The sequence below is a fragment of the Engystomops pustulosus genome, chromosome 4, assembly GCF_040894005.1.
Source record: "Engystomops pustulosus chromosome 4, aEngPut4.maternal, whole genome shotgun sequence".
Taxonomy (NCBI): Eukaryota; Metazoa; Chordata; class Amphibia; order Anura; family Leptodactylidae; genus Engystomops; species Engystomops pustulosus.
This window is the reverse complement of record NC_092414.1, coordinates 74,662,633-74,796,006: the sequence shown is the minus strand read 5'-3', so window position 1 is coordinate 74,796,006 and position 133,374 is coordinate 74,662,633. Positions and strand designations below refer to the sequence as shown.

Sequence of the window (133,374 nt, the reverse complement as noted above, 5' to 3'; positions counted from 1 at the left end):
GATGCAAGTCTAGAGCAGTAATCTGCACCTTTCCCCTAGGGGAATAAGAAATAGGTACATTTATGTTCTTCTCCCCAACTCCCTGCAACTCCGTCTTCTCCTATTCTGGCCCGTGTGCATACACAATGAGGTACAATGAGTCGTGGCCATGTGACATCACAGTATTGCGCACTGGCCGGAAGAGGTGAAAATTAAGCCAGACAGAGGTGAGTATAGCGTAGGGGCTTTGCTGTGAACATTTAATTAAAGGGGGCTCTGCAGTGGCAATTTCTTTAAAGGGGTTTTCAAATGTGGACATTTTTAAGGGAAGCTCTGCTGTGGACATTTCTTTATAGGGGGGCTCTGCAGTGGACATTTCATTAAAGGGGGGCTCTGCTGTGGCCATTTCATTAAAGGGGCCTCTGTTGTGGACATTTATGTAAAGGGGGCTCTGCTGTGAACATTTCATTAAAGGGGCCTGTGTTGTGGCCATTTCACTAAAGGGCCTCTGTTGTGGACATTTCATTAAAGGGGGTCTTTGCAGTGGACATTTCATTAAAGGGGGGCCCTGCAGTGGACATTTCATTAACCCCTTAACGCACACTGATGGATATATCCGTCAGCAAGCTATCAAGGATGCATGAAGAGAGCTCACAGGGTAACTCCTCTTGATACAGACATGAAGCAGCAAACACCCATCACTAACACCCGCGGTGAGTGCTGGCACCGATTGCAGGTGTTAACCCCCTTGATTTAAAAGACAGTGGTGCATGTGTGCCGCCATCTTGGTTGAGATCGCTGCTCTCCATTATGCCATTGGGGATCAGTGATTGGTTGCCATGACAGCTTTGGGTTTTTGTCAGACCCAAAGCTGCATGGCTTCTGAAGATTCGTTACATTGAGCCAGTGGTTCCTGGTGATATGTTCGCATTAAATCTGGCATTTGTATCTGTGTTTTTGTTTTTTTTTGCTAGTTTTTCAAAAAGTCTCAAAAAAGTTTAAACTTTTTGTGAAACTCATTCTGATCCCTTTTCTACCCCAGCATTGGAAAGGATACTTTTGGCTGGTGCCACACGCTCCGCTTTGTCTGCGCTTGAAAACACAAACGCAGACAAAGCCGCGGGCCACGGCCTGATCGCATCGGCGTTTCTATGGAAACACCTGCAATCGGGAACAAGGCACCAGTGTTTTGTATTAAATTACCGCAAAACACCGGCGTCTCATTCTCGAACGCAGACGTTTCCATAGAAACGCCGATGCGATCGGGCCGCGGCCCGGTGGGCGCGGCTTTGTCTGCGTTTACGTTTTCAAACGCAGACAAAGCGGTGTGTGTAGCACCAGCCTTTGATGGAAGCATTTGTGCCGTTTTAGAACATCAACATCTATATTCCTCAGATAAATCAAAATAAGAAAACCCAGTCACATCAGAGTGGGTATGTTAGCACGTGCAAAATTCACCAATGTGCTCAAAAAAGTCACTAAAAGAACGGCAAAACAAATAAATAAAACTCCAATTCACCTGTATTGAAAAAGGCATAGGGCCTGGTGAATGGCAGAAGCAGCTGTGCATTCCCATCTCAGACACATTAGGTCGAGCTGGGAGTATGTCTTTAGCTTACGACTGAGTAAATAGTGTATATTCTGGGAAATAGCCTCCTCCATTTTCCCATTCATACAGTGAATACCCTGATTATACTTGGTGCAGCAGGGTGGCATAGTGATTGGCAGGGGTGTATTTTTTATTGGACATTCTAGAGACCTTAAGAACAAAGGGATGAAACACATTACAAAGACTTAATTTCAATAGAAAGAGCTTTGCTTTCAGATGTCAATTTTCTCTGCATTGGAAAAATAGTCACAATAATGGCAACTTGTATTTTGTCCATAGATCTGCACATGATTAGAGGACTGGTGTTTATGCTCATTGACTGATAACTCCCTGCTTACCAGGGTGGATTAAGAATCAAGGATCTTGAGAAATGGAGCACGCGGCCCTCCTGCCTGCTTTCAGTCTGTGCTGCGCTAGATGCAGCTGTAGTGTACAGCAGACAATATGCCGAGCGATACACTAGTACAGCCACTGCTCTAGCTAGCTCAGCCACCGTCCAGCTAGTTTAGAATCCAGCCGAACCTTATACTAATTTAGTGTCTAAGTACCAGAGACCCCCTGATGAACCTGCAAAACTCTGAGGAAACAAGTCGGGAGGATATTTTGAAATGAATGCATTTTATTTTGCCATTCACCAGAGGGTCAGTTTGGTTGTAGGGGATGCTATGGACTTTCCTTGTCAGGACAGGAGTCTGGGGTAATTCAGGTTAAGGCCGGCACCACACAGGGCGCTTTGTCTGCGCTTGCAAACGCAAACGCAGACAAAGTCACGCCCACCGGGGCGGGCCTCGGCCCGATCGCATCGGCGTTTCTATGGAAACGCCTGCGATCGGGAACGAGCCGCCGGTGTTTTGCGTTAATTTAACGCGAAACACCGGCGGCTCGTTCCCGATCGCAGGCGTTTCCATAGAAACGCCGATGCGATCGGGCCGAGGCCCGCCCCGGTGGGCGTGACTTTGTCTGCGTTTGCGTTTGCAAGAGCAGACAAAGCGCCCTGTGTGGCGCCGGCCTAAGGCTAGCTGGGTCAGGGTGCAACCACACGTTCAGTTTTTCAGATGCAGTTTTTGATGCCCAAACCAGGAATGGAGTAAAAGCAGCAGGAGGAGCAGAGCCTTTCCATTATTTATCACCCACACCAGCTTTTGGCTTCAAAAACTACATCTGAAAAACTCACCCCTCAGGGCACGTTCATACGTTGCGTTTTCATTGCGTTGGAAACACATTTCAACAGCTGATGAGAGGTAATTTGCCTAATTACATTACCGTTTACGATTTTAACAGTGATGTAATTAGGCAAATCACCTCTCCTCAGCTGTTGTATATGCATTTTGATCGCCATGAAAACGCAGGTGAAAACACAACGTGTGAACGCGCCCTCAGGGTGATGTCACAGATGGCGTTTTTAGGCCGTTTTTGGGCTGTTTTTAGTTTTCAGATTGTAAAAAACGCATCCGTTTAAACAAAAAATGCATCCGTTTTTTAAAAACGCATGCATTTTTATCTATTTTCAATTGCGCAAATTCACAAAACCGGACAAAAACCAGACAAAAACGCATGCATTTTCAAAAACCGCATGTGTTTTTTACAATCTGAAAACACATTAACTAAAAACGGCCCAAAAACTGCGTTAATTTAATGCAAAACACCAGCAGCTTGTTCCCGATCGCAGGCGTTTCCACAGAAACGCCGATGCGTTCGGGCCGTGGCCCGCCCCGGTAGGCGCGGTTTTGTCTGTGTTTTCAAACGCAGACAAAGCGGTGCGTGTGGCACCGGCCTAAGCTTAGGTTCACGGAGTAAGATTTCTGAGACTGATGTTACAGATGATAAAGTTTCTCTCAACCCTCTTTTTACATATTTGATTAGTTTACAATCATCTGTTATGACTAGAGATGAGCGAACATACTCGTCCGAGCTTGATGCTCGATCGAGCATTAGCGTACTCGTAACTGCTCGTTGCTCGGACGAGTATTTCGCCCGCTCGAGAAAATGGCAGCTCCCGCCGTTTTGCTTTTTGGCGGCCAGAAACAGAGCCAATCACAAGCCAGGAGACTCTGCACTCCACCCAGCATGACGTGGTACCCTTACACGTCGATAGCAGTGGTTGGCTGGCCAGATCAGGTGACCCTGGGATAGACTAGCCGCTGCCCGCGCTGCTCGGATCATTCTCTGTCTGGATGCCGCTAGGGAGAGAGTTGCTGCTGGTCAGGGAAAGCGTTAGGGTGTTCTATTAGCTTACTGTTAGGCAGGAGTGATTCTACAACAACCCAACAGCCCTTCTTAGGGCTACAATAACGTTATCCTTTTTTTTTTTGTTTGCTTGTGGCTGGGCTTGCTGGCACTAGTAGTGCAGCTAGTACCATATTGTGAGGAATTAGCAGGGGGACTTGCTACCGTTGTGTTTAGCTCTTAGTGACACACATATCCACCTCAAACACCAAAGTGGGAAAATTTATTAGGGGTTTGATTTCAATTAGGCACAGTCTGCCAGTTTCTTTTTATTTTACGTTTATTTTTTTAATAACTCAGTGTCATCTCATCTTGCATAGTAGTGTGCTTTAATACTTGGCTAGAAAATAGCCATAGGAGAATCCAAACGGCTTACTTACGCCTACAGTAGCGTTATATATATTTGATTTCTGGTTGATCTGCTGGTGGCTGTAGTTGCTGCAGTGCATCTACTAGCAAATTGTGAGCAATTTGGAGTGAGACTTGCGACCACTGTATTTTGCGCTTAGTGACGCACATATCCATCGCAAAGACCGAAGTGGGAAAATTTATTAGGGCCCGGGGTTGGATTTCAATTAGGCACAGTCTGCCATTTCCTTTTTTATTTTACGTTTATTTTTTTCATAACTCAGCGTCATCTCATCTGGCATAGTAGTGTGCTTTAATACTTGGCTAGAAAATAGCCATAGGAGAATCCAAACGGCTTACTTACGCCTACAGTAGCGTTATATATATTTGATTTCTGGTTGATCTGCTGGTGGCTGTAGTTGCTGCAGTGCATCTACTAGCAAATTGTGAGCAATTTGGAGTGAGACTTGCGACCACTGTGTTTTGCGCTTAGTGACGCACATATCCATCGCAAAGACCGAAGTGGGAAAATTTATTAGGGCCCGGGGTTGGATTTCAATTAGGCACAGTCTGCCATTTCCTTTTTTATTTTACGTTTATTTTTTTCATAACTCAGCGTCATCTCATCTGGCATAGTAGTGTGCTTTAATACTTGGCTAGAAAATAGCCATAGGAGAATCCAAACGGCTTACTTACGCCTACAGTAGCGTTATATATATTTGATTTCTGGTTGATCTGCTGGTGGCTGTAGTTGCTGCAGTGCATCTACTAGAAAATTGTGAGCAATTTGGAGTGAGACTTGCGACCACTGTGTTTTGCGCTTAGTGACGCACATATCCATCGCAAAGACCGAAGTGGGAAAATTTATTAGGGCCCGGGGTTGGATTTCAATTAGGCACAGTCTGCCATTTCCTTTTTTATTTTACGTTTATTTTTTTCATAACTCAGCGTCATCTCATCTGGCATAGTAGTGTGCTTTAATACTTGGCTAGAAAATAGCCATAGGAGAATCCAAACGGCTTACTTACGCCTACAGTAGCGTTATATATATTTGATTTCTGGTTGATCTGCTGGTGGCTGTAGTTGCTGCAGTGCATCTACTAGCAAATTGTGAGCAATTTGGAGTGAGACTTGCGACCACTGTGTTTTGCGCTTAGTGACGCACATATCCATCGCAAAGACCGAAGTGGGAAAATTTATTAGGGCCCGGGGTTGGATTTCAATTAGGCACAGTCTGCCATTTCCTTTTTTATTTTACGTTTATTTTTTTCATAACTCAGTGTCATCTCATCTGGCATAGCAATAGGATAGCATTGTTTGGTTTTAAAAACTAAAAAACACACACAAAAAAAAAAACACAAAAAAAAGTTAAAAAAAAAATTAAAGTTATACCTCTCATTTTCAAAATGTTTAACCCGAGGGCTAGGGGTAGAGGACGAGGGCGGGGACGTGGGCGTCCAACTACTGCAGGGGTCAGAGGCCGTGGTCCTGGGCGGGGTGAGACACCACCTGCTTATGAGGGAGCAGGGGAACGCCGCAGAGCTACACTCCCTAGGTTCATGTCTGAAGTTACTGGGACTCGTGGTAGAGCACTGTTGAGGCCAGAACAGTGCGAACAGGTGATGTCGTGGATTGCCGACAATGCTTCGAGCAATTTGTCCACCAGTCAGTCTTCCACGCAGTCCACCCATGTCACCGAAATCGGCACTCCTCCAGCTCCTGCACCTCAGCCTCCTCCCCCCCCCAGTCTGCCCCCTCCCAGCAAAATTTGCCATTTGAACCGGCATACTCTGAGGAACTGTTTTCTGGACCCTTCCCACAGTCACAAACCACTTGTCCGGTTGCTGATGAGCAATCTTCCGATGCCCAGGTTTTCCACCAGTCGCAGTCTGTGGGTGATGATGACCTTGTTGACGTACTGGAAGAAGTGTGTAAAGAGGTGTCCGACGATGAGGAGACACGGTTGTCAGACAGTGGGGAAGTTGTTGTCAGGGCAGGAAGTCCGAGGGGGGAGCAGACTGAGGGATCGGAGGATGATGAGGTGACAGACCCAAGCTGGGTTGAGAGGCCGGGTGAACACAGTGCTTCTGAGACGGAGGAGAGTCCTCGACCAGAACAGGTTGGAAGAGGCAGTGGTGGGGCCAGACGGAGAGGCAGGGCCAGAGCTGGTGCATCAGCGCCAAATGTGTCAACTAGTGAAGCTCCCGTGTCGAGGGCTCCTGCGGCGAGGGCTAGATTTTCAGAAGTCTGGAGGTTCTTTAAGGAAACACCGGATGACCGACGGACTGTGGTGTGCCACATTTGCCAAACCAGGATCAGCAGGGGTTCCACCACTAATAGCTTAACTACCACCAGTATGCGCAGGCATATGTATGCTAAACACCCCACTCAGTGGCAACAAGCGCGTTCACCTCCGGCCGTGCACACCACTGCTCCTTCCCCTGTGTCAGCTGATAGTCAGCCCCCTGCCCAGGACCCTGCCACAAAAACCCCATCGTCGCCTCCACGATCCTCCACAGCATCCACCAGCGTTCAGCTCTCCATACCCCAGACGCTGGAGCGGAAACGCAAATATAGTGCAACCCACCCGCACGCCCAAGCCCTTAATGTGCACATCTCCAGATTGCTAAGCCTGGAGATGCTGCCCTATAGGCTAGTAGAGACCGAGGCCTTTCGCAGCCTCATGGCGGCGGCCGCCCCTTGGTATTCGGTCCCCAGCCGCCACTACTTTTCCCGATGTGCCGTCCCAGCCCTGCACCAGCACGTGTCAGACAACATAATCCGTGCCCTGACCAACGCCGTTTCTGACAAGGTCCACCTGACCACGGACACGTGGACGAGTGCTGCCGGGCAGGGCCACTATATATCGCTGACGGCACATTGGGTTAACTTGGTGGAGGCTGGGACCGAGTCTGACCCTGCGGCTAATCATATACTGCCGACGCCGAGGATTGCGGGGCCTACCTCGGTCCAGGTGTTTCAGGCCTACTATGCCTCCTCCTCCTCCCACCCCTCCTCCACCTCCTCCTCCTCCGAATTACCATCCGTGGGCATGGCGCCATCAGTCGGTAGCTCTAGGCACAGCAGCAGTGCCGTCGCTAAGCGACAGCAGGCGGTGCTCAAACTGCTGAGCCTAGGCGATAAAAGGCACACCGCCCAAGAACTATTACAGGGCATCACGGCGCAGACTGATCTGTGGCTGGCACCGCTGAACCTGAAGCCAGGCATGGTTGTGTGTGACAACGGCCGTAACCTGGTGGCGGCTCTGCAACTCGGCAGACTGACACATGTGCCATGCCTGGCCCATGTGTTAAATCTGATAGTTCAGCGTTTCCTCAAGACATACCCCAATCTGTCTGATTTGCTCACGAAGGTGCGCCGCATCTGTGCGCATTTCAGGAAGTCCAGCACAGATGCTGCCACTCTCAGGGCAGCGCAGCGCCGCCTCCAACTGCCCGCTCACCGACTGTTGTGCGACGTGCCCACGAGGTGGAATTCAACACTGACCATGTTATCCAGAGTTTACCAGCAGCGCCGAGCGATTGTAGACTGCCAGATGTCAACTTCCACCAGAACTGGTAGTCAGGTCAGTCAGCTTCCTCAAGTCTACAATGAGGAGTGGACGTGGATGTCTGATATCTGTCAGGTGCTGAGTAACTTTGAGGAGTCAACACAGATGGTCAGTGGCGATGCCGCCATCATCAGCCTCACCATCCCACTGCTTGGCCTGTTGAAAAACTCTCTGATCAGCATGAAGTCGGAAGCTTTGCGCTCGTCACAAGAGACGGGGGAAGAAGATTCCCTTGTTGATAGCCAAAGCACCCTTAGGTCTGTTTCTCAGCGCATATCGGAGGAGGTGGAGGTGGAGGAGGATGAGGAGGAAGAGGAGGAGAATGTTGGCGAGACACAAGAGGGGACCATTGTTGAGTCCTTCACTGTTCAGCGTGTATGGGCAGAAGAAGAGGAGTTGGAGGAGTTGGAGGAGGAGGAAATGGACAGTCAGGCCAGTGAGGGGAGTGAATTCTTACGCGTTGGTACTCTGGCGCATATGGCAGATTTCATGCTAGGCTGCCTATCCCGTGACCCTCGCGTTCAAAGAATTTATTCCAGCACCGATTACTGGGTGTTCACTCTCCTGGACCCACGGTACAAGCAAAATCTTTCCACTCTCATCCCTGGAGAGGAAAGGAGTGTGAGAATGCATGAATACCAGCAGGCCCTGGTGCACAAGCTGAAACAGTATTTCCCTTCTGACAGCGCTAGCGGCAGAGTGCGTAGTTCTGCGGGACAAGTAGCGAGGGAGAGTAGGCGAGCAGGCAGCTTGTCCAGCACTGGCAAGGGTACGCTTTACAAGGCTTTTGCCAGCTTTATGTCACCCCAGCAAGACACTGTCACCTGTCCCCAGTCTCGGCAGAGTAGGGCTGATCTTTACAGAAAGATGGTGAGGGAGTACGTAGCTGACCATACCATCGTCCTAAATGATCACACAGCTCCCTACAACTACTGGGTTTCAAAGCTGGACATGTGGCACGAACTGGCGCTGTACGCCTTGGAGGTTCTTGCCTGCCCTGCCGCTAGCGTCTTGTCCGAGCGGGTTTTCAGTGCAGCTGGTGGCATCATCACCGATAAGCGTACACGCCTGTCGACTGACAGCGCTGACAGGCTGACGCTTATTAAGATGAATAAAGCCTGGATTTCTCATAATTTCCAATCTCCACCAGGTGAAGGAAGCTCAACCTGAATAATTTATCCACTCCTCCTCCTCCTCATTTTCCTCCTTCTCCTCCTCTTTGTACAGTAAAGCAGAGGAAACTGGCTATTTTTTGACAGGGCCCACTGGCTCTAGCTATAGTACTTTATGCATTTAATTTTTCTGGAGGGCCACCGACCCGGTCCTCTGTTTTAAACAATTTTTGGGAGTGCCACATACAGGCACTCAATCTATTTCATTTTTCTGGAGGGCCACCTACCTGCTCCTCTGGTTTGAAAACTTTTTTGGACTGCCACATACAGGCACTCAATCTATTCCATTTTTCTGGAGGGCCACCTACCTGCTCCTCTGGTTTGAAAACTTTTTTGGACTGCCACATACAGGCACTCAATCTATTTCATTTTTCTGGAGGGCCACCTACCTGCTCCTCTGGTTTGAAAACTTTTTTGGACTGCCACATACAGGCACTCAATCTATTTCATTTTTCTGGAGGGCCACCTACCTGCTCCTCGGGTTTGAAATCTTTTTTGGACTGCCACATACAGGCACTCAATCTATTCCATTTTTCTGGAGGGCCACCTACCTGCTCCTCTGGTTTGAAAACTTTTTTGGACTGCCACTTACAGGCACTCAATCTATTTCATTTTTCTGGAGGGCCACCTACCTGCTCCTCTGGTTTGAAAACTTTTTTGGACTGCCACATACAGGCACTCAATCTATTTCATTTTTCTGGAGGGCCACCTACCTGCTCCTCTGGTTTGAAAACTTTTTTGGACTGCCACATACAGGCACTCAATCTATTTCATTTTTCTGGAGGGCCACCTACCTGCTCCTCTGGTTTGAAAACTTTTTTGGACTGCCACATACAGGCACTCAATCTATTTCATTTTTCTGGAGGGCCACCTACCTGCTCCTCTGGTTTGAAAACTTTTTTGGACTGCCACATACAGGCACTCAATCTATTCCATTTTTCTGGAGGGCCACCTACCTGCTCCTCTGGTTTGAAAACTTTTTTGGACTGCCACATACAGGCACTCAATCTATTTCATTTTTCTGGAGGGCCACCTACCTGCTCCTCTGGTTTGAAAACTTTTTTGGACTGCCACATACAGGCACTCAATCTATTCCATTTTTCTGGAGGGCCACCTACCTGCTCCTCTGGTTTGAAAACTTTTTTGGACTGCCACATACAGGCACTCAATCTATTTCATTTTTCTGGAGGGCCACCTACCTGCTCCTCTGGTTTGAAAACTTTTTTGGACTGCCACATACAGGCACTATCCAAATTAAATTGTCTCCATAGCAGCCTCCACACGTTGTCTCCATTGCTACCTTCAAAAGTCGTCCATATAGCTGCCTCCATACATTGTCCCTTTATCAAACGAGGTGTGTCAGGCAGAAATTTGGGTTGTTTTCATGGATTCCACATCAAAGTTGTTAACTTTGTCGCCACCCAGCTGTGTTATCCACAAAATATACTGGCAAACTTTTATCATTTACCAATATTATTTCAGCGCTTCTTGCGCTTCTGTTTACATTCCCCTCACCCGCCATATCCTAAACTTATAAGAACGCTACTACACTTGATCTTATACAAAAGGTTCTTAGAAGTGCTGTTTGGGGAGTAGCCTAGAGACACGGGCTTGGATTGGCGAAAGCTCGCCTGGCAGCGGAGCGCCAGCTCCATGCCAAGATCCAACTAACATAGTTTTAACTGCAGCACCTTTAATCTACTACTAGTTCACTGCCTCCATACATGGTCCCCTTATCAAACGAGCTGTGTCAGGCAGAATTTTGGGTTGTTTTCATGGCTTCCATGTTAACTTTGTCGCCACCCTGCTGTGTAATCCACAAAATATACTGGCAAACTTTTATCATGTACCGATATTATTTGAGCGCTTCTTGCTCACCTCCTTTGGTTCCTCTCTGCCACCCATTGGTTTGAAGCCTGAGTCCATTTAGGGTATGTCGCCATGCCACTCTCTAGCCTGCCGCTGCTGCCGCTGCCTCTGCATGCCGTCCCCTATAGTGTCAGGGTCAATTATTGGATGTTTTAGATGCTATCTAGCTTCATTCTGTCACTCTGTCATGGCCATGCTGTTGCCCATAGTTTTGGCATAATGGTGCGATTAAGCAGCCTCAGAGGCATCCATGCATGCTGCCCCTGCTGTTTCCTGTCCATTTCTGTGGTGTTTCCATCCTTTTCTGAGGTTCCCAGGTGTTTGCCCAAGCTTCCCTGTGCAGAGCCTTGGTCCCCTTGAAAAATGCTCGAGTCTCCCATTGACTTCAATGGGGCTCGTTACTCGAAACGAGCACTCGAGCATCGGGAAAAGTTCGTCTCGAATAACGAGTACCCGAGCATTTTAGTGCTCGCTCATCTCTAGTTATAACATATCACAAAGAAGAGAATTTGGTTCTAATCATTCAAAAATAAAACCTGCTTATTCCCTAGAACAGTGATGGCGAACCTTTTAGAGGCCGAGTGCCCAAACTACAACAAAGATCCGCTTATTTATCGCAAAGTGCCAACACAGAAATTTAATTTGTGATTTATACTCCCTTCTCTGTCACAGCTTTCATTGATACCAGCCCCTGAGGACACCAATAAAGCAGAAAATAGTCCCAGTTCCAGCTGTCACTTTAAAATACCTCTGCACAGCAAGTCCTGGGCTGTCTGGGACTGCAGGAAGATACCTGGAGTCATCTCTGGTGATGGCCTGAGTGCCCACAGAAAGGGCTCCGAGTGCCACCTCTGGCACCAGTGCCATAGGTTAGCCATCACTGCCCTAGAATGAAGATGTCTTTCAGATATTTTGGCTTTTACACATCAGTTTTCTAAGATGGATGTTGATTGAATTAATTGACCTTTTACCCATCTGATTGGACAGATATTGGTCAGACATCAATATATGTGAGGAGGCAGTTTGTGCAGATAACACTGCTCCATTAATAGATTGCTAGAGCTGAGTGGCTGCTCCTGCAGGATTTTCCGCTGGATCAGTCCTGTAGGATTTCAAGTTGGACTTGAGTCTTTTGTTTTTCGGAAAAAAAAAAAACATTAAAATAACATTTACTACAACAGATTTTTTTTTTTTTTTTAGAATTTCACATCAGGTGAAATATGTAATACAATCACTGTATTAGATAAGGTTGTTCGATATATGTGCTAAACCATATTACCCTCATCACGTAAGTGTCACAGCCAAAACATCTGGAAAACAATGAAGCTTTTTCCCTGCACAGAAAAACGAATCTTCTATGAGACAGAAAGTCCTGGTGTGTGACCAGTGAGGAACCAGCCCTGCACGGTGGAGCTGACCAGTTCAGTACTGGGAGGGGGCGGGGCAGAGCAGGGAGGAGAGCGCGCGGCAGCACACAGTTCAATCACTGTTCACACTCTGCTGAGGGAGAAGGCGCTGCAGTCCGTGCACTACTACATCTCAGGAGTTACACTGGAGATGGAGCTGCTGGGGGCATAGACCCGGGATCTTAGCTGCTGCTGGAGGGACCTGTGTGTGACACAAGACCTGCCTGGAGGGTTCATAATGAGGTGTTTGGTGGTCCTTCTGCTCTTTGTGAAGGCTGGTAAGTGTCTATGTATCACTAGGGGCAATGAGGGGGTCTCCAACCTGATGCCAAGGACTGAGATGTATGTATTACCTAACATCAGGTGCTCTATAGGTGATATGTATAGTTTATATCTGTACATATAACATTGTACATGTGTGCGTAATATATATATATATATATCACATAGGACTGTACAGGTGTGTGTATAGTCTGTATCTGTATATATCACATAGGACTGTACAGGTGTGTGTATAGTCTGTATCTGTATATATCACATAGGACTGTACAGGTGTGTGTATAGTCTGTATCTGTATATATCACATAGGACTGTACAGGTGTGTGTAGTCTGTATCTGTATATATCACATAGGACTGTACAGGTGTGTGTATAGTCTGTATCTGTATATATCACATAGGACTGTACAGGTGTGTGTATAGTCTGTATCTGTATATATCACATAGGACTGTACAGGTGTGTGTATAGTCTGCATCTGTATATATCACATAGGACTGTACAGGTGTGTGTAGTCTGTATCTGTATATATCACGCAGGACTGTACAGGTGTGAGTAGTCTGTATCTGTATATATCACGCAGGACTGCACAGGTGTGTATAGTCTGTATCTGTATATATCACGCAGGACTGCACAGGTGTGTGTATAGTCTGTATCTGTATATATCACATAGGACTGTACAGGTGTGTGTATAGTCTGTATCTGTATATATCACATAGGACTGTACAGGTGTGTGTATAGTCTGTATCTGTATATATCACATAGGACTGTACAGGTGTGTGTATAGTCTGTATCTGTATATATCACATAGGACTGTACAGGTGTGTGTATAGTCTGCATCTGTATATATCACGCAGGACTGTACAGGTGTGTGTAGTCTGTATCTGTATATATCACGCAGGACTGTACAGGTGTGTGTAGTCTGTATCTGTATATATCACGCAGGACTGCACAGGTGTGTATAGTCTGTATCTGTATATATCACGCAGGACTGCACAGGTGTGTATAGTCTGTATCTGTATATATCACGCAGGACTGCACAGGTGTGTATAGTCTGTATCTGTATATATCACATAGGACTGCACAGGTGTGTGTAGTCTGTATCTGTATATATCACATAGGACTGCACAGGTGTGTGTAGTCTGTATCTGTATATATCACGCAGGACTGTACAGGTGTGTATAGTCTGTATCTGTATATATCATCCAAGACCGCACAGGTGTGTACAGTTAAAGGGGTGTTCCCATTTTGGCAAATTAATGTTATTGTTTGTATTATAAAACATGATAGCATTTTCCAATTTGCTGTCATTTTATAAAGTTTCTATTTTTACTTCCAGTGGACAGAAATCTGACCCTGGTCACACAGGAGCACTGCTCGTTATATCACAGAGCATAATCAGAGCTGTGTGTTTATAATGAGCCGTGCACCTTTGTGGCCGTGGTCGGATTTCTGTCCACTGCAAGTAAACATACACGCTTCCTACAGAATGACAGCAAGCAGAGATCTAGAAGACCGTGAGGAATTGATACAGAAAGTTCATAGGAAAATTGTATAACTTTTGATAATGCAAACAATAACATACATTTGCTGTAATTGGAATACCCCTTTTATGTCTGTATATTTCACACAGGACACAGAGGTGTGTGTAGTGTATATCATACAGCACTGTACATGTGATGATTATAGCTGTGTATATATCACCCAGGACTGTACAGGTGTGTATAGTGTACATCTGTATATATCACCCAGGACTGTACAGGTGTGTATAGTGTACATCTGTATATATCACCCAGGACTGTACAGGTGTGTATAGTGTACATCTGTATATATCACCCAGGAATGTACAGGTGTGTATAGTGTACATCTGTATATATCACCCAGGACTGTACAGGTGTGTATAGTGTACATCTGTATATATCACCCAGGACTGTACAGGTGTGTATAGTGTACATCTGTATATATCACCCAGGACAGTACAGGTGCGTATAGTGTATATCTGTGTATATCATACAGCACTGTACATGTGATGAGTACATCTGTATATATCACCCAGGACTGTACAGGTGTATAAAGTGTATATCTGTATATTTTTATATAATAATAATTCCTTTATATAGCGCACACAGATTGTATATTATATAGGACTGTACAGGTGTTGTATATTTGTGTATATTATTCAGGACTGTACAGGTGTTGTATATTTGTGTATATTATATAGGACTGTACAGGTGTATATTTGTGTATATTATTCAGGACTGTACACGCTATATAGGACTGTACAGGTGTTGTATATCATGTTTATCTGGGTATATTATATAGGACTGATGTTTTGTATTGGTCAACAATATGAAGTCACATTGTAGTTATTATCAGCATTGCTCCTGTCAATCATGACCTGCAGAGTGATTATTATTGTCTCCCACACTTACCAGCACTTAGCTCCCTGTCAGTCACGATGTTTGCCCAGAAGGTGGTCACTGATGGACAGCTCCAGCCTTGTTATAACAGCAGCTGCATTAGAAAGTGTTTGCTATTGGGAAGATACAGCGATGTCTGCCACACACTCTGCGCTAGTTGTACTGCTGTGGCAGACTCCTACCTATAGTCTCCTACCATCATCAGAAGTGAAAGCAAAGGTGACATTGCATGGAAGTCCTCTTCTCTTATTATTGGACCACTAGGTAGTGGTGGGACCAGGCCTTTTCCTAACAAAAAGAGTCCGATCGAACTACAGTTTTCTTTGGACAGTTTCGCAAAATAAACCAACAAGGACACTGTCTTAGGTCTCCTTCAGTTCTGTTCAGCGCTGGCACTGTATTAACTGTTATAGTGCCGGCACCAAAGTAAAGCGGGCAGACAGGAAGTTCTTGGACTGGCATGTGTGCCCATTTCCACAGGCAGCACACGATCATGTGCAGGAGGCCTTATTCTGCGTCAGATCTATCATGGTGGATATCTAAAGTAGTAAAAGACTGGGGAGTATCAGAATTCTGGGAAATATGCATATAAGTTTTTTTTAGATGGGACAAGGATAACCACACTTCTTTTGCTATCTTGTAAGACTTTCAGGAAGCCTAATGACATTGTGTGGGAATAAAGCCAAACCAGTATATCTATTCTAGAAGGAACAGATTTCCAACTGTAGACAGCGCTGTTTCAACATGGTTGCATCTCTTCAGTTTATGGTTGCGTCTCTGGTTTAGCTGAGTGAGAGGCCTTTGATTGGTTATTTTTTAGGTTTCACAGACATCATTCCCTTTTGCATTATCCTATTACATATGTTCCTGACTTTGCTTTTCTCACTTAAAAGTATTTCTTACTGTGCTTAACCCTTTCATGAGCGGTCAACATAAAATTATCAAAATTGGTTGCTGTGATATCTGGGAGTCTGTAAGAGGACTGTAATAAAGAAGCAGTATACTTGATAGTATAGAGCAGTGCTGGCGAACCTATGGCACGGTGGCAGAGGTGGCACTCAGAGCCCTTTCTGTGGGTACCCAGGCCTTCACCCAACACAAAGTATGCTAGACTGGACTCAAGGCTTCCTGCTGCGGTCCAATACAGCCCAGGAGGTGCCATGCTCAGTGCTATTTTAAAGCAACATCCTTGGCTGCCAGAGCTACAGGAGGAACAGGAAGGTGTGGATAGTGATAGATTAGTGTTGAAGCTCCTGCTCTGGGAATCCTGATTTCTCCATTCAGGGGACCCTGGAAGGAAGCTACAATCCAAATTTATCCATCGTCTTTCTATTGTATTGGTGAAGTCAGGACGCCATTATGATTGAAACCTGTAAAACAGCAGGTATCAATAAGTTACTTCTTAAAATGTCATGTTGGCATTCTGCAATATATAAGTGGGTTTTGGTTGAAGTTTGGGCACTCTGTTTCCAAAAGGTATAGCTGGTATAGAGTTATAAGGAGGATTTTTATCATGTGCCAGCATATGATAAAGGCCACCCCCTCCCTTCTGGCAGCAAATACATCAAGAGGTATAGGTCCAACCTGGCTTAGTTTTGTGCATACTTTTGCAGATTTTTGAATATTATGTAGGAACGGGGCAGGAACATGTGAAGGTGACGTTAAAAATCATTTCCATTTCTTGTGTGGAAGCTCTGATAAATATCCCCCATATAGTATAGACTGTAATAGAAAAGCAGTATATTTAGCATTATAGAATTGTCAATTTTTCACCTTTTTACCTCCAGAAAAATATGAATAAAAAGATTGTACAGTTCTCAGAATGGTTTTCAATTAAAACATCTCATCATGCAAAAAATGATACCATAACCAGCTCCATACACTAAAGTATGAAAAACTTCTGGTTGTCAGAATATGGCAGTGGAAGACCTTTATTTTGATTTAAAGTTTTTTTAATGTTTTTAAAGGAGATAAAGGCAAATATTTAACCAAGGCATATAAAATCTCTGCAATCGTATTGACCTAAAGAATAAGGGGATGTGTCATCTGAATCACACAAAAAAGCCATAAAAACAAAGCCCATCAGAAAATGTCACAAGGGTGTTTTTTTGCCAATTACCACATATGGAATTTTTTCTGATTCCCTGGATATAGGATATTAAAGGGTGCCAGTAGAAAGTACAATTTGTCTTCAAAATATATGTCCATTGTTCACTAAGCAATCAAGTATGTTGTTAGGTTGCAACACAAATTACTGTATGTAACCTTATTTTTTTGTTAAAATAAATAAAAAAAATACTTTGTTTTGTTAAAATAAATAAAAAAAAATACTTTAAAAAAAAAAAAAAGAAAGTACAATTTGTCTAACCGATAACAGGCACTCTTACAGCTCTGTACACAGAAAGTATTAGGATTATCTGTTTGGGGGCCGAATGCAGGGGTGAACCTAAATCTCTGCTGTCTGAGGCGAGCTATGGAATGGCGCCCCCTCTGCCCCATCCAATAATATTGTATCAGGTTAGTTTTTTGTTAGTGGCTACTCCATGTTGTGTCTCTGACCAATTGTGACAACAGTTATGAAAAGACACTATTTTTAATTGGCAGGCCATGCTTTTTAGCAGATAACAGTGCCTCTGGTGCTGTTCCAATCAAGGTGCTACCTGAGGCAAAACACTCAACTTGGCTGGTGCACCCCTGGCCACTAGTGATCAAATGTATGCAGTTGAATACACAACTCTTTAGTGTTTTATGAGAGAAGAAGAACATTTTAATATTACATTTTAGAGGGTATATACTACAATTGCTCCATAATCCCCAATATAGGTTGGGGAGAGGGGGGATTAAGGGGATGCTACATAAAGTACCATGTCCCTTGTAGGGTTTTGAGAGTCTAGGCATACAAATTTAAACATTCCTGTATCAGCTGTACGGTCTAACGTCCATGGTTGTGGAAATTCGAGTAGTGATGGGAAATACATGCCCCCCACTCCCTGACATTGTATTGCTACATTATGAAGAAATAATTCATTTCACATAGTAAATGACATCACCAGCAATTAAATAAGAAGGGCAAAGTGAATTCTACTTGGAAAAACCACTTTACTTGCTCATAATGCTGTTTCATGTATTATTGATGGATTTTGACAGTGTATGAAGAAGCAGTGAACATACAAAGTAAGGGCAACCTTCACCTGTACTCATAGCATGATATCAAAGATCTAGCAGAAGAATTTTATATTCCTGTCCTGGAACAGCATAATAAATGGGCTGTCTGGCTTTTCTCAGAAAGGGCATAAGGACTGCTCAGCTGTGACGCGTGCAATAGGGATGTGACCGATTTCCAGACGGTTATGTGTAATTTGTATGCACAATAGTAAAGATGTCCATAAGTGACTTCCATCATGGAAGTGGTGGGGACTGGTGCTGTAGTATGGGACATGTGGAGAGGTTTTTTATTTATTAACGTCCTTATGTTCAAGTATACTTGTATTAATCTCACTTAATGGACAGTATACAATACATCACAATACACATAACTTAGAGAACTGCATGCCATTCCCAAGCTTAAATGCCTTTGGGTGCTGAATGGGGCTGTCCAGTAATTTATGTTGATGACCTATCCTCAGCGCCCTTGAAATGAAACCGAGCCAAACCTGCAATTACTATACGTGTCTTGGTACAAAGGGCCACATTTACTAAGTGCTTTGCGCCAGTTTTCTGTTGGACTTTGCACATTCTTTTAGGTGCTAACTGCTTGCATATGTATTGAGGAATTGCCTTCACCACATATGTGGCACAGCTGCATAGACATCATGCGACACAAATTAGGGGGCATCAGTCGGACTGTGCACCAGATTTATCAAGCAAAGTCTGACAGAAATTGTGTTGCAAGCCCTAGGTTAAAGGGGCACCAAAAAAAAGTTGTTGTACTCTGTTGGGGCAGTGCAGGGAGCACTACTGATGAAGAACGTGCGCCAGAAATCTTGCAGGCAAACTGCATCAAATGTGCCCCATAGTCTTTTGCTTTCAGATCCATGTTCTGTTATTTCAAGCCCTAACAAATGATCAGTACAAGAAATGGATGTTGTATCACTGTCATTGAAATTGCTTATTCTGAGGATCATCACTATAAAATACTGGATAACCTCTTTATTTAGATCTACCGTATATCAGTTACTGAGGCTTGGCAGAATAAGGGATAATTGGGAATCCTTGACTTAAAGACGTTCTCCGGTTATTGTTTGTATAATGAAAAGTTATAATTTACTAATGTACTTTTTGCTGGGAAATGAGGAGGGGCAATTCATAAAGGAACCCTGTCACCAGCTTTTACCCCACTACACTACCAGTACCTCCAAAGTTGTATGCAGATGACATGAGAAGAGTCACGTTTTGCCTGAGATGAATCTTGGGCTCTATAGTACCTAGAACCATTCAGTTAAATTAACAGGTAGGAACTGGTTCTTAATCAGTGGATAACATTCCCAACTATGTCTTTAGCTGCTGGTATCTCCTGCTCTGTGGCTCACAGTACCCCAATCATTCGGATAGCTAATAGTTTATTGAGGACTAGAATGGTAATATGTAGGGGTCATGTTCATTATGCAACTTGGAATAACTACCACTGCTACTTACAGAATATATTAGTTAGATTAGACATTATATGATATCAGCAGACAACCTACTTATTCTAGTGGCATAATGTAGTCTTATTTTTCTCTATTCTTTTACACATCATTTTTAAATATCATCAAATATATGTTGGAAGATGGAGGGGATGCTCAATAAACCAAGGCATAAACCAAGAAATATCATATAAATGGCATATATAGGCGCATATTGAAGTGTTTTAAAGTTTGACACTGCAAATGCAACAGACAATCTGAAACAGCACCAGATTTATCAATGATGATAAATATGGCATATCAAAGCACTATCTAGTCATACTTTGCTTCTTTTATTTGTTGGTTTAGTTTAGGGTGCGTTCACACGTTGCAGTTAAAACTGCATCGCAATCAGCTTTGAGGTGGTTTTAGGTGCAGTTTTGTCAATTGAACAGGTGAAAGACATGAACTGAACAAGTGAATGACATTTGTGGAGCAGGTTTCCCCATCAAAATCAAATTCACTTGTTCAGTTCATGTCTTTCACCTGTTCAATTGACAAAACTGCACCTAAAACCACCTCAAAGCTGATTGCGATGCAGTTTTAACTGCAACGTGTGACCGCACCCTCAAGCCAGAAAATTATATCAGATTTTGGAGCATCGTTATCATAACCAGGGGCAGGCCTGTCAATCTGCAGGATCTGTAACAGTCTCCTGGCGGCAGATTTATACAGATCAGCAGTAAAATTACATATATTGAAATACAGTTGTATTGTAGTTTATGGTGTGACTGATCAGACCCCAAATATCCAAACTACCATCTTGTAACACCTCAAAATTTTCATAAAGACTAATGGTCGTAAAGTACCCATAGAAGCAAAGAAACATTAGCTCATCCTGCAAAAAATAACACCTTACACAGTTCCATACACTGAAATATGAAAGTTATTCACCCAGAATATGGTGAAACAACGGCATTTTTTGTAGAAAAGATGATTTTTTTTCTAAATGTATTAAAACTCAATACAGCATACGGTATATAAACCTAGTATGTCCATGATCATACTGACCTAAAAAATAAAGGGGAGCTGTCATTTGGAGCAAACGGTGAAATCCGTAAAAACGGAGCCCATAAGAAGCTTATGCAATTTTATTTTTTCATAATTTTCATCGCGTTTGGATGTATCTTACAGATACAGGGAATTAGAAAAGTCTTCATAGCAAGTAATTGTACAATTCATAGTTCACATTTAGTTTTCAGAACACTCCCTAGTCCAGTTAGGAAAAATCTTTCTCTGAGGAACTATTATTCTCATATAATGAACAAACGTCAGTGATCTTCAAAGAAGAAAAATTTGGGCAGCTGCCAGACCATCTGACATGGGCTAAACACCAGTATCTGAGCAAAAATCATAGAGACGGAGGCAAAAAATTCTCACTCAACAAAACAGTCTTGTATTATTTCCCAACATTACATATATTTCTGCATGAACACTTGTGGCAAATGTATTTTGAGGGAAGGATCACATTCATAAAGCAATGTGATGTTAATACATATTTGTAGGTTACTTCTAGTTTTACCCTTGTGGTGTTTTGTAGATAGCGGTCAGGAAGTAAGAGTTCTCCTTATGGAGAGTCTGCCAACCAGGTCCCACCTCATGAAGAATTGCTCAATAAAAACTTTAGTCAAATTTGTCAAGAGAGAGAGATACAGATTTCTGATATATGCTGTAGGCCAGAGAAATGTTATATGCAAATTAAAACAATGGTAAAACAATGGGAAGATCAGGTGGATAAAATTAATTTATAATTAAATATTAAAATTTGGTTATGGAAGAATAATGGAAAAAGTGATGGCCTATTCACATGGGTTTTTATAGCCCATGGTGAGAGGGAAGGGTTGGGAGTAAGACTTTGTATTATCTGTATGTTGCCAGAGCTCCTTCATGCTGTAGATTCACAGGCTGTAACAGTGTGCAAGGAGCACTTCCTCCTCCCACTGTGTTCTGAAACTTCTGCTGCAGTGAGATTACATAAGGCAATCTTACTGGGTTAAGTGCTGATGAAGAAAGGGGGAGAATGAGACAGTGTAACAGCCTGTAAAGCTGCAGCCTGGAGGGGCTCAGGTAATGCCCCCCCCCCCCAGGAGCCCCTAATAATCATTAGTATAATTATTAAGTTGATTTTAGAAGGAAGGAGGCCATAGATGTATAAGACGATTACCACTGTCAGATTGCCTGGATCTATGAGTAAGTGCCTCTGGTTTATTATGCTTGATTTTGATGGTAGATTTCCTTTAAATGTTTGACACATGGTAACCATTCTGCAGACATCTCCATCTACATCCCATCTGTTGGTAACTGGATATTACCCATAACATTTTATGAACAGCTGTAGTCAAATACATGCAAACTAGATAAATACTGCAAGATACACAATATCTCCTGTCTAGTCAATAAGTTACATAAAAAGATACATAAAAGTTAAACAATCTCTGCCCCTTGCCGCACTAACATTTGGATCCAAAAATACTGACTCTCACCTGGTGCTCAAAGTATCATATCAGTAAAGGTCACTTTTCACAGAGCACAGGACAAATATGCACAACACACTGATCACAGGTTATAAATTAACCCTATTGTTTTCCTGATAAGAGCAGTTTAACCAATATATTGTAACATAACAGCTGATTCGTGGTTAAGTACACAAAAGGTTTTCCATCTGGAGGGATGTGGTGAACGATCCTTCCATCTGGTCCTGTGCGCAAGAGGTGGGTGGGAGATGGAAAAGTACAGTATGAATGACTGTAAAACAGACTAAGACAAGGGTCATGGACCAGTTGGATAGGCGATAAAAGTAAATCTAAAAATAATAATAATTCCTTTATTTGTATAGTGCACACAGATTATGCAGCGCTGCACAGAGCTTGCCAAATCGGTCCCTGTCCCCAATGGGGCTCACAATCTTATCAACCTACCAGTATGTTTTGGGGTGTGGGAGGAAACTGGAGGACCCAGAGGAAACCCATCCAAACACTGAGAGAACATACAAACTCTTTGCAGATGTTGACCTTTGGACTTATTACAGCATTTCAGTGGGTCAGCATTTCAGTAACATCTGAGAAAATTGAAGGTTGCAATATCAGTTACCAGTGGATACCTCAACATAAACTAGGAATCTCCATCCCCATTGACGCTTTATAAAGAGGACTCTATCTGAACTTTAACTTTAGTTACACTGGGGGTCATTTACTAAGGGCCCGATTCACGTTTTCCAGACGTGTTACCTGAATATTTCTGATTTGCGCTGATTTCCCCTGAATTGCCTCCGGATTTTGGCGCACGTGATCGGATTGTGGCACATCGGCGCTGGCATGCACGCAACGGAAATCGGGGGGCGTGGCTGAACGAAAACCCGCGAATTCAGAAAAACCGCTGCATTTAAAAAAAAAATCTGTCGCGGAGCTTGCACTTACCTTCACTCAACGCGGCTTGGTGAACTCCAGTGCGTTCCGATGCTTTTCAGCGCAGCAGCGCCACCTGGTGGACGGCGGAGAAACTGCCTTAATAAATCCCGTCCGGACCCGAATCCAGCGCAGAGAAGGCGCCGATGGATCGCCAATGGACCGGGTAAGTAAATCTGCCCCATTGTGTATCATGGTGTCATTATTAAGTCCAAGTTCATATCTGCATCTGGGCTTTTCGTTACACTTTTCTATTATAGAAGAAACTAAATACAGAAATTCTTTCATTCACCACAGTGTACCATGTATGAAAGGGTAGCAGAAAAATAATGTGGACTGCTTCACTATTTTCTCTGCTATAAATAATGGAAGGGAATGACAAAAGCTTCTTAGTGCAGATGTATAGGTAGCCTAAGATACTACTTAGTACCGTATTCATTTTTTTATTATTTATGGTATCAAATTTCTAATAACTCAAATTTCTGATTTTCACTTCTATTCTGTCTAACCAGGGTGGAATGATCGCAAATTCATTTTGCTGGAAATTCTAGGGAAATATTTGCTTTGTGGCTACTACTCGACCAAGCAGCAGGCAGGATTTCACTGCAGGAATATTATTGCCATTTTATGAAGACTCTAGGTGCCTAAAAACTGTCAATATCCCAAGGTCAAACTACTGCCCCATGTTATAAAGAGTGATCAGCTTAACAGCAATTAATTGCAAATTCAATATTTGCCTAGAAAGTGAACTTTTTCCCCCACAACACATTTCAACTTCATTGCAGGCCTGCCTTAAAAGGAGCAGCTAACATGGTTTCAGTGATTGCTCCAGTAACACAGGTGTGGGTGTTGATGAGGACAGGGCTGGAGATCAATCTGTCATGATTAAGTAAGAATCAGTAAGTAAGAAAAAGGCTCCAGGCGCCCAAGAAGGACCAGCAGGCGCCAGGACCATCTCTTAAAAGTGTTTCAGCTTCGGGATGGGGCCACCAGCGGTGCAGAGCTTGCTCAGGAATAGCAGCAGGCAGGTGTGAGTGCATCTGCACGCACTGTGAGACTGCGGAGACTCTTGGAGCAAGGCCTGGTGTGAAGGAGGGCAACAAAGAAGCAAATTCTCTCCAGAAAAAACATCCGGGACAGACTGATATTCTGCATAAGGTACAGGGAGTGGACTGCTGAGCACTGGGGTAAAGTCATTTTCACTGATGAATCCCCTTTCCGATTGTTTGGAACATCTGGAAAACAGCTTGTTCGGAGAAGACAAGGTGAGCGATACCACCAGTCTTGTCTCATGCCAACTGTAGAGCATCCTGCAACCATTCATGTGTGGGGCGGCTTCTCAGCCAAGGGAATCTGCTCTCTCACAGTCTTGCCTAAAAACACATCCATGAATAAAGAATGGTACCAGAATGTCCTCCAAGAGCAACTTCTCCCAACCGTCCAAGAGCAGTTTGGCGATCAACAATGCCTTTTCCAGCATGACGGAGCACCTTGCCATAAAGGTGATAACGAAATGGCTCGGGGAACAAAACATGGAGATTTTGGCTCCATGGCCTGGAAACTCTCCAGATCTTAATCCCATTGAGAACTTGTGATCACTGTTTGATCTTATCCATGATCTGGTCTTTACTTCCAGTATCTTAAAGGACATCTACCATCAGAATGAAAGACTGCATGCAAATGAGCCTGAGGGACTCCAGTCTCCATTAACCTCTGGAGCCCCTCAGGGTCATTTACATACAGTCCTTCATCTTGATGGTAGATGCCCTTTAAAGGAAATTTACAATTACAATCAAAATCAAGCATGATAAACCAGAGCACTTACTCATAGACACAGGCACCTATATTTATATCTACAGCCTCCCTCCTTCTAAAATAAACTTTTAAAATGATCCTAATGAGCCTGAAGGGCTCATGGGGGGCATTACCAGAGCCCCTACATGCTCTAGCTTCACAGGCTGTTAAACTGTTCCCACTCCACTGTGTGAGATTACAGCTGCAAGAGGAAGGGGGAAATGCCAATAGAGAAAGGGGGAGAGTGAGACCGTGTAACATCCCGTGAAGCTGTGGCACGTAGGGGCTCTGTTAACGCCCCTCAGAGCACACCTGGCTTATAAGCATACTTTTAAAAGTTGAATTTAGGAGGAAGGAGGCCATGAATAACAAATATAAGAAGATGTCTAAATGTGCCTTTCAGCCATCCAAAATGTCATGTTTGTGGCACACGCCAATTAAATCAAGAGATGGACAGTAACAGATACATTGAATGAAATAAAATTGAAGAAAAGTGACATAAAGGGATGACATTTCTTCAAAGGGACGTTTCATGGGAATCCTATATTTGTATTAGATGTGTGTTTCAGACCGCATGATTAAAGTTGTGTTGATCTAAATGACATTAACCATTTTATTTATTTTGGAAGTTCAAATACATTTTACTAGGTCATTGGGTCAAAGGTTTATGGGTACATCAATTTCCTCTGCACAAATACTATGTCAACAGCTCAGTTGTTGTGGTCTTCTCCAGGGAGTTGTAAAAACAACCTTGTTTTCCCCTATCTTAGCCATTTGTGACAAATCCATGAAAATTTGAGATTATTGGCTTGGTTATATTGAATAGTTATAAACTAGGAAATATATGCTCAAAATCTGTCGCTTCCCTGCACTGGCCCTTTAACATAGGGCGTGCAACAGACCTTGCATATTAAATCTGGCGCACGGTCCGACTGAGCACTGGAACGCCCCCTTATCTGTGCCGCATGGTGCCTAGTGCAGCTGTGCCACAAAAGGATTGTGTGTAACACATTTGTGGTGCAGACAGTTCTTAAATACCTGCGCAGGCAGTTTCTACTAGAAAGAAGTCCGACAGAAAACTGACACAAAGCCCTTTGTAAATGTGCCTCCATGTTTTGAAAAAGGGTTAGGTTTCTTTTACGGGGTTTTATGTTGTATAATATCAATAATAGCTAATCGCTATATAATTTTGTTCTTCTTTTCTTCAGCTTTCAGCTTGTCCATTGACTCTCCAGAATCGTATGACTGTGTATCAGCCGAGCTGCTGTGTAAGAATGACACTGTATGCAATAGCACTTACTCTGTGTTAAAGAACTGCACTAGAGGAGATGCAGGGTACCCTACAACTGCACCGGAATGTCAAGAGGCGGGACAACGGATATCTCAGACTCCCATCTACCACTGCAAATGTCATCATCAAATGAGGAAAGAAGAACTTTGTTTGAACATTTATTGGACTGTGCATGTTCTCTATATACCTGGTGAGCACAGTAAACACTCCTTCCATCTCATGCGGACAGAGTCTAACACTGCACTAAATTAATCACAGGGCATGGGTGACATTTCTGGCGCAGAAGTTTGGTACATGATGTATCTTGAGCCTTGCCCCTTTCCATGCAAGCCACACCTTTTCTTACAGGCAATTCATAGAAGGTGCAGTTATGTGGGAACAAATTTAATTTTTAATATTTGTGCTGCCTCACTTTTATTATTTAAAAGTAAATGCTACACACAATTAGACACCACCAGGAAAAGCGAGGGCCCTAATTTCCATAATTTCAGGCTGCAGGGATGAGGAAAAAATCTGGAATTTAAGGTGGAATGTAATACCAGGTGCAACCTATGTGCAAATATATCAAGATATATAAAATACTGTAAGTGAAAATATTTAAGATTCCATACTATTTAAAGGAGTATTCTATTTTCTATTGATGACGTGGTCATCGGATGCTCCTTCACAGCAGATTGCCAGCAACACCTATGTAATATTTTGGACAGAAGCACCGCATCACACGCTATGTGATGGATATGCCTGCTTACTGCAGCTTAGTCTCATGTGAAGGGGAGGCCAACAATAGGAAAAGTCCTAAATACCCCTGAAGTTATCTCTTTATTTACGTTTACTGTCCCTACAGGTTACCTGGTTTCTGCTGACTCTCCTTATGGTGAAGATTCAGACACCAATGAGCAAACAAAGAACCTGCACTTCCGCAGTTTGTTTGGTAATTATTTTCTATCTTGTGCTATGTCTGGCTCCAAAAAATGTGAACATGCTGAGCTATGCATTAGCTTCTGATAATAATATATAAAGATATGGTGCTTGTAGCTATTCTTCTAATTTCTTCATAGGGAGGAGCTACTTCCAACAGTGTGTTTGTCAATGCATAATAAGCTTTACATTGATAGATTCAAGTCACATGCAAGTGAGCAAGTCTCTCAAGAGTTTTCACACTTGAAGATGAGAACCTTCTACCTTATCTTTATATGAATCTGATCTGGGGATCCCTCTGGTTATATTTCAAAAACACATTACAGGAAAGGTGTTTCTCATAAAATAACCTATTTTAAGACCAAGTTTGTTCAATATACATATTGTTTAGCAACTTATAATGATATTTTTGATAAAAAGCACTATACTTTATTCTGCAATTCTTATGTTGGCCAAAGGCAAAAAACAAAAACAAAGACTGAGGCCTGTAACTAGATTAGAGATTGTACTTAAGACCGACCACTGAAACAGAACCACATGAATTCTTCATAAATATTTAATATATACAGTGGGTACAGAAAGTATTCAGACCCCTTTAAATTTTTCACTCTTTGTTTCATTGCAGCCAATTGAAAAGATCAAAAAGTTTGTCATGTTACTTGTTAATACATTAGCAAAAATACCTACATTTCAGTTTTTTTCTGTCAAGATGGATTGTACATTAATGAGCAAAAAAAAGAACTTTTTACCAAACGAGGCAGCAATGAAACAAAAAGTGAAACATTTAAAAGGGTCTGAATACTTCCTGCATCCACTGTATGTATCGAGTAGGAGATTGTTTTGACTACTTGTCCATTAGTTGACCATGTGCTGTCCTTGCCTTGTGTATTCACACATGGAACTATTCCACCAGGATCATCTTTCCCTGTTTTTTGGGTCATTCTACTTTTTTTCCATGTACCAGATGTTGCACATTGGGATGTCAGTCACACGGCAAACACATGTCTATGTGGCCTCCACCAATCTGGACTTGTAAGACTTAAAGATATTGGGCGGGGGGGATTTAACATTGTTTGCACACGTGAAAAGTAGTGTACAAGCTGTGGTTTACTTGCAATCCCCGTCATAGAGCCGGCTGCTTCACCATCTACACCAGTTGACAGTCCCGGGCTTAGCAGTGGGCCGATGCAGGTATTTACTGCTTGTTCAGGTGCAAGATAGGGGCAGTTCTATGCCATCTTAGACCTGCCATAGAAGTTCTCTCACCGGCACAGTACATTGCAACGGGTGCTAGGTGGTAGGGACACTATCATATACTGGCACACATAGCGCCAGCATATGATAAATGTTCCTTTTGCTTTCCTCACTTTACCATTTTTTATCATAGACATTATAATTCTAAGTTTATCTTTATTTTATTTTATGTAGGTTTGTGTAATCACTCTCATCCATTATACAGAATATACTGATTTAAACTTCTTGATATTGGCTGTGGAATTTATCCTTGGTTATCAACGCTGCCACAAGGTCAGAGATCCCCCCCCCTGTGCCCTAGAGTCTGATGCAGTAATGGACCCCTATTATAGCAAGACCCATAATATTAAGCAGAAAACTCCTGCTCAGTTTTAGGTTGCTTCACAGTGCAAGAAACATGTAAGGTAAAACTGAAAGACTGTGTTATGCCTTAAGCAGTTCTTAAAGAATCTGGAAAAGCTGGGTGTTCACAGTGGTGCTGCTTTAGTGTAAAGGACAATCACAATGTGATTAGAGAGCTTGGGTCATTTAGACATTGGAATGATGTTTTCTTCAGTTCAGACAAGAAAGAAATGTTGAAATGAGATGTTGTGGTCTTTCTTTTGTACAGAGGCAGCACCAGTGTGAATACCCAGCTACACTAGATTCTTTTACAACTGATTAATTAGAGCCAAAATGCGACTCTAGAAGTAGCAATTCATTATGTTTTATGCCCTTGTGCAGGATATTTGAGATAGTGGTGTATGCCGAAGACGCCAAATATGAATTAGTCCCTAGAGCAGTGGTGGCGAACCTATGGCACTGGTGCCAGAGGTGGCACTCATAGCCCTCTCTGTGGGCACCCAGGCCATCACCAGAGAGGACTCCAGGTATCTTCCTGCAGCCCAGGACTTGTTGTGCACAGAGCTATTTTAAAGTGACAGCGCTACCTGGGACTACTGGAGGTGTGGGAAGTTGTGAACAGATCCTGCTCCAGCCCTGACAATTCGTCCTGTTGAAGGGAAGCTATAAAGATCATCCAAATTTCTCCTATTTTCTGCATTATTGTTGTTCTCAGGGTGCTGGTATGAATGAAAGCTGTAACAGAGCAGGGAGCATAAATCCCACATTACATTTCTGTGTTGGCACTGTGCAATAAATAAGTGGGTCTTGGTTGTAGTTTGGGCACTCAGTCTCTAAAAGGTTCGCCAGCACTGCCCTCGAGTCTAGACCCACACAAGTTACTAGTCTGTCATTGGTGACCAATACTCGTTTTGCTCAAAGATGAAAGGTGACCACTTATACATTTATTTCTGAAGCTCTTAGTGTTGGATGCAATGAATGATTTTCAATTAATTCAGCCAAGTTATGTGAGGGGTCAGAAAGGTGTGTTTTTCATATGGTTACAGGGGGCTTTGTTTCAGCTATGTCTGAGAAAGGATGAACTTGAGCAATCTCCTGCCACTATCCAAGAAATGCAAACAGTAGAGTTTACTGTAACACACAACTCAGGATAACCTTCAAATAGCATATACTACTAAAACTAGCCTCTTTATGCCTGGGGCACACAGAAGGGGCCTTCTCTGGTTAATGGAAATCAGAAGCCAAGTGTAATTGCTGCAGGTATTCTGCATTCACATTTGCATTGCAAAGGTAGGAGCTAGAGTGAAAACCTTTAGAATATATTGACATTCTGCAGCTTGAAAACCCCCACTGTAGGTCAGTTACTGTACTAAGGATAACAAATTAAATTGATCAAGTTGATACAATTCCAAGAACAGCCATTTTCTGCTAATAAAACATTACAAAATTTTTGGGCCTTTACTAAATAAATTTAAGTAAAGTGGTTATCGGTGATTACTACAGGTTTCTGCTCCTATACAAAGTTGAAATGTTTATTTATAAGTTTCCCAAGTTCAAAATTAATATTGTAGATTCATCCGAGGGGATTTGGTTCATTGCCTGTGGACTGCGTTTAATGTATTACAGTAAACAACTAAACATAGGGCTACACTTCACCAATATTCCCCATATAACCTGGCTTCTAATATGAAAATTGTAGGTGGGAAATTGTATGCCGGGCCATTGTATGTGAGATTGCCCAATTATTGTTTTTTTTTTTTTTTGTATAAAATGTGTAGCTTTAAACCTCTTAAGGAATCCCCCTGTAGTCATGCCTCCACTACATTGACCCAGATGCAAATTGTAGCTCTAGGGTTTGCTTTAAACTTCTCACTGCTGATGCTACAGCAGGATGTAACTGTGTCCTCCAATCCTGGCTTAGGTCTCACTGTACATCCATTTGTTCATTGCCAAGTTTACGTCTCACATTTTTAGGTTGAGGCTTCCTTGAATAAGGAAAAATGGTTGAATCCTTCCTTAACATCTGGGAGGGCTTAATTACCCCCCTCTCCCAGTCTTACATGGAGGGACATAAGAGAGTGCTTTGTGTCAATTGTGAGTTATCAGGAACCACAGGTGGCATGGGACTCTCTGATGGAGGTGGACTGGCGGCTCCAAGAATAGAAGAAGTATTATCTATTTACATTTCTTGTGTTTGGTGCAAAATTACTGGCCAACTATGATGTCAAGAAGCTGTTATATACTATTTATGTATGTTGTTTGGTTATTCTCTCCTCCTTTACCCTCTCCCCATTTCCCTGTTTGAACCTGTACTTGCCAATTCAGTCAATGCATTCAGGATTCTGCTGTTTGGGTCTTTATGCCCAAGGTCTTTATTTCAAGCATATCTTGTACAAATCCTGTTGGTCTCATCTCTAATATATTACCCTCCTCCCACACTCCCTGTCCTAATTTATTCTTGGGATTGTTGAATTATGAAAAAGTTTTCAATACAAACAGTTTAAAAAATGTCAATTGTTATTGATAGAAGCTTCCCCGTTTAATATTCATTAATTTCATTTCAGAGCCTGAGTTCCTGGATGACACATCTAATGCTTGCGTAAAGGAAGCTAATACTTGTGGTTCAAATGAGAGGTGTACCCAACTAAAGAGTGAATACGTTTCACATTGCAGTATGACAAAAGGTTCCTGTGATCGACGGAAGTGTCACAGTCAGCTCAGGAACTTTATTAGAAAAGTCCCTATAGAATTTACAAAGCGGCTCCTATTTTGTCCATGTGATCAGGATAAAAACTGTGGAGAGCGCCGACGCCAGAATATAGTGCCCAAGTGCTCCTTTGAGGAAAAGGAAATGAAGAACTGTCTGGAAATTTATGACATATGTATGGGAGACAACTTATGCAGGTAAGTACCTATGAAATATTTAATGCCACCTCATCAGTATAGAGAAATCCAGCAATGGCTACTAAGGATAATCCGAGGAACCTTGGAGGCTAAAAGAAGCGGAGCTGCCAATATTAGTATCTGGGTATGAGACACCATGTGCGAAAAATAATTATGAATTCTTTTCTTTTTTTTTTTTATCTTTTCTTTCTGTCCCCCTGCAACTATTAGCTTCATCTCTTCTAAAAATACATTGCACCTTTTTAGTAAAGCAGTGCATTACTCCAGCAGTCTCACCAGGATCACTACAATGGCAGGCCACAATCTCTTTGCAGAAAGGAAAGGGTGGTTGGGGTATTAGATACAACAACTGTTACTGAGCACACAACCTATGAGGCTATGGCTATCCCAGAAGCTATAAGTGGCTGTCTACTGTAGCTGGTTAATGAATGGGCTCCACTCCTGCTCCTTAATGATACTATTCCTTAAGACCTCAACATTACGTGGCCTGCAGGGGCTGAATACCAGAAAGGGAAGGGCAGGCTGAAATCTTTTTAGTGTTTTCATCAATGGGGTAGCAGTAGTCAAATAAATAAGTATAAATGTAACTGCAAAATGTTAAACATGCAAGATGTACTTTTGGGTGTAAATAACTTTCACAAACAGTAAAAGTAACTTTTTATTTTTCAGATCTCGTCTTTTGGACTACCAGAAACACTGTCACCTTTTTGAGAAAAACATAGAAGGCTGTTCTCCAAAACAACATGATCTCTGCATGAAGGCCTATATTAGGATGATTGGTGAGAACTACATAACCTCTGACCTCTAGAAACCCGACCACTCCAGAGAAGAAGGGGGCCCAATTTTTAGATAAGAAAATAGTAAATATCATGTATCGCAAAGTAACGTTAATTGCCGCATGGAAAATGTCAGCTGGTCTGCAAGTAAAGTGGTTAAGATGTCCTCGTTTTCTCTGAGCATAGTTATTATTCTATTATGAACCTAGGTAGAGAACGGTATGGTATCTAGTGCCATATCTACCATTTACATATGTGTTTTATTATCCTTTTATTATCCAGGTACTGCAGCCACCCCAAACTTCATTAATAACATGAACATGGATACATCACTATGGTGCACCTGTGAAGGCAGTGCTAACAAGCTGGAGGTGTGCAATGCCTTCCGTGGGATGTTCACCTCTAACAGGTGTCTGCGTAAGTATAAATTCTAATATCTACCTGCAAAAACACACTGTCACCATCTTCAATACCATAGTCATATGGTGCACTGCTATATCTCCAGCATCTGCTTGTCACACGAGTTTGACACATGAGAACATGTGAATTTATGAGCATATACAATCGACTGGATGATCAACATCTTATAAGATATAATCCATTTGCATATATTGAGCAAGAGCTTCTGACTCACTGAGGGGAAATTTATTCTTGTGTTTCCTGCTATGGCATTTCCTCCCTACAGCATTTCCCATTGAGGCATGAAATTCTTAATACATGATCGGAAATACTAAGAGATAGCAATCCATTGTACTTATGGGAACGGAGGGGGTTGAGTGACAACTGCTGTGAAGCCTTTTTATGAATACTGCAGTTGTCACTTTACTTAAGCCATAAAATAGTGAAGGGGCAGGATTTCTCTTGCTTGAAATAAAAAAACACTGGGTCAATGTACCATGAAAAATGCAGTTAGAACGTTTTGAATAACAAAAGGTCCTTTAATGCTTATATGGATAGAAGAGAACAGTGAATGCACTCAGACTAATTTATCAAAGAGGGCTTGAGGACGAGATCTTACACACACTGCAAGGAGCCTTGTCAATGCAACAAGCTGCCTGAGTCTTCATATGAACCAGCCCAGCCTAATGTGTGAAGGGTCACCCAACTATAAAAAGATTTAGGCAAAGTAAGGATTGTTGATCTGCAATATATACCCTGTAGATACTGTAAGCTCTCATCTTCTGTAGACTTCATACCTATGTCTTGAATATTAATATTTATGAAGAACGGAGCTATTTAGATCTATCTTATGTATATGGCGCTAGTTTTATAGGTTTATAGCACCAAAGACAGAGAATAAAAATGTTAGCTGATAGCATTTTTATGAACGTGTTTAATAATGCAGACGTGTTGGACTACAGATTTATGTATAGTTATGATAAGTGATTTCAACTGCACATTCACATCTGAAATATACATTAGTGTCTTCTGCAAAAAGGTTACTACTACACATACTGTAACTCTGTAGAGATTTGATACCCTACACCACACAACAGTAACGACTTATGTTTTTACAGAGAAAGTGATTAGTTCAGACCTTAACCAGAGCATCCCAATGACAGTAAATAATGAGTTGAGGAGTTCTCCTGAGGATAAAAGTGATACTATGTTAGCTGTCCGCTCTGAAACAGAAAAGGTAAGGACTTTGCACTAGAGGGTAATGTGTATTTTCTTGCCAAATTACTAACTATATTACATTTTTTTTATCGCCTTCCTTTGTTACAATGAACTTGTAATGTAGGGATGAGAATAACATCTATTTGAGATGGTCACCCATAATTCAATGGAAAGATGGTCTTCTGAGGGTGTTGCTGGTCCTCCCAAGTAACATGGAAAGTATGCATAATGGTGTGACTCCATTCACTTGAGTCATGCTCCACCGCAATCCTCAGACCTCCCATCTCTATAGAGAACCCAAGAGACTGTGGCACAAAATGGCAAGAATAGAAGACACTTTGGAGCTCATTTACTAACCTTTGTGCGCCAGTTTTCTTCTGTCTGCACGGTTTTTAGTGCAAACTGCTTGCACAGGTATTTAAGAAGTGTCTGCACCATATTTGTGTCGAACACAACCCTTTTGTGTCACGGTTGCACTTCATACGGCACAAATTTCTGCACCGAAGGGAGCGTTCGACTTCTTATTCGGACTGCGCGCCAGATTTAACATGCAAAGTCCGACAAAACTGTGTCGCACGCCCTATGTTAAAGGTGCACCAAAAAAAGTGGTGCACTCTGTTCGGGCAGGTCAGATGGCGCCAGATTTATTCAGAACGTGCGCCAGAGATCCTGAATCTGTTGCACTCTTCACTATACACAGGCAAACTGCACAAAACTATACAGAGGCAAATTGCAGTTTGGAAAATGTCTTAGGAAATGTGCCCCTTTGTACTCATTACAACATGACCATGTATCATAGTTCTCTACCTGACCGCAATTTATGTGGCACCCAATACAGCCATGTGCATAGAGCCTAAACTGAAAATCTGTTACAGAAAATGCTATCGGGGTAGGAGGGGACAGTAAATAATTGTCATTCAGGGGCATGTATTATGCCTTATGTGCCTGTTTTTCCCCTCTCTGCACCCTCATGCCTCTTTATTTAAAAAATGGGTAGGGCGGAACACAGGGCCCCAGGATCCTGGTACGGTTATAGCAGAAATATAGCAGTCGTAGATTTCATTCAAGCGCTTCTGGAATTAGAGAGGCGGGAACCAATTAGTACTTTGGTGTGTCTGCAGCGGCAGGGGGAATATTAGTTCTGGAATTGACTGCCAGAATTAATACATTACCTTCACTGATTTTAAGAAATCACTGTCTGAATTTACATCAGGTGGAGAATAGGCTGGTTGTATCATGTATGGTTTTCAGTAAAAGCAGAAAGCAGGAATGAATAATATGTCTGTGCTTTCCTCCAAGCAACGACCACCTGATTCAGCATCGAGCATCTTGGCTCCATCTTGGACACTGCTAGGTCCAGCACTGTTGATGTGGCTATTAAAAGTCGTGTCATTTATGTGACAGAAGCGCTGGAAGGCCTACAAAGCACCATGACAGCACAACATTATGGACATGCCTGGCCTAGGAAAAAACTGCTGGAAAACACAACAGTGTGTGAATTGTTTCTTTCATTCTTGGACTGAAGATAATTCACAAGGCAATAAGACTAGGTGGTGTCAATGCACAAAGCTAACCCAGTGCAAAGAATTATGAAAAACAGCAAACGTCTGGAGAGGACCTGGGATGATGTTTTTTAAAAAACAAATGTGACATGTTCATTGCAGCTGTAGATGTTGGAAAGTTGCTCCTCAGAAGGCATCTACAACCAAAGGTAACTTAAGTGTTTTACCAGATGCCAAGAAAGGAAACAGGACATGAGGACACGTCTTACTACATACGTATTGTGTTCCTGCTAATATGACTACAAGCTGTGTTCATTGACAATGCAAATATCATATATGGAAGACTATAGTTGTCTATTCTAGTCATTAGAAAAACAAGGCAACTATGGACAATGCTTGTAGCTTTTATCTTCTGAAAAAAGATACAATTCTGTAAAGAAGGTGAGTTTGCCAATAATGGACAGTATTAGGATATATTTATGACGATATTGAGAGATGATTCTCTGGTACATTTTGGAAAACTCTTTGGAGTGTCAGATGATAGTGAAAGGTGAATCCTTTTATGGAATCTCTAAGAAGTGATGGTAAAGCATGCCTACTGCTATTACCATTTATTTAATACAGGAACAGTGGAGAAGCCAAGTGTTATACTGGTGAGATCCCAGTGGTCTGATCCCCACTCATCAGTAAGTTATCACATGTCCTGTGGATAAACCTGTTATGCTGGTTTAGCCCAATTTAATTTTTTTGGCTACAAGGTATTTCCCACACTACTTCAAATAAGTGTGTACAGACTTATGTACTCATGTGAAAACACATGTTAGCAACTGCAAATATCAAATCATCGCTGCTATTAGGTTTGGTAAATGTAGAAATATTTATGAAAATATCTTACATTCCATAAAGTAGAAAATCTGCATTCAGCAGCTAGATATAACATCTAGATAGATCATGTTCATACCATAGCTCAAGGGTGTTGACGCATAAATGCATTTTAAAGTGACAGAGGTGATCTACACTGGTCACTTATCATTTCGTTATGGTTCAGAGCAATTTTCAAGGCTGATTCAGCTGATAAGTGGGGCTACTGGGTGCTTCCAATTGAGCCAATGCTATGAACATGAAATTCAAGAGGAGCTGAGCATAATAATATATAGTTTTCTGGGGGGGGGGGGGAGATCAGCATAAATAATTATCTTATCATTTTTATCTCTGCTCATCTCTGCTCAAATTGGGGCAGTCCCAATTTGTGACTTACAGGTAATTTCTGTATGCACAGTCGTACATAGATAAACTTCTAACACTTCTGACTTCTATATAACCATCTGCTCAGCTCCTCCTTGCTCTGTAAGATCCTGTCTGTAGATTATACTGCTTTAAACAATTTATTTGGATTTCAGGACCAGGTTCTATAAAGATTGGTTTTCTTTTTCTAATATAAAAAGACAGCAGGATGCTAAATCCTCTTACACTATAACTGTACTTGGCCGTCGCTTGCAGCTCATAGCCTAACTGGTAAACAAGACATATTGCAGACATACAGAGCTATCGGCTCAAAGCATCATTATGCCACATGGTAATAACTGCTCATTACTGTACAGTGACCTGATGTATGTGTAAATTATTATATATGTATAAAATAAAATAACAAATACCCTGCAGGAAAGTGTCTATTGTGCAATTTGTTTACAAGAAAAGACCAATATGTGTACTTATACTGTACATGGCACCATGTGCTTTCTATTTCATTGCTACAGAAAATACTATGGGTGTATGAGTTCTCAAAAATGTGAAAGGGTAGGACATTACATTGTCCTAATATATATTGGTGGACACAGTCTGCTTTCTATATAGCCATTTTCACTATTCGTATATTTTAGTTCAAGGGTTTAATTGGTATTGTAGCTTCCTTACAGTACAAAGTTGCCATACAGTGTGCTGACACATAGAAAGAGAGATGATACAGATCAGAGATGATGAAATCTATGAGATGCATATTATATACAATGACATTCTTAGCTCTGCTACATCTCTGCTCTGCCACAACACACTGTTAGATTTGATGTGCCTTCCTCCACCGGATAAAGAACTTCTATGCCTGTAGCTCTCCTCACACTGTATTGTGTTTGCTGGCAGGAAGTCAGTGTGCTTGTGTGAGCTTCTCTTGGAATGCAAAGGTGAGGGCTAGAGGCACAGAGCAGCTCAGCTCAGTGGAGCATCAGCCCTAAAGTTAGAAGATCCGGGGTCAGAAACCAGGGGCAACTGAAATTGTGTACTCCAGGACTGATAGAGACAGGTTGGTCTGTGAAATGCGGTATTTCTGTTAATAACAGTGAATTAGAGAATGCTTTATTTTATTATCCTGAGTATATTTAAGAAACTTGTCTTCATGGGAATACCCCTTTAAAAGAAACAAATAACCAATGTTCCATGTTGCAATAACATTTCAAAACCTATGTCGTTAGTTCCAATTTCCAAGGTTTTTGGTCCTTTATGGATGAAAAGTGATGACAAAGCACCAGGCAAGCAAATGTCTTGCTTCAGCAGCAGGACTTGGGCGATGGACTGAAGAGATCTTTAGATGTTGAGGTTTTTTTTATAAGCTTATTTGTTGTGTGGCAAATATCCAACAATATGCATAAAAATGGACTCAAAATTAGGCAACATATTTAATTGGCAAAGAATTGTCGGTTAGTCCTAGGATTCCTAATATTTTTTGTTGGGCTCCAATATTGAGTGCGTAAAAAGCCTTGTCTTAGGTTACACCTACTGAAATTCTGCAATCCCTCCAAACGCTGTAGGGCTCTGATTATGAATGGAACAATGTGTTCATTGGAAATCATAATTTATGAGAGTGCGTGTTATTTATGGCTAGAGCGTTCTAAACCACAAAACATATCCACATAACAACAATTCATCCTGAACCAAGGTGCCTTTCTTTTATGTCCTCTGAATAATGAAACTTGGAGGTACAGTGCTGCTGAAACAGAGCAAGGTAATTTGAAGAACATGCAGTATCTCTAGAGACAGATGTACATATGTTATTAAAGCTTGTCTACAAGAACCTTTCACAGTTTATCCATCTGTTTCACCAAGCAAACCACAGAAGGGATAGATGTTTGGACAATACACCAGTTTAAGACGGTCAAGTGTATTTTGTACTTCCCATGTTTTTGCTTAGTTTATAAAACTATACTGGCGCATTTACATACGTTTTTTGCTGCATGCCCCTTTCTCATGAAATGACACCCCTTTTCTAAAACCACTTTCCTTTTGTCTTGCTAGTTTTAAATGGAGTCCATCAACACAATTTATTATGTATGTAACTAACTAACTAATTTGTTACAAAATATGGCCCATACATACATTTGTTTTTATTTTCTAGCAGCTTCTTCCATGCCAAAAGTTAACATTGGAAATATTCATATTAAGCTGAAGTGCTTACCTTAGGCCCCACAGCAATTACAATTCCCCCAATTACTCTGCCACCACCCAGCGTCTTCCCTCACCTTCCTTCTTCAGCCATGCATGCACGGCCACGCACTAGCCGATAGAATGTTAAATTAGTTCTCTTATGTTTGTTTGGCATGAATGCTTCTTGTGACTTTTTGGTGGCAAAAAGTTGCAAAAACCATGAAGTGACTTTTGGAAGCCAAAAAAGTTATGGAAACTAAATGATACATTTTCTCATGGTAGACAATTGTATTTGGTATTTCAATTCAATATAATGCATCAATGATATGGGGCAAAAATACATCCCTTTGCCCACGATGTGGTATACTGGAAGCATATCATGGATATATTTTATGTTAGTGTGGTCTGATTAATGCTTATTGCGAGAAAGTGTGGGAGGTAATGCAAAATAAGATGGGGGCTATAATTCCTATCTATAAAAGTCTGGGGATATTGGGGGGGGGGGGGGTGACCTGTGCCTTAACTTTGAGAGGAAAATGGATGAGTGACAAGGTATTGCCTAGAAGAAAGGCAAAAGTTAGTTGAGAAGAAAAAGAAGTGTATTGATTTGCTGTTTTATTAATGTAGGAGCAAGGGAATTTACCGTAGGTGAATTTTAAATTTTGTTTCTATTTTGCGGTAATATTCACCAGGCGAGGTAGGCGATGGTGTGGATTTGGGGAAGGCTTTTTTTCATGGGTATGTAATGCAAAATTTGTGTACTATTGTAATTTGGAAAAGTAATAATAAAAGAACAAAAATAAAAAATATTCCCATGGTCTCCATATCCGCCAAGCCAGGTTACTGACGCCTTAGCTCCCATTTACTTGATTTAATCTGAATAATTTAATAGTAATTATTTCACATCCTTCTTCAATAAATGATACTTCTTGTTTTAATTATTTAATGCTACATTAATCAGTACATAAAACAACATGACATGACTTTAAAGCAAGGGACTAATGTATTCTTTATTTTATGGAAATCCTAATCTTTTGTATCTTCTAATCTGTTGTATCAATACGGACCTGTTAAACCAAGAAACCATACAGAGTAACTGGTGAGTATTGTTATAAGCAGAGCAATTGTCAGTAAAAAATAAAATGGAAAACAAATATATTTTCTTGTCCTTTATTAAAGTTTTAATATTTTCAATATGTGTCTGTATAGAGTAAAGGCAGTGATTTCAGATTCAGACTCACTCCACCCATGTTGGATGCATTTTCCATCCTTGTGGTTTGAAGGATTTCAGGGTGAAGGAGAAAGCTGTCTGAATCTCAGTAAGTTTCCTAATGGAATGACTTGTAATTGTCAGTGGTATCTCCTGTCCAGGAAATGATTTCTACATTTACTGGTGAAACAATGAGATCCACACACACATTGAACACCCTTATGTCCCGTCCACTCATCGTGCCTTCATTGGGACCCAGCATCCTTACCACCTACAGCTGGGCCCCATACATTATCTTCCACCAGGAGGAGGAGAGGCTCAGGAATAGTTAAGTGCATTAATCAGACTAACAGCTCAGAGCTAATTCCCTTTGTAATGTACTCCTATATTCCCGGTAAACAACTGCTTGCTTTCCCCTCAAAGGGATCCAAGCCAAATGCTGTCCATTAGTGATGCAGAGATAAGGCTCTTAGAGAAATTGTGTCCTTTGGAAGATTTTAATGACATTAAAGTGTGCGCTAAATAATGAGAGGATGAGAGCGCCTTTTAAATTAATGACATATTTGATAATTAAAGGAGAAAAGACAAGAACGGACAACTGGATTTAGAAGATTGTGCCTCCTCCAGCTACTTCACAATCAGGTTTACCTTCCTCTGGTAAATATAGATGTGGACCATTTGCTATCCCTTCTGTATTACTGTACATCTGTGTTGTCTAGATAATAGTCTAGCAGAGCCATTGCTTGACACCTTTACAAAAACAACTGGGGGAACTTTTTGGGTATTTTTTTAAATATGTAGAGAGGTTTACAGTGCTCATCATAAAGACTGACACTATGTAGTTTTGCAAGAGGACTTTTCCCTGACATTGTATACTCCCACATGACTCCCACATGAACCCTATTCAAAGTAGATATAGCATAGCATACTCCTGACAATACCATCGGAATACAGCTATTTTTTTTCTTTTGTTTGTTCCAGATGGAGCGTTTAATTGCCTATGATTGCTGAGGAATATTTTGCCAGTTAAAAGCATTTTTAGGTAAATTCTGTGTTTTCTTATGAAGTTCTTTTTTTTATATAATTCTATTTTAAGTGGGAGTCATAAACAGTGTTTTTCATTGATGTAACTTGCACATCCCCAATGTGTCTCCATGGCTACAGACTACAAATAGTTTGGTCTCGTCCTACAGTTTGCCCCTCCCTCTTCCTTACCAACTGTACTTCAGCCAGATCTAGGGACAGATGGAAGAGTGTATGAAAGCAGCATCAGAGTTTTGTTTATAGTCCTATTGTTCCATAATGTACCATATATACTTGAGTATAAGCCGACCCAAGTATAAGCCGAGACCCCTAAATTCAACACAAAAAAACTGGAAAAACATATTGACTCGAGGGTGGGAAATACATTTATCAGAGCCCCCCACTATATAGCCTGCCATCCCCTGTAGTATAGGCCAGCTCTCTGTAGTATATAGCCTGCCAGACCCTGTAGTATATAGCCTATAGCCTGCCAGCCCCTGCAGTATATAGGCTGCCAGCCCCCTGCGGTATATAGGCTGCCAGCCCCCTGCGGTATATAGGCTGCCAGCCCCCTGCGGTATATAGGCTGCCAGCGCCCTGTAGTATATAGCCTTCCAGAACCCTGCCCCCAATATAATGCCTGTTGTAAAAAAAACCAAAAAGTGTACTCACCTTCTATCCATCATGGCTCCAGCATTGGCTCTGCGCAGTCTGAAGCAGGCACCATGATGTCAGCCGTACGCTGACATCATAGAGTGTGCTGATGCCAGTGCACACATTAGGATGTCAGCATGCGTCACAATACCTGTGAGTGTAAGCCAAGTTAGGGTTTTTCAGCACATTTTATTTATATAAATTATTTTATTTATATATGGTCCCTATGATTTGTAAAGGGTTATGAAATATGATGGCGCTATATAAATAAAGATTATTATCCTTAGTCTTTAACAATGCAGACCTTTAGTTCTGCACAGGAGCAAGCCTGGCTTGGTTTTCCGGCGTCCCTGCCAACCCTGTTCTCTGTCCCGTCATGGCCAAAAATGCTAGTAGTGTTTCTGTCTTACATGCCCTGTCCACCAGAGCAGGGCATGCTAATGCTCCCCCCCCCCCTTTGCATCAATACAATGGAAAATTATAGAACGTTTCTACATTACTGTTGAAAACATGCAGAATTTGCAGATTTAATAATATATAGTTGGCTTTGGCTTATTAATAGAAACTAGTGTAATAATACAATATCATTATAGATATAGTGTGAAGTTGGTTAATCCCATCTATGTTGATATTATTTGTGAGGACATTTAGATTTATTTTCTGTTATCAAGATGATTTTACTTTTGTTACTATACACAATGTTAATAAAAGCAACAGGAAAAAATGGACTGGAGAATTGCTCACCATGAAACATGTCTTCCCACTAATGGCTTCAACACATTTAGTAACTGTCTTTTAGAAAACCACATCATCCTTTTTAATCCATTAAATGGTTGAATGCAAAGTAGAAAACAAACCAGTGAAACCTGACTATACATTTTTAAATAGCGGCTTAGTGATCATTATTTTATGTGTTTCTCTCCATTGTGGTCTTGTAGTACTACTGTGACCATGTAGTATGTGTTAATCCAACCTGATATACAGTATAGATTCTCATATCTCTGCCTCCATGATAAAATGTAATGTTATCTAACCTGTCTCCTTATGTGGAAAAAATACAACTCATGGGACCCAAGGCTCTACATCGGGGTAGTTCAGCCCCCCTCAAAGCCTGACAGTTTTTTCTAAAGACTCTGAGTAGCACAACATGAAGTTTTGAACATGTACCTCCAACAAGTACAAGCTTTAGTACTATGTGAATTTTATTTGAATTTAATTACTACATTTTTGGAGGTAAAGTTTTCATTTACTTGACAATTTATATTATGCTGTGTCCCATGTGTATTACATAAGTCTGGAGGGAGGACCCCTGCTACAATAAATAAAATAAATATTCTTTATATACTGTATTTATTGGATTATCAGAATGTACACCACAACTGGTTTTATACACCATTATAAATACTGATATAATTGATTAAAATAAGAGTCTAAGCATTCGCTGTTTATATAATCTGTATTTTAAAGAGCTGTCCAGTTAAAAAATTATATTTAAAAGAGATCTATATTGTGTGGGGAACTAAAATAATAAGATCTAACTCCCTGCCCACTGCTCTCTTTCGCTCCCTTACAAATGCTCCCAATCCAGCTGATCTCCCAACAGCACTGGAAATCCAAGCAGAGCTCAGCCAATCACTAGTTGGCTGAGGTAGGTCACTGCTCCAAGAGGCCTCTCCTAATTTGTTCTATAGATTTGAAAGACACCCAGGAACTCAAATGCAGCAGGAAGTGGGGACATTGGTAACGGATCATTGGGGAAACAGGAAGCAGGTGGCGAACCTGTGGCACGGGTGCCACAGATGGCCCTCAGAGCACTCTCTGTGGGCACCCAGGCCATCACTAAAGAGGACGCAAAGGTATCTTCATGGATTCCCAGATAGCACTGAGCACAGCAAGTCATGGGCTATCTAAAAGCTATCTAAAACTACAAAGGAAATGGGAAGAGGTGGGCAGATCTGCATTATCATTGTAGTTCCTGCTCTAGGCTCGAAACTTCTTCCAATTCAGGGAACCTGATTTTGTCACTCCTTCTTTCTACTGTATTGGAGTTCTCCAGATACTGATACAATTGAAAGCTATGACACAGAAGGGGGAAAGAAGTTACTGCTTAAATTGCCATGTTGGCACCTTGCGATAAATGAGTGGGGTTTGGTTGTAGTTTGGGCACTCATTCTATAAAAGGTTCCCCAACACTGACCTAGTGCATAGGCCTTTTTAATATACAACCTTTTTAAGTATTAGCAGTGAAATTACAAATGGTTTATATTATGGTGATTGTTCCAAATCGGACATAAAATGTCCTCTATTCCTCAACAGACTGATAATTGGGTACTACCAGTTCTAGGAATGGTCATTTGCAATAACTTGCTTATATAAAGATCTGCTGATCAGCATAAATTTGCTTAGGACTGTAGCCAATGAGTGGGCAATGATTGAATATATTTTCCCAATCATTGTTTACTTGTCAATCTCTGTGAAGAGCTGCACAAGCAGTAGAATGGTAAGTTAAAGTGCGTTTTGTAGTATATCTGAGGAGAAAAACACCTTCCATTGTTTGTAAAAACTTCTCAAAACTTTTTACTAATCATAATGAACTATAATCCCAAAAAAGAAGGGCCCTGTCCTAATGGGGCCCCCTGCAGGTGGACTTTTTTTGCTCTTTTAATCTGTCTAGTTATCTATCTTCCACTGTATCTATCTTTAATGACTATCTTCTATCATCTATCTATAAATCTACAGCATCTTTTATATTAATCTTCTGTAATCAATCTACCCATCATATGTCTATCTAATATATAAAGCTGAGTGTATGTATGAATCTGCGCCGTCGTGTTTACTTTCACCAAATTTTGCACAGCCGCTCTCTTTGACTCAGGGAACATTATAGATGAGGTGAGATGAGTCAAAATTTTCACCCAACGCTCTCCAAAATCCACTTAGTGAGTGAAAGACATTGCAACAGACACATGTTTAGATATAAAATATTTTTTGTTAACTCATTCCAATAGCTAAGAGCAGTCATTTACTATCCTGGGCAATCCTGGGTACTAATAGTACTGTTTTATAAACCACAAAAATGTTATTTTTGTGCAGGACTTAAGTGAGCATTTTATGTTCATAAATTGGTTTATTTTGGGGCCCCATTTTGTCTGAAACTGGCTCTGTTCCTGTGTAAGTTATCCGAACATCATAGATGGTGAGGATTGGGCTAGCTAGGACATAGTTGCACCTGGGTACCTGCTCTTTCTACATAATCCTATTTCCAGTCCTCTTTAACTGATGAACAATACTTACTCATGTCTTCCACTATACCCCCATGTACATGGAAGAATGTTGGCATGCTGTCAGGCTTTATTCTCCACATAGTTCAAATCAACAATATCACCATTCAGTTTTCAAGGTGATTGAATGTATGCATAGCATAACTGACAAAATGGATAACACAAAAACACTTCTGTGACATATGTCAGGCAACCAAAAGTATGCGATATAGGAAGAATATCATTCCACATACCCCGAAAATAGTGCAATAATAATAAAATTGAAATGAACTTTTTTACAGTAAAACTTAAAAGAAAAATATCATGAATACAAAACATGGGAATAGACCAGAAGAAGCTGCTTAATACGACATTGGTCCATGTGTGGGTGATTGTATTACCGATGTATAAATATCTCCTGTATATTTATATGCCAGGAAGCTGATTAGTATTGCAGCTCCATAGCCAAGTCAAATGTTATTTCTGAAACAAATCTCACGGTGACCTCAGACTGCTACCAGAGGTTACTGCTGTCTGGGGCAAAGTTTATTGCTGTTTTCCTATTACTTTATTCACTAGAAAACTGGAAGACCTGAGGACAGATTTATGTTGTAAGCACTGACCCTTCTGAAGCTATAATTCATGTATATGAGCATCTTGTCCTTTTAAAAGGTGAACTTTTACTTCCAGTATGTGGGAAGCCAAACGCACATATTCACTATGTCACTGAAAACACATCTGCTTACATGTGTAGCCGAAACTCTTATCTAATACAATATATACATTTCTATATGTACTAGTAACATCTATATATATTAGACAGATAACATTGGTTTTTTTCTGTTATATTCTGCTCTCCAGATATTGTAACAGGAACTAGTTTATTCTGATGTATGTATGTCAATTAGTAACAATAATGTATCACATAATATTGGTAAAGTGTACACTTTGGACATAACAGCTACTACTTATGTAGGGTATTACAAAAGGAAGAGGGGTCTCAGTCTGTGTTCCAGATAGCATTGCTAAAGGACCATGTTCATAGATGGCTAATAATCTTAATTTATATATGTTATGGTGATGGGAAGTAACTGGCTAGGGATGATGTGACCAATATTGAGAGTGACAGTCTGGTATTAAGTCCATTGAGCTAATATGATTGTGCCTTTGTGACGTAATTGATGTTGGTGGTCCTACTTGCAGTATTGTTTGTGTGACTGGGAGGTAATGTGTGAGGTGTTATCATCACACATTGGGTGTCAGAATGAATACACTGGAACTAAAGATGTTTACTAAGTAAATAATTCTAAAAATATACAGGGTGATTATACAAACTGCACAGGTTTCTCTTGTTTCTCTTAAATTTAGCTTAACACCAATGATAATAGAACAGTCATCAGTTTAGAACACATGGAAATATTAGTTAACCCCTTAGTGACGCGACCTGAAAAGGCTCTAGTGACCGGGCATTTTTAGCGAATATTTGTAATTTTTTTTTTTTTTGCGTGTTTAGTGGGGGGTTACACAGAATGTAATTAATTGTTATTTAAGGTTAAAAGTGAAAAAAAGTGTTTTGAAAAAAAATTAGAGCACTTTTTTAAAAATTTTTAAATTAATTCAAAATTAACATTATTAATGAATTTCCTATTTTGTTTCAGTTGTTTTGATATACTGTGTAATATATATAGTCTCAGGCAAACAGGGTGACTATAGCGAGTTTTTTTTTTATCGTATTGCAGGTTTTTTTTTTTTATTATATGGGGAAATGTCATAATATTTTTATAAATCATTATTAATATTTTGTGTGTTTTTACTTTATTTGTACCCTGTGAGGTCATAAGACTTCACGGTGCACTCCAAATGATAAGTCTTCTTTATGCTTTGATTCAGTGCAATAACAATGATACCAAATGTACATACATTTTCAAGAAGTAATACAAAGTCTTCGCAAAATGCTGCTAATACCTTTTTCATATTTTGGTGCATGAAGCTGTGTAAGATGTCATTTTTTTGCAAAGTGAGCTGACATTTTCATTGCTACCATTTTGCGGACTGTGTGACCTTTTGATCACTTTTATAAAAAATTTTTATGTGATTAAAAATGGTGTAAAGGTTGTGTTTCGGACATTTGGGACCTACTTTGTGTTATGCGGTTCACCGCCAGCAATAACCATTTTTATATTTTGATAGATCAGGCATTGAAATACCTAATGTTTGGGATTTTTATTGTTTATTTAGTTTTAGGGAAAGGGGGTGTTTTGAATTTAATGTATTTTTTAATATATTTTTTACTTTTGGAAAAAAAATGTTTTACTATTCATAGACTAGGTTTTGAGTCAAAATTTTCACGGCATGCTTTTGAAAATACACTTCTTAACCATCATCTACAGTAGCCATTCTCTGCTGACAGCTGAGCTTCTCGTAACAAATCACATCTCAGTTTGTATTTTGCCACAGGTCATTAATATGAGTTCTGAGCTTTGATTGGTTACTATAGGCTATGAGTATAAGAAAATTTATGTGTGAGGTAATATGTGAAGTGATATGTGAGGTAATATGCAAGGACATGTGAGGAATATTTTATGTGAGGTAATATGAAAAATTATGTATTTTCAATTCCTATGCTTATATCATCTGTGATACTCCATCCAGAATTCCAGTTTTATCCTTGCCATTATATACTATACTCACATTCAGAGCTACAATCATCCATCAACTGTTATATCGTTTCAGATGACTGCAGCTCTTGCTATGACTGGAGTATCAATCTTCCATTATTATTCTTGGTGTAAGACAGCTTATGTCTGAGGTAATATGTTCTCAATTGCAATGCTTATTTTATCTGTGATACTCCAGTCACATATATTAAATTCTGATACAGCCGCAAACAATTCACATCAAAGCTTTATTTTCATTTTTCAATGCCTTTACATTCTTCTCATCAATATATAAGAATAGAAAAAGTCCAAAGTACACATTTCCAGTCCTATATCCTTTCATCTGAAACAGTATAAAAGTCCACACTGTGCTGACAGACAGAGGAGCTTACCTGCGAAACGCAGCAGGAATTGGTTTGGTCGCTCGTCGTGTTTACCCCACGTGTCACTTGTACTTTTATACTGTTCCATACTGTTCTATGCTTTTATAATATATTTATGAGAAGAATGTATACGCATTGAAAAATAATTTATAATATGGACTGCGCAGGTGACTTTTTTTGCAAGCTGCATTTGCGTCCACACTGGCGTGTATGAAACGAGATCTATATTGTTGGTGGAATACTCCAGTAACATCCAGGGCTTCAGTCTTATCCTTGTCATTAAATACTCCAGTCACATCCAGAGCTGCAATCATCTGTCTACCATTATATAATCTCAGATCACTGGAGCTCTGGATGTCACAATCTATATAATATATGATACCCCAGTCACATCCAGATCAGAAGTCTTATCTGCCATTACATCATCTACGATACTACAGGCACATCCAGAGCTGCAATCATCTATCTAGATGATGCTATTTTTGTATCACCTTCTGTTTGTCTTTGACCCGTAGGAAAAATGAAGAATGTTGTTTATCAAAAGACTCTGGAATAAGGAGTTTCAGTATTTCACATTACCTGGCCAATTATTTAGTTAATCTGTGTTGCATATCTGTTGTGTTGAATATAAGATTTGAAATGCTTCTATTATTTTAGATTTTTTCATAATAAAATTACTATCCCGAGCAATGCTGGGGGCTACGACTTGTATTATTTACAAAGTCAAAAGGGTATCGCTCTAATACATGTAAAATAAATTAAAAAAACTTTGAAAATATTCTTTATTTATGGCATATCGACAAGAACAACCACTCTCAAATATGTTTGTGTTGTGATCGAACAGTCATGTTCATTACCTTAGTTGCTCTGTCCGCTATTTTAAAGGGTCACTATATGCTAAAACTGCAATTTTAGCCTTTAGCATAAGTCATGTGGCTATACGTGAGGCTTTCGTTTAATTACCTAAATTATGTCATTATAGAGATTTGTTTCTTTCCCCACTAGGATGCAATACACCAAAAACTAAAGAAGATAATTTAAATATACAATTTAAGACAACAAATTCAGTTAGACAGTGGCATAACTTGAAGCTGTGCAAAATAATAATAATCTTTATTTATATAGAGCCATAAAATTCTGCAATGCTTTACAAATCATAGGGGACATATACAAATATAATATTACATTACAGAGTACAAACAGTCATAAGCAACAATAGGAGTGAGGGCCCCTCTTTGTAAGGGCTTACATTCTGTGAGGATGAAGGGGGTGACACAAGAGGTATAAGAGCTTGTATAATGGTCCAACCATTATTTATAAGAGAACAGCATACAATTATTTAATAAACAAAATTGCTGCTGCTTGAACCAGTCATCAGCCGCCAACTTACATACAAAGTCCAAGTTGAAAGTGACTGCAGACAAGCCTGTAGTTTGGTAAATATCTGGTGTTTGCTGGATAACTGAAGGGAGGAGGACATAGGATGGATTAGTAAAGAGAGAGTTGACATTTCATGCAGTTAGCGAATGTGATAGGCCTGCCTAAAAAGATGGGTCGAGCCCTCTCCATAGCCGGTAAGTCTTTGCTGCATATTGCAGCAAAAGCTTACCGGTAACACCCGCGATCGGTGCTAGCACCAATCGCGGGTGCTCTCACGGCCATCGCCGCCGGCAATGCTGCCGGAAGCTCCAAAAAGATGGCACGGGGATGGCATGGCAAAAAGATGACGTCACGGGGAGCGGTGATCCGTTGCCATGACAGCTTCGGGTCTCACGAAGGCCCGAAGCTGTCTCGTTTTAACCCATTCATTACAATGTGCTATCAGCACATTGTAATGAATGAGGATTAAAATCCCCATATACTGCCATATTGCAGTATGGCAGTATATGGTAGGATCGATCAGACAACCTAGGGTTAAAGTACCCTAGGGAGTCTGAAAAATAGTAAAAGTAAAAAAAAGTTTAAAAAAAAACTTTCCCTAGAACTGATATTAATATTAATAAACATCACCGCGTCCGAAAATGTCCGATCTATCAAAATATAACAACGGTTTTTCACTGCGTTTAACCCCGTAACGGAAAATAGCGCCCAAAGTCAAAAATAACATTTTTTTGCCATTTTGGAAAATATAAAAAAATTAATAAAAAGTGATCAAAAGGTCGCACTGTCCTAAAAATGATAGCAATGAAAACGCCATCAAAAGTCGCAAAAAATGACACCACCCACAGCTCCGTACACCAAAGTATGAAAAAGTTATTGCCGCCAGAAGATGGCAAAATAAAAAATAAAAATTTTGTACAGGAGGTTTTAATTTTTTTAAATGTATGAAAACATTATAAAACCTATACAAATTTGGTATCCACGTAATCGTAGCAACCCAAAGAATAAAGTAGACATGTCATTTGGGGCGCACAGTGAAAGCTGTAAAATCCAAGCCCACAAGAAAACGTTGCAAATGTGTTTTTTTCACCATTTTAACTGCATTTGGAATTTTTTTCCCGCTTCCCAGTACGTGCCATGGAATATTAAATACCGTCACTACGAAGTGCAATTTGTTACGCAGAAAATAAGCCATAACAGAGCTCTTTATGTGGAAAAATAAAAAAGTTATAGATTTTTGAAGGTGGGGAGTGAAAAATGGAAGTGAAAAAACTAAAAAAGGCCAAGTCGTTAAGGGGTTAAGAGCACATTTGACACTTTGGAGGTTAGGTATTATTCTGCTAGAAGAGCATTCTAGAGAATCGGTGCAACTCGGGAGAAGTCCTGGAGGCTTGCATGAGAGGTTTGAATGAAGGCAGAGATTAATCTAAGATCACCGCTGGATCAAAAAGCACGGGTTTGGCAGTAGACTGAGAGAAGAGAGATAGGGAGGTTCAGCATTATATAGAGCTTTGTGGATCAGGGTTATTATTTTAAACTGTATTTGGAAGAAGAAGGATGCATTGATTAGCACAAACTGGAGGCGTCCATGTAGCGTTTGGCCTGAAAGAACAGCCTGGCTGCTGCATTTAGAATAGATTGGAGATTAGTGAGTGGAAGACCAATTAGTAGGGAGTTACAGTAGTCTAGTCGAAAGAGAATCATAGCAAAAATTAGCATTTTAGCAATTCTAATTGTAAGAAATGGTCGGATTCTGGAGATCTTTCTGAGATGCATGTGGCAAGAGTGAGCAAGAGAATATACGATGCAAAGGAGGAAGTACTGGCTGCCCACTGGCTCGATGCCTCTCCTCCTAAACTTAAACAATTAGTAACACAAATGGTCATATCACCAGAATGGAAAAATATATTAATACAAAGCAAGACACCCTTAAACAGTTTGAAAATCAATGTTGCACTTGGCTTTTAACTCCTGGCCTGCCATCAGCGGTTGTTCTCAGGGACTTGGCAACTATTATGCAGTCTTGGGTGCTGAGAAGAGAATGTTCCAGAAAAGGAGACACTTAAAGCGCAGTCAGAGAGATGGGAAGAAAACCACAAGAGTACAGTGTCCATTAGGCCAATGGAGCGAAGCACTACATTTTATAGTATTGTGTATAGTACTAGTCTTCTCATAAAGAAGAGGTACACAATATGGGTCCCCTAGGCCTCTGGGCCCGGTTGCAACTGTACCCTCTGTACTCCCTCAAGTTACCCTGGTTAGACATAAAAACATACTCAGAAACTTTATTATAATAAAATGATGGTGGTATAGATCTCTGAGGAAAAAGGTGCCTCACTTCTGGATTAGTATGTGTATGGCCTTAACAGTAGAAGGGAAAATGTTTCAAACACATATTATCATTGCAACCCACAGCGTGCTATACAAAATAGTTTGTCACGGGTGCCCCTATCCGTGGCGCTGCCCCAGTCCCTCTTTTAACTTACCTCTCCTCGCACAAGTGATTGGCGCTGGCCACTTCCGGGTCTGCTATATAATCCGGCGGCTCCCATCCTTGCCCGCCGGATCTTCAAGCCATTCCTGTGTAGTGAAAGCCCCTTTGTGTTCCCGTGTTCCTGTGCTTATGTTGCAAAATAATAAAAACAGGAGATACATTTCAATCTTATAGCACAAAAGAAACATTTAAAATCAAACATCAATTAAACTGTTGCAGTAGGTATGTCATATACCTCATCGAATGCCAATGTGGTATGCAGTATGTAGGACGAACGACACAACCCCTGCACTGCAGGACCAACCAACATCGTTACAATATTAAACATAAAGTTCTCAAACACGGTCTATCCAGACACTGTGCCATTAAACATAAAGGTGAAGGAATTATTACTATCACCCCGATCGATCACATAAACACCGAGGTAAATAATAGATTTGAACAACTAAAAAAGAAAGAGATCTACTGGATATATCGTTTGAATACACTTAAACCTGCCGGTCTCAATGAAATAACAGAAACAATACTTACCTAAAACAACACTATAATCCGCACCTCGTTATTAGGTCCAACTCCGCTCCTACCCCTACCAACATAGCGACACCTCCGTTTTCGCCTCTCAGGAAATTTGGTCTTTACCGGCTTCCGTAGTTCCATCCGTCTCAATAGACAGACCTCCGCTAAACTGCGCCAGACACACTCCAGCTCGCAACATAACCAACACAATGGAATATGTCACCAATGGGGTAACACCATTCATTGTTTTAAACATAACTATTAAGTCTTAATATATGTGGATTTTTTATGTATTTATCGAATGAATTATGTAAATACCCAATTTTTAACCACGCGCTAGCAGTCACTATTTATTATTTGTTACTAACACATGACAATTTTAAGAAATAACAATTTTTATGAATGAACATACTCTTACTATATGTTTTTATGTCTACTCTGACGTCACACTAACGCGATGCAGACGCACTGACTCGCGCCAAAAAACCATTATTTAAACCCGCAAGTTTATTGTATGTCATGCTTTATTTTAACTGATGAAGAGCCCGGTTCGGGCTCGAAACGCGTCTTTATAAGCTTCATGAAATAAAAATTATGCAAACTGAATAAGCCTTCCTCACAACCGAGTCATTGGCGCTAATACCATCCTGGAATTCCTCACTCAAGTACTGCATCTTCTCATGAGACAACCTGTCTACATGACAACCAGGAAAGCTGCCTAATACCACTCCGGACGTGACCTTAAGCGGTTCCCTCGTGTTGTACCGGCTGTACAACCAAAATAGGTGAGCATATTTCTATTATCCAGAATAACTCATCGCAATTACCTATTCGGATTCACACATGTGGCGCTTCTATTGTGTTTCCTGTTTCCCCTTTTGACCTACTGTTCAGTCATACACACGGCATCTGGAATTGGTGTTTACATAGTTCTGGTAGGTGACAACAGTCGCAAATCCTGCCCATGCGCAAACCTATCTAGGCTGCTTGTAATAAAAATCAAAAGATGAATCCCTCCTTTTCATGTGGCTACAAAACGATACAGCTGAAGCCTCCTTGTTACATCTGTCATGCTCCTTGACACATTGTTTTAGAGTCACAGAGATGACAGCACCTGATACTACAATACATTAAGTAGAATACATAAAAATACTCCATAAGGCATCCAATAATAGAACTGAGAAATAAAGAAACGAAACGATAGGAGGTTATAAGTCTTCATGACAAATTAATGTTTATGAACAGTGAAAAAAATTTCTATAGTTCAGCAGAATTTTATAAATTGCTGCTTTTTTCCAAGAATTTGCTGGTGGGTAATGTACCGTAGGGATAAAAATCAATGGAGAAATAGAACTAGGATAACCACCAATTACTTATATCCAAATCAAGAACTATAAATATAAAGCATGGAATTACTTGATAGATGAAGTTCAATACTTAAACTTAGCACCAGTTACAAAATTTCCCCATCTGTAATAACAGAATTGCGTACGGCACTTTAGAAATCTTGCCCAACAAAGTAACACCCAGAGATGATGGAGCTGCAGCCATGGTTCACTTTGGTCAGCATGCTGTTAAATCCTGTGGACAAAGGGTTTTCGCTAGCACTGTGACAATATCCACGGCCTCCACCAGCAGTGCAGCCAGCCGAAAACCGAAATGATGCGCCTTCTGTCCAACGTAAAGTAATCACAAATGAAATGTGATATGTTGCAAATGTGCTAAGTACTTTTGCAAAATACATGTACATTGACAAATGCAAACAGTAAATTTAGCACCTTGGACCTTATTTCACATTTTATATAGAAAAGACTAGACTTTTTTATTTTTTTTTTTAAATACCATATATACTCGAGTATAAGCCTAGTTTTTCAGCACAAAAAAAATGTGCTGAAAACCCAAACTCGGCTTATACTTGAGTAAAAAAAACTATAGGTTTTACCAGGTTTTTGTGGTAAAATTAGGGGCCTCGGCTTTTACTTGGGTCGGCTTATACTCTGGTATATACGGTATATGTACATACAGTTTGATGTTATAGTTTACATTTTTATGAAGATAAATGTGCAATATGCATGAATAATGCAATAAGGCCATGTAACATTTTTTGACACAAAAAAAATTTAAATTAAGTTTTTGATAATGCAAAATAAATTCAAATAAAAGACTTAAATTAGTTAAAAATCCAGACTTTAATAGTCCCAGTCAAAAATGACCGGAACATTATCCAAATCCATCATGATAAACCAGGGGCACTTACTCATAGATCCAAGCACCGTGACTGTAGTAATCTTCTTATATTTGTTATCCATGACCTCCCTCCTTCTAGATTCAAATTTTAAAAATGTGCTAAAGAGCCAGAAGGGCTGCTGGGGAGCCCTTCCATGCTGTAGGTTCACTGACTGGTACAATGTACAAGGAGCACTTCTCCCTCCCACTGTGAACTGAAACTTCCTCTGCTGCAGTGATATTATTTCAGGTAAAGAGAGGGGAACAGAGGGGAGTAGGAGACATTTTTTACAGCATGTGAAGTTGCAGCACTGAGGGCTCTGGCAACACCTCCATGAGCCCTACATTTGGGCAATGCAGGGGGGGCTCCCTCCTCACTTCTCTCTCTCTCTCTCTCTCTCTCTCTCTCTCTCTCTCTCACATTCTGCTACTAAAATAATTAACGAATGTGTACTTTGTGTCTGACAGTTATGTTTATTGATATACAATTGTATGACTGTATGTTCTTATGTTTATACTCTTGTTGTATGCTATATAAATGAAGACTTAAAAAAAGAGTAAGTGTCTCTGGTTTATCATGCTTGATTTCGATGGTAGACTTCTTTTAAACTTAGTTTTGTGAAAAACAACATTACAGTTAATCATCCTCAAGTAATGTTTCCTCAGCTTATTATGGTTGGAGGAGGTTGTGGTCTTTCTTTAAAAATATTGCATTAATGGCTTCACCACTACACATAAAAGTTGAGGTTATTGTTTACTTCTATATTTAAAAGTTAAAAAAGCAAAAAAAAAGGCATAAATGTGAATGCAAAATAGTGGATTGAACAATAAGAGGTATGTGATTCACCATAATATAGTTTATGTAAATGAAACAAATGTATTAACCTATATACCCAAGGTATAAGCCAAGGTACCTAATAATGCCACCAAAAAACTGGGAAAGAAAGGTGGAAAATGCAGCAACCACTCTTTAATAAAATGTCCAGCAGAAGAGCTCCCCCTAAAGATTAAATGTCAAGCTGAACCTCAGAAACCACGGTGTCCTCTCCCCCCCCCCCCCCGGCTCCAGCTTCCTGGCAACGTGGCAGAGGCATGTCTATGCGCTCTCCTTGCACGCAGGTTATGACGCCATGAGGCATCGACATGGCACAGTCATAGTGTGTGGGTAAGGAAGAGAGTATAGACGTGCCGGGACGCTGGAGCTGTGGGGAGAAGACGAACCATATGGAGAACAGGACGCTGGGAGTGAGCACCAGAGATAAATACTATGTTTTTGGGTTTTTTTTAATACTCGAGAATAAGCTGAATGGGGCTTGGCTTATACTCGAGTATATATATGGTAATTATTGTGGTGCTAAGTACAGTATATCACTTCAATTTAAGAGTTTTATTTTATATGGTATACTTTGATAACAATAATAATCTTTATTTATATTGTTCCATCAAATTACGTAGGGGTATTAGTCTGATAGACCGTGGTAGGGCATTCCAGAGAATTTGTGCGGCTCGGGAGCAGTCCTGGAGGCATGCATGAGAGGTTCGAATTAAGGAAGAGAATTATCTAATATCACTAGCAGATTGAAGAACACGGGTTGGACTATAGACTGAGATGAGAGAGGAGAAGCAGGGAGCTGCAGCATTATGAAGAGCTTTGTGGATGAGGGTTATTAACTGAAACTGTATTCGGAAGGAGACAGGTAAATAAATTAGTCTATAAATAGAAGGTTTGCTGATTATTTCACAAAATACTAAGTTAGGAAATGTGATTCCTACTGTATCCTATAAAGCACTTCCTGATTTGTAAAAAGGTGCTCACCGGTGACTTCATATCAGCCCTTTTCAATCACTTAAGCAGTGACAGATGCACATTGTACCTGCACACCTCACTGGCTCCATCATGTTATCAGCCTCTAAAATGATTGACCTGTCTATACATGAAACAAGACATCCCTTCTTCACAGCTTTGTCTACAGCCAGTGCTATTGATTAGAGAAAGATGGATGGCTCTGTGTTCTGCCTGGAACAGAAATACATGACTTGATCTGTGACTGCTGGACAAACAACACACTGTATATACACATGTAAGCATGCGGTACAGAGCAACCCTTATAGCACAATATTGATGCTGCTCCAGAACCATATTGATTGTGCAACAAAGGGGTTAAACATTGGCTTCTGAGTAAACAGGACTTCTCCGTATGTACACAGCAGCTGATTAAATAGCACTAAGTAATTTCTGCTCCCAGTTTATTCTGGATTGATTTCTACGCTCACACTGGATACGCCAGTCTGTAATTCACTGGGGGATAATCATTTCTATAGGAGACAATATACAAATATTTTCAACTATGAATAATTTTTTGGCATGTCACATCTACAAGCAGCCTGCTCTCTCTCATGTGCCTCTTTGTTCAAAATGAAAAGCTGAAACAGGTATTCCCTGCTGTTGCCAGGCCTCCCGTTAAAGTCCAGTCACTTGTAATATGCACAAAGTTCATGGTATCATTGCATTTCATACCTGGTAGACACGGAGTGCTTATTCCATTGCCACTCTCCCCACATATTTTCCAGTGAAATTATACTAGACTGATGCTGTGGATATTGGGAATTTAATGTGATTGGAAGAGCCCTCTCCATACACCCACAGCCGGCATATGACGTAATGGTAAGTCCCATGTCTGTAAGGGGTTAAGCAGCGCACTTTTGCTGAATGCTATAAGGCCATGGATATGTGGTGTGTATATGTTCTATATGAGTGCAATGTGTGTAAGTATTGTAAGTGTTTAGTCATACTATCAATGTCCATATCCAGGTTCCAGTTAAGAATCGACAGTACACAAACTGAGCACTGCCACATTAAAGGGGTTTTCCCACGAACAAAAGTTAGGCCCTAGCCATGGGATAGGGCCTAACTTGCTAATCAATGGGGGTCTCAATGCTGAGGCCCCCACAGATCACGAAAATTGAGTGGTCCGATAGGGTCCCAGGTACCTATGTTGGACCCCTCTCGTCAATCCGTCAGAGTAATGGAGCAGACGGCTGCGCAAGACTGTTCTGCTCCATTAATCTCTATGGAGTTGAAGGAAATTGCAAAGAAATTGCTGACCGCTGAGACCCCCACTGATCAGCAAGTTAGGCCCTATCCCGTGGATAGGGCCTAACTTTTGTTCATGGGAAAAACCACTTTAACTCACAATACACATGGATGAAAAATTCTATGGGCAACTCTAAGTGACTGAGGTTTATGGATGAAATAATTTTAGCAGAACATTATGTTATGTGGAAGGTGCATGGAAGCCACAGCATGGATGTGAACAGTCTTCTCACTGGAGTCTTGCTGTCCTTTCCATGCTACAAGTTGGCTCTGCTTCATGTGCTAGAATAACAAGTAGTGGTTTTTCTATAATGTAATATAGGTCAAGATCTACATAGATTCAGACATGTTTCAGTAATTACAAGTAATTACAGAACTTCAATTCCGGGCAATCATCCAAAGATTACCATTCACAGTCTTATAAGCGGGAAAGAGTAAAGGGTTAATATAAGGATATTATGACAGCATGAGTTCATAGACTGGGCTCTAAAAGAGAGATATTGCCCAGTTAATCTTTGTGTCATTTATAACAAAGATGGAGCTATTGGATGAGATGGGTTAAGAAAGCTGATGAGGCCATATTTAATTAGAGAAGAACAATACAATTTTATAGATGTCTACGGCACTCGCTTTTCTTTGATCTTAATGAAGCATATCACATGTGTCGTATTGGAGCAAACATGCTGTTTTTAACCATCAAAAGACCAAGCACAAACTGACTTAAAGGTCATGCATGCTCAGGTGGGGTTTTTGGGAAATACGCAAATATGTTTTCTCAAGTGAGATAAGTAAATCTTTGCCTTAAAACGTCATTCAAAGCAGCCCCCTACAAACCTACAATCAAAATCACACATGATAAACTAGGGACACTTGCTAATTGAACCAGGGCTGTGGTTATTGGGCTGTGGTATTTGTGATTTATGACCACCTTCATTCTAAAATCAACTTTTAAAATTCTGCTATTGAGCCTGAATGGTTCATGGGGGTTAACAGAGCCCCTCCGTGCTGCAGCTTCACAGGCTGTTACAAAGTGCAAGTAGAACAACCCGCTTCCATTGTGCTGAAACTTCCTCTGCTGCAGTGGGATTCAGAGGGAGAGGGAAGTGCAGTGGGAACAGGAAGGTGAGACAGTCTAACAGCCTGTGAAGCTGCAGCACATAGGAGCTTTGGCAATAGCCCCAGAAGCCCTTCAGGCTCATGAGCATAATTTTAACCCCTTGCCGCTCTGCGCCGTAGCTGTACTGCGCTGAGTCCCGCGAATAGCGCTCAGCGCAGTACAGCTACTGCGCAGAGACGATGCCGGTTCAGCGCTGTATAGCAGCCGAACCGGCATCGTTAGCCGCGGGATTTCAACGGTAATCTACCGTTGCCATCCCCGGCTATCACCCGCGGTCGGAGTGGGCTCCGATCGCGGGTGTTTAACCCGTTAAATGCCGCGGTCAACGCGACCGCGGCATTTAACATGCCTTCTGGGGGTCTTTACCCCACGATCGGCCCTCCCGCACCGTTTTCGGGGGGAACGATCGCTGTTTTGGCACCTCTGGGGTCCGATCGGGACCCCAGAGAAGCCTGGAGGGTTTACCTTTAAGATGGCGTCTGTGACGTCATCTTAAAGGCAAAGTGTCAGCCTATGCATCTGCATAGGCTGGCACTGATAATACCCTGCAATACATTAGTATTGCAGAGTATTATCAAGAACAAGCAATCAGATGATTGCTTGTTCATATCCCATGGTGGATCATGTAAAAAAAAGTAAAAAAAAATGTTTTTCAATAAAAAATTACTTTATAAATCACTAAAAATGCCCATAAGCCCCAAAACATATAAAGAGACATATAACGCTCAAAAAAGTCTAAATCATAACACAAACCCCACATATATAGTATCACCGCGTCCGTAACAATCCATAGAATAAAACTAAATAACTATTGAACCCATATGATGAACGCCGTAAAAAAAAAACGTTAAAAACCCGCCAAAAATTATGATTTTTACCTATTATATTCCACTAAAAATGCAATAAAAAGTGATCAACAAAACATATGTACTCCAGAATGATATTGTTGCAAAGAACAACATGTCCCGCAAAAAACAAGCCATCGACCAGCTCTGTAGCCAAAAACGTAACAATGTTATGCCACTTGGAAGACAGCGATGCAAAAATGATAGATTTTTCCCCACATTAGGGTTTTATTTGGCAAATTTAGTAAAACATAAGAAAAAATATTCATGTCTGGTATCCCCGTAATCGTATCGACCCATAGAATAAAGATAACAGGATTATTAGGATATACGGTGAACACGAAAAAAAAAAAAAAGTAAAAAATCCAGTACAGAATTGATGCTTTCTACTCATGACCTCAAAAAAAGTTCGAAAATTTTCAACAATAGGTGATACCAACCCCAAAATGGCAACACTGGAAAAAGCATCTCGTCCCGCAAAAAAAATGCCGTCACATGGCCCAAATAACGGAAAAGCGAAAATTTTATAGCCTTCAAAAGGGGGCAACCAGAAAACTAAAATCCTGGCAGCTGCAAGGTGCTCCTTCCCTTCTGCGCCTCGCTGTGCCCCCATAATACAAGTAATGTCCACATGTGGGGGGTCGCTGCACTCAGGAGAAATTGTAGAACAAATTTTATGAGTTTTCTCTTTTTATCTTTTGGAAATGTGTAAATTTTAGGGCTAAATGAACGTATAACCGACAAAATTTGACCATTCTAAATTTCACCGCCATTTTGATTCAATTACTATGAAGATCTCAAGGGGTTAACAATCTTTGTAAATGCTGTTTCTGATAGTTTGAGGGGTGCAGATTTGAAAATGGGTTGGTTATATAGGGGGTTTTGATGCTAAATATGTAAAATTTTATTTCAAACAGTATTTATCCCCAAAATAGTCAATTCCGAAAATACGGAAAATCGCTATTCGATTTGTAGGCCGCGTGACGTCAAAATAAATTATCCAAACATTTCAAAAATTATGAAAATGTAAAGTAGACAAATGGGAAATGTTATTCTGCAAGTTATTTAGGTGGTAAATCTATCTGCCTGAAAACGCGGTGATTTAGAATTTCGAAAATGGCAAATTTTTCTAAAAATTCATCATTTTTTTTCCTTTTTTTGTAAATAAACGCAAAACTTATCAGCCAAAATTTACCACTAAAATGAAGTACAACATGTGGGGAAAAAACAATCTCAGAATCGCTTTGATAAGTAACAGCGTTCAAAAGTTATTACCACAGGAAGAGACACTGGTCAAATTTCAAAAAAAAGTTGCGAGCCTTAACCTGCAAACAGGCTGCGTCCTTAAGGGGTTAAAAGTTGATTTTTGAAGGAAGGAAACCATAAATAACAAATATAAGAGAATTACCATAGTCACGGTGCCTGGTTCTATAAGTAAGTGTCTATGAGTAAGGCCGGCGGCACATGTAGCGTTTTGAACCCTTTTTTGGGCCGTTTTTAAGCATGTGTTTTTAAAAAACAAATCCATTTCTGACCATTTTAATTAAGATAATTGGTAAAACCGGTCAAAAATGGATGCGTTTTCAAAAAATGCATGCGGTTTTTAACTGGCTGCTTAAAAATGGCCCAAAAACAGGTTCAAAACGCTACCTACGTGTGCCGCCGGCCTAAGGGTTTATCATGCTTGATTTGGATAATAGATTTCTTTTAATATGCAACAAGATGACTTTTATAAATAATTTTGACTATTCTTTGTTCAATTCCGTTAAAAAGGGAATTTCAAAATAAAACTCATTAACATATAAACAATTTTTTAAATGGAAATTAGTGAATGCATTTCATTAGCTAAAGCTAAAATATGTTCACATCATAAATTCCCTTTATTACCAAATGTTAAAAAAGGATAAATCCCAAGGTCAAATGGTTCTTTGAGCTTCACCCCATCTTGAACAAAGAACATAAGTGCCTTATGACATGACAAAAAGTCTGATTTCTAAAGCCAGTTATAGATGGACTGTTTAATACTGCCCAACTAATTGCCCCAGGACTGATGTCATGGACTTTAACCTGTCATTGACTTCTTGAAACCTTCACACCAAGCTAAATGGCCCCAATATTTTAGTAGTATTGTATCCATGGTCATATAATTACTGCAGAGAAAGGTTTATTGCGTGGAAGTACTTGGTCTGACATAGTTGCTCTATTTTAGCCTTTTTATAGAATTCCTTCATTTCTTCATTTCCTTGTTTTCACATGACAGTATTCTGGTTATTACTTTGTATCAGTGTGTGGGAGTCAGAAACAGAGGTGGGTCCAAACACAGAAGATTTTTGATTATGCTTTTTCTCTTTAGGATACACTCAAGGTTTTAGCTTACAAGTACTGATGCACAATAATGACCAGAATCCTGTTGTGTGAATGGCTTTATTCGCTATTATTTTTAGAATCATTATTATTATTATTTTCAGACACTTCTTTATTGCACAAATACATTGTAAATGCTTTTATTTCTACTCTACAACATTTCTGGATGTCTATGGACAATAGCACCACTGACCGCCTGGTCTTTTGAACTTGGATACAATGTGTATTTCATGTGTGGTCTCCTACTTCCCCCAGGACATACAACTCAGTGATTTCAGATGTGTTAGCTGCTGTTGGCCAATATCCTAGAATATACTGATATATAGTTTAGGGTGCTGACAAAACACATGGATGGAAATCCCTGACATGCACAATGCCAGTTCTTAGATGGACACAATGTGGACTTCAGAAAACATCAAATGAAAAAAATCACATCACATGGAAAACATTTGCAAGTACTTTTTCAATACTCTTGATGTGCAAAATATATTCAGAAATCACCAAAATCATGTCATCGATAAAAATGGGAAAATCGCTAATAGAATATGAATAAAGTTAACAACAAGCTTATTTTTATTTTAAAACATAAGATACAAGTATAGAATACAGCATGTTAAAGCTCATTGATTCATAGATAGACTTATACTGGTGGTGGATATTCTCACAATAGTTTTCTATTGAAACCTTAGAAACATGGTCTTTTTTGATGAATTATGCTATTATTTATCGTAGCCTTCACTTGCTAATGTGTCTTTTTAAAGGACATAATGCATTTAGTGTGTTATCACAGTAGGCATTTACTTTATTACATCAATCTCCAACAACTTTTCCATATCCAGGGCTTATCAGCATCATGATCATTTCTATTTGAAAAGGACATGGATCAATAGGACAGTGTGCACTTCAATAGGTCTTCTGGGGGTACTTACAAAAGATTTTTCCTTTTCATCAATCAAAGTCCTGTCTTTCTGTAGAAGGTTTTTTTATGTTATGCAAACTGGTAGTGGGTGGGACGAAAACTAAGAAAAGTATACGCTGAGTGTACCCATTGGGGTCAGACAGTAAGTCACCTTAAAGGCATGTGGAGACTTAAAGCCATAGATGCTCCACTAGGGAATTCTTGGAAGAATGCAAATAAGTTTTCCAAGGTGTTAAATGGAAAACAATGCCTCCTTTTTCTACCTTGAAAGGCAAGGCTTAACACCAAGTATGACCTACAAGAAGTCTAAAAACATGGTGTGGGATTAAGCCAAACCAGTTTATCTATTCCAGAAGGAACAGACTTCCAACTGTAGACAGCACTGTTTGGACCTGGTTGGGTCTCCTCAGTACAGCGGGAACTGATTTGGCTGTGTGAGAGGCTATTGACTTAAGGCCACCTTGAAGCGTACCCATTGACATACTGTTGCCTCCATCTGACCACTATACATCGCACCCAGCAAATAAGCCATGATGAAAACATGTAGCGACGTATGTGCTCAGCGGAGGCAATAGAAGGCTATGGGTAGATGATGCAGTGTCCTGCATCCCTCCTCCAGGCTCGCTTAGCGGATACATGGCTCAGCAGGAGGGGGGAAACTGGTGATGTCACCGTCCATATAAGACCCCTGAGGAAGCCACATTTGCAGGCGATACGCGTGGGGCTTTTATCCTCAGCTCCCTCTTGTTCGGACACTTGCCACAGGTAATATTCACTTATTACTTTTACTCAGTTGTAGCACCATGGCATTCTTTACTTACAGACTCATAGCCGGTATTTTTTGCATGGTGTACCTATATTGTATAATCTTGAGCTCACTGAGCAATTACTTATTGAATACCATTGTTGTACTCTTTGCTGTCTTATATAAGGCCTTTTTGTCTACAGGGGGAGCTGATGGTGTCAGGATAACCAATACTATTATATGTTGGGTTTTCCTGTATAAGAAAATTTTTAATGTTTTTATCTTTTGGCTTGTGTTGTGGTGTTTTGTGATATTAATAAAGAATCCGCTGTCTTGATCATATGGCATGTATCTATTGGAGGACAGTGAAATCACTGGGGGGAACACCCCATACATTAGCAGTAGCCTATCACTGGCTGCTGCCATTGTATACTCCCCCGCATTCAGGAGAGAGGAGGGGTCCGTGGGTGAGATATCCCACTGTATAAGCAAACAGTGGGATATGTCTGTGCCATATGTTGTGAGGACACACTGGGCTGAGCCTGACATGTCTTTACCATGTATGGCACAAAATGTGATGTGAACCCAGCCTAAATCCAATGCACTACATTGACACGCTCTCCTAAAGCCCTTGAGTTTGTGGCTATAGGAGGAGAGCAATGACAGCTTCAGCATAGCGATCTCAGGTATCAGCTCCGTGTAATGTGAGGATACACAGGCCACTATTTATGTCCCATACCATATGGAATGACACATATCATACCCTATCTATAGGATAAAACTGGGATAATCATCATGCTATACTTATAAACATTTAACAATATAATTCCATAATGTGGCTGATACAGGGACAGGAAAGTTTAAAGTAGATTTTCAGAAAAGAAAAAATCAAAAATACAGTTTATAGTTTCCATAATTGTTTTCAAAGACAGCTACATTCCCTATGCCGTAAAATGTTCTTTAAAATCCCTTTAATAATCCATTTGATCATCATTGTAACGTTCCTTTAGGGCCCAGAGAAGAAGCTCCAATAGCTCTAATGATTATCCGACCCTGCTCACTCTTCCTGTAGTTATAGGCAACCTAGGATGTGAAACTGAAACTCATATGTCCTTTGCTTTCTAGGTCTGTAGAAGGAGGCCTTGGGTTCTGTCTGGCAAAGTCTGTGCTATGGTGTTAGCCTGTGTGCACACTGAGAGGACCCTTGGTGCCATTGGATCGCCGTCACTCACCTAAAATATATTGTAGGGAATTGTCATTATTATTATTGTAGGTACAGTATGCCAGGTTTCTGGTGTATTATTGGTTGCGCCCTCCTTTTTACCAACCATCCCACTCTTTACTGCCCATAACCTACCCAATATTTACCAAGACAATCCAAATGTGCACATATTCTTTCAAAAGTCACAAATTTAGGTTGCTCAAATACTGGTGTCTTGCAACATGTAAAATAGTTGCAAATACCCAGCAGACCTTAACAGCTCATATGCCAGGTTTATCAAGCAGTCTAAGTCACTACGATAAATCTGACATACAGAAAAGCTCCTACGTCTAAAAACTGGCGTCCGATTCCTGCCTAATGATAAACTTCCACAATTGTGGAAGTATGTATTTACATTGCATTGCACAATTTAATGCATTTATATCACATACACAGATGGACAGTAGGTATACACAGATCTAGTTTGATAATGTGGTTTGTATATTGTCTAAATTACCTAATTTTGTTATAATACTGAAATATAAAATATATTTTTCTTTTTAGCATGGTTAGACTGTTTGGCTAAGAAGTAGCATTGTTATATAAAAATACATTTATGCCTCTAGTTCTGCACCCTGCAGGGCATATTTTGCTTTTGGAGTCCCTTCTCTTAAATCCTGACCTTCTTCTTTCAAATGCAAGTGGCACCATGGAGACTGATCAGTCTGTGATGTGATGGAATATACTGATATTAGGGCGTGCACAGCGGGGGAACTGAGACTGCCATTAAGACAAGGTGACAGAGTCATTACACAGACAGTGTCTCTCACAGGAGTCAAATATGATGGATTTAAAATTGAATCAAGTCTAGTTGCTTTGATTTATTTGTTCATTAACTATCAAAGTTGCTATTAACTCAAGTTTCCAGATGTGACTGAAATGTAAAACAATATTTTCTGTCCCAAGGCCAGTGGACTATTTAACTCATGATTGACTGTGTGGTATAGTATCGCTGCCGTTCTCATCTACAGTTTACAGATGATGTTCATCATTTAAGTCCATAGAGTGAAGGATTAAATGGGTATTCCAGGAATCAGCATAATTCATATTCAAATGAGTCATTAAAATATGAGCTAATATGTAATTAGTTATTTATTGGACATAGACTGTAATGAAGAATTAAAATGCTACTGGGCCGTTGATTTCCTCTGTGCGGAGCAGACAGAAGATGGCCACTGGTCACATGTCCGCATCACATGTCATGCACCGGCCTGCGCAGGTCATGTGATTATCACTATGTTTGGCTGTAGTTGGTTGGTTGCAGTGCATCCAGAATGGTCAGTGTTATGGTGAGAAGTCATCTCAGTGAGGTAATGTGTAGTGATGCCAGTTACACACACCATTACTATGGTAACATAGTAGGACAGTCACGAGTCATCATTTTAATCATCAGTGGGAGCAGAGTATAAGAGAGAGGAGCTGTTACTAAGAACTAAGGGATCATGGGACTTGTAGTTTCCAGTGGTGGCCATCTTGGTGATAACTCTGCATACTTTAGAGAGGCCATAAATTTTGTGAGTCATAAAATCAAACTATTTAAGCTCCATTTTGTGACTAACGACATTGAGTTTTGTTATATTCATTTATTTATATCATCATAGGTTTTTGTATCAGACATTCATATTCCCGGAATACCCCTTTAAGTCAAACATTGTGCTGCACATATTTTTAAAGAGTCTTCTTAAAAGAACAGGTGTCAATGGATACTTCCAATTTCAGTGAAACTACCTGTCCAGGTAATGTGTATGAAAGTTTGTTTTCTCCAACATCTGCAGAAGGATTAGGCAATAGGAGTGAAACATCCATGCTAGTTTCCGAATGATTTTGACTGAGCACACTAGTAGGTTACTTCCCAAGATAACAGGGATTGGTAGTGATGAAATCCAATCCTCCTATGTGTAAGAGATGGAGGCAGCACTAAAAGAGCACCAGCTACTTCAACTACAAACTTAGAAAACACTAAGTACTAAAAATTACTAACAACGTGGTAATACAAATATTTTAAATAACAGAATGATACATAAATAGACAGGCTATTTACAGCAAGTCAGGTAATAGGTTGTAAACTTGCTCCATTTTCAGTTTTAAGCATAACACCATGTCCAATGAAGAGATCTAGTATTCTTGAAAGCTCACCATCAAATATACTGGGTTAGCCTCAAAAAAATATTGCCTGATTTCTTCCTTAAAGGAAACCCACCATCAGAAATCTACCTAGAAAGGTAGATCTAATGGTAGGTGGCTAGTAACATGCTAAGCCCTAATCTATTTTAATCTAATCATAAACACCCTTTATCTAATATGCTAATTATTGGCCGAGGCTGCAGAGGCATTCAGTAGTCTCTCCAGGTAGTGGGAGCAATGGCTAATCCACGCCCCAGTAGCCTCTGCCGATAATTAGCATATAAGTTAAAGTGTACTTTAGTTTAGGATATATTTTAGGATCAAGTAAAAATAGATTCGGGCTTAGCATGTTACTAGCCACCTACCATCAGATCTAGCTTAATAGGTACTGTAGATTTCTCATGGTAGGTTTCCATTAACCACCTTTAAGATACCGTTCCCTGGAGAACACACCAACTAGGGAACTTTTTATCCATGTCACCACTAGATCTTTGGCCCAGGATAACACTACCTTTAAGACACACTGCATGGGTTTGGTACAGATTTGGCACAACTTGTCTTCAATAAATACCCTCCTTTGGATTGTTTCTCAACATCCCTTCCCCCTTGATCTTTTTGGGGGAAAAAAACAGGTTTAGGTGGGTCAATGGATCCTTGGTCTATTTTTGCAGTTTATATATCATCAGTGTGTGATCCGCTGCTGAGACATGTGAAGTGATTCTCAAAATGGAAAGTCTTGAGCCGCAAACACATGCAGGAATAGAATTTGCTCTGAGTGTTCCACAGTCTCCTCATGTATCCGTGAAAAACACACTCATGTGTAGTAACCCATTGAAATGAATATGTTAATGTGGATTTATGTAGCATGGAAGCCAGCGCAGCTGTGCCAAAATTTGATCGCGTGTGACACAATCCCCTGCTAAATACCTGCCCCAGCAGCGCAAATCCCGAAAACCATGAACAGTCCGATGGAAGTACGATCCGTGACCCTTAGTAAATAAGTCCCAAATGGCTTAGACAGGTTGATAAATGTGGCACCTGAGGTGTTATAAAGTAGATACACAACTTTTTTAGCTGAAAGTCACAACATTTTTGCAGATGTGACATTCGTGAGGCATTTCAAAAACAAAAAAACTGACCTAACTGCAATAATACCCGCAGTGGTGGCAAAGTTACTGGTGGTCTCACTCCAAGTCTAGTTTTTAGTACATTGCCTCTTCACATATGTAAGTGTCAGTTGAAGTTCTGATCTCATATGTACAAGTAACCTTCTATTGATTTATATATAACAAAAAAAAACACAAAAACAGAAGGCCTAAGGGAAAAGGGGGAAAAATTATTGAACAACATTACTTGTACAGTTTAGCATAAATAATTGAAATGATTTCATCATAAAATTTTGACAATAATACGTGTAATGGCTCTGAGCAGATTCCATCATTGTTTTCTCCAAGCATTAGATTTGCTGTGTTCCAACAAGTAAACAGAACTAATTAGTGGAGATGTTACTTGATGTAATAATAATGGGAGCTGTCAATTTCAAGGTATTTTATTACCTCTTTACAGGAAAATACTTTCAGATTAACAACATTGTATACTTTAAGAATCTTGTTTCATGTTCGGATGAATACTGACCAGCAGCTAATGAGTTTAGAATAATCTTTGCAAAAATTCAAATGATTCACAATAGCAAATGTTAATGGCTCCTCATCAATATTAAGGTTTCTTTGTGTTATATAGAATAGGTCAGTGATGGCGAACCTTTTAGAGACTGAGTGCCCAGACTACAACCAAAATACACTCATTTATCACAAGTGCCAATATAAGCTGTAATTTTTTTTTTGTTTTCCTTTCAATAGTACCAGCCACCTGAGGACACTGATGTAACTGCAATCAGCAGGGCAAATTCAGACTATCGATGTTGCTTCTCTCCAGGGTCCTGCTGTACGGGCCCCATCGGTTGTACAGTCATGGAGCCAACATGAGGACCTTCAAAGATTATCCGGTCCTCTCCACACTTTCACATTTTTCCTTTAGTCCCAAGCAGCCAAGAGATTCTAGGTGCCAGGCATCCTAAGTTATGGCTCCTATATTCCAGGACATATCTCATACAGTCTTGGCCACTGAGGTGCCTCCTGTGGGCACAAATGAGATATGGCCTTGGCAACTCAAGGGTTAAAATAGCACTGAGATGAGTAAATCTGGACTTGCCTGGGACTGCAATTAGATTCTTTGAGTCCTGTCTGGTAAACTCTGTGCTAGGGTGGTAACTTGAGTGCCCAAAGAAAGCACTCTGAGTGCCACCTCTGGCACCCGTGCCATAGGTTCGCCACCACTGGAATAGGTAAATAGGGGGATGCTAGTGGGGAGGATGGACACAATGCCAGGACTGTTGTCTATCTTTGGTAGGTAATGGTAAAGTTTATTTAGCGGATGAGCATAGTAAGAGTTTGGCAACTGTGTATCTCCTATAGGTATGCCACAGCATAAAGCATAATTCATAATAGCCCAAATGTATCATGTCTCTTACATTGAAAATGCTACTGCTAAATGTATTTGGATGGCAGATATTAATGGGCCGGCTATGCCAAAAACCTATTATTGCAGACTTTGTGCATTCAAATAAACGTACAATATGATTAATTTAATAAGGAGTTTGTCTTGACTCTAGATATAGCATTCTATAATGAAGTTTGCTTTTGGATCCAGTTGTTTGATTCAGACAGCAAATAATTCATTTCAGTTTGTTGAAATTTGTTTTGGATGACAAATGTCACACAGACTACTGCATCATGGTGAATCTAAATGTTGCCTTAAACATTACCTTTTATAGATTTTCAGTGATTTTACACACTGGGAAATTGTACCCATCACCTGTATTGTAATCACTAATTTAACAAGGGGACATCATATGTGAACAGGGGCGTAACTAGGAAAGACTGGGCCCAGACTTCTGCACGCCCCCCCTTTCCCTTAAAAAATATATACATATTTGTACACACACATGTTTATACAATACCAATGAGAATCTCTGTCTCTGACTGTCACTTTCTCTATGGGGAGATTTATCAGAAGTGTCTGAGCAGAACTGCTCTAGTTGCCCATGGCAACCAATCAGAGCTTAAGTTTCATTTTTGCACAGCTGTTTATAAAATTCCAGCTGATCTCTGATTGGTTTCCATTGGCAACTGGTACAGTTTTACCTCGGACATTTCTGATAAATATTCCCCTTTCTCTGTATCCCTATCCATATTACCTCACACATAAGATGTCCTATACTCATTGCCTATGGTAACCAAACACAGATCAGAGCTCTAATTAATGACCTGTGGCAGAACAGCAACCAATCAGAGCTTCCAAATGCCACAGCAGCAGCAGACAATGGCTCCTGTGTATGGTGGGTAATAAGTGGATTTTGAAAAGCACGGGGTGAAAATTTTGACTCAAAACCCAGTCTATGACGTTTCCTGAGTCAGAGAGAGCGGTTGTGCAAAATTTGGTGATTGTAAACGAGACAGTGCAGATTCCTTTAGCGGACATATATACAAATATACACACACATACACTCACCTTTGCTTGAGAAAGGTTCCAGGTCTAAGGAGCCTAAACGTAGCCTTGACACGTGTGAATAAACGAGTACGTTTTCTGTTTTTCACAAATCTTGGAGTGCTGCCATTTTTTTGTTTTTCTATGTATGGATGGACCTTGGTTCAGGTCCTGGGAAGTGCACCTGAGTTCTCTTGTTTCCTGAGTGCTGCCACACCTTTTTGTATTTTTGATATTTGAACTTAGTGGCTAGCACCACTTTTTGTATCCCCCCCTATTTTTTTTTTCTAGTCTTACGACTACACCATGGATTTCTCCAGTACCAGTGTTCCAGGTGTCTTCGGTTTTTCTGAGGAAGAGAGGGACCGGATTCTATACAACCTCGAGGGAGACGCAGCTTTTCTGAGCATACCATCGGCGAAAGACCTCAAGAGAAGGCTTGAAACCGAATCCAAAAGGTTGAGACTGCATAATACTACCTTGGGTGAATACTACAAATGTAACCGTATACCGAGGGGTATGAGATCCACGATGAGACCGAATTTGTCTTCCAATAATAATTTGTTCTGCACTCGTTTTTTAACAACTCTCCAACCAATATGCAAGAGATGTCATTTTATTAAATATTGACTTCCTACATCGCATAATATAGTCTGTCTCGGAATGGGTGACCAGTATTGAGGAGAACTTAAAAACACTATTGAGTGAGGATGAACTAAATAAATGTAAGATTACACTTACCAACATGTTGTCCAAATTCCAGATTGAGCAGGAGGATATCAAAAGGAGAAAGTGGCACCGTGACTTAGAGGACTACCAGTTGGGTAGAGTATATAACTGGAAATTTGAGGATAAGAAGCCCAATGGATACCAAACCAAGGGGAACATTAAAAAACATAAGAGGCAAAACAGCAAACCTAAATCCCCCACTGATCACAATTCTTTTTTGGAGGAGGTCTCATTGACACCGGACTCGAGAGAAAAGCAACCAGGAGAGGGGGCAAGCACAACCAGAGGAGAAGAAAAATCTCCACAGGCCAAACAACCTATGACCTTGACCAGATGCCACAACACGAAAAAGAAAACCTATTCGTGAACATTTCTTTGACCCAACTGAATGAGGTACAATAGGGGCTTATCTTTTTGCCCTAAGAGACATATTGATTGGTTTCAACTGGAGTTAGATCTACAGGCCTTCATCAGGTCTATTAAACTCAAGGTGTTTTTCTCTGAACACACTCCTAAAATGTAACCTAGATTGTCTGAATTAACACTGAGAGATGTATCCACATCTCTCGGTTAAGAGTAACTTTACCCCCAATATTATAGATCCAGCTATTGAAACCTTTCTCATTGCTGTTAAAAGAGATTTGGATGTACTCAAGTCAAAGGGAAGAACTGGGTTTAAATACCCTAACATGAGTCGTGATGAAAGAGAGACATTGAGGACTCTTGCCCATAATGACAACTTGGTTATCAAACCAGCCGATAAAGGCGGGGGGTTGTCATCATGGACAAGGCTCACTATATAGCGGAGATTGAGAGACAATTAATGGACGTGAATGTATATTTACAGGTGTCCACCGATCCCAAATTCGCTATAGAACGAAAATTGAAAGTTTTGATCGATGAGGCAGTGTCGGGTGGGATCAAAAATGATGACATAAAAAAATTCTTACTTATTGAGTCACCTAGAACTCCGGTTCTATATACTTTACCTAGGATCCACAAATGCTTGGAGAACCCCCGTGGCCGACCCTCTGACTTTCTGTTAAAACTAGGTGATATTAGCCTACCCACTGGTACAGATGTCATAGTTGTCTCCTTTGATGTAGTGAGCTTATACACTTCAATAGACCATGTTAGAGGTATTGCAGCAGTGAAACACTTCCTTCTTGAGTCTTCCCAATACTCGGAGGAGTGCCATGTATTCATTTTGGCGCTCTTGGAAATTATATTGACTTGCAATTATTTTCTATTTAGAGATCAGTTCTTTGTGCAAACCCAAGGAACTGCCATGGGGTCGAGTGTGGCACCCACTTACGCGAATATGTACATGCGCTTTTTGGAGGAACACCACATTTATGTTTCACACCACTTTAGACAGGTCTTATGTTGGTGGCGTTATATAGATAACACGTTTGTCATCTGGACTGGAGATGAGACACAACTACATACATTCTTTGACTTCCTGAACTGTATTGATCCCACTGTGAAATTCACTTATGTACACTCCAAGAAGGAGATTCAATTTTTGGATGTCAGAGTGTCACTCGAGAACAAGATACTCGCCACAGATCTGTACACAAAGAAAACGGACAGGTACAGCCTTTTAGACTTCCGTAGTTTCCATCCGAGACGGATGATTAAGTCTTTGCCTTACAGCCAGTTGCTACGGGTGAAGAGGATTGTTGATGGGGACCCCCCACTACAAAAAAGACTAGATGACATGGCAGACAAGTTTCGCCAGAGAGGTTATTCCTCGCCCATTTTAGAAACCCATAAGAAGAAGGTGACAGATACTGACCGGGAAAAAACTCCTAAGCAATACACCCCACAGATCAGAGACTGATAGACTCACATTTGTCACTACCTACACCGAGACTAGTCCACTTATTTCTAACATAGTTAGAAAACACTGGCCCATTTTGAGAGATGGTTTGGGAACACCTACCATTTTTGATTAACCTCCTTTATTCGCATATAGACGAGTCAGGAACCTACAGGATGAGTTAGTAAGATCGGACATTGGCCCAAAGAAAAAAACTGTACAGTTCTTTTTATTTACTAGGAAGAAGGGATGCTTTCCATGTTTAAATTGCGTTAATTGCAAAACCATTGTCAAAGGGAATACTTTTACCGACCGTCATACTGGGAAGGAGTTCTTCATCAGACACTATCTCACTTGTTCCTCGGCTTATGTCATATATCTTCTTGAATGCCCTTGTGGCTTATGGTATGTTGGGGAAACGAGCACGGAACTGAAATTGAGACTGAGCAATCATAGGCAGTCCATCAGGGACAGGAGAGTTGACTTACCTGTCTCAAAACATTTTGTGGAGGCCAAGCACACGGAATTCCAACTACGAGTCAGAATCATTGACCATGTCCCACCTCACAGATTAGGGGGAAATAGGCTACATAGACTTCGTAGGAAGGAATTAGAATGGATCCATAGATTGGACACTCTGAAACCCAAGGGTCTCAATATCAAATTTAGAACAACGGAGGTTGCGCTGTAATGGGCGTATACCTATGTAGGTTGGAATCTTGATCTCCTTATCTGAATCAGTGAAACATTGGTGTATGATATTGTACCTTTGTAACTTAAGTTATTTTCTGTCAAACCGTATACTTACCATTTTCTCTTTTCTTTTAGATTTTGCAAACACTTCACTAGAGGCACCCCACTGTTTTCTACACAGATGTGATCTCCGCTGATTATCCTAAGGATCAGACACAGTACATCATGTTTCACCTCTTTTAGAAACCTATATTAGTCTATAGGGAGACTGCACCTATTTTGGGCTGCAAATGGTTTCTATTATAGGCTATAAGTAGAGTGTTAACCTGACCCGCAATATGCACCCGCTGGACTCAGGTCCTGAAAGGGTAGCTACGGATCGGGCCGTGCTAATAACTCAGTCACAATATTGTGACTGATGTCAGTGCATGGACTCTTTGGACCCATTGAGACCTGGCACCCTATTTTGAGATAATAGTCTCGCACTTACTAGATACTGTACAGTCTTCCCTCTCACAAGATGGCGTCACAGACCTGTGTCATACGCAGTGCTCCATGGAGGCACGCTGCAACCACACATCCAGTCCGATACTGATCCTTAGGTAGGCGCTAGATCCTTATTATATTTATGCACATGACTGCAATATATATTTATCTTAATGTTTGTATGCAATTGTGAAGCTCTTTTGTACTTTGATATGTGACTTTAATCCTGTATTGCTGTGATCACATGCAGTGGCGTAACAACAGCCGTAGCAGCCGTAGCAGCTGCTACGGGGCCCTCACTGCCCAGGTGCCCGGGATGACGGCGAAACCAAAGTTTAGTTTATTATTGCCGTTTTCCCGGGCCTTCCCTCCCTGCTTACAGTGGCGACCAGGCTTGGCAACAGCACGGCAACAACAGGGGCCCCGCCCACAAACTTAATCTCCGCCTGCCTGCACACATACATCAGTGGCAGGGACATCTGCTAGCCCAACTATCTCACTTGTGGCCCGCCCATCTTGCCTGTGTTCCTCCCGCCCATCCGTCTTGCCTGTTCCCCATCCGGCTAGTCTGTGTTCCGCCCACTTCATCTGTGTCCCGCCGTCTTGCCTAAGTCCTGCCTGGCCCGTATGTGTCCCGTCCGTCTGCCTTGCCTGTGCCCCACCTGTTTCGTTTGTGTCCCGTCCGTCTTGCCCGAGTCCCGCCAGGCTGGTCTGTGCACCACCTGTCTGTATGTCTTATCTGAGTTCTGTCCTGCTTGTTCCCGTCTGGCTCATCTGTGTCCTGCCCGGCTCACCTTTCCATCTTGCCCGCGGGCGGCACGCACACCTGGTCTGTGGGTCACCCATCCATTTCATCTGGTCTGTCGCCTGCTGGTCCTTGCATAAAGATGCAAGTACTTTTATATGTATTTTAAGATCCGTGTGTGTATGTATATATATTAATAGTTGTATATGCTGTATGTTTATGTATGCTGTATGTGTGTGTGTATCTGTTTGTATGAATATGCAGTATGTGTATATATGGTGAGTATATATTGTATGTCTAGGCATATGATGTATATATGAATGCATAAATGTGTGTATATGTGTGTATACATGTATGTATATGTGTAAGGACTCATTCACACAAACATAATGGGGACCAATATGCGGCCGCACATTTGCACATTGACGTGTATGGCGTCCAGTCTCTGTGCAGTTAGCATACGTAGTCTCACTGCGCTGTCCATGACCATGCATGGTGAAATATAGCACATGTCCTATATGTTGCCAGCTGCTCGCTTCCCCTCTCCAGCGCACGGCTGTATCCTGGGTGAATGCACTACGTGCAATTTGACTCACTAATGTGCAGATTGTTCCAGATTAATAAAGACCAAAAACTTGAATATAGTGAGTGCAACAGTTAATTTTTCTGGCGCACACAGTTACAGAAACACTACATAAATACATGTGCAAACAGTTTGTACATGTATTTAAGTGCAAAGTACACAAGGAAACTGGTGCAAAAACACTAATAAATGTGGGCCAGTGTGAGTATATAAATGAATTTATGAATGTGTGTGATTGTATAAATGTGTGTATACAAATATGTATATATTTGTTTAAGGTACCGTTGTTCACACCACCGTTGCCCACTGTACCGTAGCATGGCGGGCACATGGTGGTGTCAGGGATAGGAGTAGGAGGTGAGCGCTGCTATAGAGTAACATAGCGCACAGCGCCGTAATACGGGAAAAGATAGGACATGTCCTATCTATGGGGGACGTATATCGGCCATATATACGTCCCCCATACGGCACTGTGAATGAAGCCTAAGAGGAAGGGGGGCCCCATGCAAAAAACTGCTATGGGGCCCTGTCTCTCCTAGTTACGCCTCTGATCACATGACTTGTAAAATGATGTCACTTCCTGTGTATTTTATATAAATCTTTCACTGTGTTACATGCACCTTTGCTTGAGAAAGGCTCCAGGTCTAAGGAGCCGAAACGTAGCCTTGACACATGTGTGAATAAACGAGTACGTTTTCTGTTTTTCACAAATCTCGGAGTGCTGCCATTTTTTTGTTGTTCTATGTATGGATGGACCTTGGTTCAGGTCCTGGGAAGTGCACCTGAGTTCTCTTGTTTCCTGAGTGCTGCCACACCTTTTTGTATTTTATATACATTTTTAATCAAACCTTAAACAATAATCTTACTGCATCACCTATAAGCTACAAATAACTACACATAACATTTTTTGTTCTGCATACTCTTCAAAATTGTCAATGCCTTCTGAAGAAGTAAGTAGACATTTAATTACTCAAGATGGATAGGCAATCTAACATTTCAATATAAGAAGGCTAAATCTATGACATCTGTAGGACCTCCTGCATTATGCAAGGGTTTCACAGGAGTGTGCTCTTGAGGGAACTTCTGCTGTGCATTAAACAGCCCATGGGGAGTTGGAGAACACAATTGCTGTTTTGACAGATGAGTGTTAAATAATCTTGTGACATGAGCTCTTTAGTCTTGAGTCACGTAGTGAAGTCCATTGAAACTTATCTCTAGTAGTCTCAAGGGTCCGTGTGATTTGTACAAATTATCTTAAACAGAAATGTCAGGATGAATTACAGTTGTCATGCTCCTTACAGCATATCTCAACCCTTTATTTTTAATCATGATGTGTCCTTGAGTATATGTGACCAAATTAGATATTGCTGGAGAGCCTTCGCTAAAGTAGGCTGGATGAATGGCAATTATTCACTCAAGGTCAATGTAGTTTGTTATATAGATATTCGCTCAAAGTACTAGCATGGCCATGATGAAACAGTAAATATACTTACAAACATCAAATGCAAAAGTCATAATCCCAAACCAAAGAAAACCTGTCGTAATTTCTGTATTAAACAAGATCCAACACAAGAAAAATAGGGCAGCATATTCTTGTTGGACCTGAGCAATCCCATAAGAAGTCAGGGGGGTCTGATAGGCTACCTAGTGCACTCTGATCTGCCTCTCTTGTTTTAATCACTTTCCCCATCATATATTGCTGAAATAGCTGCAGAAAAGATGTCCTGGGACAATCCCCCACCCAGAGATCGCAATAACGCTTTTACAAGCATGTACCATGTGGCTTATTTACTAAGGATCCGCGGACCACTCTCTCATCGGAGATTCCGACTTTTTCGGTTTCGCGCGGCTGGGACAGGTATTTAAAAGAAGATTTTGTTGCACACGATCGGATTTTGGCGCAATTGCGTCGGCTTTCATGCGACAGAAATGGGTGGGGGGGCGGTCAGTTGGATGATCCAATGGAATCGGACTGAGCTTGAGGTTGAACTTAAAAATTGGGTTGCAAGACATGCACTTACATACACCAGGAAGAAAAAGGTAAACATTGGCGGACCTGTTTGGGGGAGCGACACAAGCAGGAAATCGGGTGCACGATCTAAGTGCATTGCGGCAGAGTTCATTATCGTCGGATATTCGGGAATGGGGATTACACCCGGGACAGGAAAGTGAATGTGCACCAGTGTCTTATATAATTTTTTTTTTCTCTTACAGAGGCAATAAGTCTTATTTTTAGGGTATTGACCAAAAGAAAGGAGGAACTACATGTATAAATAATGTGAATAAGCGAAACACATAAGGAGAAGCTAAGCAAATGAAGAAAGAGACATGTGCTATATCAAAAACTGTACAATTTTTATTGAGATCCACAGAAAACAATAATGTACCCCAGACAAAACATATAAAAACATCTAAAAAGGAAAAAAAAATCCTATATACAAAGCCCATGGGAGGGTTAGGGCATATGATAAAGCTGACCAAACGCCCCTCCCAATCCAGCCCCAAACCCTACTACTGTCCTGTTACACAGGTGGCAAATGTGAAATATAAAATAGTGACGACTCACCCCCGAGGAAGCCACATTTAGTGGTGATACGCGTGGGGCTCTTCCAGCCATTCCCCCTCCTGTCCGACTCATATGGTAATTATAGTGACTGGCATTGTATTTGATATCTTTATATTTACATCCTGACTTTTTTTTGTTTGTCTGGCCCTGTCTATCATTGGTTATCAGGCCTGTTTTGCATGTTATAGTCATAGTCGCTATTATTATTTGTTGACTCTTATGTCTTGGACCATTGTGGTGCCAACTTCGGACATTTTGGTGCTCATTTACTAAGCGTCCAAACCGCAGACCCGAATCCTCGCCGGACAACGTGCCGCGGGATTGCGACTGGACCGGGTAAGTAAATGTGCCAGTTTTTTGTTTGTTTTGTCGTGACTATTTTATATTTCACATTTGCCACCTGTGTAACTGGACAGTCGTAGGGGCAGGGGCTTTTGGTGGTCTTTATCATATGCCCTAACCCTCCCACACGTTTTGTATATTGGATTTTTTCCTTTTTAGATGTTTTTATATGTTTTGTCTGGTGTACATTATTGTTTTTCGTGGATCTCAATAAACATTGTATAGTCTACCCTGAGTGGTCTCATCACCCTGGCACCCAGATTGACGTGCGGTTTAGGGAGCGTTTAGGGAAGAGTTACGCCTTGAGAAACCCCAAGTCCGTCCATGACGCCTTCCTCGCCTGGCTCCTGCTTTCCAAAGGCCGCTCCAGCCTCCGGTCGTACCATCTGCAGATGGTCTATGGAGGTGGACAGAGTCAGACTCTCTTCCCAGGAGCATATCAGAAGACGTCAGAGAAACCTCTGCCTTTATTGTGCTAGTCCTGAGCACTTCCTTGGGTCTTGCCCTATCCGTCCCCAGCGTCCGCGACCTAGGGTTCTTGGGAGAAGCATCCCTAGGTGTAAGCAGCACTTCTCCGTGCCTGATGATTCCTGTGCTTCTCAGCATTGGCACGGGCACCCAGACCCAGGTCTCTGCCTTCTTGAACTCTGGTTCTGCAGGGAACTTCGTGGATGCCGCTCTGGTCTCCCGGCATCACATCCCCGTGGTTCGCCTCGAGAAGCCTTGGTCATCTCCTCTGTCTGTGGCCAAATCCTCTCTGACCCGGTCCAGTACTGCACCAAGCCTTTGTCCTTGCAGGTCGGTGTGCTCAGGGCACAGGGAGAGTCTTTTTATGTACTACCACAGTCCATGTCCTCCATACTGTTGGGTTTACCATGGTTGCTGCTCCATGCACCCGTTCTTAACTGGAAGACGGGGGATGTCCTTCGTTGGGGTCCTGATTGCCAGTCTCACTCATCCAGTGCCAGTCTTGGTTTCTTCTGTGGCTCCCAAGCCCCTGGAGGGTCTTCCCGCTTGCTATAAGGACTTTTTTAATGTCTTCTCAAAGAAGCAAGCCGAGATGTTGCCTCTTCACTGCCCCTACAACTGTCCTGTGGATCTGCTGCCGGGTATGTCCTCTCTGCGGGGCCGTGTGTACCCACTCTCAGTACCAGAAACTGCAGCCATGTTGGACTAAATCAAAGAAAAACTGCAGAGGGGATTCATATGTAAGTCCTCTTCTCCAGCTGGTGCAGGCTTTTTCTTTGTGACCAAAAAGGATGGGTCACTCAGTCCATGCATTGACTACCGTGGTGTTAACAAGGTCCCAGTTAAGAACCGCTATCCATTGCCATTGATCATGGAGCTGTTTTACAGACTTTGTGGAGCCAAGATCTTCTCTAAATTGGATATTCTTGGGGCCTAAAACCTCCTTTGTATTCGGCAGGGAGATGAGTGGAAGAACGCCTTTAATACCTGTGAAGCATTGGAGGATGAAATGGCAGAATCGGTTGAAAGCTCTCAGCAATGGGTGAGACAACCTATCAACTATAATAATTGGCTATGGAGGTGGCCAAAAAAATCACCCCTGGTATACAGGAGGCTGATTCTACCGCAATAGAGGAACACTGCAGGGATTACAGGCAGAGGTGTACCAGCACTACTCTCAGTTCACCAAGGCAGAACATAGACATTTCCTACAAGAGGATGACCCGGCAGCAGCTATTAACAAAATGACAGAGGTTACTGCAGATTCAACCAGTTTGGCGGAAAAACTAGATGACTTGGAAAACAGATCATGTTGGAGAAATCTGCGACTGGCGGGGCTGTCAGAAATAGTTCCAGGCCTCCCAACTATCTCAAGTCTTCTTAGACCTCCTCCCACAACAATTGGGCCTGCAAGGGCCATAAAAAGTGGAACGAGCGCATAGAATAGGCCCCCAGACGTAGAAGTCCAGAGGAGCTGAAGGGGACAATTCAGTCGTTAGGACATGGGAAAGCACCAGGGCCAGATGGATTTCCAGCGGAGTTCTATAAAATTGTCAGTGATCAGATTGCGACACCGCTGGCCAAATACTTCACTAGAATTATGTGTGGATCTCTGATTCCTTCCTCCGCAAACACAGCATACATTAAGGTGCTGCCAAAAGTGGATAGAGACCCCCTCCTGCCCAGCTCTTATCGGCCTATATCGTTAATCAACCAAGACTTAAAATCGATGGCCAAGATTGTTGCTAAACTCCTATAGGACTTGATACCCAAGCTAATAAGCTCGTCTTAAGTAGGTTTTGTGAAGGGTAGAGCGTCAGTTACCAACATCTGCCAATGTTAGCAGTGCTGGACGGGGTGCTACACCAACCACCATCGGTGGGAAAAAGAGCATTCCTGGCTCTGTATGCAGAAAAAGCTTTTGACAGAGTCCACTGGTGGTGGTTGGAACTGGTCCTTGACAGATATGGGTTCCTAGGTCCGTTCCACACTTTTGTCACAGCTTTATACACTAGCGGAAGTCCTGATATCCGGCTTTAAGTCGAAAGTCATACAATTACACAGGGGAACGCGACAGGGATGTCCCCTGTCGCCTCTGCTGTTTGACTTAGCCCTCAAATCGTCGGTGGTGGCGCTCCACTCCCCCGTTATCAACAGGGAGATTGGAGTGGGAAACAACTGGGTAAAAACTGCCTTATTTGCAGATGACATGTAGCTGTTCATGTTGGACCCACTGCGTGCAATAACTTGGTCTTGGCACACATCGCAGAGTTTTGGGAAGTATGGGGGTTGAAGGTGAACCCAAACAAAAGCAAACTATTACTGTTGAATCCCCTTCTTTTTGTGGAACAAAGTGCTATAAAGTCGCTGGGAGTGGGACTTGGCACTAAAAGTATTCAATATTTGGGCCTAGTTATAGGCAAGACGTCCTCATCATTATACACTCTTAACTATCCACCACCATTTCAAAAAATTAAAGCAGAGCTACTTCGATGGGAATCCCTGCCACTGAACATCTCCGGCAGAATCGATCTAATCAAAATAATTAGCTTTGCATGTTTGTTATATCCCCTACAGACACTACCTTTACTGTTCAAAATCGTGGATGTTAGTGATCTGTACAAGGCCTTCAATAGATTGGCAGGGCAAGAGGCAAAGGATTTACCTAAATCGCCCAGACAAATATCAAGCCTTCTGGGGCAATGAACTTCCCTGATACTAGAAGATACAACCATGCATCAATGCTACGACATATAATCGACTGGATACATGGCACAAACCACTTCTCGGATCTACGATTGGAACAGGTGCTACTTCAGAACTGTGGGCTGGTGGCGACTCTCCATAACCCATACGCAAAACTCCCAAAGATAGCAAAGCAATAGATACTCTTAAGAGATACAGTAGCGACAAGGAAGATGCTTTGGAAACAATTTGGGATGTCATACCTGCTCTCTAAACACCTCACTTTGTGGGATAACCCAGAATTTCAAGCAGGTAGGACAACAAGTAGGCTATTCACACAATGGAAGCTTAGAGGCATCGCACAGATGCAACATCTGATACACCAAACTGAACCAAAACTTAAATCTCTGAAAGAACTCTCAGATGAATACACTCTACCAGGTAGACTCCCTATGTCCAGCTTGCAACATTCTGTTCCTCTAAAATGCGCAAAATGCGTTTGACAGCCTACCTGGGGGCCCGAGGGAAACAGATTATATCAATATTATACATCATGCTGAGCAGGAGGGGGAAGTCTGCGGAACAATTACTTAACTTCCCATACTGGGAGAAGCAGTAGCGCACGACCCAGGTATCATCTTGTATTCTGCAAGGATGGGCTGGGGTGCGCAGATATATTCTGAGTGAATGATGGTGAAAGATCTTTTACAAACTATAAACGCGGCTATATATGTCTTCAATTTCCCAGCATCCAAATTACGTCCTGAGAGAATAACTAAATGCCCGAAATGCGATACGGCGTTGGTGGATCTATATCATGCCATTTGGACATGTCAACCTTCAGCCCTACTGGAAGTTAGTCCGTGACCAAATAGGGCATGCTCAATCATGCTCCCACTCAACGCATTATGCATCTTGTTTCACTCAGCAAGCCCAGAGGGGGAGGGAAGGAGAGGGGAGATCCATTGCCGCCGATTGTGCACAACCACTGGCTGGAGGTTTTTGCCTAAATAAAAAAGTATCTAGAGGTGGACAGATTAGAAACAGATCGTCTGGGTAATAAGCGCACCAAATTATTCTTCTGCCAGTGGCAAAAATTTATTATCACGTTTTTCACGACTGATGAAATTAAGCGACTCATGACAAATCTCTGTCGCACTGAATGGTATCACATGGAACACCTGAACGGGAACTTGGGGCGTCTGCAAGTGGCATATGGAAACCACTGAAATTAAAGAAAGGGGAACTGCACACAAGAAGATCTGTACTCACTGATGTCATACCCAGATACACAGTGTTTATTACACAGAACGGACCTAGCGTCGCAGCCAGGATTTTTTTTACAATTTATCTAACAAAGCTGCCATTGGAAGACAGAACAGCTCATATCCGGACACAACAGATTAATTAAAACGTCACTTTTATTTACCAAACCATAAAAGCAATACAGAAAAAAGCTGTGTTGCTTGGAGCACAGAAGGGATGTGTAATATGCGGTTTCAGTCTAGTCAGCTAGATATGTTTCGCCAGAAAAACTGGCTTCATCAGGGGTTTGGGCTAATACTGATATTCAGTAATACTGATTCAGTATTAGCCCAAACCTCTGATAAAGCCAGGTTTACTGGTGAAACATGTCGGGGGCTAATGTTGTGAACTTTTAATTAGCAGTGTTATGTATCTTAGTCTGTGAGTGCGCATTTGATACATATCATATAGGGACTGTGAAGTGTGCTTTATCTGGCAGTGTTGTTGATACCTCCAGCATAGGGCTAGCGTGTAGGTGCTGCGGCACAAAGGGCCAGTCTGCAGTTGTGACTTCATACGTGTTACCAGTCAAGCGCCACTAGCTGCTCACAGTGTATTTATAGCTAGTGCAGGCTGTAGAACTACAGTGGCCCTATCGTAACAGCAGCCTTTGGATGGGTGACTGCGATAATCACCTGGGGTCTCCACATCACCTGGCCATCTTTGTGTGCCATGATAATTACTATTTAGATACATAGGTGATATTGAATAGCACCTCCAGCTATTTACCTGTTTGTGGTCACAAAAACGACCATAGAAATCAAGAAGCTACACATATAGTATGGTCATAAGATTGACCCACATACAATGCATTCACACGGTACCTAATGCTCTAAATCACTACTAATACCACAGTGCATTAGCGCATAGAACAGCTGACTAAATTGAGACCGCATCTTACACTGTGTTTTTAAACACATCCCTTCTGAGCACCAAGGAACAGCTTTTTTTCTGTATTGCTTTTACGGTTTGGTAAATAAAAGTGACGTTTTAATGACTCTGTTGCGGATATGCGCTTTTCTGTCTGCCAATGGCAGCTTTGTTAAATAAATCAGAGACACAGTGCACACACACAATAGATCTCTTTGTCTCCTATGTTAATGTGTTATATGATATTTTTGTACCAAACAAGTCATACTCTGGACTGACAATGCACTGCTGTAATTATAGTATGGCAGACGCCAAATCACAAGGGTGCTAGTTGCACCTATGTATGTCACTTTTTGCGTTGGAAGCAAAGTAAATAAATAACGGTCGGCTGTGGAGCAAAAAAGACCACTTTTTGTTAATGTATATTTAAGCCTTTGTGAAAATTGGATGTACAATGTGAATTACATGTAAGGCAGGTCATCACAGTTAGACCAAATACGCTTTAAAAAAATTAAAAAAATTATCAGAACCTGTATGCCTGAAATCTGGCATACAAGCAATGAAATCTGTTCAATTTCTTGTGCATGGCCAGGAATTGTGCCTATTTCACCTTTATGCCGCCTCCACATGAAGGGGGCAGTTGGAGGGCCATGAAGGTGCAGCATCTAGAACATCATAGACTGGTACACTTAGTCCTATTCCCAACACTAAGGTTGGTCCATGAAATCCGGCAATACACATCAGGTGAAACAAGTGCTTTCAAGTTCCTTCTCTTGTAGAAGTCGTGTGGTCAAAACACAGATTGCAAAAATGTGGTATTTCACAGCAAAACATGTTTACTTTTACCGTGTGACGGTTGCCTGGTTTACACATTGGCAAGCAAATATGGCACCTAACCTTCTTTACCTTTGTTCTCTGTGGGGTTTAACAACTTATCCTAATAGGAAGCATGTGCAAATATAAAGTAAATTAGTAATAAAAAATCTGCTTGCCATTATTTTACAGCATTTAATACAACATCAGCTAATATATAATTCAACACAGGGTTTATAAAGTTCCATTGAAACATATGGATGGCAGACAACTACTGTGTTAATTATGTGCACATCAGCTTGAAGAAAAGGTCAGTGTCACATCTGGAAGTGCCAGGTCTCGTTTGAGGTGCTTGGTAAAAAGAGTCCAATTTTTCTTCAACAGCGCCAATGAGCTTTTTTGCAATGTTTAGATGCAGGGAGGTTTTGCTGTAGTGGTAGCGAAGAATGTGCTTTGATAATATCTGTGACAATATAGTAAAACATGGTTAAAAATATGATTGTGGTTTGAGATCTGTTCTATGAACAGTGTCCAATGATTGACCACATAAACCATTTAGTAAATAAGTATTGCTTTTACTTCGTAACTTCTTGTTCATACATTATTCTTAAGAACTTTCATTTTGTTCCATAAATATATACATTGCACATTTCTTTAAACGTTTGCTTGCATACGGTGAAATTACCTCAGGGTCGGGTGAGTCAATTACCGATACGATTGTGCATTATTCATAAAGTCCGGTAGTACGGTACATATAATATGGTATGGTGAAAAAGACTCACATAGATACGATCCCAGGCTTGAGATCTGTATCATGACAAAGTCTATAATCTAGTTACAGGCGGTCCCCGATATAAATATACCCGACTTACATATGACCCTTAGTTACAAACGGACCTCTGGATGTTGGTAATTCACTGTACTTTAGATTTATTGTTAATCCTGGTTCTTATGACAACCCAAAAGTTTTAAAATCCAATTGTAAAAAAATTTTTGACTGGGGTTGGAATTATAAAATAAACCGTTCCGACTGCCTGTATTTGTTTCTTCATAGAAATCAGGATTTTACATATATACCCAATGGTAGGCTACATTAGCCTTTTTAATACTATTTCCCTATATGCTTTTAAAAGTAACATTATTGTTTCCACTGGCTATTAAAAGTATATAAAATTATACCTGTCTCCCTGCCTGCAACCTGCGACTCAGTCCCTGTATCATCATCACTATCTCCCTCCTCCCCCCTACCCATGTACGCTGATGTGATTTGCTTGCAGCATGGGGTCAGCTCAGATTAACTGAAGAGAGGGGGAGAGCTGTGAGGAGATAATGATGATGCTCCAGAGACTCGGATACCCCAATTTTGTTTGCTGGCAGGTATACTGTTATATACTTTTAAAAAAGTAGAAGCAGTAATGTTCATTATGAAAGCAGATTTTCATTGGGTGAAAATGTGAAATTCTGATAAAACGATAGCTTTAATTTAGACAAAGAAAATGGCTTCTATGTTGCGTACAGGATTTATTATAAGTTTTCAATGCTTTTTGTGGCTCTTATAGGGAATGGCTTCTGAAGTGACAAAACTTTGCTGCAATGTAAGCGGAGGTAATTCATAATACAGTATAAATGATACAGAACAAAAGTTGAGGGCCTGCCACAGATTTTGTATTATGCCCAGTTGATTTAAGTAATGTTTCTGAAATGTATCATTTAGCTTAATTAATTTGGTGCTTTACACAATTATACAATTATTTATAGGATTAGTAAATATGCCCTATTCTAATCAATTTGTTGCAGATGGATATTGGCATTGCATAGAAATCTGGCAAAATAAATAAAACCCAAGCTACCGTAACAAAAGGCCATTATGTCTGTTCTCTTATGATCAGAGGTGTGGCAGTTTACTGCCTACTCATTTATGTGATTATCTTATTAAAATCTTTATGAATGTTAATTCAAATATCTCCAATTGACTCCCATGTGTTTCTTAGTAAAACTAAAGGCAACAAGTGAATTATCAAGCATGATAGCCTCCTTAAAACCAATTTATGTATGTGCTATATGAAATACTATGGCCCTTTACCTATATGTGTGCAAAAATCTAGTATGTAGAAAAGGTAAGTAAAGCCTAGTGTGTCCAACCAAACATTATCTTTGCCATCAGTGCAATATTAATCTAAAGACCCACATAATGCCAAAATGTGTTTTCAAGAGGCCCCCTGAGGAAGAGAGCCATAGCTCCGGAAAATGCGTTTGACGCAAGCTGTAAAGTATTGTAGCATCTTTACTGTCATGGGCACCTCTCTCCGCTGCCCCGGCCCCGCTCCCGTGCACTCACCTCTCCTGGCTACCGCTCCTGTCCGGACGCGGCAGTGTCTCTAGATTTAAAGGGCCAGCGCGCAGGTGATTGGCACTGGTCACTTCCTGTTCTGTATTTAACCCTAGGACTCCCATCATTCCCTGCCGGATGTTTGTGTGTATTCCATGGTGAAAGCTCCCCTGCGATATCCCTGCGTTCCTGTGTTTCCTGCGTTACCCGAGTCCCTCCGTGTTGCTGTGTTCCTGTGTCCCGTGTGCCTGTCCTCCCGTTCCCTCCTGCCTGGACCTCCCATTGATGATCCCGGATTCGGACTTGACCTTGCATCTCTGCCGCCTGCCCTGACCCTCTGCTTGGACCTGACCACGAGACTGTCTTCCGCTAAGGTACCTCGACCTCGGCTGCCACCGCGGGCTAGTCACACCTGTGGAACGACCTGGTGGTATCCTGCCGCAGCAAGTCCATCCCGCTTTGCGGCAGGCTCTGGTGAAAACCAGGTGCCACTTAGACTCTGGTCCCAGGTGTTGGCTAGTACCATCTCCCACGGTAGTCCAGAGGATCCACTGATCCTGACATTTACTCACCCGGCAAGGGGTTTATCCAACCATTGGGGATCTCCCGATCATCCAGGAGTCTGGTGTTCCATAGGCACAGACCTCACGTGCCGCAGGTTAGTTATATATGTACCACAATGTACTATATATCCAATACTATGTATGAAATTTGACTTATAGAAGTCAGTGGAGGTATTACTTTATATTGTATATACAGACGGCCACCTTCTTAAGAACACCCAACTTACAGATGAACCCTAGTTACAAACGGACCCCTGGATGTTGTCAATTTACTGTACTTTAATCCCAGGCTACAATGATCAGCTATACTGGTTATGAAAGGTGTCTGCAATTAAGCTTCGTTGTTAATCCTGGTTCTTATGACAACGCAACATTTTTAAAATCCAATTGTCACAGAGACCAAAAAAATTCTGGCTGGAGATACAATGATAAAATATACAGTTTCGACTTACATACAAACTCAAATTAAGAACCAATCTACAGAACCTATTGTACGTAACCTGGGAAGTACCTGTATATGTAATAATAACTCTAAAAAGTATTTAAAAAAATAGAAGGTGATTTAAATACAACAGTGCAAATAAGTGCAAAAAGGTCTTGAAGGGGATGTCTAGTCGCTAAAAAGTAACAAAACAAAAATACTACTTCACAATCATTTGCTGATCTAGTACAGAGGGTATGGCAGGTTAGTGCAACTTCTTTTGATAACTGGCCATAAGTGACTGCTGCATCTACAGTAAGGGGCTGTATTACTCAGAATCAGAAGAGCCCACGCTTTTTCACTATTACTTTAAGAGAAAACTGAGGTAGGTGATCCACCAGAATACAAAGTTTAAATGACTTGTGACATGCATTTGACAATGCTGTATATTTTTGCGTACCCTTATCAGATGTTCCATTTGCCTTGTATTAGTAATAGCAGCCACAGTTAGTCTTTTTGAGTCATATAGAGTAAAAAATACTCTGGATATTTGGGGAATATGTAAAATATATTTTTGTTGAGGTGTAAGGTAATGTCTGACTGGAGACAACCTTGTCCTACACATTAACTTACAAGAGTGGGTACATTTCTTTTTATGGGACAACATTGAAGATTTGACACTTTGACACAATGTGAAGTAGTCAGTGCACATAACAGTGTGATTTTTTTTTGTGCAGGCTGCAACACCCCCTTGCAGAGTGAGAGGGGTTAATTTTATAATTCACAGGAGCCGCTGACTTATTTCAATATAATCATGCAGAGCAACTTACTACAGCAATAAGGTTGGACCTTCAGTTTGGGGTGCAAGATGTGCCTGACAGGTTCCCTTTAATGTTTAAACTGCTGGATACTAGTAAGAACACACCTAAGTGAAATTGGCCAAATTGTGCCCAATCAGCCCGTTTCCTTCCCCTGTTTCATGTGACTTGTTAGTGTTAAGACTGTGCTGGAAAATAATGCTAACCGCAAAAAATATAGACATTTTGGACACTATTTGGCCATTTTCACTCAAGGATGAGCAAATAAGAAAGATTTTAATCTGTAATAGCTAAATGCTTCATGTTATTATAAATTCTGTTATAAACATCCATCATAAGTAATTATGAAGCAATAAATTCATAAATGTGTTCCATGGAAAATCATGAGTGGTTCTGCAGTGAATTGTGCAATAGTAAAGTGCAATTATAACTCTGTAATGAAATGAAAAAACTGAGAGAGCTCATTTCTTGAACATGCAAAATGTAACGCTTATTAGGTGAGATGTTTCAAGTCTCATTAGCTTGTTAAGGGCCTTTAAGACAGAGTCTAAGGGTTTGGATGAAATGTTTGTCCAGGAAATGTGCACATAATAGTTAAAAAAAAAAACACACCCAACAAGGGCTAATGACTGACAAAAATATAATTGTATAAGATGAGGGGCTTGAATTTCTCCCCCAAAACCAGTAATGGCGGCTCTCCAATGCTTGGCTAGCCTGGCCTTAGGACACAAATTCTTGTCAGATAACTGGTGTAAAAGAAGTGATAAATCTCCCCCTATGAACTCTGATATCCTCTCAGCCAAAAATCACTGCAATACATTTCAATATCAGGAAGTTAGTCATTTAACTACAAAAAACAAGATATTTTCAAGAACTGAAAGGATTTTGCCAAGTTAATAAAATATTATTTATGTGATTTCCCACACATGTTTTTCTATAACATAATATGCATTATATACTATGTTCAATAATTTCCAGGAGATAATGTTTGAATGCTTTAAACAATGGAACAGGTTTCTATCACATGTAATACTGACGAAGAGAATAGCAAATTATATAATTGCCACAGTATATAATGGCAATAGTATAGGTTACAGGAACAATAGTTATTGGCAACAGTGAGGGCGCTGGTATATTAAGTGTCTAGTTATGTGTAATACTGAATAACATTCACATTGGACATGAAAGAACATACTTATTATGCATGTAATTAGAAAAAGTGCAAATGAATTAATAAGCGTCAAGGCATGGAAGATATAATTAAAAGGAGGCAGGTTCTGACAAGTGAGATTTAAGTGGTTTCTGTGTCCTTTTTATAGCAAGTCAGCTTTCTTCAAAGGAACCTGTCATCTGGATCACACATTCTCACCTGATGAACCAGGTTCCCATAAGCTTTTTAATATTAACTCCCAATGTGCTTTAATAATTAACATTACTGCTTCCACTCATTTTTAAAAGCATATAAAATATATCTGGCTCCCTGCCAGAAAACTACATTGAGTCATGGGGGCGCCCAAGTCCCTGTGTCATCAACATTATCTCCTCTCTGCTCTGCTAACTCTCTCCCTCCTTTCTTCATCCTTCCATTAGATGGCAAAAATTTGCTTGGAGCATGGGGTCAGCTAAAGGGGGGCAAGCAGAGAGGAGATAATGAATAAGATTGCAGCCTTGTAACAGTCTCAATGTAGTTTGCTGGCAGGGAGCCATGTATTCTTTTATATACTTTAAAATGTGGAAGCAGTAATGTTAACGATAAAATCAAATTGGGGATTTTCACAATATGAGCCAAGTGCACACAATAGCTTTATACCTTGCTGCATTCATCAATTTCAAACATATCCAATTCTAACAACATCAGAATTGTTGATCGGTGGAAGTCAGGCTGGTGAAACTCCAATTATTACAATAAAGAATGATGTGCCTGATCAGCTCTACTCACAGTGGTGTACATCCCAGAAGGGGTTTATTAATAATGAACAAAATTAATATTCCACAAATGATAAAGCCTGCTGATGTCAAACGAGGAACAATTATTTAGATGCATATGACTTTTAATATTTGTGCAACATCTGAAGCTACCATGCTTTAGAAATGGAAATCTAGATAGCAATATTACAATGCCCCCGTATGCTGCCGGAAGAACATGCTCATTCTGCACATCAGCAGCAGGAATTTGGCTGTAACTTAACGTACTTGAGGAGAGTTGTAAAATGAGCATAAAAAAACCCTAAATTGTCCTTTTCCCCACACTCAGGGTGATACATGTCTTTTTTTATTTTGTGGATTTTTGTTACACCAACAACCTTTTTTAAACTTCTGTATTAAATTTTTCTTTCCAAATAAAAAACAGTACTATTACAGTAGCAATATTACAATATGACAATATTCAGAATCTTCTAAAAACATTACAGTACCATAAAAGCACATGAAATTAGTGTACCAGATAAGAAAAATGTATCACCATAACCTTATCCCTCCCTCCCACTCCTCATCTAGCAAAATTCATTGGTTACCCAGCTTCAATCTACCTTAAAAATCAGTAAGGGAACTGATCTATCTACTTCCATCTAAACTCCATTTAAAGAGCACAGAAACGACTTTGTCCAAACTCCAAAATCTTCACCCACTTATAAAGTAAAATAGGGGTATAATATAACTGATAAACAATATTAAATTGGACCATGCTATGATTCGAGGCAATGGAGGAAGATCTAATACCCTCCAAACATTTATTCCACTTCTCACTATTCAATACCCCAATAACCTATTCCTGTTTCTGTATTGCCAGAAAAGTACCTTCAGAAAAATGTGCAAAAATAAAATATCTATACTTTACTAACTAACACTTTACTTTACTAACACCAAAAACCTAATATATTCAATACATTCATGTGTGAAAATTGAAATCGATTCCCGAATCTGGAACCCATGTAACCTTTTCAAATCCTCAAAAATGTGCAATCTACTTTTTATACAAATCTGTGTGAAAACTGAATCAAAGTGAAAATTATTCCAAATCGGTATAAAAGAAAGAATGCGCTTCTTATGAAGAATAGTTTTTTAAGGATCAAGAGAACTGCAATCTATAAATCTCTTTAATCAATTCACCACTTTCCAGTAGATAAAAAATTGTGTCCCTAAATCATGCCTAACGAAGGCACTACAATCTCTTCTGGTAATCAAAAAATAAATTTGAGAAGCAATAAAATATCCAAGGAAAACCCAATCTGTCCATTAAAGACGGCCTATATGAAAGCTTCATGCTTGCGTTTTTCTTCCCCCTAAATGAATGCATTTTACCAAAAAATTCTAAAGTTTATAAATCACACTTCCATTGTGTTTTAACCCATGTGAAACACGGTTAATAGACTTGATAGAAGTTGTTTTACATACATAGAGGTGTGTAGTTTCTATAGTAGGGTAATTTGTGGGGTTTTACTATTATCGAGGCCTTTCGAAGTCACTTGAAATCTGCATTGTTCCCCAAAACGTGAGTTTTGGTGATTTTCATGAAAATAAGAAAAATGGCACCTAAAGTTCTGCACCTCATAACATCCTAGAAAAATGAAAGGACAGTCAAAAACCATGACATCATAAAGCAGACCTTCCATCAATGTTAGTTATCAAGCTTTTTGGGTAGTTTAACTATCTGCCTGGAAATAAGAACATTTCAAGCTTTGAAAATGAAGAATTTTCCCACATTTTAATTTTTTTCAGAACAAAAACACAAAACTTATCACTTTTTACAACTAACATGAAGTACAAAGTATCATGAGAAAACAGTCTCAAAATCACCTGGATATGTTAAAGCGTTCCATAGTTATAACCAATTATCGTGACATATGTCAGATTCTAAAAAAAAGAGTCTGGTTCACGTAAGAAGATCTATACATATTTGAAGTCTCTGTAATTGTACTAACCTACAAAATGACTGTAGCTTTGTATATTTTTATCATTTATGGTTGTACAAGATAATTTATTTTAAAAAATAGGTGAATTGCTGTCCATTACTGCCCAAAGAGACATGGATAAAGTATCAGTCTTTAACATAATTTTACCAATAGAGTATTATAATAGTAATATATAACATAACACAACTGCAATATATAACAATATAAACTGTGCTTTTTAGTGGTGTAACGATGAAATTGACCACAGAAGAAATTATATCTGGATCGGGGGAGGTATTCCCTCCTGCTTAATTGGCCTTTAACACCCCCAAACCTCCCCCCACCTTAGGCTGCTAAATGCCCACAAAAAAGCCAACTGAAAAACTTGCATCTCATTCTCAGTCACACAAATACCCCTTAAAGAGGCCCCCAATAACAATCTCCAATAGCAAGAAGGATACCAGCCATCTCCTATCCTGATCCTCACTCTATAACCCTCTTAAAGCCTGCTGGAAAAGGAACTCTTTTGACAAATCCCAGCCCCCTCCCACCTTAAGAACGCCAACACTGCATCACCCCTGTTCACCTAAGCCACTGACCATGAATCCAGCGCCGCTTGACCCAACCACACTAACAATCCCATTAACTTATCCTCCTCTGTATGAACCCTCCCCCCCCCCCCCCCAACTGCATCAACAAACCTTTCCAACCCATCCAAAACTCATCAAAAGCTGCCCAGTAACCCTTAGCCAAGGATGCTTGCACCTGTGAACTCACCATTCCTCAAAAAATCTCCGACAGATGCTTCGGACATAAACTCCCCTCCTCCACCGCTCCAGGCGCCAACAATCAAAACAATCACGGTTACCCTGCAGGCGAGACAAAGAATCAACTATGGAGTTCTTCACTTTAGGCACATGCACCCCCACCACCCAAGCATTCAATCCCAAACACTCCAGCACCAAATTTCTCCACAACTGCAATACCAGAGGGAAAGAAGCCAATAAGGAATTAATCGCACTCACCACCGCCTAGTTGTCACAAAGAAACCTAACCCTTTGATTGTGGAACTGATACCCCCATACCACAACCGCCACCACAACAGGGAACAATTTCAGGAGGGAGAAGTTCTTCACCAACCCCGCCTCCACCCAAGCTGATGACCACTGCCCTACAAACCATTGTACAATATGCTCCAAACCTCACTGACCCTGCTGTATTGATAAAGAGGTCAATACCCACAAATGACGGACCGTTTGGCGCAGGAAGTGCTTTCTCAGGTCTGTGATGTCACAGACCTGAAAAAGCGCTTGCTGCGCCAAACGGTCCATCGTTTGTGGCATGTCCGGCACCCCTCTACCTGCTCCTATCGGCTACAATAAAAATTCACCTGTTGGTGAGTGACCCATTTTTCTTCCTTCATTTCATTGGATGTTTTGCCTAAGTCTGGATTTGCTTGTCCCGGAGTGCCCCACCGAGTGAAGCCGTTGCCGTTGCTTGCAGGCCTAGTGCCTGTCGAGGTGTGCCGTTTGTGCATGGGAGACGCAGTTGCCTGCTTTGTTTCTTCACCTTGGTTACTGTCCAGTCAAAATAATCCACCGCTCCCTCCTGGATGAAAGTTCTCCCATTATACTTTTTCCAAAATTCATCCCACACCACCAAATCATGCCGCAATTCCCTAGACAACAAAACAAAATTTGCGGGGTCCTCACGCTGGATGTAGCGCTAGCCAGCTGCCGACTGAAAATTCTCCTCATGGGCATAATGCGACAAGCAATGCTCAACTTGCCTAAAAACAACTGCAACTCCTTCAGCATAACCTTCTTTAACTTCCGAACCATTTGCACCTTGCATTTAAGCCCCTCCACCTTATCATTTACTCCATATCCAAAACTACCCCCCATAAAAAACAAAAAAGAAGTGGGACCCTTGGTCTCCCCAGGAGCAAGTGGAACACCAAACTTATGAGCCACCCACTCCATTGCAGCCAACAACGAATGACACACCAGTGTACCCCTCCGGCCAACATAAAGAAAGTTGTCTAGATGTGAATTACTGACTGGACCCTACGTTTACAAAAATGAGCTGAAGGCCTCAAAGTACTCACAACCAATGGGTAAACAACAATCAACGTAAAAACTACTATCCCAAAAACACACCAACAAGCGCATGCTGTCTGGATTCAGCGGCAACAACCTCAATGCTTATTCTATATCCATTTTTGTACGTCCGCACCCAATCAACCACCGCATCAAATGACATATACACCACCGACATCTCCTCCAGAATCCCGTCATTCACCGACAGTTGCGACAAGTGGTGAATCAACTGAAATTCTAGGGACCACGCCTAGAAGGGACACCATTAACTTAAATGGAACCAACACAAATGGGTCTACCATCCGACCCAACTGCACCCTTTATACTCAACTCAATTCTCCTCGACCACCCCCGGAAAACTATAAGGCGATTTTAAATTCCTCGATACCCGATTCCGGTATCTACTTAGATAATGCTCTATCTCTTGCAGCCTCCGTGGAGTCACTTCCTCTTTTAAGTCCCTGATCAGCGACCCCTTAAAACACATACATAAATCTCCCATTTCGCTCTATCATCCAAGCACACCTGCTTGTCCTTGTCTTTCTCAGTCTGCATGGAGACCATGACCCCCAATTCCTTGTGACCCCTCTGTCACAGCCCCAGGACCCAAACACGGCAACCACACTATCACTGGTGGAGCCCCAACCCCACTACCCCCACACCTGACCAATAAGTCCTGAACGCTACCCATAAGTGACCTCAACTCGTCCCCTACACCTCCATCTCTGCCAAAAACATGCATTCCTCTCACCACTCACAATCCTGCACCCCTCGGAATGCCTTATTACATCATCAGACCCACACTGACATGGCTGCATGACACCATTGGCAGCTCTAGACTTCACTCGCCGTACGCTGACCTCCGTGACAAACTCCTCCACTTGTCTGCTGCCACTGGCTCTGCCTCCCTGGCCTCGACAGTCGCAACACATAGCACAGGAGGATCCCTTGGATCTCTTGGGTGCTCCGCCTTCCTCGCGCCACCTCGACGCCGACCGTGACCCACTCTGGACCGAAAACCACTCCCCTGTCATGCTGGCCTCCTCTTACAGCCCTGTATTCCGGCATCTCCTTGTACTTGAGGTGGTTTATGACCATGTTCTACTTTATGAGGCCTGTGTGCCTACCAAAATATATGTTTGTAATGTTATGACCTGCAAACAATAAAAACTATAATGAAAAAAAAAATGATATCTGTAAATTAAATAATTAAAATAATAATTAAAAAGTCCTTTATAACACTGTCATTTGAAAGAAGGGATAGTTGCAGGTATATTCATATGTAAAGGAATACAATAACTTGTGCAAATTCCCGGATTACAGCCATTGTTATGTGTGAGATGACTAATAATGTGATGCATAATACTCCTCATCTGCTCTGGTCCCCAGTGACACACCACTAATGGACTGATTCCAAAAACTCCATTACGCAAGACAGGCAGGCCCTATTGTTCTGGACATTAGGACCAATACAGCCATAAACACACAGGAGTCAGATTACATTTAAATGCTTCATTTCCCATCACTTAAAGAAGTGTTTTCAATGGATATAATCTCCGACTACTATTTATATCATGACAAACTAGTGTACACTGTGTTATATATTGTATTGTTGAATAAGCAGTTCAACAAAACCATAGAGCCTGCTTGTTTTTCCTACCTCCATTAATGAACGTTAACCCTACAGCTGCTGCAACAATTGCATAAACATGAAAAGGAATGTATATATGCCAAAAAGATGGGTCTTTATTTGTTGTGATTTCTAACTTCAGAGTTCATCTGTAATATAAATGGGTGGGTGGGTATCTTTCAGGCACTACAATATTTTTATAAGTGGGAGTGGTTGTATTGGAATTTGTTAGTAATGTACTTTTATGTGTTTTCAGTTTTATAATTTTTTACATTGTATTTTTTGGCAGCTTATATAACAGTGTGCCTTTAAGAAGGCATGTGAGCCAAATAAACTAAGGGAACACATAAGTGGTAGAACGGTAGGTACTTTATAAAAACGCTCGCTCCCTCGGGCTTATAAACAGTAGTACAGTCTAGAATGTGCAGACAAAAAGTTTTATTAATATCGGGGGCTGAGCTCACAGATTCCAAAAATCGAGAATCTCCTGCATTTTGCCAGAAGTATGTGCTTTTTGGAGAAACAGCATTGCTGAAGGGTCTTAATTTAAGTCCTGAAATAATCTCCAGCATTACAAATATATTGTGGATTTTTTTGATCATAGAATTAAATTGTTGTTTATACTGCTTATACACTGAATGGTATGGTTATTTGTACATAATATGATAGCGCAACATTTGTCGTGGAAAGTATTGTGTAGTGTACCATACATTTTTTAAGGCTTATCCTGTTTTTGGAAGCAGAGGTTAAGTTCTGCAAGTTTCAGCAGGGTTTGGCTTTACCCATGATGTTCAGGCTAAAAGCGAAATATGGACAAACCTAAGATCTAGAGAACTAATATCAAAGAAATACTGTACTCCATTAACTAATGGAATTACATTGTAACTATTTATTATTGAATCCTGCAATAACATTATCCTACTTTTACCTTATACCAAGGTGTTTTGTCATCCGTAATTGTGTGCATGATCTCCACTCTACTGACAGAAAGATGTTCTCTACAGTCATGTTATATGCAGCAATATTTCTAGGTTCATGTCACCCAATGGCTCTAGGACTGTTCATAGTGTTAATGTATAATATAATGACAGAAGAAAAACCTTCTAAATATGTACTGTGAAGCCAATATACGGTACGGGAGAAATGTTAATGTTATTTGTATTTTGTTATTTTAGGTTTGATGTTATAACAAGCTAAATGTTTTAATAATAACTAGAGATGAGCGAACACTAAAATGCTCGGGTACTCGTTATTCGAGACGAACTTTTCCCGATGCTCGAGTGCTCGTCTCGAATAACGAACCCCATTGAAGTCAATGGGAGACTCGAGCATTTTTCAAGGGGACCAAGGCTCTGCACAGGGAAGCTTGGCCAAACACCTGGGAACCTCAGAAAAGGATGGAAACACCACGGAAATGGACAGGAAACAGCAGGGGCAGCATGCATGGATGCCTCTGAGGCTGCATAATCGCACCATTATGCCAAAATTATGGGCAACAGCATGGCCATGACAGAGTGACAGAATGAAGCTAGATAGCATCTAAAACATCCAATAATTGACCCTGACACTATAGGGGACGGCATGCAGAGGCAGCGGCAGCAGGCTAGAGAGTGTCATGGCGACATACCCTAAATGGACTCAGGCTTCAAACCAATGGGTGGCAGAGAGGAACCAAAGGAGGTGAGCAAGAAGCGCTCAAATAATATCGGTACATGATAAAAGTTTGCCAGTATATTTTGTGGATTACACAGCAGGGTGGCGACAAAGTTAACATGGAAGCCATGAAAACAACCCAAAATTCTGCCTGACACAGCTCGTTTGATAAGGGGACGATGTATGGAGGCAGTGAACTAGTAGTAGATTAAAGGTGCTGCAGTTAAAACTATGTTAGTTGGATCTTGGCATGGAGCTGGCGCTCCGCTGCCAGGCGAGCTTTCGCCAATCCAAGCCCCTGTCTATAGGCTACTCCCCAAACAGCACTTCTAAGAACCTTTTGTATAAGATCAAGTGTAGTAGCGTTCTTATAAGTTTAGGATATGGCGGGTGAGGGGAATGTAAACAGATGCGCAAGAAGCGCTGAAATAATATCCCTAAATGGTAAAAGTTTGCAAGTATATTTTGGGGATTACACAGCAGGGTGGCGACAAAGTTAACAACTTTGATGTGGAATGCCCTGTAATAGCTCTTGGGCGGTGTGCCTTTTATCGCCTAGGCTCAGCAGTTTCAGCACCGCCTGCTGTCGCTTAGCGACGGCACTGCTGCTGTGCCTAGAGCTACCGACTGATGGCGCCATGCCCACGGATGGTAATTCGGAGGAGGAGGAGGTGGAGGAGGGGTGGGAGGAGGTATAGTAGGCCTTTGAGACCTGGACCGAGGTAGGCCCCGCAATTCTCTGCGTCGGCAGTATATGACCAGCCCCAGGGTCAGACTCGGTCCCAGCCTGCACCAAGTTAAGTGTAGTAGCGTTCTCATAAGTTTGGGATATGGCGGGTGAGGGGAATGTAAACAGATGCGCAAGAAGCGCATGATGCGCATGGAGCTGGCGTTCCGCTGCCAGGCGAGCTTTCGCCAATCCAAGCCCCTGTCTCTAGGCTACTCCCCAAACAGCACTTCTAAGAACCTTTTGTATAAGATCAAGTGTAGTAGCGTTCTTATAAGTTTAGGATATGCCGGGTGAGGGGAATGTAAACAGATGCGCAAGAAGCGCTGAAATAATATCCCTAAATGGTAAAAGTTTGCCAGTATATTTTGTGGATAACACAGCAGGGTGGCGACAAAGTTAACAACTTTGATGTGGAATCCATGAAAACAACCCAAATTTCTGCCTGACACACCTCGTTTGATAAAGGGACGATGTATGGAGGCAGCTATATGGACGACTTTTGGAGGTAGCAATGGAGACAACGTGTGGAGGCTGCTATGGAGACAATTTAATTTGGATAGTGCCTGTATGTGGCAGTCCCAAACATTTTTCAAACCAGAGGAGCAGGTAGGTGGCCCTCCAGTAAAATGGGATAGATTGAGTGCCTGTATGTGGCAGTCCCAAAAATGTTTCAAACCAGAGGAGCAGGTAGGTGGCCCTGCAGTAAAATGGAATAGATTGAGTGCCTGTATGTGGCAGTCCCAAAAATGTTTCAAACCAGAGGAGCAGGTAGGTGGCCCTGCAGTAAAATGGAATAGATTGAGTGCCTGTATGTGGCAGTCCCAAAAATTGTTCAAACCAGAGGAGCAGGTAGGTGGCCCTGCAGTAAAATGGAATAGATTGAGTGCCTGTATGTGGCAGTCCCAAAAATTGTTCAAACCAGAGGAGCAGGTAGGTGGCCCTGCAGTAAAATGGAATAGATTGAGTGCCTGTATGTGGCAGTCCCAAAAATGTTTCAAACCAGAGGAGCAGGTAGGTGGCCCTGCAGTAAAATGGAATAGATTGAGTGCCTGTATGTGGCAGTCCCAAAAATGTTTCAAACCAGAGGAGCAGGTAGGTGGCCCTGCAGTAAAATGGAATAGATTGAGTGCCTGTATGTGGCAGTCCCAAAAATTGTTCAAACCAGAGGAGCAGGTAGGTGGCCCTGCAGTAAAATGGAATAGATTGAGTGCCTGTATGTGGCAGTCCCAAAAATTGTTCAAACCAGAGGAGCAGGTAGGTGGCCCTGCAGTAAAATGGAATAGATTGAGTGCCTGTATGTGGCAGTCCCAAAAATTGTTCAAACCAGAGGAGCAGGTAGGTGGCCCTGCAGTAAAATGGAATAGATTGAGTGCCTGTATGTGGCACTCACAAAAATTGTTTCAAACAGAGGACCGGGTAGGTGGCCCTCCAGAAAAATTAAATGCATGAAGTACTATAGCAAGAGCCAGTGGGCCCTGTCAAAAAATAGCCAGTTTCCTCTGCTTTACTGTACAAAGAGGAGGAGAAGGAGGAAAATGAGGAGGAGGAGGAGGAGTGGATCAATTATTCAGGTTGAGCTTCCTTCACCTGGTGGAGATTGGAAATTCTGAGAAATCCAGCCTTTATTCATTTTAATAAGCGTCAGCCTGTCAGCGCTGTCAGTCGACAGGCGTGTACGCTTATCGGTGATGATGCCACCAGCTGCACTGAAAACCCGCTCGGACAAGACGCTAGCGGCAGGGCAGGCAAGAACCTCCAAGGCGTAGAGCGCCAGTTCGTGCCACATGTCCAGCTTTGAAACCCAGTAGTTGTAGGGAGCTGTGTGATCATTTAGGACGATGGTATGGTCAGCTACGTACTCCCTCACCATCTTTCTGTAAAGATCAGCCCTACTCTGCCGAGACTGGGGACAGGTGACAGTGTCTTGCTGGGGTGACATAAAGCTGGCAAAAGCCTTGTAAAGCGTACCCTTGCCAGTGCTGGACAAGCTGCCTGCTCGCCTACTCTCCCTCGCTACTTGTCCCGCAGAACTACGCACTCTGCCGCTAGCGCTGTCAGAAGGGAAATACTGTTTCAGCTTGTGCACCAGGGCCTGCTGGTATTCATGCATTCTCACACTCCTTTCCTCTCCAGGGATGAGAGTGGGAAGATTTTGCTTGTACCGTGGGTCCAGGAGAGTGAACACCCAGTAATCGGTGCTGGAATAAATTCTTTGAACGCGAGGGTCACGGGATAGGCAGCCTAGCATGAAATCTGCCATATGCGCCAGAGTACCAACGCGTAAGAATTCACTCCCCTCACTGGCCTGACTGTCCATTTCCTCCTCCTCCAACTCCTCCAACTCCTCTTCTTCTGCCCATACACGCTGAACAGTGAAGGACTCAACAATGGTCCCCTCTTGTGTCTCGCCAACATTCTCCTCCTCTTCCTCCTCATCCTCCTCCACCTCCACCTCCTCCGATATGCGCTGAGAAACAGACCTCAGGGTGCTTTGGCTATCAACAAGGGAATATTCTTCCCCCGTCTCTTGTGACGAGCGCAAAGCTTCCGACTTCATGCTGACCAGAGAGTTTTTCAACAGGCCAAGCAGCGGGATGGTGAGGCTGATGATGGCGGCATCGCCACTGACCATCTGTGTTGACTCCTCAAAGTTACTCAGCACCTGACAGATATCAGACATCCACGTCCACTCCTCATTGTAGACTTGAGGAAGCTGACTGACCTGACTACCAGTTCTGGTGGAAGTTGACATCTGGCAGTCTACAATCGCTCTGCGCTGCTGGTAAACTCTGGATAACATGGTCAGTGTTGAATTCCACCTCGTGGGCACGTCGCACAACAGTCGGTGAGCGGGCAGTTGGAGGCGGCGCTGCGCTGCCCTGAGAGTGGCAGCATCTGGGCTGGACTTCCTGAAATGCGCACAGATGCGGCGCACCTTCGTGAGCAAATCAGACAGATTGGGGTATGTCTTGAGGAAACGCTGCACTATCAGATTTAACACATGGGCCAGGCATGGCACATGTGTCAGTCTGCCGAGTTGCAGAGCCGCCACCAGGTTACGGCCGTTGTCACACACAACCATTCCCGGCTTGAGGTTCAGCGGTGCCAGCCACAGATCAGTCTGCGCCGTGATGCCCTGTAATAGCTCTTGGGCGGTGTGCCTTTTGTCGCCTAGGCTCAGCAGTTTGAGCACCGCCTGCTGTCGCTTAGCGACGGCACTGCTGCTGTGCCTAGAGCTACCGACTGATGGCGCCGTGCCCACGGATGGTAGTTCGGAGGAGGAGGTGGAGGAGGGGTGGGAGGAGGAGGAGGCATAGTAGGCCTGAAACACCTGGACCGAGGTAGGCCCCGCAATCCTCGGCGTCGGCAGTATATGAGCAGCCCCAGGGTCAGACTCGGTCCCAGCCTCCACCAAGTTAACCCAATGTGCCGCCAGCGATATATAGTGGCCCTGCCCGGCAGCACTCGTCCACGTGTCCGTGGTCAGGTGGACCTTGTCAGAAACGGCGTTGGTCAGGGCACGGATGATGTTGTCTGACACGTGCTGGTGCAGGGCTGGGACGGCACATCGGGAAAAGTAGTGGCGGCTGGGGACCGAATACCGAGGGGCGGCCGCCGCCATGAGGTTGCGAAAGGCCTCGGTCTCTACTAGCCTATAGGGCAGCATCTCCAGGCTAAGCAATCTGGAGATGTGCACATTAAGGGCTTGGGCGTGCGGGTGGGTTGCACTATATTTGCGTTTCCGCTCCAGCGTCTGGGGTATGGAGAGCTGAACGCTGGTGGATGCTGTGGAGGATCGTGGAGGCGACGATGGGGTTTTTGTGCCAGGGTCCTGGGCAGGGGGCTGACTAGCAGCTGACACAGGGGAAGGAGCAGTGGTGTGCACGGCCGGAGGTGAACGGGCTTGTTGCCACTGAGTGGGGTGCTTAGCATTCATATGCCTGCGCATACTGGTGGTAGTTAAGCTAGTAGTGGTGGAACCCCTGCTGAGCCTGGTTTGGCAAATGTTGCACACCGCAGTCCGTCGGTCATCCGGTGTTTCCTTAAAGAACCTCCACACTTCTGAAGATCTAGCCCTCGCCGCAAGAGCCCTCACCACGGGAGCTTCACTAGTTGACAGTGGCGCTGATGCACCAGCTCTGGCCCTGCCTCTCCGTCTGGCCCCACCACTGCCTCTTCCAACCTGTTCAGGTCGAGGACTCTCCTCCGTCTCAGAAGCACTGTGTTCACCCGGCCTCTCAACCCAGCTTGGGTCTGTCACCTCATCATCCTCCGATCCCTCAGTCTGCTCCCCCCTCGGACTTCCTGCCCTGACAACAACTTCCCCACTGTCTGACAACCGTGTCTCCTCATCGTCGGACACCTCTTTACACACTTCCACTACGTCAAGAAGGTCATCATCACCCACAGACTGTGACTGGTGGAAAACCTGGGCATCGGAAAATTGCTCAGCAGCAACCGGACAAGTGGTTTGTGACTGTGGGAAGGGTCCAGAAAACAGTTCCTCAGAGTATGCCGGTTCAAATGCCAAATTTTCCTGGGAGGGGGCAGACTGGGGGGGAGGAGGCTGAGGTGCAGGAGCTGGAGGAGTGGGGATTTCGGTGACATGGGTGGACTGCGTGGAAGACTGACTGGTGGTGGACAAATTGCTCGAAGCATTGTCAGCAATCCACGACATCACCTGTTCGCACTGTTCTGGCCTCAACAGTGCTCTACCACGAGTCCCAGTAACTTCAGACATGAACCTAGGGAGTGTAGCTCTGCGGCGTTCCCCTGCTCCCTCATCAGCAGGTGGTGTCTCACCCCGCCCAGGACCACGGCCTCTGACCCCTGCAGTAGTTGGACGCCCACGTCCCCGCCCTCGTCCTCTACCCCTAGCCCTCGGGTTAAACATTTTTAAAATGAGAGTTATAACTTTTTTTTTTTTTTTACTTCTTTTTGTTTTTTTTGGTGTTTTTTTGTGTTTTTTTTTTTTTTTTGTGTTTTTTGTTTTTTTTTGAGTTTTTAAAACCAAACAATCCTATCCTATTGCTATGGCTATTTTCTAGCCAAGTATCAAAGGAAGCACACTACTATGCCAGATGAGATGACACTGAGTTATTGCCTAATAGAAATCCAACCCCTACTGAATTTTGCCACTTCGGCCTTTGCTATGGATATGTGCGCCACTAAGCGCAGAACACAGCGGTCGCAAGTCTCACTACAAATTGCTCAGAATTGGCAAGTACATGCACTGCAGAAACTACAGCCACCAGCAGATCAACCAGAAATCAAATATATAGAACGCTACTGTAGGCTTCAAGAAGCTGTTTGTATTCTCCTATGGCTATTTTCTAGCCAAGTATCAAAGGAAGCACACTACTATGCCAGATGAGATGACACTGAGTTATTGCCTAATAGAAATCCAACCCCTACTGAATTTTGCCACTTCGGCCTTTGCTATGGATATGTGCGCCACTAAGCGCAGAACACAGCGGTCGCAAGTCTCACTACAAATTGCTCAGAATTGGCAAGTACATGCACTGCAGAAACTACAGCCACCAGCAGATCAACCAGAAATCAAATATATAGAACGCTACTGTAGGCTTCAAGAAGCTGTTTGTATTCTCCTATGGCTATTTTCTAGCCAAGTATCAAAGGAAGCACACTACTATGCCAGATGAGATGACACTGAGTTATTGCCTAATAGAAATCCAACCCCTACTGAATTTTGCCACTTCGGCCTTTGCTATGGATATGTGCGCCACTAAGCGCAGAACACAGCGGTCGCAAGTCTCACTACAAATTGCTCAGAATTGGCAAGTACATGCACTGCAGAAACTACAGCCACCAGCAGATCAACCAGAAATCAAATATATAGAACGCTACTGTAGGCTTCAAGAAGCTGTTTGTATTCTCCTATGGCTATTTTCTAGCCAAGTATCAAAGGAAGCACACTACTATGCCAGATGAGATGACACTGAGTTATTGCCTAATAGAAATCCAACCCCTACTGAATTTTGCCACTTCGGCCTTTGCTATGGATATGTGCGCCACTAAGCGCAGAACACAGCGGTCGCAAGTCTCACTACAAATTGCTCAGAATTGGCAAGTACATGCACTGCAGAAACTACAGCCACCAGCAGATCAACCAGAAATCAAATATATAGAACGCTACTGTAGGCTTCAAGAAGCTGTTTGTATTCTCCTATGGCTATTTTCTAGCCAAGTATCAAAGGAAGCACACTACTATGCCAGATGAGATGACACTGAGTTATTGCCTAATAGAAATCCAACCCCTACTGAATTTTGCCACTTCGGCCTTTGCTATGGATATGTGCGCCACTAAGCGCAGAACACAGCGGTCGCAAGTCTCACTACAAATTGCTCAGAATTGGCAAGTACATGCACTGCAGAAACTACAGCCACCAGCAGATCAACCAGAAATCAAATATATAGAACGCTACTGTAGGCTTCAAGAAGCTGTTTGTATTCTCCTATGGCTATTTTCTAGCCAAGTATCAAAGGAAGCACACTACTATGCCAGATGAGATGACACTGAGTTATTGCCTAATAGAAATCCAACCCCTACTGAATTTTGCCACTTCGGCCTTTGCTATGGATATGTGCGCCACTAAGCGCAGAACACAGCGGTCGCAAGTCTCACTACAAATTGCTCAGAATTGGCAAGTACATGCACTGCAGAAACTACAGCCACCAGCAGATCAACCAGAAATCAAATATATAGAACGCTACTGTAGGCTTCAAGAAGCTGTTTGTATTCTCCTATGGCTATTTTCTAGCCAAGTATCAAAGGAAGCACACTACTATGCCAGATGAGATGACACTGAGTTATTGCCTAATAGAAATCCAACCCCTACTGAATTTTGCCACTTCGGCCTTTGCTATGGATATGTGCGCCACTAAGCGCAGAACACAGCGGTCGCAAGTCTCACTACAAATTGCTCAGAATTGGCAAGTACATGCACTGCAGAAACTACAGCCACCAGCAGATCAACCAGAAATCAAATATATAGAACGCTACTGTAGGCTTCAAGAAGCTGTTTGTATTCTCCTATGGCTATTTTCTAGCCAAGTATCAAAGGAAGCACACTACTATGCCAGATGAGATGACACTGAGTTATTGCCTAATAGAAATCCAACCCCTACTGAATTTTGCCACTTCGGCCTTTGCTATGGATATGTGCGCCACTAAGCGCAGAACACAGCGGTCGCAAGTCTCACTACAAATTGCTCAGAATTGGCAAGTACATGCACTGCAGAAACTACAGCCACCAGCAGATCAACCAGAAATCAAATATATAGAACGCTACTGTAGGCTTCAAGAAGCTGTTTGTATTCTCCTATGGCTATTTTCTAGCCAAGTATCAAAGGAAGCACACTACTATGCCAGATGAGATGACACTGAGTTATTGCCTAATAGAAATCCAACCCCTACTGAATTTTGCCACTTCGGCCTTTGCTATGGATATGTGCGCCACTAAGTGCAGAACACAGCGGTCGCAAGTCTCACTACAAATTGCTCAGAATTGGCAAGTACATGCACTGCAGAAACTACAGCCACCAGCAGATCAACCAGAAATCAAATATATAGAACGCTACTGTAGGCTTCAAGAAGCTGTTTGTATTCTCCTATGGCTATTTTCTAGCCAAGTATCAAAGGAAGCACACTACTATGCCAGATGAGATGACACTGAGTTATTGCCTAATAGAAATCCAACCCCTACTGAATTTTGCCACTTCGGCCTTTGCTATGGATATGTGCGCCACTAAGCGCAGAACACAGCGGTCGCAAGTCTCACTACAAATTGCTCAGAATTGGCAAGTACATGCACTGCAGAAACTACAGCCACCAGCAGATCAACCAGAAATCAAATATATAGAACGCTACTGTAGGCTTCAAGAAGCTGTTTGTATTCTCCTATGGCTATTTTCTAGCCAAGTATCAAAGGAAGCACACTACTATGCCAGATGAGATGACACTGAGTTATTGCCTAATAGAAATCCAACCCCTACTGAATTTTGCCACTTCGGTCTTTGCTATGGATATGTGTGCCACTAAGAGCTAAACACAACGGTAGCAAGTCCCCCTGCTAATTCCTCACAAAATGGTAAAAGATGCAAATTAAAATAAAAAAAGTAGAACGTTATTGTAGCCCTAAGAAGGGCTGTTGGGTTCTTTGAGAATCACTCCTGCCTAACAGTAAGCTAATAGAACACCCTAACGCTTTCCCTGACCAGCAGCAGCTCTCTCCCTAGCGGCATCCAGAGACAGAATGATCCGAGCAGCGCGGCCAGCGGCTAGTCTATCCCAGGGTCACCTGATCTGGCCAGCCAACCACTGCTATCGACGTGTAAGGGTACCACGTCATGCTGGGTGGAGTGCAGAGTCTCCTGGCTTGTGATTGGCTCTGTTTCTGGCCGCCAAAAAGCAAAACGGCGGGAGCTGCCATTTTCTCGAGCGGGCGAAGTATTCGTCCGAGTAACGAGCAGTTTCGAGTACCCTAATGCTCGACCGAGCATCAAGCTCGGACGAGCATGTTCGCTCATCTCTAATAATAACATCTGATAAAAATAAAGTGTTCTAGAAGTCAAACCAGATGTTGTTAAAATAAGAACAATTTATTTACAAGATTTTTTTTTTTTGGGGGGGGGATAGGGGGAATCATGTCCCTAATGAATTTTCTACATCTGGAAACAATGACCTGGAAACATAGAAAAGGAAAACTATAAAAGAAAAGACAAAGCCTTCTCCCACAGCAACCTGACTTCTGGAGTATATCAAGCTGCTTTATACAGATTATATACAGTGTATGATGATGTATCAGACAAGTTAAAGACGCAATTGAAAATGCAGATTAAGATTCTAATCAGATTCAATATCAGTGATAAAGCTCAATGCATCATATGGTTTATAGTTTTATTAATGGCTATTGTTACGTGTATGTTTAAAGAATAGCAACAATTATAAATAGAATCATGATATATGCAAACCAACACGTTAGGCACAGTTAGGTCCATTAATTATGTATTTAAAGAAAAGGTGCCCTCAATATGTATTTTGTACTTATTAAAGTCATAAAATAAAACATATAACTTTTTTCTTATCCGTTTTTATTTTCTGATTGTATTTTTTAATAATCTATTTTTACAGCAGCCTCTTATACATAGTTTGTAGGGGGCCCATTGATCTTCTTTTAAAATTGTGCCTGTGATGTAAATGTGTGAATACTGTATAGAAAGTTTCTACAACATGTTTAAACCCTAACCAACACGTCGGGAGCAGGAGGATAGAGTGGGCTCAAGATGAGCCTTTTCTGTACTAGTTAGTGTTTGCTGCATATTGAAGCAAACACACACCAGTCACACCTGTAGTCAGTGCTTGCACTGATCGCGGGTGTTAACTATTTAAATGTGTCCGTCAATGCCGTAATATTGGATTTGATTGATGCCACCTGTGAGGTCATTGGGAGAGACCTATCCTTAAGCCTGATCTCTAAGGCCCCTTCCACACTCGCGTTGCATTTCACATCAGAGTTTGATCAGGGTGCGATCAGGGTTTGGTCAGTGAAAAACGCGCATTTTGCATCAGAGTGCAATCAGTTTTCAGTCAGAGTTTGTTCAGTGTCTCAGTTTTTCACGCGCGTTTTTGATGCAATTTCAATGCAATTTCAATGCGTTTTTCACGCGCAGAAAATGCGCGTGAAATGGACTCAGGACTGAGCTCTATCTTTTCTATGGCAATTGATGCGTGAAAAACGCATTGCACTTGCATTGCACTTGCAAGTGTCTCAGACTGCAAAGCGTTTTTGATGCATCTCCATAGACTTGTATGGTGCGTTTTTCACGCGCGTGACTTGCAAAAGTAGAGCATGTCGAGATTTAAACGCGCGTTAAAAAAAATGCAAGTCTGAAAAGACCCATTGGTTACAATGGGTCAGAGTGCAATGCAAGTTCTGCGCGTAAAAAGCACGCGCAGAAAACGCGCATGAAAAACGCAAGTGTGAAAGGGGCCTTAGTGTCTGCTGGAGGTAGATGCTTAGAGATCACTAGCAAAGCTGCCATGTACTGCAGTATATGGTAGAAGCGATCAGGCACCCTTGGAGGTCTAAAAAATAGGGAGAAAAAAAAATTAAAAAAATATTTAAAAAACTAAAAGTTCAAATCACCCCCCCCCCTTTCCCTAGAATTGAATAAAAAAAACTAAACAAAAAGAATCATAAACATTTTAGGTATCACAGCATCCCAAAATGCCCGAACTATCAAAATATAGAAATGATTATTACTGGTGCTGCATCCTATAATGGAAAATAGCGCCCAAATATCCGAATCACTAATTTTTCACCATTTCGCATCTCATAAAAAATGTTATAAAAAGTGATCAAAAGGTTGTACAGTCCCGAAAACAGTAGCAATGAAAATGTCATGTTTTCCCACAAAAAATTAGACCAAATCTGTAGGGCCCATGCCCACAAACGCATGGGGGATGTATATAAATCCCCATAGTTGTCCATGGCACCCATGGCCGCAAAAAGGGTAGAACGGCCGTGCGTCACTAATCTCTATGGAGAGGGGAGCGGCAAGCAGCGGTCGCTTCTCCTCCTCTCCAGTGCGCCCAATGGCCGGGCGGGCACATGTTAAAGTGCATGGACGCTTACGCTGTAGTATGAAAAGTTATTAGTACTAGAAGAAATGGTAAATGGTAAATTTAAGAAATTTTTTTGTTTTCATTTTTTAAAATTTATTAATACCTATATAAATTAGGTATCCCATGATTGTACCAATCCAAAAAATAGAGTTGCGGCATCAATTGGAGCAGAAAATTGTGGTGCAAACATGTTTTTTTGCCAATTTTACCACATTTGGAAGTACACGGCATGGAATATTAGATACCATCACTGGAAAGTACAGAAAACAAGCCCACACACAGCTTTGTGCATGGAAAAATAAAGAATTAAAGATTCAGTGTATCCCCTCTTCTCCTCCACCCGTAACCCCTTTTAAATGTGCCCTATGGAACGCCCGCTCTGTGTATAATAAACTAGAATCACTTTCTTTCTAAGTCCTTTGATCTGCTGGCCATCACTGAAACATGGACCCAGCAGGATGACTTTGCCTTGGTAGCGTCATTGTCTTATGGCAGCTTACACTTTTCTCACTGCTCCAGACCTGAGAATAGGCAGGGAGGAGGGGTAGGCATACTCCTCTGTTCAAGATGCACTTTCCTGTACCCTCTCTTACTATCCCGTCTTTTGAGGTTCACACCCTCAGACTTTTCCGCCCATTCTCTCTTTGTGTGGTTGTAGTATACCGTCCTCCTGGCTCACCCTAACAGTTCCTTGACCACTTTGCCTCTTGGCTCTCTCACTTTCTATCCTGTGACATTCAAACCATCATCATGGGAGACTTCAACATTCCTGTTAACACTCATTTTCCCTCCTGCCTCTCAGTTTTTAGTACTAACTACTTCTCTAGGTCTTTCACAACTCTGCGTTCCCCCCTCTCATAATGAGGGAAACATACTTGATTTGGTCTTCTCCTGACCATCTTCAATATATAATTTCACCAATTCTTCCTTTCCACTTTCAGACCATAACCTCCTTTCTTTTACTTTCAATAATCCTTCACCTTCTCTGAATGCTATCACTAATCGCTCGTACCGGAACCCATGTGCAAAAGATACTCTCCAACTCACAGAAACCTTGCAAACCTTGCACTCCTTACAGGTACCCATCTACTCTTTCACTTGTCCAAACCAGTGCTCCAGGGTTGCCGAATGTCTGTGGAGAAAATTGCGCAGACTTTTAATACACTTCAAATTTATGCTAAAAACCTATAACTCTGCCCTTCACCTTGCTAAATTGCTCTATTTTACTAATCTCATATCCTCTCTCTCTAACAACCCCGAAAGGCTCTTTGATACTCTTCACTCCCTACTAACACCTAAGGTGCAGCCACCTCTCACAGACCTTGGGGCTGAAGATCTGGCCTTTACTTTAAGGATAAAATTGATTGCATTAGTCAGGAAATAATTGCTCAGTCAACTCACCCCACTAATACCCTTCCCTCCGATACCTTACCTTGTTCACTCTCTTCCGTTAGGCCAGTCACAGAGGAAGAAGTGTCCAGGCTCCTTTCCTCTGCTCGCCCTACTACCTGCATCACTGACCCCATCCCCTCACATCTGGAACAGTCTCTCTTTCTGTCTTTCCACCATCTACTAACTTACCTAACCCTGACCTTTCCATCTTGGTCTGTGGGATCACTATAGCCCTGAGGCAGCGGGCCCGGTGTCTTGGGGTTGTGCTAGACTCTGACCTCTCCTTTTCACCATATATTCAATCTCTTGCTCACTCTTGCTGCATGCATCTCAGAAATATCTCCAGAATCTGACCATTTCTGATCATTGAAACTTCTAAAATTCTAATTGAATTTATGATTCACTCTCAACTAGACTACTGTAACTCCTTACTAATCAGTCTTCCACTCACTAAACTCCCTCCTTTACAATCTATTCTTAATGCAGCAGCCAGGCTTGTCTTTCACACCAAACACTACACAGATGCCTCCAGTCTGTGCCAGTCACTGCTCTGGCTGCCTGTCTCCTTCAAAATTCACTTTAAAATAATAATCCTCATCCACAAAGCTCTGAAAAATGCTGCACCCCCCTACCTTTCCCCCTACCCAGGGGAAGGCGGATGCAGGCACATGATGTCTGTGAGATGTAGTAGAGCTCACAGTTGCTTTTGAGCTCTATGTACACATAGAGCTCACAGAGTAACAGTGCAATGGCCTGTCATGCCTGTGTAATGATCTCATGCATCTCTGATCTGTTTCATTTCTCTCTCTCTATGTGTCAGTGTGTTAGTACAATGTCAGAAGCCAGATGAAAGTGTATTTACACCTATACCCTGATAATTTAATCACATTGTCACCCCACAAAACTAGATGGGTCACAATGTGTCTGCTTAGAGAGTAGCCCTGGGATTTTGCACTGAGCAGCATAGGGAGGGATAGGAGCTAAAACAGCAATACAACTGAGTAAAATTGTAAGGGGTTAAAATTATCTTTATTGTGTTAACATCACTAGGGGATTGAGATGTGAGAATTTTCTTTTGTGGAAAAACCCCTTTAAGTGGAATCTGGCATAGTCTGAAATCTTCATCCGGTCTCATTGCTGGTTCTGGCTGCTCTTCTGCTCCCATTCTTTGAGCTACAGCTTAGCTTGGCATGGGTGTCAACATCCGTTTTTTAATTTTCTCTTGACTCTGTAGCTAACTATCATGGGAAACCAAACATTTTATGGACCACAAAATATTGATGACAAAGATGAAAAGCAATACTTTGTATTTCCATAACTTAATACTAACAGGAACACATTGGGGGTTCAAAAATATACCATGCAGTCCCTAGATATTTAGCTACAATGTTGTTGTGTGATGCATTACTTGTGTTTGATGTAGGACTTCAGCTTGTCTTGCAGGTCTCTGAATTGCTATCCAGGTGTCCGACCATCATGTTTCTACATCTACACAAATCTCTGAAGGAAACTCCAATTTGCATACAGTTCTGATACACTGGCTTCCTTCAACCTACCGCATTTGGCAAGTAAAAGTATATAGCGTAGAAATGCTACAATTAATGTTCCGAGATGTAAAAAAAACCCCTTCAGGACGTTAAAATGTTAAACTGTTAAATCTACAGTATATGTTAACTACAAATATTAACAAAGGGCTAAGCATCATGTCTCACTGTACTTATATATTCAGCTAAAAATAGAGCATGTGACTCAGAAATAAGACCCCAATATCTCACAGTGACCCTCGGATTACCTCATTCCTTTCACTCACACACTGGATGAACTCATTTTAATGAATCCAATGCAATCATATTCCAGGACATGGTCACCCTGAACTTTATAAGGGTCACAATATTTTAAGGAAGAAATGGTAGATAAGTCTAAAGGAATAAGAACAATCAATTCTGTGATAGGTGAAGAATCCAAAAGTCAGTAAAAGATATAAGAAAATGTCTATCTTAAACATCTCTTGTACTCACAGGATAATGCACTGCCCATGGCTCAGATAAAAGGATAATAATTTATCTAATGAGGCTTTAAAGAATAACAATAAAAACTGAAATAAATACAACAATAGAATAGAAATAAAAGTGGGAAATCTAAAAATAAGTGAACCAAACCTTAGGAGCATGTGATCACAGACAGAAAATACGGCGCTAAGGGATTTACCCAACTAAGTATGCAAGGTCTCTGAAGTAAAAAAGGAACAATTTTTGTCTCTTACTGTATTTGAGCCAAACATTGTGCCACCAGTTTTTCACTTTACAAAATTCACACCAAACGGATATAAATCTACACCATCTTTGGTGCATGGACCCAGGATTGGATTATAGGGGGGGCTCCTGGGGCACCTGTCACCTGAGATTTATCAGAAGTGTCTGAGGTAAAACTCAGACCTCAACTCAATTTTATAAACTGCTATGGGAAAGTGAAAGTTGAGCTCTGATTGGTTGCGATGGGCAACTAGAACTGTACTGCTCTTAGACACTTATGTTAAATATCCCCCTATATAGACTTCTACGGCTTTCTGTGATCCGCATCAGGGAAAGTCAACGGGCTGGTTTAAAATTTTCTTCCTCGGACAATGGATCAGTGAAGATAAAGGCCAATGTCAAAACCCATAGAAATCAATGGCTCAGTGACGTATATGTGAAAATCACTAAACCACACATGTGAAAAACAACGCCAATGTTGAAGGGCCTTTAGTCAATATCATCAATATCAGATCAGTGGGGGACTGACACCTGGTCCTTAGCTTGGTAAAAAGGAACAGACTGCAGCATCATTTCAGTCTCTTCAAACTGCAGATGTTGGCCCACCACCAATCTGGTATTATGGTCAGATAATGATGTATGAATAACCCCCTTTAGAACTTTTAGACCTGTACCATTCACTTTAGTCATCATAGTGTTCATTTGGGTTTATTAAATAAAATGCATTTGAGCAGCTCCTATTACTGCAAGTTTTGTTTTTCTCCTGCAGACCCTAAACTTTAAGAATTACTCTAGCTGGGGTCACCTTCTGTGTCCTAAAGCTCTTTCCTAATACCCAAAAGGCCATTTCACCCTACTGCAATGAAACTTTCTCAGTAATACAAAGTAAGTACTTGTACAATTGATTTTTTATAACAAGAGTAAAAACATAAGACAGAGAATCCAATATCCTCTATTGATGAATTTACTAAACATAATATTGTTCATTTTATTTAAATAATCATCTTTACCCTTAATGGTTTTTAAGGTACTTCTGATAATAAACAACATACAGTTGTCCCAGAGGCATAAAATGCATTATACACATTACATTTTACATTGAGAGTAACTGCACAAACAATGGCCTATTGATTTATTGTTGTTTCTCCAACCCGTTAAAAGAAGTTTCAGTGATTTACTGAAAGGTGATATCAGTTACCTGAAATAAAACTTAATATATTCCTTACCTCAATCATAAGTCAAGGTTTTTGTGGTCATTTTGTCCTCTCTAAAAAGCAGGGAAATTGTTTCTGTATTTTATCCCAATCTGTCAGGGTCCTGGAAGTGGACCCAATGTACCACCGCGAGCGATGACGTAACCGACACCTGGGAGCGGAGTCTAAGTGGCACCCGGTTTTCACCACTAGGTCACTCCACAGGCACAACTTGCTCGCAGTGGCGGCCAAGGCGAGGTACAGAGTCAGCAGGCAAAATCGGAGTCACTATCGTCAGGAACATAACTACTGTAAGTCAGGAACGTAGCAGGGTGTCACCACGGGTAATACCAGACAGTCAGGGAACGCTTTCTCAATGGCATAAGGGCACAAAGATCAGGCACGGGTCACAGGGAGAGGCTGGCTATTTATAGATTGTCAGGTGTCCAGCCCCAATTAGCGTTGCGCTGGCCCTTTAAATCTCAGACGGCCATCGCGCTCAGGCTGGAGTGAGGAGACCGTTGCTGGAGCGTGGAGAGGTGAGTGAAGCTAATGCTGGCATGAGGGGGCACAGGGAGGCACACAGTGTGTGCCTGGGACTCGCAGGAGCACCCGTGACATGATCCTTAGAAAAGCTATAATTTGTTTCTGTTTACAGGGTATTATGAGGGTCAAATTGTACTTCCTACTGGAACCCTTTAATATTCTGTGCAATGTAAGAGAAAGTTGGTTAGAAAAAAATCCAACTGCAGTGAAATTGACATAAAATCAGTGGATCTGATGTGGACCTCCATCTCCCTGTACACCTGCTTCTGAAACCAACTGCTTCCCTTTGTCCCATTTTCCTCATTCTCCCACAGCCTGAATCAACCTATATACACCTCTATACACCTCCAAATGCCCCTTTCTTCAGCATACACCAATATGCCTCCCTTTTTTGTAGCCTGTGCGTTCATGTCCTCATCTTAAGAAACCTGTAAATCAATGCACCTTTTCTTCATTCTGCCCCAATGTCCTCCTCATTCTCTCATGCCTCTATAAGACTTAGACAGACCTACATCGTAAAACAAAGCATTTAAACCACTTTTAATCAAATATTACATCTTGCCTTTAACAGGTAAATGCCTATATGGACCAAAGTTCCTTTGCAAGAAGAAAAGCATTTTCTTCTAGATGTTCTTGGCAGTTAATTAGAAAAGAAGGTTGTGTTATTAGCAAACAAAATCGATAGAAAATGGATTAAGAGTCCTTAAAGTAAGCATTGGTTTCTTATGAGCGAAGAGCCAGAGGCGGCATTCAGCTGCAATCTAATACACATTAGCAAACAATCAATGCTGACCTGTGTTGGGATGTCTTGTAGAAATTCCTATAATTATAACTTACAGCAGTGTTGTTCAACAGAAACAAGTAGATAGATTAAAAATAATCTAGTTTTTCATCAGAACTGGCAGAGCGGAAAGACCAGAATGTGACCAAACTGCAATGTCACAAAAGAAAAGTGCCCTCTGTCACAATGGAGATGAAACTTTTCTTTGTATTTAATGTATTATATGTTATGTAGATGATTTTTATATAGTCAATTTGGTCTCTGATCACATGCCTACATTCACAGTAAATGATCATCCACCTGTGATACTTATTTACCAGGTAAACCTCTAATGATGTGTAAATATGGCTGCTGCCGGATCTATAGACGGGTCTAAAAGGGGTTATTAAGAGCTGCTGGGTCTAAATCAGACCCAGTCCAGCTCTGATCAGCATCACCAGTCACAGGTGGCCGTTTTCCCCTGTAACTGAGGCTCTTATAGATGCCCCCCAATTACAGAGGAAAACTTGTAAAAAAGAAAAAACAGCAAAATTAAAAAAAAACTGTGAAAATGTCCCCCAGGGGTCATTTATGACCTCATAGAGGGGACATATAAAGTAAAAACACACACACACACACACACACAAATAGTAACAAATATTCATAAAAATACATTCACATTTCCCCATATAATAAAAAAAATCCCAGCTACACTGCAAAAAACACTGCCATAGGCGCTCCATTTGCCCGGGACTATACATATTATATACCAAAACAACCAAAACAAAATAGGCAATTCATTAATAATGTTCATTTTGAATTAATTTGAAAATAAAAAAAAATGTATATTTTAAATTTAAAAAAGCCTTTTTTTTCACTTTTAACCCCAAATAAAACTAAAAATGAAAAAAAGGGTTTAAAACTTTTATTACATTTTAACTAGCTCTATGTGTCCCCCCCCCAAAAAAAAAATTGAAGGTAGCATGCCAAAAAAAAAGTTATGGCCCTTAGGGTTGCTAGAGTATTTTTAGCCCGTGTCACTAAGAGGTTAAGCAGCAACAAGGGGGAGCTGGGGGCACAATATAAGGGGGAGCTGCTGGGGGCACAATGTGAGTAGGAGCTGACGGGAACAATATTAGAGGGGGCAGAATATGATGGGACCACATACTGAGGGGAGCTGGTGGGACACAATGTGAGGGGTTGATGGGGGACATGGGCAAAGAAACTTTGTGGCACGGAACTTTCCTCTTTCTCAGCTGCAGAAGTTGGAAGGTATGAAACAATGAAGCAAACGCTGAAGCCACCGATAATGCAGTTGCAACAACAGGAGCAGAATCTTCAAAGCAGAATATAAGCTACAGCAGCAGGAATATAAAGTATAACATCTGAAACCAAAGTTCAGCAGCAGAATTGAATCAAAAAATGAGAATAGAAGCTGCATTATCATGAAATTCAAGCACTACTCTGAGGTTTTAGCTTGCAGTAAACCAAAGCAGTGTCCCCTGCAGAGGAAAGCTACCTAGTTTCATAGCTGAATGTGAAAAAAGGAAATGAAGTGGTTCACTCAAAAGCAGACCACCAAAGTGTTTATAATGTTTGATAAAAAAAAAAAGAGGTTTGGGCTTTATTGAGGAGGATGACACCAGCAAAGAAATATTTGTTGACTGACAGGTACGGGAGAGCCAGGCTGAAAGGCATACCTATAACCGGGAAAGCAAATCGAGTTTACCGTAACTGTTGGTCCCCACCGACAGAAAGAGAGGACTAGGAGAAGCCTCTACATTCTGATGGCTAGATGTACAGTTTATGTCATTTAATGTGTAGTTTTGACCCCCTACCATCTCAGTAAAGGAGTACCAGAACTATGACTGCCAGGACCAAAAGGGAAGTGTCAGCATGGTCAAAACTGAAAAACTGAGATGAAGGAGTAGACATGCCAGTAACACCATCATAAGCTTTGTACCTCTCACAGCTCACTCAGAGTAATAATGAGCTCAAGATCAAAATTGACCAAAACTGATTAAGAGAGTAGAGATTACCACTTGCTTTTCATGCTTACACGAGTTGGATGAGCAGCCCAAAGCTCAGAAATATTTGCATCTTAAAGGGTATAGAGCTCCTTTGTAGTTATTACTGTATCATGTGCCAAGTGTTTGTCAGGAGCCCACATGATTTTAATTTTATTTATCTTGTTCCTATTACACCATCTCTTGCTGCAATTTAATGTTACTTAAAAAATAACTTGAAATAGCCTTTAATTATTGAGACTTTTTCTAGTAATAAAGTTATTTCAGTTTGAAAAGTTATGAGAAATCCTCAAAATAGTAATACCGGTACTATTCAACCATTAAACAGTTATTTATGTAAAATGTTTGTACTTATTAACCAAGTATTTGGATAGGAAGCCAGGAAAACTATGGGATTACTGAAGGTCAAAGGAACATTGGAATAGTGATAGTGTGTCTTAATATCGTAAGAGACCAGCAGGGTTAACCCACTAGCCACATAAGCCAAGTGATGGCCATAGACATCCCCAGAAGGAAACACTGTGACTTCACCAACCATGTTTGACCATTGAAGCGCTGTTGACTCAAGATCTCCCATGCCCCTTATGATCACTGCATGTGCTTCCAGCATCTTTAGAAATGTATGTAATATGACATATGATGTCTTTGAGGAACTTGGACAACACAATACTATGCAAAAGCTATGTAATACCTACATTTACTATGTGTGATAATAGCGTTTTTTCATCTTACAACAGAAGCATAAAATATACTTTATAAATATAGTATGTAATGATCATTAGTATACAAATCCTGTAAGCTTAAAACAAAAACAGTAATATTTTATGTAGTCCAGGATCTAAATAAGGCATTAGCTGGGCCTAAGGCTACCACCCAAGGCACTTGTCATAGTGACAGACAGCTATAAAAAGAATAGCAAAAATATTGTATCTATTGATTGTGTTCTCTCCCCTGTAAACACGCTTTCTAGCACTTATAGGATGAGCTGTTTCCTTACATCTCACATACTATGTGTAATAATGACTTGTGTGTTATGTAATGCATCAGTATATTTATTGATAGGAGATACATGACCATAATTGTTCCAGACATTAATCTAGTTAATGAGTGAATGAGCTCACTCCTTACAGAAATTTATAGAGCCTGAAAGTAAAGCAAATCAATTTCTTTCTGTTCCTTTTCTTTTGCAAGTGGTTTAGACAACATTCACCATCCCTCATTTTATTTATCATGGAACTCCCAGAACATAAATCGCCCCCTATGCAGAGTGTATACGCTTGTAGAAAGAAGATAAGGCCTCAATAGAAGATTTTTATGGACCTTTTAGGTTAAATATTGCACTTTGCCACTAGAGCATTAGCCACATGTAGACGTTAAAGAACACTGTCACCAGATTTTACCTCTTAACCTTTCGGTACAGTGGCATCTACTTTCTAAAATTCTTCTATTTTATGTGAAATCTTGCCCATTTACCTAAAAAAATGTCCTCATCAAGTAATGAGATGAGTCACTTTTTGCCCAAGTCACTTTTAGAAACCGAATAGGGAGTGTCTCTACAGAACATCATACCTTTGGTTCTTTAGTACCTAGAAACATGCAATTCTGTCATAAAAGGTAATAATCTCATTTTTCACACTGCATCAGAGTTGTGTTTTTGTGAGCTACAGAACCAGAGATTTAGGCAGTTAAAGATATAGGCCAGTGATGGCTAACCTATGGCACGGGTGCCAGAGGTGGCACTCAGAGCTCTTTCTGTGGGCACTCAGGCCATCACCAGAGATGACTCCAGGTATCTTCCTGCAGTCCCAGACAGCCCAGGACTTGCAGTGCACAGAGATATTTTAAAGTGACAGCTGTACCTGGGACTATTTTCTGCTTTATTGGTGTCCTCAGGAGCTGGTATCAATGAAAACTGTGACAGAGGAGGAAGTATAAATCACAAATTAGATTTCTATGTTGGCACTTTGGGATAAATAAGCGGGTCATAGTTGTAGTTTGGGCATTCGGTCTCTAAAAGGTTCGCCATCACTGATATAGGCGGAAGCTTGATCTTTATCTGCAGCTAGTATTTCCAACTATGTCTTAATTGTATCTCCGGTTTTGTAACTCATAGAAGCACAAACCTTATATAATCTGAAAGATGAGATTCTTATCTTTCTATGACTCATGTTCACATGAAGCTAGAGGGAATTTATTTTTGCAGGTAAACAGGAGAGATTTCACATAAAGGAGGGAATTCTGAGAAGGATATTTCATGTTCTACCTGAGGGCTTATTGAGGTAAAATACTAGGTCAATATAACAAAAAACATTAAAATTTAATGACAGGAGTGAATAGCTCTGTAGATGATGTACAGCCACTCAGATGAGTAGTTATGTTTCATAGATGGTGCAGGTAGTTTACAACAACGCATGACATTGTTTTACAGGAATGTCACATTGTAGCCACGATACACTTGTATCACTCATACTAAGGAACAGCAGAAGATCATTGAAATTCATCAGGTTACAGCACATTCCCCTCCTGAGCAAATTATCCAGAGCACAAGAATAGCACTCACATCTCATCATTTCAGACCAGGGCAGCCCTTATGATGCCTTCAATGCAAGAAGCAGTCAAGTTGATTAAATGCCTAATCTTCCACCATGACCTTTGCTGTCAATATCCATTCTTGACATAATGTGCTCTTTGCTGTTGTCTCTTTAACCCTTAGTCACTGCTAAATACTTGAGGGTTCAGAGTACATTAGTGAAAAAAGTAATGTAAGTGATGTAATGCCAAGTACTGCTGATCTATATGTAATAGAAATATCCATGTACAGGCAGTCCCCTACTTAAGAACAACCGACTTACAGACGACCACTAGTTACAAACAGACCTCTGGTAATTGGTAATTTAATATACTTTAGCCTTAGGCTATAATAATCAGCTGTAACAGTTATCAGGTGTCTGCAATGAAGCTTTAGTGTTAATCCTGGTTCTTATGACAATCCAACATTTTTAAAATCCAATTGTCACACAATTTGCCTGGATCTACAATTATAAAATATACAGTTCCGACTTACATACAAATTCAACTTAAGAACAAACCTCCACAACCTATCTTGTAGCTATCAACCCGAGGACTGCCTGTATTTCACTGATTTTCTGCATTATATATGTATATATGCCTCATGAAATATATTAATGATGTCATGGAGCAATAAGCATTTTATGATGATCAGCTAAAATCTAACATTTTTTTTGGTAACAAAAAAATTATAAGACAGCAAAAAGTTCGACTAGACAGACTTATAATGTATCAAACAAGCAAAATGTGTATGTTGCATCCTTTGACTTGTCTAGTCTGCATCTATACCTCCTATAAGTTGGCTTAGTTTAAAAGTCTACTTTTTGCAAATGATTAGTCTTACTAACTAAGCTATTTCCATCAATATGACAACACTTATACACTGAAACAAATAAAGACAATTATTTTTATATTTTTTTCCAATGCACATGAAAAGGAGCAATAGCATAATTTTTTAAGGGTTTGTCCACTTAAAAGGCTATTTACAGTTCCAGGATCCATTTTTTTATCATTACTTTGTCCTTTTTTTATAGTTTTTTTAATAGATTTCATTAAAATATGTTTTTTTTTCTTCCGTTCATATTGAGCAGTAAAAATTTCTTTGTAAGATTTAACCATAGTGAAGCAGGGGATACCCCTCTGAAACACTGGAACACTTACCTAAATCAAGTAATGGGCCTCAATTAGTTAAATGGCCAGAAACTCAATGGGCTCTTTTACATTTTTTCCAGAAAATAAAGGTCATCCAGCACTGTCTTAAAAATGTTTCCAAACTTTATTCTTCAAATATTAAAATTCATATTCGTACAAATAAGCACATTGTAGCTGACGCATTTCGAGCCCTCACATGGCTCTTAGTCATAGCTGAGGGCTCTTAGTCTTAGTGAGGATCGAAACGCATCAGCTACAATGTAACTGGACTTAAAAATAAAAAAATAAATAGCTTGTGGTTCAGTAATTAAGTTACCAGAACCCTTTATGCAACGATTGCATGTTCTCATTTTTAAGCATATACAAATTCTTACAAATCTTATTATGAGAATCTGGCCCAGATTTATCATTAGTGAGGCAAACTGCGCTACGTGCAGTCTTCCTCACTAATGTGTAGAGTGCTCCAGATCATTAAAGACCGACACACAGTCTTCAATAATGTGGTGCACCCTGTGCATGTCAAACGTCTTTTTACTGAGTGCACCAGTTTTTTCTGTGCAACTGTGACACAAAACTGGCGCAAACACTACATAAATACATGTGCAAGCAGAACAACATCAATATCTATTTTTTTATAGGACTGTATGATGAACTGTAGAAAAATAAAAGGGTTTGAATACTTTTGGAATGTACTGGATAAGGTTATGTCATTTGATGAGACAATAAATGTAATGCTATTTTAACACACGCTAATTATTCAAGCTTCATGTTGTACTCCAGCAGTAGAACATGCCAACGGAGAGAGAAATATATCCTCATCATTAAGTGATAAGTTGTTCAGCACAAGCGCTGCCAAGGTTCTGTAAAATGATTGGGTCGAGCATTGAATTTTCCATTATGTTCTAGTTAAATTAAATGTTGCTTGAATAAATCTTGGCATTACATCCTATCGACGTGCCGCAAGTGCTGACTTCTACTGTTTACATGGCTGTGTTGACTTGAATAAGCTCTAATGCCAGACTCTGTCTTGAGTATGGGCTCCTGGGACTGACTCCCTGTGGGCCTATGTGCTTATTTAATTATTAATTGATTATGTCTGTCAATAGATGCTTGAGCGCTGTTTGCAAGTGCAATAGATCTGTTAGAGAAGGCAAGGCTTTTTTAAGTATGTACTTGAGGTATGTATGACAGCAGAAAACCTAGAAAAAGAGTTGATCATAAGTAAGCAATATCAACAGAAGTGGCTGAGGATCTTGCAAGGGTACCTTCTGACAGCATAGGCTGGGGTAAGAGGAATGGGCCATGATGTATTTACATCTACACAGTTGTAATATTGAGCATGCATGCCTATGGTAGAATTGAAAAACATTAAGGGTTTGTCAGGGATCAATTATTTTTTTATTAGTGACCTCTGGTGGGAACCAAGAGCCAATAACTACCTTTGTCTTTACACCTCGTCCAGTACAACACTCAAGTGTTGGTTACATAGGCTCAACAGTGATGTCACATTAACACCATTACAGCCCAACACTGATGTCTTTTCTGAGCCTCTGTATACCAACAGGTGACAAGAGGCACAGGGCACCGTCTCCTATAGACATATTAGTACTTCTCTTATTGTATGTATATTATTTGTACATCAAACATTATGACCAAGAAGGCATTTTGCTTGTAAATTGATCTATATTAGAATCTCTACTGTTTGTGATTTATATTCAATATTTTTAACTGACTATGCTGAAATACATGCCAGATTCTAAAGATACGTGCTCTGGAGCTAGACCGTTTGTCTGCCAGTTAGAACATGCATGTAAATAATATACTTGGAGTGTTATCCACTCATCTTACAAATCAAAAGATATGATAATCTATAATATATATATATATATATATATATATATATATATATATATATATATATATATTATATTATATATATGATACAATAGAAGCTTCAGTATATAAACAAGATCTTTTAACCCCTTACCAACATGTGATGTATCTATACGTCACACAATGACTGCGGATTTATGGGGAGGGCTCATGGACTGAGCTATCTCCAACTGGCAAGACCCACGACCGATGCTAGGACCGATCATGGGTGTTAACCCATTGATTGATGCTAGTGGCAGTCAAAAGCATGCTGCAATGGGCGCTGTCATCTTGCGTGAGATAATCGCTCCCTTTGACGTCATCAGGGAGAGATGATCAGTTGCCATGACAGCCTTGGATCTTTGTAATAGATGATATGTAAAATCCTCATATTCTGCCGTACTGTAGTATGGCAGTATATGGTAGGAAAAATCTGACAACCCAGGGTTAAAGTTCAGTAGCGGGTTTGAAAAATAGTAAAAAAATAAACAAAACTAAAAATTAAAATCACCCCCTTCCCAAGAACTGATATAAAAATAAACAGTAAAAATTATAAACATATAAACATGTTAGGTATCGCAACATCCCAAAATTTCCAATCTATCAAAATATTATAACAGTTTTTCCCCACATTGAACCCCGTAACAGAAAACAAAAAAAGTCAGAAATGCCACTTTTTTGTAATTTTTCAACATAATTTTTTTTTTTTTATAAAAAGTGATCAAAAGTTCATACAGTCCCCAAAAAAGCCTACAAGAATATGGCGCAAATGCTTTTTTTTACTAGTTTAATTGAATTTATAATGTTTTTACCACTTCCTAGTACGTGGTATGGAATATTAAATACTGTCACTACAAAGTGCAATTTGTTATGCAGAAAACAAGCCATCACACTGTTTTTTACTTGTAAAAATAAAAAAGTTATTGATATTTGAAGGTGGAAAGCCAAAAATGGAAACACAAAAATTAAAAAGGGCCACTTTAAGAAGTGCCAGAAAAATGTCCTAATGCTGACACTTCTATAGCTGCTAACGGCATCCACTCATGTTACCTCAACTAGGGATTTTTAAATTTGACATAATGGAGAAGATTTATAAACAGTGGCATTTGATACTCCAATCATGAGATTTTAGGCAATGGGGCTTATTTACTATGGGTCCGCGGATCGCATTTCCGTCGGACTGCTCATGGTATTTGGGATTTGCGCCGCTGGGACAGGGATTTAGAAGGGGATTGTGTCGTACGCGATCAGATTTTGGGGTTTCATGCGACAGAAATAGGGGGGGCGGGCCATCGGGCGATCCAACTGATTCAGAGCGGATTTAAGATTAAAATTTTGTTGCAACCAGTGCACTTACATGAACCAGGAAGAAGATGGTGAATTCCGGCGGACCTGAGCGACACATGCAGGATATCGGGCGCACGATTTTAGTGAATCTCGGCAGAGTGCATTATCGTCGGACAATGCAAATTCAGGAACTCCTCCAGACGGGTAAGTTAATGTGCCCCAATGTGTGAAATGTGGCTATATTATTGGAGGTAAAGTCGTTAATTTGGTGCAACTTTTACACTCTGTGCCCTGGACACTTAGATCTATGAGACATACTTCATGTTCTGATTTACACTAGTTCACAAAATTATAGTAGATTTGTTTGTTTCAGTGGCATTGCCTCATACCACAATGCAGAACTTATACTTTTTAGAAGTTCCCCAAAATGTTTAAGTTTACACCTTAAAAGGCAATAAATAATAATGCTCAGGGATATGAAAGCAACAGCGCAGAGAGGCAACATAGAACTAAATAGAAATACAGGCGGTTCCCTACTTAAGAACACTTGACTTACATACGACCCCTAGTTACAAACGGACCACTGGATATTGGTAATTTATTGTACTTTAGTCCTAGGCTACAATAAAGAGCTGTAACAGTTATCACAGGTGTCTGCAATGAAGCTTTATTGTTAATCTTGATTCTTATGACAACCCAACATTTTTAAAATCCAATTGTCACAGAGACCAAAAAAGTTCTGTGTGGGATCACAATGATAAAATATACAGTTCCGACTTACATACAAATTCAACTTAAGAACAAACCTACAGACCCTATCTTGTATGTAACCCGGGGACTGCCTGTACAGATAAAAAGCATAGAAATACACATAGATAGGGATACAAAGCTTAACATGAAAGGATCCATGTTTATTATCTAGATTTCCTTAATTTATTTTACTTTTAGGATAATTTGACAATATACATAAAACATTTATCAGCACCTATATATACATGTTAAAGTAGGCCAAAGTTAAGAGCAATTGTGTGATGTAGATTGACAGCCAAATATAACTTCTGCATTTTACCTAGTAACGCTGCTGCAGGACATTCAACCACACTGGGAAGTAGATTAATCCATGCTACGTGTTTTCAATGCTCTGTGATTTGATCATCCAAGCGCAATTAGCCAATGCTCACATTCATGGACCAGGCTTATAGCCCGAGGCCTAACTGCTTTACCTCCATTGCTCTTTCTACTTCCTGCCCTTCATAGCAAATGTAGATCTAGATGTGTGTGAATCAGGTAGACGTTCAGACAAAGTGCTGTCATGGCAGGGCAGGAAAGCGAGCACGCTTTAAGAGGAACAACACCATTTCAGACATCATTTATTTTTTGCTTCACTGCTCTTTAGACCCAACCATCACTTTACATTATCAGTGATCCATAAATGTGCACGTTTTATTATACACTTCATTATAAACTACATGTTTCCTATGGAAAAGCCTCTTAACTCCAGTCATGTGAAAAAAAGTCAAGGTTTTTCTTTGACAAATGTAGACATGCAAATTAGACACTCATCTGCAGGCAGCTGTTTTGGGATGTTGGTTGATGAGGCTTGTTGCATGCTTAGTCATGTTGTAATGTCTTAGTGTCAGACATGAATTTGAAAGGTTCCACATTCCAATAGCTGGTACAAGCGGCAGGACTTTATTTCTTTTGGAATTGCAATTTGGAAATAAATTCTTTGTCTGTGAAAGCCAATGCCGCATTGAGCAGTAGTGGATAGTGGGTTTGGGCGTCAGCCCGTAGCTCAAGCCTTCTAGGAAGCCCATGGTCACCCAAACCGCCCAACAAATTTTACACTGAGAAGGCTTTCAGGATGAAATCCTCATAAATCCTCGTACTGTTACTGCTCTCAATACACATGTGCACAGGTCCTTTGAACGCCCAGCAAAATATCACACTCTGTAAGCTGAAATGTAAGAAAGTTACGGCCGGGTGCCAGAATATTGCACTACAGTGAAATGTTTCAAAAGGTATCGCAATATAACAAAGCTATACTTTGTGTAAATTTGTTTTTTGGTTAATTAAATCTGTGTGCTTTTGCCAACAAAAGGGATCTGCCATTTGGACCACAGGAAAGCACAGGAAAAAGCTGTAAGAAAAATGCTGCAACTGCATTCTTTCTAGATAGTTGAAGTGTGGACCCCCCCAAAAAAAATCTGGTGGGCCCAAGACACCCTAGTCTGACACAGGTAAAGTTTATATTTATTCAAGGTATAAGTTATAATACACAGGAGGTCAGTTGTGTTGTGGGAGGTATATATTATTTAGGATCACAGTGTGCATTTCTTACATTATACTGTCCGTGAATGTGGTATTTTTAGTAGTTTAGGCATTATGAAGTTCACAACCACAAGAAGATGCAAAAGAGATAACTTACGGAGCGTCAGTGAACCAAGTCTTTCTCCTAAATGTGGGCTAAATTCTAGTCCCTCCTCTGGTCCTTCCCCTGGTCTCCGAGTCACTACTGTGAAAAAAGATCTCGTATACCAGTTACTCTATAATACTCCAGCTACAATCCTAGAATATACATTCATTTGCTTTTGCCACAAACCACACACAAAGGTATAGTTACACAACTCTCCAGGACTGTTACCTTACAATGTCTGTACCAATTAGAACCAGCATCCTGATGCAATAAGAATGAGGTTCTTATCTTTAATATGGTTCTAAGAACAACACAACCCAATATACAGGCATTTAAAATGACAGCCCAACTCCAGCCTCTAAAGATAAGTCATCTCAGGCAAATAGTCACTTTCCTTAGCTCATTTGCATGGGTCTTTGGATCCAGTTTTTTCATAGTTAATGTATAAGGGTTGTTCTAGTTCAGTTGTGTAAAGCTGGTTACAGTGTCCCTTTAAAAGATTATAAACAGACACAATAATAGAAATACAGCTGACCAGAAACAAAAACAACTAACTGCGTTGTTATATCATAAGTAATTACATTCTCTGCATTTCTTTGTGGGTTTCTTAAGTTTGTGGAGTACATGTATTCTATGTTGTTTACCTCCATAGACTTACTATAGATTTACACACCCGAATTGCAAATAGAAGATTTGTAGCATATAAGATCATTAAGATCCTTAAATTGACTCTTAAAGAAAACTAATGGTCTACCAAATAATCCTGTGCTGGAAAGCAACAGACAGACCAATATGTGGTTAGCTTTAGGTCAGGACTAAAAGGGTCCTTGGTGAAGAAGTGAGAGTCTGTCGTCTTTCTAATGATGTTATTAAGCTGTTTTCAATCAGGCAGCTCTTTTCTCTTCTTGTGCTAGTTCTATTATGAACCATCCCTAAGGGACTGAGCCTGAAGAAGACTGAAGCAAATGATTGGAAAATCAAGTGATGTCTTCCATTACTCATGTTAACAGACTTCTATAATGGAGTGGACCCCTCTTACACATAACTCCTGTTGACTCTTATTAGGAAATTCAGTATTTCAAGAGAGACATGCTTCCGTCTTAATTTGTTTCTGAAACGTGAGTAAAACATATTAGATACCGCAAAGAACATGTACAAGTACTCCAAATATGTATAGAGCATACATCTTGTAGTGTTATAATTAGATTAAAGCTTTTATGGTCCATATACCAGAATATGAATTAAGATATTAGTTGTTGAGGGTACTTGTAATATCTCATTTCTTGCCTGAATAGTTCAACATGGTCTTGCAATACACCCATGCAATTTTTTTGAGGATACCCCAATATAAATGATAAATAGCACACATTTGGCTAAAGAAATCTTCCCTGGCTGTGCACATGGAATTGCAATAATTTCAAAGTGTATATGCCAGAAACCTGGCATCCAAGTCTTGATAAATCTCCCCTCTGAATCTTTTATGTCTTTGTTTGTTTTTATTCATGCATGGCTATGGGACAATAATAGGAATGCATAGATTTTTTGTCTACACCTGATATCTTGTATAATGTAAAAAGTCTTGTGTGCCATTTGGTACTGCGGAGAAACAGCATTTTAAATTTTATTTTTGCTAATAGCACTAGGACTGAAATCAAACCAAACTTAGATCAAACAATTTTCACTAACCAAAATTGTATGATATGTCACTTCTGGGCAATTGGCCTTAGACATACAGTAGAATGAAATTTACTCTCCCAACAGGTATAACCCCAAATGACAGTAAAAAAACATTTTCTATGAATACTTCTTTAAACAAAAAGCAACATCAGATTTAAAAATGGTAAAACAGTGTCCCCCCCCCCCCCAAGTCTTGAGAAAAGGTCTCTAAAATAAAAGGGCAGAGATAAATCTTTCCATTTATGAAACCAAATTAAATAGAATAATTACATTCTAAGTAACAAAAAACTGTATGTTTTTGGCACAATTTCTAGGAAATGCTCTAAAGTGACATATGTTACCTTTTAAAAAATATTGCTGAACAGCCAGAAATGAAATTGCATGCAAATGGTTTTGTGTCAGTTTATAAATCTGATGTCTTTTCCCATACATACAGAACACCGCACCATTATATAATGAGAGCAATAAAGTAATAACAGCTGTGGGAGGCTTATACATAATATTAAATAAATATGTCATTTGACTTTCCCACAGACAGACTCGCATCAGGCAGAGAAAAAATAATCGACAGATGTAGTTACTCTTTATACACACTTAATGGGAACCTGTCTCCACATTTTTCTCAAATACAGCTAGTGTCAGGTTCCCATAGAGGCTTATTAACTAAATGCCACCTTCTTTTAGCTAAAAATAGTTTCCTTCATATCCCCATAAAATGATCCTTATGTTAATATACCTGGCATCAATGGGGGAGTGTTCTGCCCCTCCTATTTACTCCTCCAGATGCCATGTGCCTCCTCATAAAACTCCTTGAGTTTACTGACTTTATTAAAAACACTGCAGGTGGGCTGTGGAGGGCATTTTAAACCTGTAAAACATTCCAGGCGCTCCTGGTCACCACAAACCGCACCCCTGTTTTGTTTACAACTGTCCGTCAACTTCCGGCCACCTGGTACGCCCTCCAGTCTCCTGTCCCTGCCTGCGCCTGCGACAGCGGCACGAGAGACCAGGGCGCCAGAGGAGATAAGTGCAGGTTTGGGGGGTTTTTTACACCGCTGTCCAGCCCACCTACAGAGTTTTTTTAAAAAGTCAGAAAAACCTTTTAAGGGACATCTACCATCAGTTTACTGCTTGTTCAGTCTAGGGCAGTGATGGCTAACCTACAGCACTGGTGCCAGAGGTGGCACTCAGAGCCCTTTCTGTGGGCACTCAGGCCATCACCAGAGATGACTCCAGGTATCTTCCTGCAGTCCCAGACAGCCCAGGACTTGCTGTGCACAGAGCTATTTAGCTGTACTATTTTCTGCTTTATTGGTGTCCTCAGGGTGTTGATATCAATGAAAACTGTGACAGAGAAGGGAGTATAAATCACAAATTAAATTTCTGTGTTGGCACTTTGCGATAAATAAGCAGGTCTTTGTTGTAGTTTGGGCACTCAGTCTCTAAAAGGTTTGCCATCACTGGTCTAGGGGATGGGGGATTGTTTTTAACATTTTCTTGCATCTTAATTAATGAAATAATAACTTTCTAACACAGCTGGAGGCGCCCAAACACCTCTTGGCTTCCACAGCTTTTAATTTATGCACGCTCCCTGCTGCAAGCCTCCTCCTGCTCCCTAGTACTCCCTTTACTAGTTTTTTCAGGGAGTCTCTCTATAATTTGGGGCACAGTGTTGTTAGGGGTATCACCGGGAAGACACTGTTAGCACACTGTGATATAGTATGCCCCCTACAGCAACTCCCTCTTCCATTATACACCCCCAGTTGCTCCACCTAACATTATTTACTACCAACAGCTCCCCCTCATATTGTGGCCCCCAGCAGCTCCCCCTTAAATTGTGCCCTCATCCCTCCTCATTTGCTTGTTTTTGCTTAATAAAAAAAATTATGAAAAGTTACTTACTCTCCTGTTTTGCTCCTGTGTAAAGGTCTGAAGTGGGCGGGCATGATGAGGTCATCACATCTTGCCTGGTGGCTTCTCCTGTATACAGCAGCAGTGGCACAGTGATAATGCAAAGAGGACATAACTCTTCCCTACTGGGACAGCACCAAAATCTGACTGTATCAGCCGTATCCGGATGATGGGAGGTATGCTGTTAAGATGAAGGGGAAATGGAGAAGTGAAAAACACAAAATAACATTATGGTGAACATGGATGACATGTTGATTGACGAAAATATCGGGTGGCCTGGGCCTACTGAATAAAATAAGAAATGGGAACAACTAAAATAGTAGCTGCAACTGAGATTTGGCACATATGCATTACGGCCAGGGCCTCAGATCTTTTATGTCTGTAGCAACTCTCCCGATGAGACCGAATGTTGTTCTTTAAGGAAATTGGAAAGAACCACCGAAATAAATTAACAGGATTAAGATTAAGGAAGAAGGTCATACAAATGAGGTTTATATATACTGAAGGCACAGAAGCCAGGATATACCGGAAAGCAGATCAATAAAACAATCTCATATGGGCAGTGTACACTAATCTCAAGAGAGCACACATTCTTAGGTCATAAAAATAACTTTTCTGATTGATGGGAGCTTGACATGATGCACAGGCTGAAGGACTACTAAATTGTCAGTAATGTATGCCCATGCTGTGGAATCTGAACATTTCCCTTAGTGGTCATATAGAACCAGATGTAATCTGGACACATACTGTATGTAGTGTTCAGAGAAATAGGAATAATAGTCAGATAATGGAGCAGGACCCACATGTATTCTACTTAATTTTAGTGATCAGTGCCAAGCATATGCCGCAAAAGCAGATATAATTATGGGATGTATCAAGAGAGGAATAGATTCCCACAAATCTATAGTTTTGCCTTTATACAAATACCTGGTCAGCATTGCTTGAAAATGGCTCCATTGAGCTAGCCGAAACGTTGCATGTCTTTGCCACTGGTGCTTGAATAAACACTACTCAACACGGAGTGCTGCTCTCCTGCTATTTCTTTTGGATCCTTCTGGTGCCTTGAGTCAGGCCCAAAGAGCTTGCACCCACCTGGATTTGAATCCATTTCACTGTGCCGCCCTCATCTCTCTTCTGTGCTTCAAATCCCTGGTCAGACCACACATGGAATATTGTGTATAAAAAGGACATAGTAGAATTGGAACGGGTGCAGAGGAGAGCAACCAAGATTATTAGGGGAGTGGGGGGACTAGAATACAACGATAGTCTACTAAAATTGGGGTTATTGTGCTTAGAAAATAAGTCAACTAAGGGTAGACCTTATTACAATGTACAAATACCTGAACGGGTAGTACAAGGATCTCTCCAAAGATCTTTTTATACCTAGGCCTGTGACCTGGACAAGGGGCATTCTCTACGCCTAGAGGAGGTTCTTTACTGTAAGAGCAGTAAAACTATGGAACTCTCTACCAAAAGATGTTGTAATGGCTGATAAAGGAATACAACTTTTGTAAGTTTTTTTGTTGATCCAGGAGAATTATAGGTAAAGTTACTGCTAAGCACATGAAGTAGATTTCACATTTCACAATGACACATGTCAAAAAGCTCATACTATGCCTTTACAAATTTGCAGATAATATTTACTTGTTTTGCAATGTTGCAGTTTTGGAATTTGTGCAGCAAATCTTCAAGAAAAGCATAGAGACACAAACCTGTATAAGTGCAGCATGATATGGGGACCGGTCTACATATAGTATGTGCACAAAAGATAATTCAGGGCCTCTGACTTGTACTCCCTAACATCTGACCATTTTATTAGCCATTTGATTTTTGTATCAGGTTGATATCAGGTTCACATTGTCACAATCCAGCTTATTTAAGTCATTTCAATTATGCCAGCGTTCCGGGACTAAATAAAAACTTTTCCATCCCCTAGATTACACAATGAGCAGGTAAGTTACAGCAGTCTAACATCAGTATATATGAAGGTAGATGTACTTTAAGCTGCTGTTACTGACACAATGGGGCTCATTACGATCTTGCGTCTGATATCCTGCATGTGTCGCTTCCCCGCTCAGGTCCGCAGGAGTTCACCTACTTCTTCCTGATGCACGTAAGTGCATTGGATGCGACACAATTTTAAACTTAAATCCCGCGCTCAGCCCGAATCAGTAGGATCATCCACCGGCGCCCCACCCCTTTTTCTGTCGTATGAAAGCTGGCGCCACGGCGCCAAGATACGGTCATGTGCGACACAATCCCCTTCTAAATACCCATCACAGCGGCGCAAATAATGAATTCAGGAATTTTGACGGAAATGCGATCCGTGGACCCTTAGTAAATAAGCCCCTATCTCTCTCCACTCACAATGCACCCTTGCTGTTATCTCCTGTTGGGATTTTAGAGTTCTATTTCAATAGCTTCCTGGGCCAGGACTCTGACATCATATAAATTGCTATAACTACCCTAGATTCATTGCATGATTTGGTATTATTACTGAGTAAGGTCCTAGTTATGCTGATATTTTGAGCCTCTGCTTGTATTCCGGTTATGAAACTTGAGATACAACCAGTGGTGTACCAGGGAAAAACTGTTCCCTATAGTAAGGCCAGACACTGGATCTGGCATAGGGGGAGGCAACCACGACAAGGGTCGGAGTTGAAACCCCATTTAAATTGGTCTATGGGTGTCAAGTATGGGATGGCTTTGGGAGGGCAATGAGGAAGGGGAAGAATGGTATAAATAACTACCAGCCATGGGTGTCTTTGAACCGGGTTGTGGGTGAAAATAATTACATAAAAAGGTGATCGCAAGATATATTAGGGAGCCAAGGACCTAACCCTCAGGCTAAATAGGTTAT

At 41.1% G+C, this 133,374-nt stretch overlaps 1 protein-coding gene and 1 long non-coding RNA gene across 4 annotated transcripts; both read left to right on the top strand.

Annotated features, from left to right (window-relative positions):
- Positions 1-11,974: 11,974 nt before the first annotated feature.
- GFRA3 (GDNF family receptor alpha 3) lies at positions 11,975-36,534 on the top strand. Of its 2 annotated transcripts, none has more exons than XM_072146291.1 (8): positions 11,975-12,458; positions 25,946-26,218; positions 26,864-26,959; positions 31,107-31,446; positions 32,116-32,225; positions 32,505-32,639; positions 33,740-33,858; positions 35,139-36,534. In XM_072146291.1, the coding sequence occupies exons 1-8, from the start codon at positions 12,419-12,421 to the stop codon at positions 35,238-35,240; spliced, it is 1,215 nt and encodes a 404-aa protein (XP_072002392.1). In that variant the 5' UTR covers positions 11,975-12,418; the 3' UTR covers positions 35,241-36,534. The 2 variants fall into 2 exon arrangements, with proteins under 2 accessions (XP_072002392.1, XP_072002393.1); XM_072146292.1 differs by having other exon boundaries at positions 11,977-12,458; positions 26,873-26,959.
- Positions 36,535-56,018: 19,484 nt separating this feature from the next.
- Positions 56,019-71,627, top strand: LOC140126632 (uncharacterized). 2 transcript variants are annotated; one of them, XR_011854868.1, is made up of 3 exons: positions 56,019-56,255; positions 68,887-71,031; positions 71,337-71,627. It is a non-coding gene; the product is annotated as an uncharacterized lncRNA (long non-coding RNA). The 2 variants fall into 2 exon arrangements; XR_011854869.1 differs by lacking the exon at positions 56,019-56,255 and adding an exon at positions 62,249-65,639.
- Positions 71,628-133,374: the final 61,747 nt, after the last annotated feature.

Excerpts from the sequence above, each read along its gene's own strand:
- GFRA3 (XM_072146291.1), top strand. The coding sequence starts at position 12,419 with ATGAGGTGTTTGGTGGTCCTTCTGCTCTTTGTGAAGGCTG. Across the intron at positions 26,219-26,863 it reads GCATGTTCTCTATATACCTG|TCCCTACAGGTTACCTGGTT; the intron begins GTGAGCACAGTA and ends TTACGTTTACTG. Across the intron at positions 26,960-31,106 it reads GCACTTCCGCAGTTTGTTTG|AGCCTGAGTTCCTGGATGAC; the intron begins GTAATTATTTTC and ends ATTTCATTTCAG.